Source organism: Trichosurus vulpecula, chromosome 2 (assembly GCF_011100635.1).
Source record: "Trichosurus vulpecula isolate mTriVul1 chromosome 2, mTriVul1.pri, whole genome shotgun sequence".
NCBI lineage: Eukaryota > Metazoa > Chordata > Mammalia > Diprotodontia > Phalangeridae > Trichosurus > Trichosurus vulpecula.
In genome coordinates, this window is record NC_050574.1 from 440,597,357 (window position 1) to 440,741,535 (window position 144,179).

A 144,179-nucleotide genomic window follows, 5' to 3' on the forward strand; every position below is an offset into this window, starting at 1 on the left:
TTAGTTGCTGGTCAGTAGAGTGATCTACCAAAATTCCAAAGGACTTAGGATGAAAAATGCTACCCACTTGCTGTAGAAAATTCATAAACCCAGAGTGCTGACTGAAGGATACTTTTTCCCTTTTTCTTATATTTTTTCCCTGGAAGATGGCTAATGTAGAAATATGTTCTATATGACTTAATGTGTGTGATAGGTATTGTATTTCTTGCCTTCTCTATTGATGGGGGAGGATCAGAGGGAGGGAGGAAAAGAATTTGGAACTGAAAGGTAAAATTCAATTTAAAAAAAAGAGTGAAGTTCTGAATCAATGCTGTAACAGATCCATTTGAATATAAAAATAGCTATAGGAGAATATAGAACAAGATAAATGCCACAAATGAGGTGTAATTAAGTCCCTCATGATTATAAGAGAAGGAAAAAATTACATCTAGCTGGAAAATTTCAGGGAAGAAGGGCATTTGACCTGGATCTTGAAAGATGGATAGCCTTTTGATGAAATGAAGTAGGAAGAAAAAATATTCTAAGGTTAGGACACATATGACAAAGTACTGGGGTGCCTTTTCTGCAAAGGGAAGGGATTGATTGGTCATTTGAAAATGACAAAGTAGTGAATGTTTGAGGTGTTACTGAGAACTATAGACAAGGTAGGAGAGGAATATGGGAGTGACCCAGTATTGTTTTGGGTCATGAAGTATTTCTCTTACAACAGTATTGTTATTAAAGCAGAAAAATGTTTTTGAAGAGTATATAATAGCAAATGTTTTCCAAATACATCCAAAGAAAAAAGTTTACCAAAGAGAGAGGTAAGATTATTTAAAACTACTGGGACACCAGGTTACGTGGCACAATGTGTAAGAGTGCCATCTGGAATTGGAAAGACCAAAGTTCAAATCCTGCCTCAGACACTGGTTGTATGACCTGGGCAATTCACTTAACCACTGGCTGCCTCTGTTTCCTTAACTGTAAAATAGGGGATAATTATTATAACATCTACCACTCAGAGTTGAGGATCAAATGACATAATATTTGTGAAATCTCTTGGCACAGTGCTTGGCAGAAGGGACGCACTTAAGAAATTCCTTCTTCCTCCCTCCCTCCCTTTTTTTCCTTCCTTCTTGTTGGATTGTGGAATTTTTTTTTAACTTTTTAAATTTTTTAAGTAAAAATGGGTTTGGTCCAAGTTGATATCTGCTCTTTCCTCACATGTCAGAGTGAGCTCATTAGTCCTAGTCACCTTGATCCTTACCCAGTCAATTATGAATAATAAGTTACTTCCAAAATGTCCCCCATCTTGGTAATCAACCTTCTTCCATCTATTCAATTGCTTGTCATCCCCTCTCCTCATAACTACCTAACTTAACCACCGTGAACCCCTTTTTGTGATAGAGTTCTCTATCTCCCTCTTGTAACAACCCCGAATCATATGCCATTTTTTCTAAGAAGGCTTCCTAACTAGTTAAAGATTGTCTTATTAATAAAATTTTCTTGTGTGCCATCAGTTTTCATCCAGGCTTGAGTCATGAACTAAAACTGAACTAGGAAATTGAAAACTAGAACATAAAATATTGACTAGAAACCCTTGAACTAAAGTTTAAGCTCCTAAAACAGTAGAGATTATTTTAATTTTCTCTTTGTATTCCCAGTACCTAGCACAGTGGCCAGTGTGTTGGCACTGATTAATTGCTTGTTGATTGATTGCTTTCGTACTTCGGTTCAGAACAAATGTGAAATAGCAGCATAGAGTGCCGAGCTTGAAATCAGGAAGACTGAGTTTGAATCTAGCCTCAGACACTTAGTAGCTGTGTGACCCGGGGCAAGTCACAGAACTCTGCCTCAGTTTCCTCAGCCATAAAATGGAGATGGTAATAGCACCTGCCTCCTGAGATTGTTGTGAGAATCCAATGAGATCATAATCGTAAAGCTCTTAGCACTGTATGAATGCTTGGTATCACCATTATCCTTATCCCTAAGACTGATACTGTAGAGGACTTGTTTATCTACATTGTTAGAGGAACTTTCTTCACTGCTAATTCCCTGTCCTTCATCATTGGAGCTAATGCTGGTGAGATTGCTTTTGGGAAGCCATGCCAGTTGCTAAGTACTTGGACCTTTAGGGACACTTATGAAATGCTACTGCAGGAAGATCTTAGAGATCATTTAATACAAACCCCTTCTGAACAAACTGAGTCCTTTCGGAAAGGCTCACAACAAAGGTTGGGACTATGTACAAAACAATTTTGAGAAATTAATTTTAAGAGGTGTCCAAACATGCGGCCTCATTGCCTACAACACAGAACCTGAATAAAATGTAAATGGGAAATATTTAACAAAATAAATTAAAGTAGAAAGTAGATAACATCAGTGTGATTTTTCTAAGCCAGCATGTAGCCCACATAGATCCTTTATGTTCAGTTTTAGTGGCCCTATTTCTATTTGAGTTTTGCACCACTGTTGTAAACCACTAGGTGTATAACAGAAATTATAGGAATGAAGTATTTAATATGCATAGGAAATAGCCCAGGAAAGAAGGCATATAGGAAAATAGAAAATTGTAGTCATAAATTAAAGGGTTTCACAATATTTTGTTTACTGTTAAGAAACATTAACCCTTTTTTTTTTCAGTTTTAGAATTAAATAGTGTGACCTGAAATAATGGAGTCTGCTTTCTGCCCTTATAGACCATAATGAACATTAAGAATTTCAGAGGGTGATTTTCTTTAACTGAAGAAGAATTCTTACTACAACCTTCACAAACAAGTAGTGATTCTGCTTTTGCTTGGAGATCTCAAATAGAGAGGAACCCACTATTCCTTTTGTAGCTTCATCCATTTTTAGAGAACTCTAATATTAGTTTTTCCTCATAGCAAGCCTAAATTTGACTCTTCCCAATTCAGCAAAGTAATAAGTCTCTTTCCAAAATAAAAGAGAAGGAAAGTTAATTTTGGCCAAAATCAGTGTTGTTTTTATGTTCAAAACCGTATGTTAGAAATTTGCCATATTTAACAGTTAGAATGTATTATTGTTTTCTTATTAGATTGTCATGGTTTTTATTCATTAGCATCTTACAGTTATATCACTGTTGTGTATAATTATACACAAATGATAAAGCTTATTAAGTCATAGGCATTGGGTTAGTGAAATCAGAAATATAACCAAAACTTATCTCTGAGTCCTGCATTCTAAGCCCTTTAATAGAAACTAACATTCTTCATTACTAAAATACTTTTAATATTCAATTACTGGTCATGTATTTTATCTTGCTCTGCCCCCTCTCCAATAGGTATTGTCTGTTGAGAACCCTGAAGCAGTGTCAGACGCTGAGGGAAGCTCTCCTTGCTGCTGGAAAGGAGATTGTGTGGCATGGACGCTCAAAAGAAGAACCAGCTCATTACTGTAGCATCTGTGAGGTCAGTTCCTATGCTTTTCATGGCTGGTTTGTTGTTTTGAATACACCTATTTTCCACTTTAGGTCTTTAAATGATTGCTTGTACTATTAGGTCTACTTGATTTAAAAAGCAAACTAACAAAATAATACAAAAATACATTGTGAAATACACTTTAATAAACTTGAAAATCATCATGAAATTTTTAAAGATGGATTGCAGAGGATGTTTTTTCTCTGGTATAAAGGAAATAAGTTGTTTTTGCTTGTCTTGGGTTTTTACCCAGCTGGCCTGTTTTCAGAGTTGTAGCAGTTGTTAACTTGAGTCTGAAAACTTTATGCTAGAGTCTAAAAGTGTAAATTCGTTAATCTTTTCTAATGCATCCCTAACTTTTGAAGTCTTTAAATAGGTAAGTGCCTTAGAAAAGTGTTAACATATTTGACACCTTGCTTTCCAACAACTAGGGCTCCTTCAGTTATTTCTTCTTCTAGAAGTGATTAGGGAGGATTCAATCTGTAGACATGTTAGATAACTTTAAACAGAATGATGATGATTTGTTTAAATCAGGCCTGCACAAACCTAGGGCCTGTGGGTTGTGAAAAATGTAGAGGATATAAATACAGGCCTGGCTGTTTGCAGCCTTTGAATGAATTTCAGGTGGCCCACGAATAATGTAGAGGTTGTAAAACAAGTACAACAGAGCTGTCTAAAATGCGGCCTGTGGCCCACTGTGCACATTTATGCAGCCCACCTACAAGCATAGAAATTTACGTAAATGCTTTAGTAAAGGAAGCTGAGTTACTGCAGAGCTCTCACTAAAATGGCAAATCAAAATATATTGTCTATTGTTTCAATAAAAACCTAAGGTTGGACAGCCCTGTTGTACAACATACCAGGCAGCCTGCTGGTCATATGTTGTTCAGGCCTCATTTAAGTGATTCTAGCAAATAACCTCCAAAATAAACTAGTGGGGGGAGGGTGGGGAATTCCCCTACCCCAACTTTCCTTATACAAAACAAACTGTTATCCCTCTTCTGAAAGTCTTTCCTCTGTTTTCCTGGCTTTATCCCACTAGTGTAGTAGTATCTAGAAGTAATTGAGCCAGGGAAAAATAATTTTAAAAATTTCTTATATAGGGAAAGTTATCCCCACTTTTTTTTCTGTCACTTATAATTCATAACAGGAACATGTGAAACTAGAATGAAATTCTTGAATTCTCAGAGATTATGTCTGATGTTTATACAGAGAATTATGACTACTGGTGATTATGCTAGTACTCTGACATCACTTCCAGTTACTCTTCTAAGATTTTTGCCTTTCTCTCTAGTCAAATATACAAGAGGTAGGCCTGAAGCTATGATAAAAAAATAAAATTTTAGAGAATTGTTATGATTCCTTATTTGAAATGATTCTCCACAGTCCTGAGCCATTGAATAAGAAAACTGTTAAGTTTTCTTGACACTTCCCAAGGAGTCTTATCTGCATGTTTTAATTTTGTGATTTCATTGAACTTTCTCTTTAAAATGTTTTTAGTTATGTGGCTTCAGTATTCTCTTGGATATTTTATATCTTGAAACCTTAACTAAATGTAAAATATAAACCCCAGATGTCAAATACAATATCGTTTATTCTCTGGGTATTAACTGCTGGTAACACAAATGTTCTGTGCTTTGAAATTAGGAAATACCCTAAATTATAAAAATACTCTTTTTCTCTATAATATGCATTGAGTGGAACACTCAAATGCCTGGAAAAAATAAATTTTTTCCACCTTCTTTGAACTCTGAGTTGAACACTTGATACCTTAGAAGGAAAGAGTAAAATCAGTTCTTGTCACCTCTCCTTAGTGGGCAACAGAATATCTATGAATGGTCTAGGCCTACAAAATGGGACACTCAAACATATGCCTTATTGGGATTTTAATTTGACTCACATTGCTGATGTCTAATAAGATAATGTTTGCCTGTGACTTTTTTTGGCCAATTGAAAATTGTCTTGTATAGTATATAAAATACATGAGAAGCTTTGTACCCACATAATTATTTTCCAGATTTTTATTATATGCCTTTTTTGTATATATTGGAATTTTCATTTTAATCTTTTTTGGCATAAAAATGTTGCCATTTTTGTATGTGAAGAAATTGTTTCCTCACCATCGGTAGAGCACATGTTAGTTGGGAAGAACCCAAAAACCACTGAGATGCTGTTCAAAAGATTGAAGAATTCCAACATAGGTGGACACTCATTTGGTCATTTCACACATTGCCAGTAAGCCCTTTGTTGGTGGGGCTTGTTTCATTCTTTGTATCTGTATCCCCAGCATCTAGCACAGAGCCTCACAGAAAGTAGAAGTTTAATAAACTGATAGTTGATTGATTGACACAGTTTATCCTACCATGGTAGGACACGCTTGTTTGCACAATGAATTACTAGTGGTGGTACCTGGCCAGTCAGGCATAATTTAAAGGATGAGTGAAAATGCCTGGGTGCAATTACCCTGTTGGCCAAATTTAATGTTTGAATGCTACAAGCACCACAACAATAGATTACATGTAATTAGCAAAAGTATATGGTTTTATACAGTTACTAATAATTAAGTAACTAGAGAGAGAATGGATACAAAGAGATACGGGATTAGCTCAGGCTGAAGCATAAAGTGACCAAAGGTAACATTAAGAAGAGTGTCAAGTGTTTAAATAGAGAAGGCTTAAGCCTGAGAAGTGGAGAGAGGCTAGTGGCAGTCCACTCAAGAGCCTCCACTTTGGGCATGGACTCCTTTTACTCTTCTCAGGGACTAATACCACATATCTGAATTCCTATCTACTTGTATCCGTATGTGCTTATAATCTAATTTATGTTTTATTCATGTACATGTCTTTATCTTCTACTAAATTATAAGCTCTTTAAATGCAGAGATAGTTTCTTATTTACCTTTGTATGTACCCCAGCAATTGGCGTGTGTGTTGTATAGGATAGGTTGAGTTCTGTTGTTGTTTTCAGTGCTGTTGGGGAATCTGTCTTAAACCTTGTCTTTTAACAAGCTTCTAAGTGATGTGGAGCATAGGTACCAGCCTCATTTAAGAGGTAAACCTACAGCCTTGGTGCTCTTTTAGCACCTCCACTTAACTGTTGCATACTGACCACACATGCCTTGAAAAATAATTTCCTCCTCTTCCATAGCTAAGAATTTTCAGGATCTATGCTTTTTTTCCTGTGAAATAGGTAGAAGTCTTTGACCTGCTTTTCATCACCAATGAGAGCAACTCTCGAAAGACCTACATAGTACATTGCCAAGACTGTGCACGAAGAACAAATGGGAACCTGGAAAATTTTGTGGTGCTAGAACAGTACAGGATGGAGGACTTGATGCAAGTCTATGACCAATTTACATTAGTAAGTGAAGTAAGCCTGTGAGTACACAACTAGCTGGGTTAAGAAGCAACAGAGTTTTTTCATTTCCAATCAGTAAATAGGAGGTAATGAAATACTTGTCATTAAATATTTTCCTTATTTTTCATACTGTCCCTGTGAAACCGTGTGTGTGTGTGACAGAGAGAATTTTTTTTCCACCTTCTGTAATAAGTACTACTATCATAGTGATACCACCTATACCTTACAATTCTTTTACTATTGTGTGCTTTTCAAAACACTTGTACTTATTATACAGTGATCTCATTTGACAAGATTTGTTCATTGTTAATGACCATAGCAGAGAAGAAAAACTAACAAATTCACTCTTCATTTTTATACTTCCATGCTCACACATACACACAGAGTCACACACACACACACACACAACACGTAAATATAGATGTAGACAGATAGATTTCTCTAGGTCTCTAGGCTAATTATATTTAAGGTATTTAACCAAAAGTGCTATCACTGGAAAACATTTGGCAAAGCTAGCTTAATAGTATAGTATATGAAATTTGTGAAACTCAAACATCTGTTCAAACATAAAATCATTAATAATATAAGTAGAATTGTAGACAGAAACAAAAAGAATTTGCTAGGATTTCTTTATCTGCCCACCTGTCAAGTAAATGAGCGTACATTGTGTTTTTATCCGAACATGTTCTTCATAAATTTGTCTAGATAAAGCTATGCAGTACTTGAAAAAATGCTATAGAGCTTTTTTACTCTGTGACATGTATATATAGAAAAAGGAATACAGTCTGTGATAGCTGTATCATAAACTAAGAATTGGTGAAAGTTTAGTGATATTGTTAAATTACCTTCCCTTCTCCTCTATAACACATTTTGATTTCTAAAAATATGATCAGCCACAAATTTCTAAAAGCTGGCATCTGGAAATTAGGCTTATTATGCATTTTTAAGTAATAGTAAAATGGACAGATAGGAGAGGGTGATAGTAGTGTGCTCTTAGACAAGCTGGGAAGTTTGGAGGCCACATCTGAGATTCCATTAAAAAATAGGCTGTTGATGATAGTTATTGACTTTTCCTGAGATTTGTTGCATCCTCTGAAACTTTCTTCAAAAGCTGGCAAGGAAATTAAGATACCACTGTTTATATATGCTCAAAAGTAATTTACTTTGGGTTTTCCCCTCCCCAGGCTCCTCCGTTACCATCCTCCTCATCTTGACATTGTTCCATGGACATTAAATGAGAACTTTTCTGATATTCAGGAAGTGACCCAGTTCTGCACCACTGGTTTTTGTAGCTATCCTGTAAGGCTGCTGGCTGAAAGCTGTGTCTATGCAACCTTCCAAGTGCGGCGTGTCAAGCAACTGGACAGGAGAGAGCACTGCTCCTACTCCAGAACTCAAAATAAAGCTGAACCAGCTATACTTCAAAAAAAAATTTCCACGTTTTGTATATATCTGACAAAACTGGCAACATTATACAGACTACTGACTTGAAGACCACCTCTTTTATATCTCTCTGTTTCTGGGCTGATGACTTGGTTTCATCCATTTCCTTACTCCCTTACCCTTTACCACCTCCAGAATTTTCCTTGGAAAAAGTACTAGCCTAGCTGGTCATTTCTTTGTAAGGTAGTTAGAAATTTTAAGTCTTTCTTTGGGCAAAATTTTTTTTTAATGTGAAAAGTTAGGTGATAAAAATTTTTTTACTTCTTTTATGTTTTTCTGTCTTGTTTTAAAACCATGACGGTTATACTTTTGGTTCCTAAATAAAACTTAAAAAAAATTAACAGCCAAGTCACAAAGATAATGGGTTGCACATAGACTAAGGAATAAACTTCAGATTTGTGATTTTTGTTTCTAATCTTGATGTAAATTTACACTATTTATAAATACATATTTATTGCTTGAAAATATTTGTGAATGGAATGCTGTTATTTTTTCCAGATTACCTGCCATTGAAATTTTAAGGAGTTCTGTCATTTCAAACACTACTCCTATTACATTTTCTATATGTAAATAAAACTGCTTAGCATTGTACAGAAACTTTTATTAAAATTGTTTAATGTTTAAAGAGTTTTTCTATTGTTTGAGTTTTAAAAAAGCCTTTATGTACAGTGCCCAGTTTTTGTTCATTTTTCAAATCTGATTATATATATTTTATATATACTTCTGTATGTATATATATAATATATATAGGAATCTGAATATAAAATATATGTATAAAGATTTAGAACTTAAATTTTTCTCATTTTAAGTTTCACATCTATGGTAGATTTGAGGTGTCTACTGTAAAGTATTGCTTACAAAAGTATGATTATTTTTAAAGAAATATATATGGTATGTATCCTCAAGACCTAAAATGTCTTTCAGACTGGTTTATTGTTAAATTGCAATTACTGCAATAACAGACCAATAAACAATTACTGCCAAAAAAAAAGTACAGTAGTAGAAAACAAGTAGTTACTGAACTTAAGGTTTTAAAGGGAATGTTCTGTGGGGTTGATTTCTCTTGATGCAGGTGGAGCTGGGGAAGAAAGAAAGATTACCTCTAGATACATACACCTGATTTTAGTGTGCAGCTTTAAGAGATTTATGTTTGAAATCAGACATGTATTTGTATGATTTCCTCACAACACTAGGACCCAAAAAAAGTTATGATTTAGGGATAAAAATTTAAGCCATGTTTTCACCAAAATTTAAAAAAAAATGGTTAAATTCACTTAGAAAATAATCTTTAGAATGTAACATTTTACTTTTTAAAACTTTTACTTAATGACAGCACTTTATTTTATATACATTACCACTTGTATTCGTATGGCACTTTTTATTTTCCAAAATACTTTCTCTCATATATTCTCATTTTATTATATCATTCATTTTAAGAAGTTCCAGAAGTGTATCAAGTTAGACTTTCAGTACCTGATGTTAAATATAAGACTAAAGAGAATACGTAATATTCTCTAGTGGAGTCATGCTGATTACAGTAATGAAGTGCCTTTTTTCAAACAGCTCTTAAATATCTTGTCTGCTCAGAAGATTAAAAAAAGAATGGAAATGTTTTATTAAATTAGTTAATAAAAGGCATAAATATTGAGCATTAACTACTGTTAGCAGTTGGTACCAATTCATTTATAGAAGCAAATGGAAACAATTACAGTGCTTTCTTAATCTAGGAGCAGTAGTGCTTGACTAAGTGAGTGCTCTTCTGTTAAGCACTTCAGTTGTTGATATTTTCATAAGTTATTTTCCTCTAATTTCCATGAGTGATAAAAGAATGTAAAACATATTTTTTGCCAACAAAATCCTTAAGGCCATTAGGAAACAAAAATTTAAGATCATGAATGATACAAAGAAGTGATAAAGAGTGTGTAGTTATTGGAAAAAATGAGAATCATGCTGTCTTCAAATTGTAAAGATTTTTATAAATTGAAATAACCTATTCACATTTTAAAATTGTTTATACTATGGCATAAAGACCTTGTTATTTCATTTCTATTAAATTAGCATACTGATTTATAGTTTCAATCTAACAATGTTAAGATTCTTGGTGATAAATTCTCAAGTATTTGTTCTTCACCATCCTCTACATCTTTTTATAACTTTCTCAGCATGAGATTGAGTACTTTTATAATCATAACATACAAATATAAGTAATAGATTGTTCACTGGTAATACTTTTACCTTCAAAAGAAAAATATGGTTCAACTGAAGATTTGGGGAAAAAAAGATTTTGGTGTGGCATTATTCTTTCAGCTCTAACATGCACATATGCTACATTGCTTATACGCTAAAAGTTTTTTTCCAGAATTTTATATGTAGGAAATGACTGGTCTAGTCAAAGTATACGCAGGCATTTTGTAAACCTTATATGAAAACAGGATTTATTACACTTCAACCCGAAGATGAAACATAGATAATGTGAACCTTGAAGGAAATTTATTGCTAGTGATTTGTTTACCTTTTATCAACCCTTTATTTAGTAAGTTTGGGGGATAGTAATACTTTTGGGACATGCACACATTCTAAGTAATTAATATTCACATCATTAGGACAGCAAAAAATGTTTTGAAGGAAAACATGGAAAAAGAAGCATCAGAAAGCTTTAAGATCTAAGTGGATAAGAGGAATTAGTAATTAATAACTAAATTATAACTAACTCTGGAAAAAAAATCGGAGACCACAACATAAATTAGGAAACACTGAAAATTTGGAATTATGGCCTAATAAAAAAAAATAAAACACAAGGTAACTTGTAGTTTTTAGTGGCTGTCCATGAAAAAGGGCAATAGTCCTTAGAGGCAAGAATAGAGAACCTCTGACCTAATTGCATAATTCCTTATGATCCTCAGAGTTGTATTGCTCTGTCTCCTGTACAGGAAGTTGAGTTAGAACCAGTAAGTTGTGAGCTGGGTTTATCAATTAGCTATTAGTAATTGCCCTATTGTCTTTCTCCCCCCCCAATCTGTTTCCCCTGTCACCATGTCCCCTTTCTTCTCTGCCCTTTGTAACTTCATTTGCTGTTAAAATCATTCATAATATGTATACAGTTTAAACAGAAAGACATGGTCTTTCCAAAAAATTAAGTGAATTTTGTCTTAAGAGGTGTGATTAAAGTAACAAAGCAGTTCCTTGGGTATGCTAAAAATTAGTCTCACTGTTTTGTCAAATTGGGAATTTCAGAAGGAAATCAAGTTGATTTTTACTGCCACATCCCAAAATGACCCTTAATTTAAAATAAATTTCGCCAAAGCCATGAAACCACTCCCCTCCCCACTCATTTTACAAATGAGGAAAACAGACCCAATGAGGGTCAAATAGCTTTCAGTGTCTGAGGCAGGGTTCAAGCATCTTTCTGACTCCCAAGTCCCCCATAGTAGCTGCTGCCTCATATCTGACTACCTCTCTAAATTTTCTTAGAATCTCAGAGGAGGAAGAGACATCAGAGATGAGTTGTTCCGACTGTCACCTGAATAGGAACCCAAACATTATTCACTCATATATTATGCCTCCAAAGGTTCAGTGTTGTATTATGCAGCATAACCCCAAATTACAATTGAATAATGATTTGCGCTATCAGAAAATATTTGATTTTTTTCAAACTTATACTTGAAGACGTCTAGTTACCAGTTATTTTGCCAGCTGTTCAGATAACAAGTCCGTCCTGCATCAGCCGCAAAGTCCAATCAACCATTCTGGAGCTCTCAGCATCAAGATTGGGTAAATTGAAAGGACTGGAGAAAACAAAAGTACCTTGCCTTTCTGTGCAGCTCCTAGTGTCCATTTAGCATGAGTCTGAAGGAATGAGTCAGGATAACTCACTGGCCAAAGGAAATGAGTATAGTGACCTAGACCTGGTCCTTCCCAACAATTTGTGAATACGTGGGCAATTCTCCTTTAATTCTGGATTCAGAGGGGAGAGATGAATGAAAGGGCATAACATTGTCAATCTACCTGCAGTAGAGTATGGCAAAGGCATTGATTTTTGCTTCTTAAGGCTGACCAAGAGGTAATAGCAAGTTTCAAGGCTTGGCCTATGGATTGCATGTCAACTGTTTAAAATGACCCCAGAAATTGAGCCATTTGAGCATAGCAGTAATTATGAAGAATACATTTAAATATCTAAAACTTACTTCAAGGAAAAAAGTCTCAGGATAAACATTTTTCTCCTAAGCCATTTTCCTGAATGGCATGAAAATCATTCTGAGGACTTCATTCCCCAATCCAGAGACGCTATTGCATTCTATAAGCCATGTAAATTTCCCAGAACTACCTATCTATACCTTGACTATGAGAAGACACACCTGGGAACAAAGATTTGGAGCTAGAAGAAATCTTAGAGGTCATCTAGTCCAGGGCTTAAACTTTGCGGTGGCAGGTTGCGTGGCCCGAGGGCATGTGTAGTGCAAAGTGCTCATACTTGTGCGTAGGTGAAGGCTTCGGTGAAGTTGCCAGAAGCCACCAGGGACAAGTGCTGCCAGAAATAGATTCATTACGTGTTTAATTTTGAATTAATTTTTGGATGTTGGGGGTTCAGAAACCTTTAACTGCTGCCAAATCTTTAGTGACCCCATAGGGGGTCATGACCCACAGTTTAAGAGCACTGATTTTTAGCCTAACTCAAGTTCATGGTTAAGAAAATGGGCCCAAATAGGTTATGATTTTCCCAGGAAACACATTGCCTGTTGTGTGCCAGGTACTTGAAGAGAAAAATGCAGTTTTCACCCTAATGTTACACAGCACCGTTTAATGTTAATGTAGGCATCAGACAAAAAATATTTTCTTAAAACCCTGAGGATAGTATTCTTATTTTGAAAAGCCTTTCTGGAAGTAGGAATAGGCATTAAGGGTTCTCGGTGGGAGCATAGTCACATGGCTAATGTGACATGGGAAAAGATCAGGCAAAGCACAGACTAGGGATTTAAACTACCTGGACAGCTGGTTGGAATTTTGCTAAAAGGCAAAAGGATAAGTATATTTATCTGGTAAGTTGCTAACAATCTTCATTTTATTCTTCAAGAAGTGAAGTGTTTAGAATTGCTCTTCTGAACCTGCCCACTAAAGTGAAACCATGAGAACTTTGGAGGGTTGTTGGCATTTAAGATTTAGAGTATAAGATAAACTGGAAAGTTAGGTGTCATCTCTGGCATGCTATGATTCCAAGTCTGATAAAACCCATTGTTTAGCATGTCTCCTGACTTCATTACTCAACGTGAAAATTTCACGTTATCATCAAAGTCATCTTTGTTAAATCTTTAAAATAATTTAATTGTGTAGGGAAGATTGCAATTCTGTTGCAATCAAAAGGAAGGTAGTACAAAAGTCACTTGCCCTTTTCAGGCTTCTCTACCCAGCCTCTGTGATTTGAACGGACTATGATTGCATCATAGGAGTGGAAATGCAGAAGGAATTTTCTCATTGTAAATTATGTAATAATTTAATCTGATTACAAACAGCATTGATAGAAGAGCAATTTAAAATGCATAACTAAAATTTCCAAGGACTTCTCTACCTAAATGGGGTGTATTGCAGGAAAGAAAAAGATAGCTCCTGGGGCTTTAAGCTAAAGAACTGGTAGACCCTTCTCCATATAATGAAGAAACTTCATCTTAAGACCAACAAAGAGCAGCAGCAATTTAATGACAACAACCAGAGAGAAGCGGGACATCACCAGGGGACATTGGTGCCTTTGCAGTATCAGAGGTATGAATTGCCCTATCCATGCATGTGCCCAGTGTGTTCCTTTCTCCAAAGTCTATGCCTTCATAGAATAATGTTTTTAAAGAAAGAAAGAAGGAAGGAAAGGAGGGAGGGGGAAGGAAGAAAACAAGCATTTATTACGTGCCTTTGATCCTCACAACAACCCTGAAGAGTAGGTGCTGTTATTATCCTCATTTTCTCATTTTACAATTGAGAAAACTGAGGCAGGCAATGTTAAATGACTTTCCCAGGGTCACACAGCTACAAAGTGCCTGAGGCTGAATTTAAATTCAAGTCTTCCTGGCTTTAGACCCAGCACTCTATCCACTATGGCACCTAGCTGCATCCATAATGAAATAAATTAAAATATATAGGGTTATGAAGGAAACCCATCATACTGAATTACAATTATCAAATTATTTTTAAAGGCAAATTCACAGAACCCAGGCTAAGAACCCCTACTCTAGAAGGTCAACAAAATTCATATTTTACAGATGAGAAAACTTCGACTTGCCATGTATGTTCTCTCCATATGGGTTTCCCATACATCTGTATTATTCTTGAGTGTTTCCCAGCCGTGTATATTTTCTGGCCATGAGAATTCTTTATGTGCAGTCCCGCTGATATTGTCCAATCTGTGGGAGAGTGTACCCCTACGTGTACGGGGGAAATCTTGTCATTTAGTTTGCTGTGCTGTTTAATTTTGAACTAATATATCTTTTGATTGGTCTGGTAAAAGAAACAGAAGAGGGGGCTTGTAAGTTCTGATTTTGACTAGATACTGACCCAAAGAGCACCGTGAATTTGGAGTCATCTTCAAGAGCCTCAAGGTTAGGGCAGGAAAGTGAATATGGTGAATGAGGCAGGCAGCATATTGTAAAGTGCTTATTGTGAAATATGAACAATACATGTATAAATGTGATCAAAGCCGTCCATGGCATATAGGGCCGAGTAACTTTTCTTTGTGACGGGGTGGAAGGGAGGGGATGCTTCTACAGTTGTCTTAACCCTCCCCTCCCTTCCCTGTGCCAAATCCAGGAAAATTTCCTAACTGGATTTCCCAGGTGGTTGGGCCTGACTCCCAGTGGCAAGCACAGTGTCCCTGGTGTATCAAAAGAAAAGGTTATGAGCATTGGGAAGCCTGTAGCATTCTGCATTACTTCCCCCAACCTGGGCTTTGTACTAATGAGTTGGGTCCTCAGAGAAGTAGCCACATTCACAGGTCGAAGAGGTGCCTAGCCTGTTGTGTTGCTGTTATTGTTGACGAATCACGTCAGACTCTTTATGACCCCGAGGACCACAGCACACTACTACTGTCCATGGGGTTTTCTTGGCAGAGATACTGGAGTGGTTCGCCATTTCTTTCTCCTGTGGGTTAAGGCAAATAGAAGTTAAGTGACTTGCCCAGGGTCACACAGCTAGTAAGTGTCTGAGGTCACATTTAAACTCAGGTCTACCTGACTCCAAGCCCAATACTCCAGGCCACCTAGCTGCCTCTATGCCTGTGGGTATTAATCTTAAAACTACATCTCATGAGCCCTTTTCAGTGTGTTTCTCCATAACAATCTGCCAGTAGACATAATTAACTCTTAGCAAAGGCATTTACTAAAATGGCATAATGAAAAATAGTAGCTACAGAATATCCTCTCTCATAAACCTGGGTGCACCCTACACCATTTGTGGAAAGAGTATAACCTGGAAAATGTGTCTCTGACCCTTCAGCAGCTCTTTAAAGTTTCTTGAAATGGCTCTCCAACTGCTGGAAGGGGTGTATTCCTTCTGGATAAATATCTCCCATTTAAAGTAGCATGTTGGATTAGGGTAGAGAGGAGAAAGAAATTCTTTTTCCTTCCCTTCATAGTTCATACTCCAGGAAGCCCTATAACCCCTATTCCTTAGACTCCAGGCTTAATTATTTAAAGCCCTGCAAGGGGGTGGCTATATTTTTAGCCAGCCAGTTTAGGAAGATCATCCTTTCCCAAATCATTTATATCCCACAAAGTCCCACACTTGTGTTTTATCCAATGTCATTTATAGAACCATACTGGTTCATATAGAATCATACTGGTTGTCCAACTCCCTTCCATTGTTTAGAGCTATGGTCACTTGCTGCTCCCTATCCTTTATAGCCAACACTGTTGTATTTACTTCTGTTGTCCCGTTTGACAGTGGCCCCTCCTCTCTCTTGTTCTTTCTACCATCTGCAGCTATGTAGCAACTGCCTGCCTTTTCCAATTGCCTTTCAGCAAGTTAATGTTTCTCTCTCTTCCCCTCTTTCCCTTTCCCTTTCCGTCTCTTCTTTCTCTTTCTTCTTTCTTTATCTCCCCCCTTTTCTCTCCCCCCGTCTCTCTGTCTCCCTTTCCCCTCCTCCCTCTCTCTCTCTCTCTCACTCTCTCTCTCCCCCCCCCCCTTTCCTTACCTTCTTCCCTCCTTCCCTCCCTCCCTCTCTCTTTTCCTGTCTTTCCTTCCCCCATAGGTCTGGTGGAGTTACATCTCTCCCTGGTAGAGTTCATAGGCCTAGCACGGGGTGCAGAATTCCCTCTTGTCAAGGTTTAGCAAGTCTCTAAAAGGACTCATCCAAGCACAGAAACCTATTTCTACTGTATCCTCATTCCAGAGCACAGCCCGCCACCGCCACCAGTTTGACTAACATAGCATTTATAGAGTGTAGCCCTTTAAGGTTGGAATTGCCCTTTCGTATGTCCCCTCGTTGATCTTCTCAACAGTCCTGTGGGGTAGACGTTACTATCATCCTCATTTTGTAGATGGAGAAACTAAGGTGGAGAGGTTAAGTAACGTACACAGCATCATACAGCTAATAAGTGTGCCTTCCACTGAGCTGGACATGTGACATTTCAAAAAGAGAGGGATCTTAAATAGGAGCTAATCCGAATCTCTCCTTTTACATATGAGAAAGCTAAAATTATCGATTAGAACTAAAGCAGTTTAATCTATTTCTTAACCCATCTTCTATTTATGACACAGGTAATAGCTAGAGGAGCCAAGATTTGAATCCAGATCTTCATGAATCTCCCTGGGAGAAACTCCATGCTGAGGTATGACGACCAAACCCCTGATCCCCTTTGTATTCATCGGTGTTCCAACTAGTGCAGGAGCACTCGAGATTACTCCATGATCTCCACTCTTAGTTCCAGCTTTTTTCCCTTTATTTCCTTCACTTGGTAATCTTTCTTCCTTTGAAGTCGACTGAATAAAAATGTCCCCCATTCCAAATTATGGTTGCTGTAGTATAGTGATCTCCATGTCATCATCCACCCTTTTCAAAGGATTTTAGCACCTGGCTCGCCATCTCCCTCTTCTTCCCAACCTGTGCTCTTATACCAGGGTAATTTAATACCCACAGAGATGCTCCCCCAATCTCCCTCACCTCCTAGTTCCTCAGCCTCCTTAAATCCCGTGACCTGTTCCTGCATTTTACTTTACCCACACATAGATCTCACCCATTGGATTTCCCCGTCACCTACAAAGGTTGGTGGCACTTCCTCTCTCCGACCCATAACATCCTGTGATTGCATCTCTCTCTAGACCTGACCTCTTCTAAACCTATATTTCTCATGAAGACCACTTCAATACTTTCTGAGGCCATTGCCCCTGATCTCACTTAATACTTTCTCATTCCTCCTGATCTGACTTCCTTTTCCTCCTTTTCTGATCCTGACTTTTCTAACTCTGTTCAGTTTCTTGCCCTCATGTTCTACTGCTAAGCATCTCTGGCCAGATCTCCATCTTCACTCCTCATTTTCTGTCTCCTCCAGTCCTGTTTTAGAGAAACTGAACTCAGACGGAAGAAATCTCACAACAGGGATGACTGGATAAATTACAGATTCATGTTATCCAACCTCAACTGGGTCCTCGTAACAGTAAAGTAGTCCTTTTTTGTTCCTGGACAACTGATTCCCTGTCTCTTTCACCTTCCCTCTTCAATCCTCCCACAATGTCCCCTTACCCCTCTCTTCTTTCTTTTTTTCTTTTTTTTTTGAAGGGGGAAGGCAAGGCAATTGGTGTTAAGTGACTTGCCCAAGGTCACACAGCTAGTAAGTGTGTCAAGTGTCTGAGGCTGGATTTGAAGTCAGGTCCTCCTGACAGGGCCGGTGCTCTACTCACTGTGTTACCTCTCTCTTCTACCCCCACTTTGATGAAAAAATTGAGACCATTAAACATGAACTTTCTCTTCTCCCAATCTCTTTTTTTGTTCTGTTAGTATATTTTATTTTTACATTATATTTGTGTCTTATTTTTATACTATACTTATTATTTCTACTTCATGAGAAGTCTCTTGTAAGAAAGTAAAGACAATTAGTAAAAACTAAAAATAATATGGTGACTTCATTTGAAATTGTATGCAACATTTCATCATTTCATGCCACCTCTCTATTTAAAATCTATTTTCCCTCCTCCCACCCTATACCTCATTGGAAAAAGGAAAAAAAAAGAAAAAGAAATTTCTTGTAACAAATATGCATAATCAAGTAAAACAAATCACTTCAATTGCGATATAGAACACATATTATGTGTATATACATATATGTAATTATATAGATATGTACATGTGTGTATATATATATAGTTATGTGTAATTATATGTACACTTGTAGATATATGTCATAATGGACGTGAAGCTAAGAAGTCCTGGATTCAAATCCTGCCTCACGTAGCTATGTGACCCTTGGCAAATTGCTTAAATTCTCTGAACTTCAGTTTCCTCTTCTGTAAATTAGGGATGATAGTAGCATTTATGTCACAGGTTCTATGTGAATCAAATGTGTACAATATGCAAAATAGGGTCTGCTTAGTGGCACAGTGAATAGAGTGCCCTGCCTGAAGTCAGGAAGACCTGCCTTCCTGAGTTCAAATCCAGCCTCAGACGCTAGCTGTGTGACCCTGGGCAGGTCACTTAACCCTGTTTGCCTCAGTTTCCTCATCTGTGAAATGAGCTGGAGGAAGAAATCGTAAACCACTCCAGCATCTTTGCCAAGAAAACCTCAGATGGGGTCACAGAGTCAGACACAACTGAACGGCAACAAGGTGCAAAACGCTGAGCTAGGTCCCGGAAACGTTTGCAGAACCCTGCATTTTGCATCGGAGCCTCCCAGACACCCTGTGAAATGGGCGCTGCATACACTATCATCCTGTTTCACAGATGGGGAAACTGAGGCTTTCACTGCTGTCAAGCGTCTGAGGCAGGACTTGAACCTAGGCCTGCTCTTCCCAACTCCGAGTCCAACACTCTACAGAGCCCACCTTGAGTCACAATTTCAATCTACCGGGAAAATGTGAGGGATTCAATTGTTAGGTTTCCTGTGGTTCATCTGCAGGCTCTTTCCCTTCAAAGGTGGCAGCCCCTGGTGTGGATTCCTCCCTTCAAGATGGTGGGAATTATATAATCTGTGCTCTTATGTCTGAGGCTTTCCTAAGAGAAACAAACACTGAAGAAATATGACAGGCAGGGAAGCAAGGACATAGCATGCTAAAAAACTGACGTGAAGACACGGGCTCAAGGAAGGCAGCTGCAGAATGTTGGCCCTTTGGGAATGAAGCAGTGACTCCCGGGGCCAGACTTTTCAGTCACTGAGACTGCCGCCAAGTAGTCTATCTTTGTTATCTCTAGACTGGGAGTTGTACCATGTTTGGACAAGGCAAGTTCTATTGAACTGGAGTCTGAGGCTCCTTCCAGAAGAGCAGCAGGGAGATTCCAGAACTGACTATGAGGGTCCCAGGCTTCAGACATGGTCATTATAAACAACTTTTAGGCAGAGTGGGGGCTTTTTCTTATTACATTTTTTTTAAAAGTAACAATTTGCCAATTACAGATCGGTCTCATAACCTTTTGGCAGCTGACTCGGGAATACCACAGACCAATGGCGACAGCTTAGACAAGGAGCGAGAGTAGGCATTTGTCCCAAGATTCATTGCCAAGAAGAAAGAAAACTGGCAACTTCAAAAACAAACAAACAAACAAAAAAACAAAAAAATTGCGCTTGGAGATGAGAGATTGAGTTAAGGACAAGCATTGCTCCCCAAGCCACAAATGAATTCTGTGCTCACCACAACATCCTTTTGTTCTCAGAGGAGTTAGAATTTTGGAATCTATCTAAACCACAGTTAAAGAAAACCTTACTGTGAAGATCCCTGGCCTCCCCCAGCCCCTTCTTCCTTGTTCTTTCCCTTTTTCTTCTCCCTTTATTCTCTTTCTTTGACTTCTAATCGTTTCTCCCCTCCCTCTCTCTTTTCCTACCCCTATTTCTCTTTCTCCTCCTCTGCCTTGCTCCTTGCTTTATCCTCTTGCTTTCTATCTTTGTTCTTCCTTCTTTGCATAGATTGATATTTTCGATGTTAACTTAGATTGAACCAACCAAAGGCAAATTTCCAGATGCTATTCATCTGCCCTGTTTCCCTTAACTTGAAGCTGTCCTTAATTCCTGTCCTGAGTGTGTTTGATTTCTGCTGTTCAACACAGTTCACTATTGTTCTGGTTCTAGTTTTCTTTGTAGATTTCATTCACTCATCTGTAAGCTGTGGCCCACCCAAATAGGTTAAATTTTGGATTGCCCCCTAAAATTGTGTCTCTTGCCTCAAACCCAGAATCTCCTCTTTGAACCTCATATCTAGGTCTTCCAATGATATGGGTAAAAGAGTCCTAGCTCCTGTACAAGTCCCCAAGCAAACAATGCATACTGAGCATAGGATAGCCTTTATTTCCACAGAAAATACAAATGACTCACAGTGATCCATGAATGATACAATTTTCCTTACCTTTCCATTGAGTCCTACCTTCACTGAGTGACCTATATAAGCCTTAAGCCTACATACATTATGGGTTCGAATCCCCCCCCTCCCCGTTTTTTTTAGCTTTTATTTAGCATTTTGTTTTTCTCCAGTTACATGTAAAAAACAATTTTTAACATTTGTTTTTAAAACTTTGAGTTCCAAATTCTCTCCCTTCTTCCCTCCCCAACCCCCTCATTGAGAAGGCAAGCAATTCAATATAGGTAACCTATATTGAATTGCTTGCCTTCTCAAAACATATCCCTAATAGGCATGTTGTGAAAGAAAACAGACAAAAAAACCCTCAAAAAATAAAGTAAAAAATATGCTTCAATCATATTCAGACACCATCAGCTCTTTGTCTGAGGATGAATAGCATTTTTCATCACAAGTCCTTCAGAGTTGTCTTAGATCGTTATATTGTTGGGAAGATCTAAGTCGATCACAGCTGAACATCTTACAACAGGGCTGTCCGACCTTAGGTTTTTATTGAAACAATAGACAATATATTTTGATTTGCCATTTGCCATTACCATCCGAGGTAGCTCGGCTTCATTTACTAAAGCATTTATGTAAATTTCTATGCCTGTAGGCGGGCTGCATAAATTGCACTGCTGGCCGCATTTTGAACAGCCCTGATCTTAAAATAATGCTGTTACTTTGTGCACAGGATATTTCACTTTGCATCAGCCCATGCAAGTCTTTCCAGGTTTTTCTGAGAGCCTCCTGCTCATCATTTCTGATAGGACAATAATATGCAATTCCCTTTTAAAAGAATGAACTTGAGGTTGATAGACTCATAGAGGTCACCGGCTTCATGGCATTTCCCTAAGGATTTGTAAACTTGGAGCTACTAGAGAGGCAATCTGCTTTATATCGACTCTGCATCATATGAAGCAGAAGGCAAAGTCCAACTTGGATTTTTCCCTTTTCTGTATTGTGGCTTAATCCCTTACTTCTTCTTTTGCTCTGGGGCCATATGCTAGGTACTCAGTGCAGGAACTCTTCCAAAAGACTGGGGTTCAGGAACCCCTGCCACTCAGCAATTTGGTTCTCCTCTCCGTGGCTGCCATCTATCAAGTGGACCGGTTATACCTCTGCTTCTCTAAGGCTGAATCGAAGAATTTCTCTTCAACTTTTGGTGCCACGTTGGCAAGAAAAGATGAAATTGCAGTGTGTGTCAACTTCCACAGCTGGCATTAGGGATTCCAAAAGGGAAGGGGGAGAGAGTTTCATAGGCTTTTTATCACCTGGAATCTAGGCCCATCTTTAGGCCTCTGAATTCTGTTCTTTGTTTGGCAACTCTTCAAAAAAGAGATAACACACAAAAGGAAGCTGAAGGGGGAAAAGGAATCAGCAGGCATGATGTTTATAGAATCAAAACCAAACAGAGCTGCTTGGCTGGCTCTCTTTTATAAGCCAAACAAAGAGGAGCAGCTCTGACCCACAAGAGTTCAATCCAGCCATTTCATTCCTAGAAGATATGACTTAATCACTTGTCTTAAATGAGGTGTTAATGAGCATATTCCAGTAGGTGTCCCCAGACTTCTCTTAAGTTGTGAATTGGCATGTCCACACCCTCCATAGGCATATGCAGTTCTAAGGATGGGGGTCCACTGAGTCAAAAGTTCATTCCCACCACAACTGAAGTAACTAACAAGATGTTCTGGGCTGATCAATACCTTTATGAGATAAGAATATTCCTACTGTAATTATTCAGTGAATCAAAAACATTAAATAAAGAGAGAAAAGTTCTTGAACAATTTGAATGAAATGGAATGATAACTGCACGAACATATTAGTATTGGCTGAAGAGACTCAGTCATGTCCTGTAGATTGTAGATAAAATAACTAATCGGTCCTGAACTCAGCATTCCAGTGTTTGGCCAGCAGAGAGGGAATTGCTTAAGGGGTGGGGGGAGAGATGGAGAAAAGCTTCTGACTTTTTCTACCCTCTCCTCCCATCCACCCCGCCACCTCCACCTTGACCAGAGGACTTACTTGTGGGATGGTGTGTTCCTGGCTTCAGAGGATTTTAAAAAAATCAACTATCTTTGCTATGCCCCCTTAGTAAGTACTCATTTCTAAAATCTAATGAAGTCTGACTGTCTAATTGGTATCAACTAGATAATTAATGCGGTTGCACAGTGGTAGGGGCTCATTGTTATGCCCTTCCCCCTCCAGTTTCTCCTTCTTGCCCCAGCTTACCCCACTGTTTTTACTCCCATCTCCACGGACCCCACTGTTTGTGTTCCCTTCTCCATGGAAATAATCCTGCCTCAGCTTGTCCCACTGTTTGTGTCCTCATCTCCACGGAAATCTAATTGTGTTCTTTCCCTTTAAATTACTCTTTCTCTTCCCCAACTTGGGGCTGTTCGATTTGAGTAATTACTCCGAACAGTCACGCGCTTGAATAAATCCACATCCAAATTTATATCCGGGTCTCTCTCACTTTTTTTCAGCACAACATCATGAGCAATACCCCAATCCCCCAGAGTTTCTCCTAGAATTCTAAGGAGAGAAGTAGCAACTATTCTTTGGAAACCCGACCTGCTGGTACTAGTTAGGACCAGTACTAGTTAGTTGGGGGGATGAGCCTCAAAGCAAACAATGATTCATCTACTTATAACCACATGAAGTTAATCAGGATCCCCTGATTAAGTTATACATATTCATTCAACAAAAGTTCAATAAATATTTATTGAGCAATTTATCCTTTCTGCCACAGAACAGACCCTACAGCCTCACCTGTGCTTCTAGTATTTGTTTTGTCTTTCTCCTCCTTAGTTTTCTGTCTTTCCCATGATAGTAAGATTTCTCTATTGTCACTCTGTTAAGGAATATCCCTGAATGCTTTCTCCTGCCATAAATGGTCAGTCAGTTCCTCTCTTGCTTTATTTTTCTGATGTCTCTATCCATTGGGTCCAGTACTTGCCACATTTCAGGTAGCTCTGAAAACTACCAATCTTCCCAAGATTTTCTCAGGGTTTTTTTTTTTACCTTGTTCACTAAAATTGGCAGTTTCTTCAATCCACCATGTCACTAGCAGAGCCTAGTGGGTATTACTTTGTTCAACAAGTATTTGAGGCACCTACTGTGCACCAGACTCTGGACTAAGTCCTAGGGATACAAAGACAAAAGAAAAACACTCCCTGTTCTTAAATTTTATTGAGGGAGGGGGAGAACTTGTGATCAATTTTTAAAAATCACAAAATATATAGAAGTCGTTTCATGTCAAATTCATCTTCCATCAACTGCTCCTCTTGGTTTTGATTCCACACTACTGTGCTTGTCCCCAGGGCAAGTCATCATCAGAAATCTCATCATCAAGGAAATTACTTAAATTTTGCTACTCACCCCCTCTCCAGTACCCTAAGTTACGCCTATTACTGGATGAATGATCAGAAACCTCCTCTGAAAGCCTCCCTTTATAGAGGGCTCAGACTTGGTTGGGGACTGCTTTTATTTTTCTTATTTACATCCCTAGCACTTAGCACAGTGTCTGGCACATAGTAAAGTGTTTAATCAATGTTTCTTGGCTATTATTTGTTGTGAGGAGGGAATTAGCAACCAGGGAGATTAGGACAGACCTACAGAAAGTAACAATTAAACAGAGTCTTTGAGGAAGCTATGACTTCTCAAGGGCAAAGGTCCTGATGAAGATTGCATTTTGGGGACTTGGAGGCCCAAGGGAGGTGGGTGGGGGAAGGTTCCATAATTTCATAGCTATAGCCCCTCCATAGCTAAGTAGACAGTCTTCATGGGTCACTGTGGCCAAAATAATTTATTAACAGGCTGGTGATGAGATGGTCCTTTGATTATGGAAACAGTCTATCAGTGGGTCTAAACATATTTGAAGCTTTTCTAGTTTGTTAAGATCTGCAGGAGTTGATGCTTGGTTAGCATAACTTTCAAGAACTCAGGGTCACATTATTTGACAAAATGAGACATCAGGCATCAGAGTAAGACTAGTGGATAATAACCATAGCTAACATCTGTAGAACTCTTTAAGATTTGCAAAGAGCTTTACATATTTTATCTCATTTGATCCTCACAACTATGCTATTGGATAGATGCTATTATTATCACCAGATGAAGAAACTGAGATTTAGAGAGGTCACATGAATGCCCAGCTGTACTCCCTTGTCTGAGGCAAAATTTGAACTTAAGTTTAAGATAGGATGGGGAAAATGGAAAGCGGGGGAGGAAAAAGCAACACCTGGTGTAAAAAAAGAAACCAATATTACAAGAAATTACTAAGGAAAATTGCCCTGAAGTTCTAGAACAAGAAGATAAAGTAGAAATAGAAAAAAAAAATCTACTTCAAGAGATCCCAGGAGGAAAAATTCCAGGAATGTTATAGCCAAGTTCTAAAACTCCCAGGTTAAGGAGAAAATATCACAAGCAACAAGAAAAAAACAATTTAAATACTGTGGAAATACAGTCAGGATTTCACAAGACCTAGCAGCTTCTATTCTAACAGACCATAGGTCTTGGAATATTACGTTTTGAAGAGCAAAAGAGCTGGAGTTGCATCAAAAAATAACTTACCCAGCAAAGTTGAGCATAATCCTGAACGACAAAAAAGAAGATATTTGACAAAAGGTATTTGTAACAAAAAGACCAGACCTCAATGGAAAATTTGATATAAAAGATCCAGAAGAAATATAAGGAAAACATTAAAAACTGAAATTATAAGGCACTCATTAAGGTCAAGTGGTTTACTTATGACATATATGCCAATATCAGTGTTCTTAAAACCATCATTATTAAGGTAGTTTGAAAAAAAGGTTAGGGCTGAGTTATGTATGATGGAGCGATTCTTAAAAAAAACAAAATTGGGTAGGAGAAGTAAAAGGAAGCAATTATACAGGGTGTCCCTAAAGTCTGGACACATAGGCAAAAATGCATATTTTGAAATATTTGGAATATTACCAGACTTTAGCCCCCTTGACCTCTTTTTCTGGGCTATGCTAAAGGAGAAGGTGTTCTCAATGAAAATCACAGATGCAACACACTTGATTGAAAGCATAGAGAATGAATGTGCAACGTGGAGTTAATTGCATCAAGTTCACGTGAATATTGCAAAGCACATCAACCTTTGCATCAGATATGATGGAAATCATATTGGAGATATTATTTGTTAATATTCCAATTAAATGAAATGTTGAAAATTTCATTCATTTCATTTCTTGAAAATATGCATTTTTGCCTATGTGTTCAGACTTTAGGAACACCCTGTATAAAAATGGGGCGTGAAAGGAAGAACTAATACAGAAGAAGAAGGTGAGGATGGAGGGTGGTTAATGTTGGAACCTTATTCTCATGGGTTGAAGAGGAAACAATGTATACATCTGGAAGGGTGTAGAGGTCTTCTGAACTTGTAGAGGTGAGAAAACTGAGGGACAGGGTTTGGGAGGGACTTTTAGAGGGATATGTGGACTGAGATGGGGGGGTAAGAGGAGGGGTTGAGGGAAACTCTTGGAGAGGTGGGTGAAGTGAGGGTGGCAGAGTGGGAAAAAAGATTAGGTAATAGTGAGAGGATAAAAAGAGACGCTGAGAAAGAAAATAGTAAAAATAAGATGGAGGGAAATTCACAAGTAGTAATTATGACTTTGAATGTGAATGGGTTGTTTATAGCAGCTCTTCTTGTGGTGGCAAAGAACTGGAATTGCAGGAATCCCCATTAATTGGGGAATGGCTAAACAAGTGGTGGTGTATGGTTGTGATGGAATACTACTGTGCTGTAAGAAATGATGAGCTCAGTGAAGTGTGGTCAGCAGGATCAAGAGAAGGTTGTATACAGTGACAGCAATGCTGTTTTCAGAACGAGTTTGAGCAACTAAGTCATTTCATCTGTTACAAATATACAAATTAAAAATAAAGGACGTATGAAGAAAGATACCATCTGCATCCAGAGAAAGAATGATAAATAGAAATATGTATAGAATAATTTTATATATACATATATGTATATACATGTGTATGTACATATACACACACAATTATTTGTGTCTAATGGTAGCCATGTCTAGGGTGGAGGGGAGAAAAAAAGGAAAAAAAAGAAATTTACATGATAACTTTGTTGTATATTTAGAGGGAATAGCAAGTTGTATATAGTAGATTTGCAGTTTCACGTACAATCATCTTTTTTTTATTGTACCATGTTATGGAAATGCTTTTTTTGTTCCATGAATTGAAAATAAATAAATATTTTTTAAAGATTGAAAAAAAAGAAAAGAAAAAAAGACAAAGAAACAGGATACTTTTTCTGGTCTTTTTAGTGTATTTATTGATTAGTTTCCCTAATGGAAAGCCTTTTGTAGTAGGGACAGAGCTGTGGCAAAAGCACCAATCCTACAAAACGTAGTGGGAAGAAATAGTTATGGTTTCCTCTAGATTCATAATATAGCAGCAGTAGTAATATAGAACTACCCATATGTAATGGTAATCAGGGCAGGGTTTTTTGCTGTTCTCTTAAGTGCCTTTAATGATTCTGGTCTTTGTTTGAATGGGGCAGGTACAGGCGGATATTGTCTTGGAATGTTTCTCAGCATTAAGACAATTGGGAGTCTTGATTGTATATGATGTGATGCTGGTGATTGGAGCTTTCTCACACCCTAAATGGGATTTTTCGCTATTCTTTGAGTGTTTCTCAGCACTGAGGTAACCAAGTGCCCCAGGGCCCTGAGATGGGTATATAAGATCCGAGGTTGGTGTTTGACTTTTGGGGGTACACTCACTGAAAAAATGTGGGTGACGAGACTCTGGGCAAGCCGTTGAACCTGCCCCACCCCCGCCAGCTTTATAACCCAAATAGATGTTGGTGCTTCTCTCCTAACTATGAATTGTGATTTGATCAGACTAGGTCTGTCTCTTGATCTTTGTAATTTTTGTTTGTATTTGCCTTGAAGTTCAGGGGGCTGATCTTTTCCCCCAGAACTAAGTGAATGATATGTGTGTTTGATTAACCGGAGATTGTTAACTCCTTAAAGTTGCTTTCCTTAGAAAAGCAGATCAAAGAACCTCTGTTAGCAGCCTTCTGTGTGCTGGTTGTTGTTGGTCTTACACAGTCACAGTAGCTGCTAGCAGATTGCTGCTACCCCATATTTATTATATCATTTTCCACATGTAATATTACAAATGTATTTTGTCTAATACTATGAATATTTCTGTATGAAAAATCAACTCAATTTCCCCAGAAACTGAGACAGGAGTGGAATTAGCCAACTTGTCAGGCCTCTCACATCAGCTCAACCTTTCTTCTCATCTTCATATCCTCTTGGCCCCCAAATCCTGTTTGCTGTAAACATGTTTCACAGAATCATAGAATTTTAAGGTTTGAATGAACCTTAGCAATTTAGTCCAATACATACTTGACAAAGAATCCCCTCAATAACATACCTCACAAATAGTTATCATGTGAGGAGGTAATTTGTTGTTGTCGTTCAGTCATGTCCAATTCCTCAGGACCCCATTTGGGGTTTTCTTGGCAAAGATACTGGAGTGCTTTGCCATTTCCTCCTCCAGCTCATTTTAGAGATGAGGAAACTGAGGCAAACAAGGTGAAGTGACTTGCCCAGGGTCCCACAGTTAGTAAATGTCTGAGGCCAGATTTGAACTCAAGAAGATGAGTCTTCCTGACTCCAGGCCCCACACTTTATCCACTGTACCACCTATTAAATACATGGATGTCGATGAGATCAACAAGTGAAGTAGTATAGAGGAAGAAGAGAGAGGGCCTAGAACAGAATCCTGTGGGACATCTTTGATTAGACCTATGCTCTGGAAGAGGATCCAAAAAAGGAGATCGAGGAAGAGTGATCCAGTAGGCAGGAGGAGAACGAGGATAGAGTGGTGTCCCAAATATTCAGGGAGAGTATCCAGGAGCAGAGGGTAATCAACAGTGTCAAAGGCTGCAGAGAGGTTAAGGATGAAATAAAGTAAAGGCTGTTGGATGTGGCAATTAGAAAATCATTGCTAACTTTGGAGAGAGCAGTTTCAGTGGAAAGAGGAGGTTAGAAGCCATATTGTAACAGGTCAAGAAAAGAGTGAGAGGAGAGAAAGAATCTACCTATTGCAGGTAGATTCTTTTCAAGGATTTTAGCCACAAAGGACAGAAGAGATACAGGATAATAGTGGAGTTGGAAGCATCGAGTGAGGCTGGGTTTGGTTTTTTTATTTTTTTTTAGGATGGGGAGACCTAGGCATGTTTGTTGGTAGTAAGGAAGGAGCCAGTAGAAAGAGAGAGACTGAAGAAAAGTGATAGAGTAGGAATAACAGAGGGGTCAGTCTGTTGCAGAAGATGGAATGAGATGAGATTGCTTGTGCAAATAGAGAGATTAGCCTTGGTAAGGAGTAAGGACATTTCATCATGTGAGATGGGTGAAGGAGAAGATAGTGGCAGGTTTCTAAGTGATATGAGATGAGGAAGAGGGAAGAAAAGGGAGCTTATAATGAATGACCTCATTTTTTTCTATAAAATATGAAGCGGGAGTCTCAGCTGAGAGGGTAGATATGGCTGGAGCCATGGGAGGCATGAGAAAGTTTTTAAAAACTACTAGGGAGAGTGGGATAGTGGGATAGTGAGTTGATAAGGGAGGTACATATAGTAGGATTGTCTATCAGCAGTGAGGGTCCAGTTGAAATTGTTACGTTTGTAGTGGAACCAATCAGAATGTCTGTGTTACTTTCTTCACCTTTGTTCAGCAGCCCATGTGTAAAAGTGAAAATAGTGGGTGGTGGGAGTAAGCCAAGGTTGAGGTTTGGCAATTAAAAATATGGCAAATTAAAAATATCAAGATATGATAAAGGGGCTGGGACTCAAGAGGACAGTGTACAGTTGAGCTGGTTCATGAAGGGGTCAAGGTAAAGAGAAGAGAAGAGAGTGGCTAGTGCAGGAGGGATGGCCTGGGTTCAGGATTAGAGGTCGGTGCAGAGATGAAGAGTAGGGTTTGGTAAGGATAATTTGGTTTTGTAATGGTAATTTGTTAATGATTTGACTTTTTGTATCTGTGTAATGTATGTCTTTGAATTTTGTTTTGGTATATAGTGATGTGTTAGTCTAAACCTAATTCCTGCCAGCCTGTATCCAGTTTTCCCGGCAGTTTTTTTTGTTAGTGAGTCCTTACCCCAGTAGTTAGGGTCTTTGTTTATCTGGGCAATGAGATTCATTTGCTTCTATATACTCTGTATTTCTCCCTTCCCAGAGAGCCATCTCATATGAAAAATAATTTTTAAAGAAAAAAAAGGTGATGAAAAAATTAGAAAAATCTGATCAGTGCATCAAAAAAGAGTCTGAAAAATATATACAGCGTATGACACTTGTAGACCTCCCAACACTGAAAAGGAGTGAGCTGGCGGTGTTTTCTCATTTCTCTGGGGCCATGTTTGTTCTTTAAAATCTTGCAACATTCTCTTGATGGTTTTGTGGTGGTTCTTCACGTTTACATTGTGTATATTGTTCTCTTGGCCCTTCTTACTTCAGTCTTCATCAGATCTTCCTGTATTTGTTATACACATTATTTCTTAAAGCAAAATAATATTTAATTAATTTCATGAAGCATACTTTATTTAGCTATTCCCCAATTGATGGGCATCTACTCTGCTTTCAATTCTTTGCTGCTGCAAAAAGTCTCACTATAAACATTTTGGAGGAGCTTTCTTATCAGCGACTTGGGATACAAACCTAGCAGTGGAATTTCTAGGTCAAAGAATCTATTCAGACATTTTAGTTATTTTATTTGCATAATTCTAAATTGCTTTCCAAAATGGGTTGTACAGACTCACAGTTCACTAACAATGCACTCATAAACCTATCTCCCCACAGCTCTTCCAACATTGACTATTTCCATCTTTTGTCATCTTTGCCAATTTGCTTTACGTGAGGTGAAACCTCAAGGTTGTTTTGATTTATATTTCTCTATTGTTAGTGATTTGGCACATTCTTTCATATGGTTGTTAATAGTTTGCAATTCTTCTTTTGAAAATTGTTTTCTTATATCCTTTAACCAATTAACTATTGGGAATGACTTTTTTATGTATGAACATCTGTTCATACATAAAAAAATTCAATGCGAAGGTTTTTTTCCTATTCTATCATTTCTCTTTTCATTCTAGATGCATTAATTTTGCTTGCATACAAGCTTTTCAGTTTTGTGTAATCAGTTATATATTTTATCTTTTGTAATTACGTCTATTCCTTGTTTCATTAAAAATACATCATGGATTCATAGTTATTAAAAGTGCAATATCTTTTTTCTGTTCTTTATGGCATGATTTTTAATATTAAGATTACATGTCTATTTTAAATGTTTGTGGAATATAGAGTATAATATGAATATTATACACCATACTCCATCAAATGATTCTGACATCTGCTTTATAATAATAGTCTGATGTCTAGAAGTTCTATTCCTTCTTCATCCTTACCTTTTTTCATTAATTCCATTAATATTCTAGGTTGTTTTTCCCAATAAATTTTGTTATTATGTTATTCAGTTCTACAATGCATCCCGTTGACAGGTAAAGCATTCAAACTGTAAATTAACTTTTGTAGGATTTTTATTGTATTGGCATGCCTCAACCATAAGCAATAACCATTACTCCAACTATTTCAGTTATTAATTATTAGTTAAGGAGCACTTTGTGATTGAATATAAATAAGTATTTTGTGTGCTTTAGTAGATTGGTCCACAAAAACTTTTTCTGTTTTGTAGGAATTTTGAATGCGATTTCCCTTTTTATAATTGCCTCTTGGATTTTATTCTCTTTATGCCTTGAATTTCTGTCTCTCTCTTATTACTATTGCTAGCATTTTTTTGAACGATATCAAATAATAATGAGTAAGCATCTTTTTTTTTACTTCTTTATTGATTGGGAAGGCATTCTGATTTCATACGATGTTTGCTTTTGGTTTTAGATAGATACTTTTTATGACATTAAAAAAGGTCCTTCTACACCCATATTTTGCAAGGCAGGGGTTGGGTTTGTTTTTTTTGTTTGTTTATTTTTTTGTTTTTTTGCAAAATGAGTATTGTACCTTGTGAAAGACTTTTTCTGTAAGATAATCATATGATTTTGGATGTTTTTGTTTTAATATACTTAGTTTTAATGTTTAACATTTAATAACTCAATATATTTAATAATATATAATATTTAATACTATACTTATAATTTAGATATTTTAATTACATTGATTGTTTTCTTAATGTTGAAGCATCCTTGCATCCCTGGTATAAATTGAACTTGGTCATAATGAATAATTTCTTGGCTGAATTGTTGTAGTCTGATTGGATTTTATTTAAAAATTTAGAATCAATACTCATTAATTGTATTCATCTAAAATTCTCCTTTGCTTTATCCTTCCTTAGTTTAGGTAATAATAAAAGAAGTTTAGTAGAGTGCTTTTTTCTCAATTATTCTCAAAAATTGAGAAAAAAAAAGCACTTTACTAAACTTTTGAGAACGATTTCGATAGTATTGGCATTAATTGTACTCTAAAAGTTTGATAGGATTTTCCTGTGAAATCCATCAGGACCGGGACTTTTTTTGTTCCCCTTTGGTATTCCCTTTACAATTAGCTCTGTTTCTTTTTTCTGAGATTCGGTTATTTAAAAATCTCTTTTGTTTTCTGTTAGTTTGGATAGTTTATATTTTCTGAGGTATTCCTCTATTTCTTTTGTGCTCTTATTTTGTTAGCATGTAATTGTGAATAGTAGGTTCTTTTTTCTTCTTCTGGTTTTATTGTGATTTCACCTTGTTCACTTTCTATTTGATTAATTTGATTTTCTGTCCTCTTCTTTTCAGGTTGGCTAATGGTGAATCTTTTAAAAACAACCAGTTTTTCATTTGGTTTCTCATTTCTATAGTATTTTAGGTTTGCAGTTTATTTCTACTCTAATCTTTAATATCTTCTCTTTTGTGATTATTTTAGTTTTATCTATTGACTTTCTGGTTTTTAAAAATGCAGATTCAATTCATTAACACTCCCCTTTTCTGTTTTGTTAATGCATGTTTTTAAGGACATAATTTTTCCTCTGTGGATTGCTTTAGCTGCATCACATTAATGTTGGCATGTTGTCTTATTTTTTTTCACATACCTCTCTAACAACAATCTAAGATTTCATTGCTAAGTCTCCATTTGGATCTGTCTTTTTTCTGTGCCCCCTTAACTGATTACTTATTAATATTTTTACTATTCCTGCCTTTTAAACTTTATTTTCAACATCTTTGCAACCTAATAAATGATCAGTTTTTGTAGAAGTTCCACATATTGCTAAGGATTGTGTACATCCTTTATCACCATTTTGTCTTTTAACTCTAAATTCTACAGCAATTTTCTGAGTTCTTTGTTTTCTTGTTTATCTTTCTATTAGATTTGCCTAAAACTGAGAGACAATAAAGTCTCCTGCTATTATTAGTATTGCATCATTGTTTATATCTTTTTGTGATTCTGTAATTTTATTTTATGAATTTTTGTGGTAAGGCATTTGCAGCATATAAGTTAATATTAATATTAGATTCTTGTTTATGGTTCCTTTCAGCATGATGTAGTTTCCTAATTCATCTCTTTTTATATTGTGAATTTTTGGTTTTGCTTTGTCTGATAGTAGGATTGTAATCCTGCTTTTTAAAAAAATGGTTTTTTTTAACCTAATACATAGCAAAGTTTCTCCTAGACCCTCATTTTTATTCTGTGTATGTCCTTGCTTTTGAATTGTCTCTACTAATCAGATTCTTTGTTGTTTTCTTAATATTCTTGCTATACCTGCCCCCACCCTTAAGGATCAGAGAAATTATCTAGTAGTTCTCCACCTCATGACTCAGAAGTCCTCTGCCAATCCTTTGTTGTTGTTCAGTTGTTTTTTCAGGTTTTTTCTGACTCTTTGTGGCCCCAGTTGGGGCTTTCTTGGCAAAGATACTAGAGTGGTTTTCCATTTCCTTCTCCAGCCCATTTTACAGATGAGGAAACTGAGGCAGAGTTAAGTGACTTGCCCAGGGTCCCACAGCTAGCAAATTTCTGAGGCCAAGTTTGAAAAAGAAAAAAAAAGGTCCAGAAAAATTATTTGATCCATCAATCTAGTCTGACAGTAAACCCAGTATTCCACATCGATAATCCCACACCTCTACAAAGAAGGGATATAATATCTCTCTTCCAGGATCAAACTTGGTCATTATAATTACACTTCCACCTTGACCATCATTTTCCCTGAAAACCAGGCAGATATAGCCTAGGACCCCGAACCCAAGAACCTTGGAAATAACAGTGCCCTTTAGACCATTGGTCCTGATTCCAGCATCAGCCCTACCACCATCACTGAGTGGAGAAATCTCTCTGGAAAAGTCCACCTTCCTTGTTACCACCAACTGCTAATGAGCTGTCACTGACAAGCAGATGAGACCAAGATTCCTGAGACTAGCAATACCCCCCAGACCCCCTGCTTCCAGCCATTGTCATGGGAAGCAACTCCCAGGTGCTGCAGCCCCAGCTCCAGAAGATCCAGAAATGAAAGTCCTTAGAACTGTCAAATGGTTCAATGTCAAAACATACGATTTTATCAGCGGTAATGATGTTAAAGATGATTTATTGCCATCTGCTCTGCCACTATAAGGCAAAGGACCACGTGATCCTTCCGTCTGACTTGTGGCTGAAGCCTTCTCTATATGGTATCTCCTCTATTAGAATGTGCCCTTCTAGAGGGCAGGGACTGTTTTACTTACTGTCTTACTATTTTTATCTCCACTGCTTTCCACTTAGTAAATGCCTTTTCATATATCAGTCATTCACAACAACATTTTGTGAATTGTTACTGCTGCTCCTTCTATCTAAATTATTGTTAAGTATTGTGTGTAGTTTCCCTGGTTTTGCTTACATCACTTGGCATCAATTGCTGTATCGCATCATGCCTCTGGATCTTCCCCGTTTATTGTTTCTTTTGATGCAGCAATATTCCTTCACATTTATACATGTGCCAAATGTGTTAAACCATTCACTGATCAGTAGTCATCTACTTTGTTTCTGTATAAGACGTATGCTTTCATATGTTATCAGATGAAGGCGATACACTACTTTTGAACCCGTGCAGTGCAGTGCTCGTCACGGTGCCGGGGTTCAAATTCTGACTGTCATTTACTACCTGTGTGACCTTTGGGCCTCCTTTTTCTCATCTGTAATATGATGGGTGGGTTGGACTAGTTGACGTACTTCTAAGGTCTCTTCTTCTCTCTCAATATAAGGTTGTATCATTATGATCCTATGAACTTCTGAACCTGTGGGGAGTAGCAGGAGCTAAGTGCCACACGAGGAAGACAAGGCAGCAAATCTGGGGTTGTCACAAATGAAGGAGACAGTAAATTGAGAGACAACTTCCATTATACCCTCCCACTCACAGTCTGAAATTTTCTTTCTGGTGTAATTTGTCTTCTGGGCTGAAGGAAGCTTGGCCATGGGGTGAGGAGGAGACAGTGGGGAGACTGTCCTGCCGTATGAACAGTCTTTACTAGGTTCCCAAAGTTCTAATGGCTTTGGATTTGATCCGGCACAGACTGCCTAAAGTGGGACAGCTAGGTGATACAGCAGATAGAGCACCAGGCCCGGGGTCAGGAAGACCTGAGTTCAAATTTGGCCTCAGACACTTAACTAGCTGTGTGACCCTGGGCAAGTCACTTAACCCTGTTTGCCTCAGTTCTTCATCTATAAAATGAGCTAGAGAAGGAAATGGCAAACCGTTCCAGTATCTTTGCCAAGAAAACCCCAAGTGGGGTCACGAAGAGTCAGGCACAACTGAAATGATTGAACAATAAAAACAAAGAGTATCCTGGATCTTGAACTTGGAGGGACCTGTTGAGGGGAGGAGGAGGAGGAAGTCACATCAAAGAAAAAAACATTATCAATCAGTAGGAGAAGGAACTGTCAGAGTTCTAGGAGGTTCCACACACGAACAGTGATTGTCTAGAGCCTGGGACAATGTGGATGATCTGAGTCTGAATCATGGAAAGCATGTACCATTCAATGCTAATCAAATATAAGCCAGAAGGAAAGAGAATGAAACCCTCTTCCTCTCCTTTTCTCTTTCTCCAGAGGGGAGCTAAGTGCCCTATGTGTTACCTATTTATTTTCACTCCATCCCCTCCCCACACCACTCCTACCCTTGTGCCATCCTTCCGTGTAAAAAGCAGCCAGACTTCAGAAAGTTTCAATCCTTTCATAAATGTTAACTTTTTTTTTCTAAGACTACAATATGAAAAAACCTGTTTACCAACAAAGAACCAACCTGTTTGGTGGATTTGACTGAATAGGATTTCTCTTTTAGAGATAAAAGATGTATTTATTCAGCCTAACTGGGCACTGAGCTGAGAGGAGGAAATGGGGTAGGAATGTTTGACTTTCACCCAAGCCTTGCTCAAGTGGGGGAGATGCTCCTTTGGTAAAGAAGAGCAGTGAGCCAGGAGCAGCGAGTTGTGGGGAAATAGAAGCCACCCCTTCAGTGAGAGTCACTTAGGGCTCTTGTCCCATGTTTCAAAAGTAAACCCCTGAGGGAAGGAGGGAGGGTGTTTGCAAGGACAGCTTGCATGTGGCATAGCTTACAGGGGTGAGGACACGGATGGTGCATGTACAGTTGGTAATTCAGAGATCCTAGTAATGCATAAACTTCCTCAAGTAGTTAAGAGTGGAATGAACCTTCTCTGTTTGGTTTTAAACCAAATATAATCAACTTGGGAAAAAAAGGTATCTACTCAGCTCTGGTTTCTCCATCTGGAATACTTGGAAGTCTTTACCTCCTCTACCCCCCAGCCATTCCTCTGGGACAGCCACATGTTGAGAAGACCCGTCACCACCAGGAGGCATGATTTGCCCATTACCTTCTCCTCCTTCCCCAAGCTATCTTAGAGACCACTGAGACTCACTGGTGGTGGCAAGTCCAGCAACCACCAGTAAAGATCTCCTGACTTACCTTTCCCTTTCCTCTCCTTCCCTAGAAGTCGAGACCGCATCACAGCCGCTTGACCATTCACACAGCTTGGATGAGGTGACAGCCACCAAGTCTTTTCTTTCTGGTGAAATGGAGAACCCCCAGACCTTTCTCTTTTCTTCCACCCCTGCATCTTCAGATCCTCCAGGTCTTAGCATATGCCCTTCCGCTATACCCTGAGAGCTCCTGGCTCTGTCGTCTGACCTATGAGGACTTTCCCTCTGCCCTACTGATGACTTAGGACTTTCAGGACTTTCTATCCACCCTGAAGCCGAACTTTCTTTTCAGTATTCTCTCCTCCAGTTAGAGAGTGAGTGCCTTGAGAGCCGGCATTGTCTCACTTTTTGTCTTCTCAGTCCTTAGCTATGTGCCAAGCACATAGTAAGTACTAAATGCATTTTCATTCATTCATAAGAATGAAAACATAAACTTCTCTCTTCCTCACCTCCAAAAAGCTGGCTATGAGAGGCCAAATGGCTACAGTTCATTCACTGTGTCCTGTGACATGGGGAGGAAGATCCTCCTCCTATAGCCACTCTTAAACAAGAAACATTTGCTGAACACGAAGGTGAAGGCAAGAATAATCATAACATTTACTCCATGGAAGGCACAAGCAAGTGTAATCAAAACATAACAATCCACCCATAAACTTGGGCCACACTTTCCTACAAATGCACCCAGGGTCCTTGGTGGTGGGGAGAGTGGCCATGAACCTACAGAAACCTAGCAGTGAGGCACATGAGGTCTGGATGTGTGTAGTCTCTTTGGAGAACCGTCTCTGCTCCTTTTCTGAGGCTCTCTACTCTCCTACTGGATGAATCTGCTTTTCTATTTTTCTCACCCTCCTGTTGGACAGAGCTTCTTCTCTGCTGTCCCCAGGCTGATGGAGCAGTATTAAGTTCTTTTAACTAATGCCTATGTTGAGCTTGGTGTCTGCAGAACTTCCCAGACCTTTTTCCTTGGCTAGACGCTAAGGCAATGTTACACACTTTGCAGGCTAATCAACACCCCCTCCCCTTTATTTTTGTTGCTATTTTAATATTATTTATTTTAACATTTTTATTTAAAGTTTTGAGTTCTAAATTCTTTCCTTCGCTTCCCTCCCTCCCCCCTCCCTGAGACAGTAAGCAGATATAGGTTATACATGTGCAATTATGTGAAACATTTCCATATTAATCATTTTATACAGGAAGATCTGAATAAAAGAAAAAATGCAAGAGTGAAAAATAGCATGCTTCAGTCTGTATTCAAATAATATCAGTCCTTTCTCTGGAGGTGAATAGTGTGCTTTGTCACTAGTCCTTTGGGATTTTCTTGGATCACTGTATTGCTGAGAATAGCTAAGTCATTGACGGTTCTTAATTGAACAATGTTGCTATTACTGTGTACAATTGTTCTGGTTCCGCTTACTTCACTATGCATCAGTTCATGTAAATCTTTCCAGGTTTTTCTGAAATCATTCTGCTTGTCATTTCTTATAGAACAATAATATTCCATTACAATCATAAACCACAGCTTGCCCCCAATTGATGAGCATCTCTTTGATTTCCAATTCTTAGCCACCACAAAAAGAGTTGCTATAAATATTTTTGTACAAATAGGTCCTTTTCCTTTTATTTGGATGTCTTTGGGATATAGACCTAGCAGTGGTATTGCTGGATCAAAGGGTATGTAGTTTTATTGCCCTTTGGGCATAGTTCCAAATTGTTCTCCAGAATGGTTGGATCAACCACCAACAGTGCCTTCGTGTCCCAGTTTTCTCACATCCCTTCCAACATCCAACATTTTCCTTTTCTGTCTTTTAGCCACTCTGATAGATTTTGCCCAATAGAGATTCCTTCTAAAGTCATAGGGGACAGTCAAAGGCAATAGAGTCAAGCTTTTCTAAGGGCTTTCCTTCTATAAAGCAGTAAATGGTGCCACAAAACCAGACATCTTTTTGCAATGGAGGATTCTCCTTTCTTCCAATGAGCTCTTTATAATAGTAGAACTTCCCTCCAGTCATTTAGCTCCCTCCTCAATAGCCTCTCTCTTTGCCAGTTGTGCTCAGGGCTCTCAGTTCCTAGGCCTCCCAGCTCCATAGGCCAATGTGTTCTATCTTCTGGTGTCTTGGCTTCTCTAAGCAATGTCTCTCATCTCTCTTGCACTCTTCTTTGGTTACTAACTCCTGATCTTCTATTCTGTTCTTCTATTTTTCTGACTCTACTGCTTCAAAGCAGAGACTCCTAGTGTGGAGTGACCCTCCTCTACCCCAAAGCCACAGTTCTATCAGGCAGAACACAAACACTTATTATACAGCAGTCCCTAAACTATTGTCTGATGCAGAGTTTCCCATCAATAAATTAGGAAATCCTGAAAAGAGTCACATTAAAATTAGTTGTTGGGAAGCAACGTACCGCAGCCATCTTTACCTCAGTCAGTGTTCTTGCTCCTGAGCTGTTTTCAAAGAAATCTTTTCAGCACATTTATCTAAGGGTCTGCTTTCCTCTCAGGTCCTCAGCATACTCTCACCCTGCTTTTTGCACACAAATGCCCATTTTATACCCTTTTCAGTAAATAAAGCATCCAAATAAGAACAGAGGAGTGCCTTACACAAGCATTCAAATTGCCATAGAGGCTATGACTGATAAGATAAGGAGAGAACATTGTTTCAATGATCTGCTTCTTATTGACCTCACATAAGGTACAAGACAGGACAACCTTCTGACCTAAGGTATTTGCCAACATCGTAGAAGATATCTTGTGGAAGGTCAAATCAAAAGGTTCTTCAAATATTCTCATTCACAAATAACCTCACCTTCAGCTTCTGTGGGAGAAGGTTCTGAGAATGGGAGAAAGAGTATGCCTGCAGTGGCGTGAATATATGATGAAGGAACGGACACAAAAAGACAAAGACTTGGGGGTAGGCAAGTCATATAGTCAAGCTATAGACTGATTTTAATGGAGTTACTGACAGTATTTTATATAGGTTAATTGCTGAGTTATCCTGACTTCAAAGAAGAGTACAATAAAGCATTAAGTTTTTTATCTCCTTGTTCCTGGGAGTGAGACACTATTTTTCCTCAAGGCTAACCAAATTGAAACATTTATGTTCTCTTGCATATAGATAACCAGACTGAAACATTTCTGTCATCTCCCATAGAGATAATCAGCTACAAAGGTGGGTTTTCTTTGCCAAGACTTTTTATCCTTAAACTGGCCTTGCTGTGCATAGACCCATTCTCAATTGACCCTGCCTTGCAGAGGTCTAAGAGGCCTAAACAGGATATAGCTTGGCTCCCCACAAAGAGATCTCAAATAATTAGGAGGAGGAATTGAATAGATCTTTTAGAGGAGTTTTAGACCTGTGAAAAAGGCAAGAGATTGAACATAGGAGAAATTTTGAGAAATTGAGGGATATCCAAAGGAAATCAACCTACGGATTCTTCTTCAGACTTTTGTGGTAGAAGTGTGAAAAGGAAGGTGGGATTAAGGAGGAATAAGGAGCAGGGACCTGAAGAAAAAGGCCAAAGGAGAAATAAAAGGGAAGACAATGGACAAGTTGAGGTTTAATATATAGCACGTATGTTTTGCCTCATGATCACAGAATCAAGCTGATGACGACTTTTCTTCCTCAACATTCCAAGTGAACCCTAAGGAATTTGAGGTTTCTCTTCCCTAACATCATCTGTTTAAGCCTCTCCTGGTTGTGTTTCTCCCCTTCCCATGAGATACCAGGAATGACTAGTACCCTAGTTCCATTTAGCCATTTAAAATCAATTAGCAGTTACAAAGGGATATTTACCTCTAACACCTTGGATGCACATTCTTCCAATCCCACCTTGACTTCTGCAGATAGTGAGCTCCCCCTCCTCAGCACAGTCTGTACAGAGCGTTAGTCCCACAAAAGGCCATGTCTCGATGCAATGCCCTTGATGGATGAGTCGTCAAGGTCAGTCCTTGCTCCTCAAGTATTGTCGCTGACTTGGCTGCAAAATTCAGACGCCTGGAAACTTCTTGTTCTAAACTTGTTCTAACTAAACAGTCAGTCCCAAAGTCTTCTCTTAAAGGTGTGGCTAGTGACAGAATGTCTCCCTGTACTCATCTGTCCAAGTGTTATGGTACTTAGGGTGGGACTTTTTTGTTGTCTTCTCTTTTGGGATGCTAAGGCAGTGAAGTGCCTTTAATGGGTCTTGTCTTTGTTTGAATAGAGCAGGTAAAGTGAGACCTTTTGTTGTCTTTGTTTTAGAGTGCTTCTTAGCACTAAGGAATCTTTGATTGAATCAGGAGTCTTTGATGACCTGCTTATGTCAAGGAAAGGCCTAGTTCACATGGGTTTGAGTCGCATGGTGGCAATGCCCTCTGACCCTGAAGAAGTATATATATACTCAGAGGTTAGCGTTTTACCTTTGGGGCACACTCATTGGAAGAGTGTTGGTGATTTAGCCGGATGAGACTCTGGGTAGCCGTTGGAGCCCTTCTGGCTTTGAAAACCCAGATGTTGGTGCCTGTCTGGTAACTATGTAATTCCCTGGTCAGACAGCTAGAGGCCTGTGTGTTGATTTATGTGTCTCTGTTTATTTATGTTTGCTCTGTTTATACACTTTCTGCTAGCGATTTCCGTTTGTATTCTCTCTGAAGTTCGGGGTGCTGACCTTTTTTCTCTGAACTAAGTGAATGATGTATGTATATTTAATTAAAGTAATATTGTTAACCCCTTAAAGTTGCTTTCCTTGGGAAAGCAGATCAAAGTACCTGTGCTAGCAGCCCTTCTGTGTGCTCTTGTTGTTGGTCTTTCACCTCCACAATAGCTGCTAGCAACATTTTTGTTACACCAAGGCAAAAGGTAAAAGTGGGGTTCTATTGGAAATCAAATGGATTTGAAGTTGAGGAGGGGAAATGCAAGAAGAAGGAAGGGAGAGGAAAGGATATACATATACTTGGAACTAAAATAAATAAATTTGAGGCTCTTCTGGAAGGCTGGCAGCTGTATGCTCCGAGGAGAAAGCAACTGCTTGTCCTCCAAACACTGATATGATGAAGCCACAGAAACTATTAGTCAATAAACATTTATTGGTTGTTAGTTGTTGTTGTTTGTGCTTGAAGAGGAGCAAAATGGTATCAGTATGTCAGGATCAAAGTACAGCGTGTCCAACTATGGCTAATCAGACCAGTAAGATCTTGAACGGCTCTACCACAGGTCAGGCACAAATAGTCCATGTGAACATTTGGAGTGGAGATCTCTCTAAATTTGCGCATCTGCAATTGTACGTATGAGGTACTACCGTTCTGGTTTGCTCATAGAGATAGCACCTTCTTTGATGCAGGCGTGCCGCACTGAGCAGTCCTATGTCAGTGTCTCCTATGTCTCATAATCGATTCCAAAGTTCTTCAGAGACACCTTGTATTGCTTTTTTCTGCCCTCAGTGTGAGCATTTGCCTGTGTCAGTTCGCTGTAAAATAGTCTTTTAGGCAAATGGTGCTGGAGAGGACTTAGAGTCCCTTAGATGGTGAGGAGATCAAATTAGTCAACACTCTAAAAAATTTAATTTAGGTTATTTATTTGAAGGTCAAATACTGAAACTGAAGCTTAAATACTTTGGCCACATAATGAGAAGATGAGACTCATTGGAAAAGACCCTGATGTTGGGAAAGATTGAAGGCAAAAGGAAAAGGAGATGGCAGAGGATGAGATGGATGGTATTATGAAAAAATGAATATGAACTTGGACAGACTTTGAGAGATAGTGGAGGACAGAAGGGCCTGGTGTACTATGGTCCATGGGGTCACAAAGAGTTGGATACAACTAAATGAACAACAAAAACATTTGGCATTAACAATGTGGCCAGCCCATCAGACTTTTGTTCTCTGCAGTGCAGTTGGAATGCTTGGCAGTTTAGTTGGAGAAAGGACCTTAGTGTCTGGTACCTTATCTTGCCAGGTGATCTTCAGAATCTTCCTAAGACAATTCAAATGGAAGTGATTCAGTTTACTGGCCTGGTGCTGGTGTATTGTCCAGGTTTCACAACCATACAGCAATGAGGTCAATACAACGGCTCTGTGGACCTTCAGTTTTGTAGGCAGCCTAATACTTCTCTCCCATACTTCCTTTGGAGCCTCCCAAACACTGATCTAGCTCTGGCAATGTGTGTATCAACCTCATCATATATGTGAACATCCCTAGAAAGTATACTGCCAAGGTGAGTGAACTTACCCACAGCATTCAAAATTTCTCCATTTACTATAATCAATGGTTACACATAGAGATGGTGTGGTGCTGGCTGGTAGAGAACCTCTGTTTTCTTGGTCTTAAGTATCAGGCCACAATTAGTTAGCATAAACTATAAATAATCTATCTATACTCTGTTGCATCTCAGACTCAGAGACTACATTGAGTGCACAATCATCTGTGGACAAAAAGTTGCACACCAACTCTCCCTCCACTTTAGTCTTGGCTTGTAGCCTTTTCAAATTAAATAATTTACTGTTAGTATGATAGCTGACCTTTTTTGTCCTTCTTCAATGTGACTGCTGAAAACATCATACTAAAAGGCATGGTAGCAAGCACACAGCCCTACTTCGCTCCACTGGTGACTGGGAAAGTGTGAGAGCATCATCCATTATCCAAAAGCCATGCAAGCATGCCGGAATACTGATAAACTTCTCTGGGCCTGCTATATGCTAGATACTGGTGGTTTGAAACAAAAGATAGTCCCTAACCTCAAGGAGTTTACAATCCAAGATAAACACAAAAGGAACCTGAAAAGCTGAGGAGGGGGGTTGGAGGCAGGGAGGATGGTAGAGAAGTCAGAGTAAGAAATGAGGAGCTGTCTGAGCTGAGCTCCCTGCTTAAATGGAGGAGAAAAGATTATCAAATAACCAAATACTAGGGAGATACAGGACTTTTCCCCTTTCCTCAATTTGGATATTTGGTCAAAGCATAGTTCTCCGAAGGGCAGGGCAGACAATGAGGTGAAATCTTGGAATTGTTACTCCCCTCCTCACCCCACCCCGACCCCCACCTAGAGAATCTTACAAAGAATTTAATGTAAGGTGAATTCGCGCCCATTGTGTTCCACTCAGCCAGGTCTGATCAGAGTCCAGATTGCCCTAGGCTGGGGTAGTCTGGATTAGAGATAAATCTCTTAGACTGAGTGATCAGAGTGGAGATCCTCATTAGGCTAAGCCCACCTCTTATTATAATATTCATTGTTAATCAGAGTTGATTACCACCCTCAGGAACACCCACTCTTCCAAGGACATGGGATTCATGAGGGGTCTTTAGCATTCTAGAGTGCCACTGACCCCTTTTATTAATTATTGCTAGCATGATTAATAAAATGATTAATTACCCAGAAATTATGTCTCTCAAACCTTTTATACATCACACCTCCAAACAGAAGAGTAGAGGGTAATGATTAAGGTAGAGCACCAAAGTTGATGGGATCTTGCTTGATAATGAGGTTTTTCCCAGTAAGTTTCCTGAGACACTGTGGGGCAATCAGAGATGTTCCAGAGTGGTGCAGCCAGGTGAGAAATGAGCAGAATCAACTGAAAGCCTCTCCAGTAATGAGCAGAGAAAGAAGCAAGGTGTAGCAAAGGGGAGCAGGAGTGCCTGGGGAGGCCCTGCTCCAGTGTCCTGTAATGAATGTGAATGAGAAAGAAAGCCATGGGACAGGATGAAGAATGATAGGCCGCACCTCCAGGAGACCTTTAAAAGTGAGTTCATTGGAAACCAGATGACACACTCCATGCAGTCTGGAGAAGCTCAGCTCTTGAGATATGTGGAAGGTTCCAAGGTGAAAGAGGCAGGGGGAATTACCTAAAAGAAAGGGGCCAGGATTCTGGGAACTACATTGCTTGGGCAGATCCAGGATGAGAGATGTTGGGATGGAAGTTGCCACCTAGAAAACTCCCCAACTACAGACCCCAAGATGGTAATCCTGTATTTCCTTTCTTCTCTTGGGAAGCCTAAAGCATGAGAAAGTCTGTTTACTCTTTTTGGTTTTAAATATTTACTTTGTTTTTTATACATAGTGTTAATCATGAGTCTTTGCTAGTTTTGAGTATGTTTACTGGAAAAAAGAGGCAATTGAGGGGGGAACATCTCCAAAGAAGAAGGAGAGAAAGCTGTAATGGTGGGATGTGTTGTCAGGGTGTTTCTGAGAGTTGTGCTGGGAGAGAAGAGGGTCTTGGAGTAACATAGAGTAACACAGACCATTTGAGAAAGCTTCCCAGAGGAGATAAGGAGCATTTAGAGCACTAAGTTCAGCTGGATAACAAGTAGATAGTAATGGGTCAAATGAGAGTGGTTAACCAACTCTTCTCACCAACCCATCCTATCCCCCTACAAACCCCACCTGTATATATAAAGGTAACTAACAATGCAAAGCAGGAAGTAAGTACTCAAGGAGTCCTGGACTTGGAATCCAAAGACACATGAGTTTAAACCCCACATTTGACATTCCTTAGTCACATGACCACGTTCAAGTTCCTTAATCTCTCTATGCCTTAGTTACTGTACCTGTAAAATGGAAAATTAATAACACCTGACTCACGAGGTTGTTGTGAGAATCAAATGAGAGAATGTATGTATGTAAAGCATTTTATACTTAAAAGTTGTCTATAAATGATAGCTATTAGTAGTAGTGGTAGTGCAAATAAGTGTTATGGGAGCTCAGAGGTTAGAGAAGGTATCATAGATTGAAATGTATAGGGAGGACTTTATGGATGTAGAATGACTTGAATGGGGATAGTATTGGGATAAGGCCCCTTTCAGCTTTAATGTCCTCTGATTCTATGAAGAAAGACAGGCAGTGAGGAGGAGGAGGAGGAGGAGGGGGAAGGATGGGGAGGAGGGGGATGAAAGGGAGTGAAAGCAGGAGATGGGGTAGGGGGTAGGGAGAGGGGTGAGGAGGGGAAAAGACCAAAAGCACAGGAGTGGGAGATTGGCAGAAGAGAGCGCCAGCAGCACGCTACTGTTTGCCTTTGCCCACTACAGGTACCTCTCGCTGACCTGGGAAAAGGAATTCTCTGTTCACGGCCACTATTCTTGCCCATCTGCTCTCAGCTGTTTGATCCCCAGCTTCTCCAAAGCAAGAGTAGTTGCTGTGATTTTGTCCTTCATTCCCCAAGAGGACCGTGATGTCAGGAAGGTGATGCCGTGACTTGCAAGGGAATTGGATTTAAGTGAGGGGGGGCTGTGCAAAGTCACCAGGCTCACCTTCTCCTCCGGAGCCATCTGGGTGGGTCCAGTGGCCAGGTAAAGAATTGAGGTGTCATGACATACAGGAAAGGGTGCTTGATTCGGAGTCAGACAACATGGGTGAATATTGACTTTACCATTTAATAATAATGACCACCAGAATAATAGCTAGTACTTACAGAGCGCTTAGGTTTGCTAAGCTAAGCGCTGTGAAAATGTTCTCCCATGTGACACTGGGAGGCAGGTGCGATTGTTGGTTGTTGCTGTTGAGTTGTTTGCAGTCGTGTCTGCCTCTCCATGACCCCATTTGAGGTTTCCTTGGTGCAGAGATACTGGAGCAGTTTGCCATTCCCTTCTCCAGCTCATTTTACAGATGAGGAAACCGAGGCAAACAGGGTTAAGAGACTTGCTCAGGGTCACACAGCTGGTAAGTGTCTGAGGCTGGATTTGAACTCAGGAAGATGAGTCTATCCACTGTGGCGCCACCTAGCTGCCCAGGTGCTGTTATTATCTCCATGTTACAGATGAGAAGCCTGAGGCAGGCAGCCATTAAGTGACTTGCTAGCAAGTGTCTGAGATCGCTCTATCCACTGCACCACCTGGCTTTTTCATGTGGTGGAAGTGTGGCGCAGTGGGTTTACTGCCAAGATGACATTTGTATAAGCGAGACCCATCTACATGGGCCTCAGTTTCCTCATCTGCAAAATCAGATGACCTCAAAGGTCCTTTGCAGCTTTATGAACCTATCGTCTTCAGCTCTGGTAATCCGGAACTTTCCTAATCCTAGAAAATGGGATGCTTTAAACCTGATATTCCTACTCTTTAAAATTAAACGTCAATCATCAGGCACTCAGAGAGACACAAGAACAAGGAGGTTTCACTGCTGTTGGGCTCCCTAAGCATGTAAACCATGGTGGGACCCCCAGGCCTTTATTAAGCACTTCCGCCACAGTCCTTTCTGAGCAAGTAGGCACCGGGTGTTCCTGCATCTTCCCCCAGTGAGGCTGCGTCTTCTCAGTACCTATCGCTGTATTTGCAGTCTGGATAACGGTAAGCAAAACGAGGGTCACAGATTCTCAGTGGTTTCAAGATGCCCTTCAGCCTGCTGGCCGCGCTGATCACCTCCTGGTCTGAGAGCAAGGGGTTCCCACAAAGAGCCAGAGCAGCGTCTATCTCCTCTTGTCTGGGCTGGGGGAATTTCCCTTTGAGCAGCTGGGGCAGGAGCTGCTGACAGACCATCACCAGGCTCTGTTTCTCCTTGACTGTGTTGCAAGAAGGAAATGGAGATCGGCAGTCTAACACCAGGCAGCTAAATATGTCTTTGTATTCTTGGTGGCTGTCTAGAGTCGGGCTACCTGAAGGATGCAGGAAACAAAAATACAGATTTTAGTCAAGTGCCATCCTTTCTCATAAAGGAAAGTTAACTCAAGTTTGTTTAACAGAGAATTTTTTTTTCTAGAGATTTTCTGTCTTTGTATTGGCTTCCAGGACTTGTTTCTCTTCTGAGGTGGGCAGGAAATTTGCTCAAAAGGAATGGAAGTAGAAATCTCATTTATTCAGCATAGGAAATCAGGCTGAAAGGAGATTAACAAAATCCACATTAAAAGTAGCCAAAACCCTGGGATTTTAATCCTACAACTCATGCATAAAGACTGGCGGAATTCTTAGTAGGTTACCAGAAAGGGTAATATAATAGAAACAAAGAAATAGAAATATAAGAGAAAGAAGGAAATATAATAGAAAGACCTCTTAGAAAAAGGTCTAGGAATATGAGAAGTGACCAGAGCCACAGCTAGGGCAAGGGCCAGCATTGTGCCCTGGGGCAGGAAATTTAGAGGGTGCAATAGCAACCTCAGGTAGGGATACTATCTCCCTTCCCCCTTCCCCCCCCCACTTCATTGACACTTGCCCAGATTCGCTAGCTCTGGAAATAGCCCAACATGTGAGTCAGATGGTCAACTGGGAGAATAATGGAAAAACGCCAGGCCCTAGGTGGCTACCTTGTCAATTTAAAAAATTTATGATTCACTCATAGACCTCATTCATTTCCACACTTTTTAATTTTGAAACTTTATAAAAAGCAAATGTGTCAAAATGGATTACAAAACATACCAATGAATCAGCCAGCCATTTAAAATTTAGATAAGGAATAAAAGTCCCCATCATACCAATCTCGGAAGGGAAAATGAGGATTTAAAGGTTGAAAAAGAAAGACAGGAGCAGGGTTGACATGAATATATCAGGACAGAAGCATGGAATGTTCCACCAGCACATAGCTCTCTTGGGACATGCTTTGGGTAAAGCATGTGCCCATGTTATCAGTCAACACACCATTCAGATCCAAGGACCAATAGAGAGTCTAACAGTTGACTGGGAGTAGAGGGAGTTCTATTTTCTGCTGACTCCTGAACTTTGAATGATCTTCCCCTGTGACAAACCAAAGATGTTTGTGCTCAAAAATGAAATAATATGAAAGATGGGCAGGTGAATCTCAGCCTCCCACCTTGCCCCTCCCCTCCACCTCCCCATCTTGTTAAAATTCTCCTATGACAGCTGCTCTTTAGAGTACATGCCGAGTACCTTGCTGCTTGTCAATGACTCCCACTGTGCTGGCATCTCGGATGAACAGATGCCCATTGTCAAAAATGCCAAACGTGCCAGCATCAATGCGGGTGAAGTAAAAGAAATAGTTCAAGTCATTGTTCCTCAGGGAATCTAGGATGCCAAGGAGCTGGTACGCCAAGTCAGCTGCCTGGTCTGCAGGTGAGCCGTAGAACTGCTCCAGGGGCTGTGTGCTGGTGCTGACCAGGAATCGGCCACAGGAGCCTAGGTATCTGGGCAAGGGCCACCCCTCTGCCCCCGGGAAAATCTGGAGTAGAAGGAAGAGAAAAAATATATTTTAAAATAATCACCGTTTCTTTCTATTTTTCTGTTGCTTTCTTTTCCCTGTTTCCTTGCCTGTCTTTGCATAATGACAAATGAAGATTGGCTTTACAGACAGATACCCCTCCCCGCCAAATCTGTCAGCAAAATCCCCCGAAGCCCTTGGCACCATTTTTAACTACAGTGATGCTGTGTCTGCTAATGGGATATTTAAGTAAAATGAGGCGGGCCAGTGTGCACTAGTCCCTAACCTTCCTTCTTCCCCCACTCCTACTTGGTTTCATTATAATTACGTTGATTAAACCTATTATTTGCCTGTAGCCTGGTTTCATCTAGGCCCTGAGCCAGCGATTTAACTAAATGTTCACAGATATATGAGGGATACACACACACACACACACACACACACACACGTACGTTTTTATATATCTGTGTGGGTGTATGCATGTGTGTGTGTGTGTGTGTGTGTGTGTGTGTGTGTGTGTGTGTGTATGTGTGTACAGGAATGGAACCACCTCTACAGAGTAAGACAAGTAAATTGCCGTGGTGTTATGTAATGAAACAAATTTATCAGGTCAATAAACCCCTTTGAGCCCCCCCCTCCAAAAAAGCACAAAAGTAATACACAAGTCATAATGAAGTGTGTAATGGAGGCAGGATAGTTTAGTAGAAAGAAAAGTGTTTTTGGACCTGGATTTCAAAGCAAGTTTTTCTCTTTATTACCTGAGTGACCTCAGACAAGCGATGTGGCTTGGACTAGATGACCCGCTAGGTCCTTCCCAGCTCTAAATATGTGATTGTTTAGGGCATTAGGTTAGTACTTCTGCCAGGATTAGAACAGTGGAGGAGTCTAACACTTCAGAATGTAAAATATCTGGAAGTTAGATCTCCTATTTTCATTGTTCCTGGTGGCCAGTAAGTCTTGCTTCACCCCACAAGACTCTGGGTCACGCAAACCAGGTCCAATCATGAGGGCCTCACTAAAAAAAGGTCATTTTCTCCTTTCGACCTTTTATACATCCTCCCAGAGTTTACTTTGAGAAAATATCCAAATATTATGTCTACGTTTCCCCAAATGTGGATAACAAATAAAAACTCAAATTAACAAAAGCCTCGGAGTAGAAGCAATTATTATCATCTACCCGCCCCAAACAACAACAGCAACAACAAACACAGAAGTCACTTAAGGGATTCGAAAGAGCCCATCAACAAATACTGAAAGCACATGAAGAACTCTAATAGTTCCCCTTTGGAAGGAACTTGCTGGGTTTAAGGTTGCCACCAGGGTCACCCCTTGTTATTCCCAAAGATCCCTTATTCTCCCACAGGATCTTTCACAGTCCTTCCTCAGCACTGGATTCTCTCCAGAAAACAAGGACACTTGGGGCTGCCAAACAAGGAAAACCCCAGACACTCATAACCTAGCCCCTTTTTACCTTTCCAGTTTTCATGCCCCTCAATCCCCTGCCTCAATGTCTTCAATACATTGACGATGGTATCCTTGCTGTTCCTCCTCCATCTCCTGACTTCAGGCATTTTCTTGGGCTGTCCCCTATGCCTGGGATCCCTCAACATCACCTTTTGGCTTCCCTGACTTCCTTCAAGTCTCACCTAAAATCTCACCTTCTACAGGAAGCCTTTCCTGATCCTTCTGAATTCCCTCTGTTGGTCATGGCCGAGTTATCCTGAATCTAGATGGATTGTATATAGTTGTCTACGTGTTGTCTCCCCTGTGAATTCCTTAAGAGCAGGAGAGCTAATTGACTGCCTTATGGCACTTGCACTTCTTGAGAAGGGAAGTACTATTTTCAAAATGATAGATGGCAATTTCTTTTCACATCGAACCTATACTGTTCAAATAATTTGCTTTAATAGTGGGGGTAGTTGGGTGGGAGGGGTGGTGTTGGCAAAGTCAAGTGCTTAATCCCCTAGGATATGATGTACTTTTTCATCTTCTGAGATTACTTGGGTGGGCCTCCTCTTTCTCCAAAGAGAATGCCACTCAGGTGAGATATCTGAACTCTCAAAGTCAGTCTGTCACTAAGCATTTGTGTGCCAGGTACTGGGCTGAATACTGGAGATGCAAAGAAAGGCAAAAGACAATCCCTTTTCTCCAGGAGCTCACAGTCTAATGAGAGAGATAACATGCAAACAACTATGTACAAACAAGTGATATAAAGATAAACTGGAGATAATCCTTAAAAGGAAAGCACTAGCATTATGGGGAATCAGGAAAGGCTTCTCTTGGAAGATGAGATTTGAGCTAGGACTTGAAGGAAGCCAGGAGGCAGAGATGAGGAGAGAGAACGTTCCATGTTTGGGGAACAGCCACTGAAAATATCTGGAGATGGAGTAGGCCAGTGCCACTGATGGAGAGTAAGATGGAAGAAGACTGGAAAGGTAAGGGGGGTCAGGTTATGAAGGGCTTTGAATGCTAAACAGAAGATTTTATATTTGATCCCAGAGTCATGGGAGTTTATTGACTATGTGATCAGACCCATTATTTAGATAGATTCATTTGACAGTTGAGTGGAAGATGGTCTGGGGTGGAGAGAGATTTAAGACAGAGAGACCAACCAGCATGCTCTTGCAACATTTCAGGTGTGAGGTAATAAAGGTCTGAACTAGGGTGTTGGCAATGTCAGAGGAAAGAAGGAAGCTTCTTTGAGAGACTTTATGATGATAAAATAGACAGGACTTGGCATGGTAGGATGTAGGGGGTGAGAGTGAGGAGTCAAGAATGATACCTAGGTTGTGCATCTGTGAGGAGGGTGGTTCCCTTGATAGTAAAAGGGAAATTCAGAGGCGAGGGAAAGATAGAGTTCAGTTTTGGACATGTTGAAACTTAAGAGGTCGATGGACAGTTGGAGATGCAAGTCTGGAGGTTAGGAGATGGGTCAGGGGTAAAGAATGGCCAGCAAAGAGGTGATCATTAAAACCATGGGAATTGAGATCACTAAAGTGAAAAAGTATAAAGGGACAATGCCTCTTACTGGTGACACCCAATGTTAGTGGGCTTGACCTGAATGAAAATCCAGCAAAGGAGACTGAGAAGGTACAGTCAGATGGGCAAGGAGAAAATGAGGAAAAAGCAGAGTCACAGAAACATAGAAGAGAGTATCAAGAAGGAAAGGATGACTAACAATGTTAATAAGAAAAGATGAGGATTTTTAAAAGACCATTAGATTTGTCAGTTAAGCATTGATAACTTTGGCAAGGGTAGTTTCAGTTGAATGATGAGATTGGAAGCCAGACTGTAGAGAGTTAAAAAGATAGAGAGGAAAGAAAGCAGAAGCATTAATTACAGCCTGCCTTCTCACAAGGTTCAGCTTACTTAAGGCAACCCCCAGTGCTAATGCTACCCAGGAAATCTCTTTTCTTTGGCTGGATTCCAGAATCATCCTGGCTTGGAACTCAAAATATCTCTTCCTCTTTATGGGAGTTTGAGGTGTTAGGAGCATTGTCCATAAACCCCACTCTTGTCCTATGTGAGCAAGCATATGTCTGCTTCTTCCATGTGTTTCTGCAAGAACTCAGTCATTGCCTAAGCTGTTACCATTTCTTGGCCTAGAATGTCCATTCTCAAGAACATCTCATGGGTAAGCACATGTCTACACCAGCCACGTGATTGTATCACTCCTTCTCCCCCTTATACTCTCTTGAAAATGGAATCTTTGTTATCTCAACAAATCAAAGTGCACCTTGGCACACTGGTGCATATCCTTATGTCTGGATAGCTCTCTAGTGCCCCAGAAACATTCTGCTAGTTATTTTCTTCCTTATTGCCTTCCCTAGCGATGTGTATCAAGAATTTCAGCCATATCCATAAGGTAGTTTGTAGGCACCCTCCAAAAAACTTTTGTGAGGACCGAGAATTCCCATAGGTAACAGATAGGGAATTTATATTTACCCCCAAATTGTACAAATTCAACAAAGTTTTACAAAGTTTCTATAGGCTCCTGCCTGCCTAGGTACTTATAAGAGCTTGTTACAATCCCCAAATTATTGAAGAAAACAATTTTTAACAAAACAAACTACTAAGAAAGGGAAAGGGCAAAATAGATAAAAGAAAAAGAAAAAAAATGTGTTTCCTTTCTGAGAGAGGAAAGCACCTGGATGAAGCCCAAAGATATACTTACGCAGTATAGGCTCTGTGGATCTCTTCTGGGTTGTCCTGACTCAGTATAATAGCACAGTGAGTTCAAGTCTCCATAAAAAAAAATAAAATAGAACTATCTTGGATGAGCTAGGCTAATATCCTTTGTTGGGTTGAGTAGTCTGGCTCAAAAAAAAACCCAAACATCAAGATCCTCAGAGATATGTAGGGTTCCCCCAAAAAGAATTCAACACTTAAGGTTAATTGGAAGTCAAGCTTCACATTCTGGATGAGGTTACAAGATATTACACATAGCCCAGCTCTCCCCCAAGACTATGGGCTCACACAGTCTGGTTCCTATCCTGGGTGTTGACCCAAGACAGACACATTTCTTTTTTGGCTCATTATTCCCCATCTGGAGTTTACTTTAAGAAAATCTCCAAACAGAGTTTGTCCCTATACTTCCATAGATGTAGGAGCCCTCAGCTTCCATATGTAGCCCCTGTTTTGGGAGGCTCAGATTTCCACTGTATACAGAAACAGATGTTTTGAGGAAAACTCTAGAGGCCTTGCGATTATGTCCGTGACCATGATTGGTTTGCCAATATTTCTAGGAAGGAGAAAGAAGACAAAGGGCAGAGAGACCAGAATTCAAAAGGCAGACAGCATTCCATCTTGAGATGGAGGTTGTGGGTTGCACCACTAACCCTAACATACTTCCCCAGTTCCTGCAACCAGAGGGCTTGGGATATTCTATGACTACAGGCATGCGGTAGTGAAAACTACATACAATAGGGTGAGACAACCCTTCACAGACATTGCTGGGTCTTGTCACCTTCTCTGAATTGAGGGGAAGGTACTGATTTTTTTTTTGCCTCCCTTCTGTATTCCTGGCAGGAACTCCCCTGCTCCTTTTAGTCAGAAATCTCCATGTGTATCAACATCTGAGCTCAGAAGTATAGGGGGACAGTTTCTGGGGCTAAGGTGCCAGAGAGACAATCAGCCCCCCTCAAGAGCTAGACCTGGTGGCTAAGCCTATGCCCCCCACTGCCCACTGTGTTCTGAGCATTCTGAGCCAGCCCAAAGTGAAAGGAGAAACATAAACAAAGGCCGGGGAGAGTGTTTATGGTCAAACCCCAAATCATTTCCCTGATGTCTTCGAAAAAGGAACCCAGTTTACTCGGAAGCTCATAGCTTGGACCACAGTAGGTTCCTGCCCAAGCTCCACTTAACGACTGTATTTTGGGCCCTCCAGGCTTAGAGTGTATGTCAGTAGTAACTGTTTCTCTTTGGAACAGCAACCCTGAGGGTCTTCCCCTCCCAGCTTGATTTTTTTTTTCCTTTGTTCTAAGTAAAGGGGCCATCCCTTGACTCACTTCTTAAAGAGGCCTGTTCAGTGAATGGGCATTATCTCACTCTAAGTGAGTACGTGAAAGGCCTTTGCCTTAGCCTAAAAGGGTCAGGGTATCCCATTGCATCCTGGGTCATCTCTAGTCATCCTGATGAATATCAGGTCACTGGACCCAGATGGCTCTGGAGGAGAAAGTGAGGCTGGTGACCTCGCACAGCCCTCCCTCACTCAAATCAAAGTCAACTGCAAGTCACATCATCATCTCCCTGATGTCATGGTCCTCTTCAAAAACAAAGGACAAGCACAAATTAACTTCTACAGAGGACCGGAGCACAGTAACTAGCATGAAAAGAGGGATACAGCAGAGGTATTGTGCTACGTGGGCTTTCTCTGGATTCCTCTACTCCTAGCATTTAACCCTGTTTACTACTAGCAAGCCACTAAAATCTCATCACACATTTAAGTGCTTGAGGTAACAACGCAGGGAAAAGCCAATGTTTACCTCATTCCCACAGAAAACCAGATGAAAAACATTCACAGGAGCCCATAAACAAATACAGAAAACACACAAAGCACTTGCAGTAATTAAAAAGAGTTCTAAGTTCTAGTAACTTCTTTATTTTATTAGTTTGTAAGAGTTTCAATAACTTCTAAGAGTTATTAATTCATAAGAGTTCTAAGTTCTAATAACTTATAAGACTTATTAATTCACAAGAGTTCTAAGTTCTAATAATTTCTTTATTAGTGCATAACAGTTCTAAGTTCTAATAACTTCTAAGAGGTATTAGTTCATAAGAGTTCTAAGTTCTAATAACTTATAAGAGTTATTAGTGCAAAAGAGTTCAAAGTTCAAGAGTTATTCATCCATAACAGTTCTAAATTCTAAGAGTTCTAAGTTCTAATAACTTGTTTGTTAGTTCATAAGAGTTCTAAATTCTAATAACTTCTAAGTGTTATTAGTTCATAAGAGTTCTAAGTTCTAGTAACATCTAAGAGTTCTTTCTTAGAAGAATGGAACTGGACCTGGGACTCTCAGCTGTCAACTTGGCACTCAGACAGAACCTTCCTGTTCTGAAGGATCCCTATTTCTCCACAGGGACCTTCAGTCCTTCCTTTACTTCCTATACCAATATACGCTGCCAATGTTGCTGAAGAACCAGGAAAAAAAAACCCAAACCTCTTTTCACCACCAGAGTCCTCAGTACTATTTAAGAGTTCAACATCAGAAACTGGCTTTACTAATGGAAACAGCACTAACAAAGATGCATAGGCATCTGTTTGCAGCAGCAACCTCAGGACCAATAGGAATCTAGATATAATGTGCCCTTGAAAACTCCTCTGTGTGTGTGTGTGTGTGTGTGTGTGTGTGTGTGTGTGTGTGATTGTGTGTGCGTTGTCTCCTCCATTAGAACATGAACTCAGTGAAAGCAGGGACTGTATTAATTTTGTCTTTGTATCCCTAAGGCTTCCCACAGCACTTCAAACATGGTAAACGCTCAGAAATAGCTGGTCCTGGGGTCAGAAAGACCTGGGTTCAAATTTGACCTCAAACATTAGCTGTGTGACTCTGGGCGAGTCACTTAATCTCTGCCTTAGTTTCCTGAATTGTAAAATGTAAAATAGCACCTACCTCCTTGGCTGCTGTGCCTGGCACATAGTAGGTGCTGTATAAATGCTTATCACCTCCCACGTAACAAGTACTTTTTCATCCATTCAAGTACCGATGGTGCCACACTGCGTTTTCAGTTTCCCCACGAGAAAAGCACATATTGGGGCTACAGAACAAGCAGCACCCTCACATTGTGGTGAGTTCTTTTTAACCCTCAGAGACCTTATTATAGACACAGCTAGGTGGCATAATGGATAGCAATCTGGGTCTGGAGTCAGGAAGAGCAGAGTTCAAATCCAGCCTCAGAAACTTCTTAGCTGCATGACCTGAATATGTCCCTTTATCTTCTGTCTGCCTCAGTTTCTCATAAATTAAATAGTAAATGCTGCCAATAAAATAGGGATAATAATAGCACCTGCCTTACAGGGTTGTTGTGAGGCTCAAATAGGATGGTGTATATGAAATGCTTAGCATATATATAGTAGGAGCTTAATAAATGCTCCCTTTCTTTCCCAGAGAGACTTTCATTGTTATGGTACTAGACTGAGGGCTTGCACTGTTCCAGAAGAGAATCCTTCTCTTGGAGAGTAGCTGGATGGCAACCCCCTTTCTCATTCTTGAACCTGCAACATCCTAGGGCGAAAAGCTCCTGCTCTCCCATTTGTGAAATGTCTTTAATCCTTTCTGCTCCTCTTGCTGCAGAGACCACACGGGGGATCCTTTTCTTTCTCCACGAGAGCTGCTCGTCCAGAACTGTCTTTCTTTCTAGAAGATTGTTCAGGTTCTCAAACATAGGGTTACCATATAATGCAATTCTCAAAGCTGGCATTGCTCAGAAGACCTCCTTTCGCTGGCCAGAAGATTAGATTCCAGCATCATGTTGCCAAAGAAATAAAAATCTCCCCTCTTCCACCAGTAGGCTGCAGGTTCAAGATCATTTTCCACCAACTAGCTTTTTGCCCTGTGTGGGCAAGCACACGTCTACCTCTTCTTCTCACAAATCACCATCAACTGCTCTTGGGTTGGGGGTGGGGATTATAGGTAGGACAAATCTCTTCCCCCAACTGTAATGTTAATGGGGAGGTGGGAAGGGGGCGTAAGATGGGAGGGGGTTGTAAGACCTCCTCTGCCTATTAATAGGCCTCATGTGGAGCCCATTAAGGGAGGCTTGTTTGTAGGAAGGCTTGCACATCTTTTGTTAATAAGTTAATTAGACAATGAGTTGAGTTGTAATGCCTTCTGGCTCTGAGTCTATTAGCTGAAATTGTGAGAGGTAAGCTTTTGCTTTGGGGGCTTGTTTATGAGAAAGATGTTGTGATTCCCTGGTTGAGACTCAGAGTGGCCATATGTTCAGAGCTTCCTGACTCCTCAGAGGTAAAGGCTCTCTCGATGTAAAGCTTTGATTCAGGCAGTAGAGCCCTGTCTGTTGGTCTTTATTTCTCTTCTCTGCATTTCTTGTGTTTGTATTTTATGTGATTAAAAAAGAAATATTGTTGACCCCTGAAACAGCTGTCTTTCCTTAGTAAAGCAGATAAAAGAACCTGTATTAGCAGCCATCCTGGGTATGCCAGTGTGGTTGCCGTTACACCAACCTATAGCACGGCAGAAAAAAAAGGCATAAAGCAAAAATTCAAAAGGGGGAAAGTTGAACAAAATGTAAGAGAAAAGGGTGAAAAGACAAAAAAAAAAAAGGCTGAAGGCAGCCTGTCTCTTTTTTATATCATCATCATTCAGTCATTTCAGTTGTGTCTGACTCTTCATGACCCCATTTGGGTTTTTCTTGCCTTCTCCAGCTCATTTTGCAGATGAGGAACTGAGGCAAACAGGGTGAAGTGACTTGCCAAACTCAGGATGAGTCTTCCTGACTTTGGCCCTGGCACTCTGTCCACTGTGTCCTATAGCACCTCACTGACCGTCTTGTTTATAGTTCCTCACAAAGGAGTAGTTCTTTGGCTAGAGTTCCTCCTCTTACCAGTGAATCATCTTGCGGGTAGCCCTAATCTCTGAAACCCAATCAGAAGCTTTACCCAGCCCTCTCCAGGTGAAAATGGGCATATCCACACTCTTGTGGGAGAATAATCATCAAATTGATAGGAGCAAGCTCCCCAATTGATGCCAATCCCTAATTTCTCCCTTCCTCCAAACCTAGTTAAAAGGAAAGGACAAAAAGGTAAAATATCAGAAGAGTTAAAAAAAACCACTCAGTTACTCTCATTGATAGGCAAACACAGTAGGGTAACTCCTCAGACAGGAATCCATCCTCTTGAGATCCAATCATCTTGGGGCAGTCCCTTTTACTGAAAGTGAATCCAGAATTGTGTGTCTTCTCAACAGGACAGTGACTGGGCTTGCCCTGACTCTGCTTGAGGACATGTTCTCATGACTCCAGACAAAAGACCATGCTCTATGAAGTCATCAGGGTGATTGGTGAACTCATCAAACTGATCAAGGGAATAAATTCTTCCCCCCTTATCCTATCATTTAAAATGCCTAAACCACTGTGTGGTGTTTGGCAAGGCTGATATTTACAAATGAACCAACAACTAATCCCAAATGGAAGAAAAATTAAGATTAGTACTTTCTGATTCTCTGAAGGGCATGCCTGCTTTTTGTTTGTACATCTTGAATAGAACTAGGCACCCGGCTTCATTACTTCATAAATTTTCCAGAGAGTACCATGATTCCCAGATCCAGACTTCCAGGACCTTTTCTAGTTGTATAGAGTATATTGAAGGACTCTAGGAATTTTCTAGATTTAAATTAAAAAGTTGACTTTAAACTATAATAAAAGATAAGTAAGCTGCTAGAGGAATTTCAGGGAAAAAAATTTAAGCCAAATAATTAAGTTGGTACTAAGAGCTTGCTAGAACAAACTTACATAGATTCCAGAGGTTATCTAACTTTGCTAATGTACTGTCATTTTGATTTATTAATAAGTGAATACTGTGTGAATAATTTGATTTTTTTTCCTCTTTCAGGTGTATATGACTAACCTTTAAGTGAGAAGGGATAAAAATTGGAGTCAGTTTAAAAAAATGACAATTTGAGCAGAGATCTCTTCCTTTTCCTGATACAGTTGATTGGGGAGTAAGGAGAGGTCATGAAAATTATTATGGAAATAAAATTGAGTTGGAAAAAAGACTCTTTAATTTCTGAGACTTATGGAAAAGAGACCAAATTTATGGCCTTTCCCGAGAAAATATGTGAATCAAATCAGGCATGAGCTTATGAAATGAACTTAGAAGTTATAACAGCAATAAAACTGAATTTATCTTGAATTTCATGGTGAAGTTTCTCTGAATTCACTAGGAATTGAAATTTAACAACAATAACAGCATTTGTGTAGTGCCTTAAGGTTTGCAAAGTGCTTTACGAATTTATTTCATTATTTTCCCATCAACTCTGGGAGGCAGATACATTTTGTAGGTGAGGAAACTAAGGCAGATGAGGTTTAGGTACTTACCCAGGGCCACACAGCTAGTTTGAGACTGGATTAGAACTCAGGTCTTTCTGAGTTCAGCACCCTTAAAATATTTTGACTTGACCCTGTTATTTTATTTTCTGTCTCATGGAGACTGTGGGGTGCAGAAATTTCCTCAAACCCTGTATTGACTTCGTCTCCTATGGGACCGAGGCACCTTGTATGTTTACTTAGCTCCAGAAGAGAAAGGATGCTTTATTGTTTTTCTTCTCTCAACGCAAACTGTATTTGAGAAATTTTATTACTAATAGTTGGTTAAATTATCCCTTTTCTTCCAGTAGCTATTACTTTTCATTTTTCTTCTGCAATTGAAAACAGACATATTTTGGGACATCAATTCTTTATTTTACAGTGAGGAGGCATTTCAATGGCTCATGGGAGCGAGTCTAAATAAATGACTTGGTTGAATTCAATTTTTAGCAAATTGAAGGAATTATATACAAATTACACTTACAGAGGATTAGGTTTTAAAATAATGAAATGGAGAGCAGCCTGAGCACTAGAATCTTTAAATATGAAGAAAAGCTCTTAAAAAATAATTAATTAGTCCAATACCCAGAAAGTGCACTCATTTGCAAGAGACAGAAACAGTAAGAAAGGAAAGTAAAACTAATGATACAATTAAATAATAGGAAACATTTGGAAACAGAAATTTAAGGGTGAGAAATTAAGAGTTGTAAAAAGGAAAGTGGAATATTATATATAGAGAGAAATGTAGTAACTTGCAATAGAGTTAGTTTAAATTAGAAGGTATCTGTAAGTTATTATAGATTCAGAAAATTAGACGGAAGGACCAGAGGAAAAAAAGAGATTCAAAGGAAGAATGTCTCCTTGTTAGAAACTGTTTGGAACAAGAGATTATTTTTGAAGAAGAAATTTATCTTCAGGGGTTTCACAAGATTTCTAATTAGCTTCAAACTTAATTTCAGAGATGTTAGTATCCTGGTGTGGATTTGAAAAAGGAAGATGAATCATGCCTTAGAAGAAGGCAATTTAGGTTCATATTTATAATGGGTCTGATAGATCTGGGGACAACTATAATCTGTGGCATGGTGGATTGGGGTTGTGGATAGTAACTGGTTGACAGTGCCTTGGCAGTTGTGATGTTAAAGAGTAAAAACTCTACATTGGTGGTTAGAAGATCTGAATGAAATAAGTGTTAAACAAACTCTATGATAAACTCCCATGATGCTCCAACTTCCCATCTAATGGGAAGGGAAGAATAGGACTTGAAGACCTTTAGGTATTTTGTCTAAGTATGTATTGAAAAGCTTATATCCAGATAATATATAAATTCGCCAAATCCATATCTATTTTTATTTGTAGTTAACGTGAAACTTTAAAGTCCAAACCCAATTTTCTAATAACTATGTTGAAAGAACTATAGGTTGCATGAGGATATATGTATATCAGTTCTATATAAGATGGTCTATATCTGCACATATGTACATTATCCTATGGTTTTCTGAACACGGTAATTAGAAAATTGGATTTCATCTTTAATGCTTCATATTAACTATGACTAGATGGCAACTTGAATTTTTTTAAAAATTGTGTTTGGATGTACATATATCTATATCTACACACACACACACACACAAACAGTCACGTCCAACTCTTTGTGACCCCATTTGGAGTTTTCTTGGCAAAGATACTGGAGTGGTTTGGCATTTCCTTCTCCAGATCATTTTACAGATGAAGAAACTGAGGCAAATAGGGTTAAATGACTTGCCCAGAGTCATACAGCTAGTAAGTATCTGAGGCAAGATTTGAACTCGGGTCGTCTTAACTCCAGGCCCAGAACTCTATTTACTGTGACACCTAGCTGCATATGTATGTATGTATGTGTATATTTATATATGCATATATATAGATGGATAGATATAGATATATAATATATGGATATATCCACATACATAAATTACACATGCACACATTTACATGTGTGTGAATATATATATATGTGTATATATATATATATACACACACATACGTGTGTGTGTGTGTGTGTGTGTGTATACATATATATATATATTCCTGGAATGAGCTTGTTTGTTCAAAACACCTAAAGGTAGCTGAGTTATCTTCCTGTTCCTATCTTCCCACCAGAAGGGAAGTTGGTACTTCCTAGCAATTTATGGAATAATTTGTTTGATATATAATTCATTCAGATCCTCTAATACCTTTTTCTTCTAGGTGTAGAGAATGCCACTTTAAGAATACAAAGATACAATGTAATTCACAATAATTAGGAATATTTGGAAAGTTGTCAAAACATAAATAGGCTGGAGTACTTCATTTGCATAATGAATTTGTGGATTTGTTCCCTGGAAATCTGAACCATGTTTGTCAAATATTTTGTTATACTTCTAAACAAATCCCAGTACCTGCTGATGATATTGATGTTAACTGTAAAGATAATTGCATCTTTCTTATCATAAGCATTAGAACTGATGTGTGAGTTATAATCTCTTGGATCTGCAAATATGACTTGCTTATCATTTATTATCTCAGCTTGATTCTAGTAAAAGTGTTGATGTTGAGAAATCAGCACTCCACCATCCAAGGGGAAAATATCAATGGCTGCCAACTGGGAAGTTCTAAATTGTGCAGCCATATTTAAAGGAGTTCCAGGTGGATGTTGATTGCTAGGAAGGTTGGAGAGACAGTCCTTTGAAGGTAGTGATAGAATCTGCTTGACTCATTTCCCCTAATCCTACTTCTTTCCTTTGAAGGGAAGTTTTCCCACTTGTAGGATCACAAATTTGGCTATTCTACTCCTTGAATAAGTGTGGTTATGACTCATAAATTGGTTGTTTCAAAAATATTTCTAACTTTTCTCCAAACAAAGTTGAGATAGCCTCATTCCTCAATACTTAAGAAAGGATAGTCTGGGGGGGGAGGGATAGAGCCAAGATGGAAGCTGGAAAGCAGGGACTTGCGTGAGCTCCCCCCAGGTCCCTCCAAACATCTACAAAAATCGCTCTGAACAAATTCTAGAACTGCAGAACCCTCAAAATAGCAGAGAGAAGCAGGTCTCCAGCCCAGGAAAGCCTGGATGGTCGCAGGGAAGGGTCTATCACACATAGGTGGGAGCGGAGCAGAGCACAGCCCAGTGTGGGCTGTGCCAGGACTAACCAGACCAGGAGCCGAGTGGAACAGGCCACAGGGCCCTGAATCATTGAGCTGTGGCAGTTACTAGACTTCTCAACCCCACAAACATCAAAGACAACAGAGAAGGTTAGTGGGTAGAACTGCTAGAACAGAATGAAAGGAGGTCATGGTTGGCCCCAGCCCCAGGGGTGTGGAAGTGGTGCAGCTCTGGGGTTGCTTCCAGCTGCAGTTGCTTCCAGCCCCACCACCAGGTGGGAGGAATTAAGCAGAGGATCAGAGCGGGAGCGCAGAGCCTACTTGGATCTGAGTCCAGTCTGGGTTGGTGGTTCTTGGGGGAGGAGGAGCGCTGGTGTGGCAGAGCTTGCTGTGTAGAAGTAGCTCTGAAAACAACAGCACAAGGCTCCTAAAGCTTGGGATAAAGTACCCTCTACTCTATAAGCAGTCATACCTTTACAAAAAGCTCAAGGGTCAAGTAGTTGGCTGGGAACATAAACAGGCAGTGAAAATGCTCTCAGATTCAGACTCAGACTTTGGATTCCTTCTTTGGTGACAAAGAAGACCAAAACATACAGCCAGAAGAAGTCAACAAAGTCAAAGAGCCTACATCAAAAGCCTCCAAGAAAAATATGAATTGGTCTCAGGCAATGGAAGAGCTCAAAAAGGATTTGGAAAAGCAAGCTAGAGAAGTAGAGGAAAAATTGGGAAGAGAAGTGAGAGTAATGCAAGAAAATCATGAAAAACAAGTCAATGACTTGCTAAAGGAGACCCCCAAAATACTGAAGAAAATAATACCTTAAAGAATAGACTAACCCAAATGGCAAAAGAGCTCCAAAAAGCCAATGAGGAGAAGAATGCCTTGAAAGGCAGAAGTAGCCAAATGGAAAAGGAGGTCCAAAAGACCACTGAAGAAAATACTACTTTAAAAATTAGATTGGAGCAAGTGGAAGCTAGTGACTTGATGAGAAATCAAGATATTATAAAACAGAAACAAAGGAATGAAAAAATGGAAGACAATGTGAACTATCTCATTGGAAAAACCACTGACCTGGAAAATAGATCCAGGAGAGATAATTTAAAAATTATTGGACTACCTGAAAGCCATGATCAAAATAAGAGCCTAGATATCATCTTTCAAGAAATTATCAAGGAGAACTGCCCTGATATTCTAAAGCCAGAGGGTAAAATAGAAATTGAAAGAATCCACCAATTGCCTCCTCAAAAAAATCCCCAAAAGATAACTCCTAGGAATATTGTCGCCAAATTCCAGAGCTCCCAGATCAAGGAGAAAATACTGCAAGCAGCCAGAAAGAAACAATTTGAGTATTGTGGAAACACAATCAGGATAATACAAGATCTAGCAGCTTCTACATTAAGGGATCGAAGGGCTTAGAATATGATATTCCAGAGATCAATGGAGTTAGGATTAAAACCAAGAATAATCTGCTCAGCAAAACTGAGTATCATGCTCCAAGGCAAAATATGGATTTTCAATAAAATAGAGGACTTTCAAGCTTTCTCAGTGAAAAGACCAGAGCTGAATAGAAAATCTGACTTTCAAACACAAGAATCAAGAGAAGCATGAAAAGGTAAACAAGAAAGAGAAATCATAAGGGACTTACTAAAGTTGAACTGTTTTGTTTACATTCCTACATGGAAAGATGATGTGTATAATTAATGAGACCTCAGTATTAGGGTAGCTGAAGGTAATATATATAGACAGAGGGCACAGGGTCAGTTGCATATGAAGGGATGATATCTAAAAAAATAAAATCAAATTAAGGGATGAGAGAGGAATATATTGAGAGAAGGAGAAAGGGAGAGATAGAATGGGGCAAATTGTCTCACACAAAAGTGGCAAAAAAAAGCAGTTCTGTAGGAAGGGAAGAGGGGGCAGGTGAGGGGGAATAAGTGAATCTTGCTCTCATAGGATTTGACTTGAGGAGGGAATAACATGCACACTCAATTGGATATCTTACCCCACATGAAAATAGGGGAAGGGGATAAAAAAAGGGGGACAATAGAAGGGAGGGCAGATAGGGGGAAGAAGTAATCAAAAGCAAACACTTTTGAAAAGGGACAGGGTCAAGGGAGAAAATTGAATAAAGGGGAACAAGATATGAGGGAGGGAAATATAGTTAGTCTTTCATAACGTGGCTGTTTATGGGAGTGTTTTGCATAATGATACATGTGTTGCCTGTGTTGAATTGCTTGCCTTCTTGGGGAGAGTGGGTGGGGAGAGAGGAGGGGAGAGCCTTTGGAACTCAAAGTTTTAAAAGCAGATGCTCAAAAAAAAAAAAGATTGTTTTTGCATGCAACGGGAAAATAAGATATACAGGCAATGGGGCATAGAAATCTATCTTGCCCTACAAGAAAGTAAGGGGAAAAGGGATGGGGGGAGTGGAAGGGAGATGATAGAAGGGAGGGCTGACTGGGGAAAGGGGTAATCAGCATGTATGCCATCTTGGAGTGGGGGAAGGGTAGAAATGGGGAGAAAATTTGTAACTCAAAATCTTGTGGAAATCAATGCTGAAAACTAAAAAATATCAAATAAAGAAAATGATCACATTAATGTAAAAAAAAAAAGAAAGGATAGTCTGTGGCTTCTAGACTGAGCCTTGATGGAAGTTTGCCCTCCTTTCCCAATTAAAAACCAATAAATACTGTGTGACTGTACATATCTGATTCCATAGCATTGGGGACACCAACGTGAAGTCACTTTCTTGTTAATGTCCTAGAGGTAGCTGTGGCCAACCCCACTCTGACTTGATTCAGAAGATGAGCACCTCTGTTCATGGCATAGAACATTCCCTTCTCACAGACCATACCTCTGTTTGTTTCTCTCCCTAAGGACCAGTCAGTGACACATGAAGGTCGTGCAGTTCTTCCAAAATCAGTCCTTAGAAACTGAGAAATATAGTTGGAGATGGGCAGAGAATCTTTTATATACTGGGCATTTATGCCACCTGGCTGTGCCCCAAGGCCTTACTCCCATGTCTTGCTCACAAGCACCAAGTCTCAGCATACATAGACAAAACTTCTGCTGCTCTTTGTCATTTGTTCTCAAAGAGGACCATGACATCAGGAAGTTGATGCCATGATGTGCAGGTGAATTGGATTTAAGCAAGGCAGGGCTGTGCAAAGTCACCAGCCTCACTTTCTCCTCTGGGGCTGTCTGTGTCCGGTGGTCACGCATAGATGGGGACAAGTGGAGGTGGCCCAGGATGCAATGGGAGACCTTGGCCTCTTCAAGCTAAGGTCTTAAACAGATCTCAGTTGGACCGATGCAACGCCTATTCAGTGATTAAGGCTTAGTATAAACAAAACAGGAGTGAAGGGAAAGGCGAGGGGTGCAAGGATGGGGAGGGGAGAAAAGCATGGGAATGAATGAAACGAAAAAAAACTTGGCTTGCTTCAAATATTTCCCTTGTGGCCAAATAGAACTGCAGAAACCATCCTATTTGGACATCCATAACGCGGGCAGCTAAGTGGATCAGTGGATAGAGCACTAGGCCTGGAGTCAGGAGGACCTAAGTTCAAATCTGGCCTCAGCTGCTTATTAGCTATGGGGCCCTGGGCAAGTCGCTTACCCCTGTTTGCCTTGTTTTACCAATTTAGACACATTTGCCCCAAAGAGCAACACATATTAGAAGTCCCACGCCTATACTACGCACTTGATCTAGGGAGAATACTCTGTTTCAGACCATCACACCACACTCCCCCTCCATCTATTTCTCATTACATCCGTGGCTGGCCCTAACAAATCATCATCCCTGTCACTATCGTGTGAATATGAAACAGGAATAATTTTTAAAGATCTCAAAAATGCTATCTTACTATTTGAGGACTACAGTGAAACAAGAGCCGAGAACCATAAATCGTTCAAACTAGAAGGACCTTCAGAAATTGCCTAGGCCATCGTCGTCATTTGAAACACAAGAGGAAATATTTGAGGCAAGCCAATTTTTTTCTGCTTCAATCATTCCCATGCTTTTCCTCCCTCCCCACCCCTGCACCCCGAAGCCTTTCCCCTTACTCCTGTTTAAAACAACTTTGAAGGACAGTGACAGGAGATTTCTGTGTTGTTGTTTCAGGACCTCCAAACTTGTCCTGTAGATTTGACTCCGAATTTGCATTCTGGTAAGACTAGCAGCCTCCTGCTTTCTGGAGTCATGTGACTTAAGGGCTGCCTTTCACAGACAACTAGCCTTTTTTTTTTTCTTTTTGATCACTTACCTAAAGGGCAAGTTGTAAATTTTGGCTTAAAAAGCAGGATACAATCTCTTTCTTTATAGCCATGGATTCCACTGGGTTTTGTACCGCCTACGCTGTCATATTTGGCTCTAAAGTATGGAAAAGAATATTTTGCCAAATGTATTAAGACTTCACTACATTGAGGGCCAGCATCCATGATGAAAGTCTGAGAAAGCAAAGAGGCAGTCTTTCTATCACAGGCCACAAAGGGTTATAGACTTAGAGCTGATAGAGACGTTTGGAGCCCCGTATTCCAACTGCTTCATTTTATAGATGAGGAACACAGGACCAGAGAATTGAAGTGATTTGTCCAAGGACAAATAGAGCTGAGATTTGAACCCAAATATTTTGACTTTAAATCCAGAATTCTTTCCACTGTACCATATTTCCTCTTTTCTTCGTGTTTACATAGTTACTGAAAAATGTGGAGAATACAAGATCCTGGTATGTTTGTTGGTTGTTGTTCAGTTGTATCTGACTCTGTGACATTATTCCGGGTTTTCTTGGCAAAGTTATTGAAGTGGTTTGCCATTTTCTTCTCCAGCTCATTTTACAGATAAGGAAACTGAGGCAAACAAGATTAAGTGACTTGCCCAGAGTCCCACAGCTAGTAGTCTAAGGCCAGATTTGAACTCAGGAAGATGAGTCTTCCTGAGTTCAGGCCTGGCACTCCATCCACTGTGCCACCTATTTGCCTTTGTTTGTTGGAAAGGAAGAAAGGAAGGAAGGAAAGAAGGAAGGAAGGAAGAAAAGAAGAAAGAAAGAAAGAAAGAAAGAAAGAAAGAAAGAAAGAAAGAAAGAAAGAAAGAAAGAAAGAAAGAAAGGAAGGAAGGAAAGAAAGGAAAGATGGAAAGAAGAAAGGAAAGATGGAAAGAAGAAAGGAAAGATGGAAAGAAGAAAGGAAGGAAAGAAAAGAAAAAGAAGGAAGGAAGAAAAGGAAGAAAGAAGGAAGCAGAAAAATGGAAAAGCATTTGAGATGGCAAAGAAAAATATAGTCTGGAAAAATTTTCTTCCAGGCATTTGTTAAGAATGTACAAGATTTCTTGATTTGTGCAACTAGGAGATGTATTCAGTGGTATGCCAATTCTTAAATTTTATTGTGAGCATTTGTATGGTATCTTGGAAATTTTCAAACACTACAGAATAAAGGCTTGATTTTGTTAATTGCCTAGATTTAATATTAGTTGAATTTCAATTCTTTACCCTATAAAATATAAGCACTTTGGGCGTTGTGGCCGCAGAGAAACCTACCTGTAACAAGATGGGATGGGCATTGATGGAAAGCGTGTAGAGAAGGCGCAACTTGTCCCGGTCAGTAAAGTGATCCATGAAGACACTGCCAGCATCTGCCACTTCAGCGTATCTCCGGACAATGCGGTCTAAAAGCCTCTGTGAGGGACATCGCAGCATTGGGCTAGGCAGACCCTATAAATAGAAATATCCACGTAGGTGATGGTGAGAGCTAGTTACATGTCTATGGCTGGAGCCAAGACCACTATAATTGGGTTACAGGTATTGCAATCTTACCACCCAACTTTCTTTGAGCACTTATTGTTAATATCTTTTGTATTTATGTCACACATTTCCCACCACTTCCAGGAAAGCTATCTCTTACATAAATAAGAAAAAAGAAGAAAATATAAAAGCAAGTTTCGCAAAATTAATGAATACATCAAAAAAGTTTGTTTATATGCAGCATTCTGCATTCCCGGTTGCCCATCTCTACAAAGAAATAGGGAGGGGTGGGGTTTCTCATATCTCTTCTTTAGGGGCCAGACTTGATTATTATAACTTCACAACAGTTAGTTTTGATTGTTTTAGTGTTCTGGTTCTTTCCATTTACATTGTCGTATTCATTGTGTATATTATATTCCTGGTTCTGCTAACCTCACTTTATATCAGTTCATATAAATCTTTCCATGCTTCTTATGGCACATTCATGTACCACAATTTGTTTAACTATTCCTTAATTATTGGGGCATGTACTTTGTTTTCAGTAGTTTGCTACCATAAAAAGTGTGCCACTACAAATACTTTCATTGTATAAGTATCCATGGACATATTTGCATGATTCCAAATTGATTTTCTTGAATGCATTTGTGTGCCTATATTTCTACAACCCCTTCAACATGGCTTATTTCCATATTTTGCCATCTTCGCCAATTTTCTGGAAGTGAGGTGAAACATTGAGCTTTAAAAAATTTGCATTTCTCTTACATTAGTAATTTGGGGCATTCCTTCATGACTGTTAATAGTTTGTGATTCTTTTAAGAACTGATTGTTCATATTCTTTGATCACTTATTAAGGAATAGCTATATTTCTGCTAGTTGTCCACATATCTTGTACATCAGACCCTTTGCAGGGATATTCAATACAAAGATTTTTCTCCCCCAGTCAACTACTTCCTTTATTGTCCTAGTTGTATTCATTTTGCCTTTTCATTTCTTTATTGAATTTATCTATTTTATTTTTTTAATTGCCACTATCCCTTGATTGACAATTCACCTATTACCCAGAGCTGTGAGAAGTATATGATCACCTTTTCTTCTGATATTCTAATGGCCACATAGCCATTTCGAACTTACTATGGAATATGATGTAAGATGTGGTCTAAACTTTATTTCTACCAGAATGCTTTCCAATTTTCCTGGCAGTTCTTGTTAGATGGGGAGTTTTTTCCTAGGTAATTTATGTTTTCAGGTTTCTCGAACATTGGGTTATTAAATTAATTTATTTCTAATTCTCGTCTAGTCTTTCCCATTGATCTACTTTTCCATTTTTTTCAACAAGGTCCAAATGGTTTTGATGATTGATATTTTACAATATAGTTTGAGTTCTGGAAGTGCTATACCTTTCATTCTTGACTCATTCAGTTTCCTCAACTGTAAGACGGGGATAATAACAGCACCCACCTTACAGCATTGTTGTGAGGATCAAATGAGATCCAGGTGAGATAATTTACAAGTTATATTTGTAAAACACTTAGCATGTGCCCGGCACATATTAGGTGCTACAGAAATACTTGTTCCCTTTCCTTTTCCCTTCCTCAAATCCTGTTTAAAATTGCTTTTCGGTGTGATTGTATTGCTACAGGGAACTCCCAATGAGGAGCATTCCCCAATTCCCCCCATGCAGACTGGCCATTGCTCCATAATCTGTAGTTTTAAAGGGGATAACACCATCAGCGGTAGGGCTTGAATGGTTTCAATTCATTATACCATGTTGTCTCTGTGGTTTTCCATTATCCTAAATTTTGTCTATGAAACTTTAACTTTATAAATGTAATTTGCACTTGCGGTAATGATGGCATTAGAGCATGTTAAATCTTCTTCAGGCAGCATGACAATTCATCAATAATATAGTAGAATTAGGGCAGCTAGGTAGTGCAGTGGTTGGAAGTATTGGGCCTGGAGTCAGGAAGACTCATCTTCCTGAGGTCAAATCTAGCCTCAGATACTTACTAGCTGTGTGACCCTGGACAAATCACTTAATTCTCTGTGCCTCAGTTTCCTTATCTGTAAAATGAGCTGGAGAAGGAAAGGGCAAACCACTTCAATATATTTGCCAAGACAACCCCAAATGATGTCACAGAGTCCGATATGACTGAAAACAACAACAACAAAGGAACAAAGCAAGATTTCTAGAGTGCTGAATGGGCACTATATGGCGAATGTATAGGGTTGTGAAGAGTCAGACATGACCGAGAAATGACTGAACAGTAGAATTGAACCTTCGATCCTTTGCAAGCCCAGGGCTTTTCCTACTTCAGATATTAACTCACTCATCTCTCTGTGTAAATACACGGGTTTAGTAATCCATTGAATGTTGGGTTTCTTCAAAGAGCTTTAAGGAATAACCTTAAAGATTAACTTCAAAGAATTTGTAGGTCGAATCTTTACTCATGTACTAGATTCAATGGCTTTGCAGTGGTATCTAGCACATTCTTTAAATACGTACTGAAGGTCCTGTGGCAAATTTCAACTGACTGAGAATGAAAGTTATCATAAGTTGAACCTTTTTTAAAAAAAAACAAAACAAGCACAAGACGTCCATAGCTTGTTTTGCTCGGAACAATCTGATCCCCATCTCCACATGCACACCCACACGCCCTATTGTCCTCTATCTAGTCCAGACCCAGAACTCTTGATTCTGCTTTTACTGGTGTAAATTTTTTAATGCTTCCTTTGCTAAACTCTGCAAAAAGAGTGGTTCAGGAGTTTACCTCTCTCCCCTTCCTCCCGCTTTTTTGTATGACCTTTATCTGACACAGTCTGATTCCAAGAAATATTGTCACTTCTTTTTCCTCCTCTTTCCTTTGTTTCTCTAGTGTATTTCTTTCTAATCTTCCCGTACAGCCTATAGATGTTCTCTCTTTTCAAAAATCAATAAATAAATCAGGAGCAAAATAAAGACAAAAGTGAAGCCAATCTCGCCTCTTATACAAATAATTCTAATAGCTGAAGGAAATAACATATATATATATGTATATGTAAATAAGGATAGGGATTAGATTTGTAATATTATTGGTATAAGGGATTCCTAGATGAGGAAACTCCCTCTACCAATACAGGTTAGCACCTTTTCTGAAACTTATAGTCTTAGAGAGTTGGCAAAAGCAATAGCTTCCAAATTATTATATACGTATATTATGTATACTGTATTACATGTTATATATACATTATTATGTGTACTTTTGAGAGAAATGATTATTTCTCTCTTATATTAATAACCAATTATTGAATTAGGACTAAGGTTTTTCCCTTTTCTATTTCCTCATTCAGAAATCAGTCCCTGTGGGTTATTCAGCCAGCCTTTGAAGTGTACATCTGATAATGAGACGAAATCTTGGATGAAGCTTACTTAACTGGGAAAACTTAGATCCATTCAAATGGTAAAAAAAAATTCTGGTCTAATTGGTGAATTCTAGCCCATCTGTCTTAGTCAGATAGGTCTGAGTGGAAGTGGATTCCCCCTTTTGTTTATAATGCCCTAGACAGGAGGGGCTGGGAGGGGGGATCCTGGGAAGAGATAAGTCTCTATGTCAAGGACTGAGTGATCAGTTACATCCCCTCCCCGCCCCTCCTTAAAATAAGCTCACCTCTCATTATAATATTTGTTCTCTCATTAATTATTAACCAATCAGAGTCGATTGCAGCTTGTCGGGAACACCCACTCTTCTGAGGGCAGTACAAGAGACAGCCAAATGACCATCCTTTTATTAATTATTCACTAACCATAATTAATAAAATTATTAATTACTCAGAAATTATCTCTCTGACTTTTTATACATCACACTATAAAAATTATACCAAAACAGAACTTTTTAAAAAATTTTATGGGTTTTTTTTTTTTGGCAGGGCAATTGGGGTTAAGTGACTTGCCCAAGGTCCCACAGCCAGTACATTGTGTCAAGTATCTGAGCCCAGATTTGAACTCAGGTCCTTCTGACTCCAGGGCCGGTGCTCTACTCACTGTGCCACCTAGCTGCCCCTAAAATGGAACATTTTAAAAAGTGACCTACAGATAAAAATAATATCTGATCCCAGAGTAGATTGGGAGATGCTGGAATTTGCTGAATAGGGAGGTAGTATGGTTAGACACACTACTTTCCTTTTAGAAAAGCCACTTTGGCAGCTTAGATTTAGATCGAAGGAGGAAGAGACTTGATTTGACAAGAAAAATCAGGAGGCTAGTGTGGTAGTCTAAGTGGGAGGCACTAAGAATTTGAACCAGGGTGGCATCTATTTGAGCAGAGAGAAAGAGACAGATATGATAACCATTGTGGAGTCAGAAATGACACAATTTGGTAACTACTTAGACATGTGGGGTAAGGGAAAATAAGAAATCAAAGATCACTCCCAGTTTCCAAGTCTGGGTGACTGGATGGATGGTGGTACCTTTGATGGAAAAAGGACTGTTTAGAAGACAGGTATGTATGGGGAAGAGGTAATCAGTTCACTTTTGGACATGTTGATGTTGAGATGCTTATGGAACATCAAATCTGAAATGTGTAATAGGCGATTTAGTGAAGTAGGACTATATTCAGGAGAGAGATGAGAACTGAGTAAATAGCTGTGGGTTAGCTACATAGTAAGACTTGTTGAACCCTTGGGAACTGAAGTGGTCACCAAACGAGTCAGTGGACATGGAGAATACAGAGTGCTCATGATAGTGCCTTGGGGAATACTCAAGTTTGGGGGTGGGATTTCTATGGTGATCTAGCAAAACAGATTAAGCAGGAAAGGTCAAATAGTTGAGAGAACCAATTGAATGTCAGAACAACCCAAAGAGGAGAAAGAATAAATATCTAGAAAGAGAAGATTATCCAATATGCAGAGAGATCCGGAAGGATGAAGATTGAAAAAAGGTCATTAGATTTGTCAATTAAAATATCATTGGTTACTTGGAGAGAGTGGTTTCTATTTACTGAGAGGTCAAGGACAATCAAGAGGATAAGAATTTGAGAAACTAGAAGGATGGTGAGAAGTTAGAGAAGAGTTTAAATCTAGCCTCAGTCACTAGCTGTGTGACCCTGGGTGAGTCACTTAACCCCAATTGCCTCAAAAAAAAAAAGAGAGAGAGAGAGAGAGAAGTTCAAAAAGCTATGGGATTGGGTGGGAAAGATAATGTAAACATAACTAAATTTCTTCCAAACAAAAAGTAGAAAGTGTCTTTGTTGTAGTAGGGGGTCAGCTTACCAGCCGCTGTTCTAGAGAACAGAATGCAGGCCCAGGGAATCCAATATCTGGACATATTGGATGGGGCTGGGGGAAGGGCATGCAGGGAATTTTGCTTATACAGCTACTATGGGTGTCTGGGTAGTGCAGTTTTGTTGGAGACAAGTCCAGAATTGGCTAGGAGAGGGTAGATTTTGACCCATCTTTCTGCTCTCTAATTGGTTGATCATACCCATTGGGGCCAAGGTATGGGTCCCCTTGCTACCATTTCACAGACACCCCCTCCCCCACCACCATGGGGCTCTGGGTCCCATTTTGGAAACCATTGGCCTAGAAGTACTGAGAGGTCAAGGGATTTGTCCAGGGGGACACAGTCAGTATGTGTCAGAGATGAGACTTAAACCTAAGTCTTCCTGTCTCTGAGACTGGCTCTATATCCACTGAGTGCGGCTACCTCTCTTCCCTTTTTATTTGTTGTAGTTCAGTTGTGTTTGAATCTTCATGACTCCTTTGGAGGTTTTCTGGGCAAAGATACTAGACTGGTTTGCCATTTCCTTCTCCAGCTCATTTTACAGATGAGGAAACTGAGGCACCCAGGGTTAAGTGACTTGTCCAGGGTCACACAGCTAGGAAGTGTCTGAGGATGGATTTGAATTTATGAAGATGAGTCTTCCTGATTCCAAGGCGGGTGCTCTATCCACTGTGCCACCTAGCTCTCCCTTTTTATAAAATTCTTCAATCATTTCACTAGATTTTTCTCAGCCATTCTGGAGGTTCTTGCTACATTTTCACTTCTGGGGAGCAAGCTGTTGTTATTGCTTCGTCGTTCCTTTCTCTTGAATATTTCTCCTGTTGTAAGGACATTTATTTACTAGCTCACTTTCCTCATATGTAAAATGAGAGGGTTGGACTTTTGTAATCCCAAAGAAATGGCCTCTGAGATGCATCCCAACTCTAGATTTCTATAATTTTCTGTGACAGGGGTGCCAGGGTGGGATAAGTAAGATGATCCATTAATGTACAGGAGCAAAACATGAGGACTTTTAATTATATTTAATCTCTAAAAATGAAAATAATTAAGCTTTATTATATTTAATATATGGTTTGACACCGCAGCCTTCACTCTGTATGTCAAGTGCTCATATGTCACGTACAATGTGCGAGGTAATTCTGAGGGAAGAGTGAGAGGTCCATAATGTGGAGATGCTGACTGGCACCCTGGCTCTTTCATTTGCTTTCAACATATTGAGATGCTTTGCAATTGATGTGTGCCTGGTTAAGTAGAGTTATAGATTTTATCATCCAATTTTAGCTAAACTCATCTTCATAAAATAGACAAGTGGCTTAAAATATTCCTGCAAAGAAATCGTAGAATGAAGATAATCCTAATCGTATAAAGACAAGTAAACAACCAGAAAACAAGCTGACAATTTTTCCTATTCCTAGTATGAACTCATCAGCCGCGTTGACGTAAAAACAATGAACATCTAGCGAGACTTGACATGTCAGTCAAAAAATTCAAAATTATCTAGAAGATAATTTGAAATACGGATTTACATAACCTTTAGTCATTTGCCATAAACCTTGTCCTAAATATACACTGACCTTTGAGATATAGTCAAGGATAGTATGAAAACTATTGGACAGTTAGGTGGTACCATAGATAGAGTGCTGGGTCTGGACTCAGGGAGACTCATCTTCTTGAGTTCAAATCTAGTCTCAGACACTTACTAGCCGTGTGACTCTGGGCCAAGTCACTTAACCCTGTTTGCCTCAGTTTCCTCATATCTAAAATGAACTAGAGAAGGAAATGACAAACCACTCCAGTATCGTTGCCAAGAAGACCCCAAACGGGTTGGACGTGATTGAACAACAAGTATGAAACTATTACATTAACAAAACATTTTAAAACTAAGTTTTTGTTGTTGAGAATTATGTAAGCTTATCACCTACAAAAAAGTCTCATGTTTGCACATTTAAAATCTTGGAATTAATATTTTCTGACTTGTTAAAAAAAATCATCCAAATGAAGAGTTTCAGTGAATTTTGAGCCCATTTGTTAAAAATATAAAAATGCAGCACCTTTCAGTTAGTTTGCAAGAAGAACTGATTGACATCAGGGAATGTGGAAATTTATTATCTAATTGTTTTTTAAAGCCTTTACATAATTGGTAGATAGGATTATCATAACTTATTAAGTACAGATAACAACACACTTCTTCCAGTTGTTCTATGTCCCTTTGGAATGTGTCTTGCCCAGCTATGATAGGCATTAAAGCCAAGGCTCAGAATAACCTGAATTTAGAACCTTTGAATTTCTAGTTAAGCTGGTAAAGTGGTAAGCTAAGATTTAAAAAAATAATGAAGCATATTCCATCACATTGTTCTCACTGAACAAAAATTTGTTAAAAATTAGGAATCTATGTTGTTACTTAATTTGCTGTACTGTTTGATTATATCTTTTACTATTAATTATGAGTCTTTTGCAATTAATTTTTTAGTAAGAGCATAAAGGTTTTATATTAGCTTCACCTAACCATAAGCAACTAATATTTTTCCATTTATTTAGATCTGACTTTATTCACGTGAAAAGTGTTTCATAATTATGTTCATATAGGCCCTGGGTTTGTCTTGGTAGATGGACTACCAAATATTTTATAGTGTCTACAGTAACTTTGAATGGAATTTCTCTTTCTATCTCTTGCTGTTGGGCTTTGTTAGTAATGTATAGGAATACTGAGGATTATGTGGGTTTATTTTATATCCTGTAACTTTGTTAAAGTTGTTTATTATTTCAAGTAGTTTTTTACTTGATTCTCTAAGTAAATCATCATATCATCTGCAAAAAGTGATAATTTAGTGTCTTCTTTGCCTATTCTAATCCTTCAATTTCTTTTTCTTCTCTTATTGCTACAGCTAACATTTCTAGTACCAAATTGAATAGTACCCCTGATCTTATTAGGACTGCATCTAGCTTATCCCCATTATAGATAATGCTTGTTGATGGTTTTAGGTAGATGCTATTTATAATTTTAAGGAAGGCTCCATTTATTCCTATGCTTTCTAGTGTTTTTAATAGTAATGGGTATTGTATTTTGTCAAACACTTTTTCTGCATCTATTGAGATGATCATACGGTTTCTCCTCATTTTGTTGTTGATATGATCAATTATGCTGATAGTTTTCCTAATATTGAACCAGCTTTGAATTCCTGGAATAAATCCTACCTGGTCATAGTGTATTATTCTTGTGATAAGCTGCTGCAATCTTTTTGCTAATATTTTATTCAAAATTTTTGCATCAATATTCATTAGGGAAATTGGTCTACAATTTTCTTTCTCTGTTTTGACTCTTCCTGGTTTGGGTATTAGTACCATATTTGTGTCATAAAAAGAATTTTGTAGGACTCCTTCACCTATTTTCTCAAGTAGTCTATAAAGTATAGGAATTAATTCTTATTTAAATGTTTGATAAAATTCACATGTAAAACCATCTGGCCCTGGAGATTTTTTCCTAGAGAGTTCATTGATGGCTTGCTCAATTTCTTTTTCTGAGATGGGGTTATTTAGAAATTTTACTTCCTCTTCTGTTAACCTGGGCAATTTATATTTTTGTAGATATTCATCCATATCCCTAAGGCTGTCAAATTTATGAGCACACAATTGGGCAAAATAATTCCTAATTATTGTTTTGATTTCCTCTTCATTAGAGGTGAACTCACCCTTTTCATTTTTGATACTGGTAATTTGATTTTCTTCTTTCTTTTTTTTAAATCAAATTGACCAAAGGTTTATCAATTTTATTGGTTTTTTCATAAAACCAGCTCCTTGTTTTATTTATTAATTCAATAGTTTTCTTGGTTTCAATTTTATTAATCTCTCCTTTGATTTTCAGTATTTCTAATTTGGTATTTAATTGGGGATTTTCAATTTTTTCTTTTTCTAACTTTTTCAGTTGCATGCCCAATTCATTGATCTCCTTTTTCTCTATTTTATTCATGTAAGCATTTAGAGATATAAAACTTCCCCTAAGAACGGCTTTCGCTTCATCCCATAAGTTTTTGTATGTTGCCTCATTATTGTCATTCTCTTGAATGAAGTTATTGATTGTTTCTATGATTTGTTCTTTGGCCCACTCATTCTTTAGGATCAGATTGTTTGGTTTCCAATTAATTTTTAGCTTATTTTTCCATGGTTCTTTATTACAAATAATTTTTATTGCATCGTGATCTGAAAAGTATGCTTTAGGCCAAGCTAATATAATAAAAATGACAATTTTACCTAAATTAATCTACTTATTCAGTGCCATACCAATCAAACTACCAAAAAATTATTTTACAGAGCTAGATAAAATAATAACAAAATTCATCTGGAAGAACAAAAGGTCCAGGATATCAAGGGAATTAATGAAAAGAAATGCTAGAAAAGGTGGCCTAGCCATATCAGATATTGAACTGCACTATAGAGCAGCAGTCATCAAAACTACCTGGTACCTGCTAAGAAACAGAGTGGTGGATTAGTGGAATAGCTTAGGTACACAAGATGTAGTAGTCAATGGCTATAGCAAGGTACTCTTTGATAAACCCAAAGAGGCCAGCTTCTGGGCTAAGAATTCACTATTTCACAAAAACTGCTGGGAAAATTGGAAAATGGTAGGGCAGAAACTGGGCATAGACCAATATCTTACACCGTATACCAAAATAAAGTCAGAATGGGTTCATGATTTAGGAATAAAGGCTGATACTATAAGCTATTTGGGAGAGCAAGGAATAGTTTACCTATCATATTTATGGAAAAGAAAAGAAATCATGACCCAAGAAGAGATAGAGAGCATTACAAAATGCAAAATAGATAATTTTGATTATGTTAAATTGAAATGTTTTTGTATAAAAAAAGCCAATGCAACAAAGATTAGGAGGGAAGCAGAAAATTGGGAGTGTCTCTGATAAAGGCCTTATTTCTAAAATATACAGGGAACTGAGCCAAATTTATAGGAATACAAGTCATTCCCCAATTGAGAAATGGTCAAAGTATATGAATAGGCAGTTTTCAGAGGAAGAAATTAAAGATATCTGTAGGCATATGAAAAAATGCTCAAAATCACTACTGATTAGAGAAATGCAAATCAAAACACCTCTAGGTACCACATCTCTCCTGTCAGATTGGCTAAAATGACAAAACAGGAAAATGATAAATGCTAGAGAAGATGTGGGAAAATTGGAACATTGTTACATTGCTGGTGGAGTTGTGAACTGATCCAGCCATTCTGGAGAGCAATTTGGAACTATGCCCAAAGGACTATAAAAATGTTCATACCCTTTGACCCAGCAATACCACTTCTAGGGTTGTATCCCAAAGAGATCACACAAGTGGGAAAGGGATCTGTATGTACAAAAATATTTATAGCAGCTCTTTTTGTAGTAGCAAAGAATTGGAAATCAAGGGGATGCCCATTAATTGGGGAATGGCTGAACAAGTTGTGGTATATGAAGGTAATGGAATACTATTGTGCGATAAGAAATGGGGATGATATGGACTTCGTAATAACCTGGAAAAACCTATACGATATAATGCTGAGCAAGCAGAGCAGAACCAGGAGGACATTACACACAACCACAGATATATGGATTCTGTGATGACTAACCCTGACAGACCTTGCTCTTCTCAGCAACACAAGGTGCAAAGACAACTCCAAAGGACTCACGATGGAGAATGATATCTACATCCAGAGAAAGGACTATGGAGTCTGAATGCAGATTGAGGCACACTTTATGCTCATCTTTTTTTTTTTCCCCTTTTTTTTTCTCTTTTGTTTTTGTTTTTGTTTTTTTTTTTTTGTTCTGTTTCTTCTTTCTCACGATTCATTCCATTGGACATAATTCTTCTTTACAACTTGACTATCATGTAAATAAGTTCAATGCGAAGTTATATGTAGAAGATATATTGGATTCCATGCCGTCTTGGGGAGGGAGGGGGGGAGGTGGGGAAGAAAATCTGGAACTCAAAATTATGTAGAACCCAGTGTTGTAAACTAAAAATAAAAAATCTCAAAAAAAAAAAGAGCATAAAGGTTTTATATTGTATTAAGGCAGAAGGTGGGGGGTAAGAGTACAAGCAGTCCACAGTGTCCCTTAAAAGGGGAACAGCCCCACTCTAATAGATATGAAGGTACAAGGGAACAGTAACATGTAAAAGTAATATATGAGATTGAAGGAATTAAGGATGAGGAGTGGTTCCCAGGTAAGGCAGTCTCTTAATTTCCTGCCCCTACTCCAGGTGAAGGTGGTCCTGGCCAAGTTCACTTTTGCTGCAAGAGCTTATCTTAAGTCTATTGACATCTATCCATCCATCCATCTGTCTGTCTATCTATCTACCTATCATCCATCTATCTACCTATCATCCATCTATCTATCTACCTAGCCACTTACCATCTATCTATCCAACCATCTGTTTATCTCTCTGTCTGTCTGTCCATCTATCCATCTATCTACCTTACCCGTCAGTCCATCCATCATCTATCTATCTATCTGTCTGTCTGTCTGTCTGTGTGTCTGCCTGCCTGTCTGTCTACCTATCCATCCATCCATCCATCCATCCACCCATCCACCCATCTACCTACCTACCAATTTATATTACTTATCTATCTATACAATATCTATATCTATATACATACACAGTTATAAAGAGTCCAAAGGAAAATGGGCTCAAACTTAGGGCAAAGGGATACCTTACAGCTACTGACTGTTGGAAGTCATTTTCCCCTCATTTCTGTGGTACTCAAGAAGCTATCCTTAAGCTCTGGTGTCCCTCAGCTCTCAATGCAGACACTTCATCAACGGGCTTATGCAGAGATATTGCTAGTACACTGATGGAAGGATGGGAAGGCTAACATCCTCTGAACCCTTTGAAGTCCATAAGGACCTCCTGCCCAAGGGATAGAAGGGAAGAAGACGTGGCTGAGGCCAAAGCTCAGGTCTCTATTCCCCACCAAAAGTTTCCTCTTCAGGAATGTTCTGAGAAGCAATGCTCCCTCCGATTTTTTTTTTGTACTTTTTGATTTTGGGTAACTCATTCTTTTTATAAAGGTCCCAGAGAATGTGACAAAATCCTCAGCCAAATGGAACAGACTAACAGCCTGGTGTCCTTTCATTCAGCAAATGGCTTTCAAAGACTTTTCACACTTATTCTAAGGCCTATGAGTCAGATTGACTGAGTGGATATCTTGTCACTTTATTTCTTTTTTATTCCTTAAAGTGGTATAGAATTAAGTAAATCAATCACCTCACCTTTACAGTACTCTGTTAATTGCTCTTGGTTGTTCTTCCCATCTTTGTGGGGTTGTGAGTGGGTTAAGTGTGTGCACACATACACGTGGACTATTTCTACAACTTTTTAAAGCACTTGGGAAGGACTAGGATATTAGAGACTAAATGTGGTAATTCTGCTGTCATTGATAGAGAAGGCTTGTTATAAAGATCTTTACAGATACTATCTGTATTTTATCCATTTGTGGTTCAATTTCAACCTTAAATGCTTTCAGGATGACTTGGCTTAATTAACCTTGAACCAAATGTTGAACCAAGCTTTCTGTAAATGTTTTCTTGCTACTATTTTTTGCTTTTTCATGAGATGCTCACAGTAAGCTGTTTATAATCTTCTGACATTTTATATCACAATATTTTACACACAAGTCGGTATTGTAAAATGGTATTTCCCTTGATGGCTACATGTTTTCCTTTGGCAAGAAGATAAAATCTTTGCTTATGAAGGCAATTACTAGGCTCTTTTGGTTTTTTTATTGTGACAATTAATTCACATTATTTAAATTTCCTTAGGAAATTGTGAGAGTCTGAGTTAATATGTATATTTATCTATTTTCCATATTTTGGCGTCAACAGCTTGTTTAAATAAGTCAGACTGGAAATGCTGCCTTTGGTGAAGGGAAGAGAAAAGCAAAGGAATAAGTGTTTATATAGTCCCTACTATGTTCAAGGCACTGTGCTTTTAGAAAAAAAAAAAACAAACCTTATTTGATCCTTACAACAACCATGTTGGGCAGGTGCTATTATTAGCTCTGTTTTACAGGTGAAGAAACTGAGGCAGACAGCGGTTAAGTGACTTGAACAAGGTCAAACAGCTAGGTAAGTGCCTCAGGCTAAATTTGAACTCAGTTCTTCTTGACTCCAGGCCTACCCCTCTATCCTCAGTGCTGACCAATTGCTGTTGTATACCATATGATCTGCTAATTTTAATTCTTTCTTCTAATCTGTAATTGATTTTGGTCTTTGCTTTAAAACAGTGATTAGCACAGGAGTCCTCTGCTGGTAGCCAATCATTTCCTGTCCGCTCATTTTCTAGGATGATATGTAGATATGCCAATTATTTGGGACAGTTAACAGTTTTGCTATGGTTTCATTTTATGACAGGAACCAGACTGACTCAGTCTGACCTTGATGAGATGAACCAGATTGAAGTGGTTTCACTATCCTTAGTTAGTTGTCTATCAGCTTAGTGCTGAATTTCATACCACATAAACAAGGGAATTTCATTGACCTCATTTGCTATGTTTTTAAGAACAGATAATACTCTAAGAAAACACCCCAAAGTTGTGGTTCTTAAAGAGCATACTACAATGACTGTTAGAGATATTGCAACAGCTGTTAGTGTGGTGAGGAAGTCAAATGTTTCAAGGATTTCAAATCCACAAAGTAACTAGATTAGTGGCTTCAAAGCATAAAGACCAATGAGGTGAAAGACTGAAAACAACATTGAGAAATGGCCAACTATAGCTATGAAGCTTCAGAAAATGAGAAAAGGCCTTCAAAGGGGCCTGGAAGCTGAAGAGTTTGTTACTGACTCTCCTAGAATGTGGCAAAAGCTCCTTGAAGCTGGCAGAACAGTGCAAAGAACAAATTTTTAAAAAGCTACTGATAACAGGTAGGCAGCTAGGTAGCCCAGTGGAAAGAGTGCCTGACCTGAAGTCAGTAAGACTCCTCTTTCTGAGTTCAAATTGGGCCTCAGACACTTACTGGCTGCATGGTCCTGAGCTGTTTGCCTCAGTTTCCTCATCTGTAAAATAAACTGGAGAAGGAAATAGCAAACCACTTCAGTATCTCTACTGAGAAAACTCCAGTGGAGACAACTGAAAATGGCTGAAAAACAGCAATAACAACAGATAATAGGAGATCCGAAGGAAAAAATATTTGCCACAGACCAGACAATACAAATGCTGGAATATAGGCATACCTTGTTTTATCATGCTCTGCTTTATTGTGCTTTGCAGATACTGCATTTTTTGCAAATTGAAGGTTTGTGGCAACCCTGTGTTGAACAAGTCTAATAGCACCATTTTTCCAACAATATGTGCTCACATTGTATCTCTGTGTCATATTTTGGTAATTCTCACAATATTCTAAACTTTTTCATTATTTTTATATCTGTTATGGTGACCTGTGATCAGCAATCTTTGATGTTACGTTATAATCATTTTGGGGTTCCCTGAATGGTGTTGTGTGTATCCTGATTGCTCTATGACCTGCTGTCCCCCCACCTCTTTCCCTCTCCTCAGGCCTCCCTATTCCCTGAGACACAACAATATTGAAATTAGGCCAATTCATAATCCTACAATGGCCTCTAAGCATAGAAGTGAAAGGAAGAGTCAAACTATGTGGCAAACTTCGTTGTTGTCTTATCTGAAGAAATTGCCATAGCCACCCCAACCTTCAGCCCCAACCTACCACCATCGTGATCAATCAGCAGCCATCAACACGGAGGCAAGCTGTTCCCCAGTTGATAAATGGTCAAAGGATATGAACAGGCAATTTTCAGAGGAAGAAATTAAAGATATCGATAGTCAAATGAAAAAAAAATGCTCTAAATCACTATTGATAAGAGAAATGCAAATCAAGACAACTCTTAGGTAGCACATCACACCTGTCAGACTGGCTAACATGACAAAACAGGAAAATTATAAGTGCTGGAGAAGATGTGGGAAAATTGGAACACTAATGCATTGTTGGTGGAGTTGTGAACTGATCCAACCATTTTGGAGAGTAATTTGGAACTATGCCCAAAAGGCTATAAAACTGTGCATACTCTTTGACCCAGCAATACCACTTCTAGGACCGTATCCCAAAGAGATCATACAAATGGGAAAAGGACCCACATGTACAAAAATATTGATAGCAGCTCTTTTTGTGGTGGCAAAGAATTGGAAATTGAGGGGATGCCCATCAGTTGGGGAATGGCTGGACAAGTTGTGGTATGTAAATGTAATGGAATACTACTGTACTATAAGAAATGATGAGCACGTAGATGTCAGAAAAACCTGGAAAGACTTATGTGAATTGCTGCTGAGTGAGGGGAGCAGGACCAGGAGAACATTGTACACAATTATAGACACATTGTGTAATGATTGACTTTGATAGACGTGGCTCTTCTCAGCAATGCAAGGTTCTAAGATAACTCCAAAAGACTCATGAAGGAAAATGCCGTCCACATCCAGAGACAGAATTTTGGAGTCTGAATGCAGTTTGAAGCAGACTATTTGCTCTCTCTTTTTTGTTTTGTTTCTTCTTTCTCATGATTCATTCCATTGGTTATAATTCTTCTTTACAACATAACTAATATAAAAATATGTTTAAAGTGAATGTATATGTATAGCCTATATCAGGATTCATGCTGTTTTTTCTGGGGTGAGGGGGAGGAGATTTGGAACTCAAAAGCTGAATGTTGTAAACTAAAATAAACAAATTTTTTAAAAATGGAGGCAAGACCCTCCGCCATCAAAAAGATTATGCTCATTGAAGACTCAGATGATGGTTAGCATTTTTTCACAACAAAGTATTTTTCATATGTACATCTTTTTAGATGTAATACAATTGCACACTTAATAGACTACAGTATAATGTAAACATAACTTTTATATGCACTGGGAAACTAAAAAATTCATGTGACTCACTTTATTGTTATATCTACTTTATTGTGGTCATCTGGAACTGAATCCACAATATCTCTGAGGTATGCCTGTACTAAAGATTTGAAAAAAGGTAACTTTTATAGATAAAACTTACTTTTTCACTCAAGACTATACCAAAACCTTTGTCAGAAATATTCCAGGGAAACCTGTAAGATCTGAGCGTCCTAATCAGACTGTAAAACATACACTCCCTTTTCTTTCTCCAACCTGTATTTTGGGGATTTTTTTCTATTTCCAGAGGGCCTGGAAGTCTTGTCCCCAGTGAAGGAAGGATGAACTCCAAGAAAAATATTGATATACCAAGATGCAGACTTTTTCTGGAATCGCAGAAATACCCAAATGGAGATGTAATACTGCAAAGGTTAATCCTTTGAAACTTTTAAGAAAATGTATCTAAAAGATGGAGGTCACAACACTTCAGTGGTTTAGGTACTTCTTTGTTTTATTTTAAAATTAACTTTAATTTTTAAATGAATGAAATTGATTTTCCCCTCTCACCTTCATTCCTTGGCCATTTAAAAAAAAAAAGAAAAACAAAATCTGTGAAACAAGCGGACATAGTTAAACATGTCAAATTCCCACATTGGCCATGTAAAAAAAAAGTCTCATTCTAAACCCTAAGTCCATTGCGTCTCTTTCAGTAGATGGGGTGCTCGTTTTATCATTGGTCCTTTGAAATCATGGTTCTATATTTCTCTAGTCTTTGTCTGCATCTCAAAGATTCTATCTAGCATTAGTTTTCTTAATAAGAATGTTTGGAATTCCTCTATTCTATTAAGGGATTAATGTAGAATTATATTGTATGTACTATTTTAAAATTTTGTCTTTTTGTCACAATGAATTTAACAAACATTTCCCTATACAAAGATGAGAAAAATTTTGCAAACATTTCTATACAAAGAAGAAGAGAAAAATTTTGCAGACGAGGGCTTAAATTTCTAGTTCCTCCATTTGGTAGTTTTCTGTATAGTTTAAATATAACATTATACTTCAAACACTGCCCTGAATATATCCCTTCTAAACTTCCTGCAGCTCCTGTTGTTTTTTTAAATCCCCATCCAACCCCACTTCTTTTTTTGTATTAGTGTCATTACTCCATTTCTTTCCTCTCCACCTCACCCAAGAAAAGTTCTCTCTTGTAAGATATAAGTATAATAGCCACACATTGGCCGTGTCTAAAGTGGCGGTTTTGTATTTGACCCTTATTCCATCACCTCTTTGCTAAGAAGGAAGAAGCATGATTTCTGGATCAGGTTTCTGGAGGTGAGATGGGTCATTAATTTGATGAGAGTTCCTAAGTCTTTCACAAATTGTTTGTGCTTGTGTGTGTTTATCAGACCTCTTTCAGTGAAATTTGCTACAAGGATTTATTTCTTGTAAGCTGTTTCCCTTCTTATTCTAACTACTTCATTTTATTCACAAAAACCTTTTTAAATTTATGTAATTGATACTGACCATTTTATCTTCAATGATTTTCTGTATCTCTTCTTTGGTAAAGAATTCTTTCCCAATTCATAGTTATGGGAGGTGCCTCTTTCTCTACTTTTCTAATCTCTAATTTTTTTAAAAAAAGAGATATGACCTTTTATGTCTTGATCATATATTCATTTGGAGCTTAATGTGGTATGTGGTATGAGATAAGCTTCAAATGTATACTTCAGGGTTAAACTTCTTTTTTACCAGACTATTTTCTACTTTTCACAACAGTGAAATTCTGAGTACCTACCTTAATAGTTGAAGTCCTTGGCTTCACTGAATACTACCCTACTATATTGGATTGCTTCTCAGGCTTGGGGACCTAATTTGTTCCACTGGTCAACTTTTCTATTTTTTCAAACAGTTTTGATGATTACTCCTTTGTATTAAAGTTTGAAATCTGTCTGGTACTGCTAGGCCCCTTTCTTATTTCTTTTCATTATTTTTTCCCGTGAGATTCTTGACCTTTTGTTTCTCCTGATGAATTTTTCTATTATTTTGTACAGTTCTGTAAGGCAATCCTTTGGTCATTGATTGGTATAGCACTGAACCTATAAATTAATTTAGGAAGTTTTTTTTTTCATTTTAAAAAACATTGGTATGACCCAAATATCAATAATTAATCTCTTTTTAATTTAATTCGTAGATCCAGCTTTATCTCTGAAAAGAGTGTTTTGTAGTTGTATTTCATTCTTGTGTATGTCTTGGTAGCTGGACTCCAGGATGTTCTATACATTTTGTAGTTATTTTGAATGGAATTTTTCTTTCCATCTCTTCCTGCTGGGTTTTATTGGTAATATACTGAAAGGCTGATGATTTTTTTTTTCTTGAGGGTGTGTGTTATTTTATATCCTCCTACTTTACTAAAGTTGTCAATTGTTTCTGTTTTTTAAGCCCAATCTTTATATGGGGCAGCTAGATGGTACAGTGGTACACAGTGGTACACTGGACTTAGAATCAGAAAGAGTCCTTCTCATGAGTTCAAATGTGGCCTCAGAAACTTACTACCTTATGGGACCCTGGGTCACTTAGCTCTGTTTGCCTCAGTTTCCTCATCCATAAAGTACAGCAGGAAATGGCAAACCACTCTAGCATCTTTGCCAAGAAAACCCCAAATGGGATCCTGAAGAGTCGGACAGGCCTGAGACTACTTGAGAATAACTAAGGGACTGCAGTGGTGTCTAACTCAAATAGAAACTGAAACATGATTTAAAATCTTAGTAGTCAGTGTCTTGGAGTCTCAGAGTCTCCCCCCCCCCCCCCCACCCCCACCCTTCCTTTACAAATTTAGTCTCTCCTTTAGAAGGACATTGCATTGTATCTTATCCTGGTCAAACTTCACCCCAGGCCTGAATTGACTGAATCTGCTCAGATTTAGGTGGAGACAGATCCTTCTGTCTAGATAGCCCAAGACTGGGAGTGGTCTAGCATGATGGAGGGCTAGTCTGATAGAACAAGTATTTCCTCTGAAGATAGAATGATCAGTTCCTGTTGAAAAGGTATTAAGTGACCTAAATCATGTACTCAGGACCTCATTTAACTATAGCCCACCACCTAGTGTTCTGACCCATCAGATGCTGATTGGCACCCCTTGGGAACACGTATTCTTCAAAGAACGTATAACCCCGTACCCCCAAATCCCAAATCGAGCCAGTTCTGAACTGGCCCCTGTAGTGGGGCTCTGTTTCAACTGAACTCCCATGCAATGCACGTCAAACCAGCTTGAAAGAAATTAAACTGTGGACACATGCACCCTAATTTCATTTGTCTCTTTCTTAGAACAGATCGTAACTTATTGAGGTTCAACGAAACTGATCCCTGCTTGCTGCATATGATTTAGAAAAGGACAAATTAGCACTACTTGTGTTGTATTGTATTTTTTTTATTTTGTTAAACACCTCTCAGTTACCTTTTAATCTGGTTCTGGCAGCACAGGGGTGGGGGAAGGGCAGTTTGCAGGCCCCTGCTGATTATCCTGCAGTTTCACACCTCTGCTAGTCTAAATCATCTGGGAGAAAGCATAATTCTCTTCCCTCTTTGCTATGCTTATTCTCTCAATTTTTTTTGGTCGTATTGCTGTTGCTAGTATTTCTAGAATTGTATAAAATAGTTGTAGCAATGAATTAAAAAGTATCCATTAAGTGCTCACTAAATGCATACTCCATGATATGATAAACTCTGGGGATAAAAACTGCAGATTGAGACAATCCTTGCTCTCAGTGAGGTCACATTTTTTTTAATTCTTTTTTTAAGGAGGTAATTGTGGTTAAGTGACTTACCCAGGGTCACACAGCTAGTTAGTGTGTCAACCGTCTGAGGCCGGATTTGAACCGAGGTCCTTCTGACTCCAGGGCCAGTGCTCTACTCACTGCACCGCCTAGCTGCCCCCCAAAATTCTTTTTTTTTAAGGAGGCAATCAGGATTAAGTGACTTGTCCAGGGTCACACAGCTAGTGGGTGGCTAAGGCTGGATTTGAACTCCAGGGCTGGTGCACTATCCACTGTGCCACCTAGCTGCCCCACATTCTAATGAAGGAGACAGCACATTGAGCTGTGAGTCAGAAAGAAAGACTCAATGGCGGTGACAAAACAGATGAGAATAGCTCCTCTTGAATCATTATTTCCACTGATAAAACCAGAGCCATTTCTGATTTTGTACCATTTGACAGTGCCAAGGTCTTTGTTGGCAAAAGTTTCTTTTCTGAGTCTTTATCAGTTTAGTGCTAGACTCTTAACAGACATTCCATAAATACTTGTTGATCAAATGATTAAAAATCAACAAGCCCCCTTTGCATCAATGAACTGTCATGGTTAATAAAACAGTTGACTGCCACAACAAATCTGTTGAATAATTGAAATCCAGTGCTCCCTACATGAATATCAAAGTACTTGTCCTAAGCATATTTTGGAGCCTACTTTCCCTAATCTAATCCACTGTAATCTGGAGGTCTTTTGGGACAGTTGAGGGGAGGGGTTGCTTGGCAATGAAGGAATATCTTGGGCCATATTGTACTGCATTATTAGAGGAGAGAGAAGGAGGGAGAGAGCAAGGTAGAAAAAGAGAGAGAAGGGGGAGACAGAGACACAGAGAGAGGCAGAAAGAGACAGAGGGAGGGAGAGAGAAAGAGGAGGAGACAGAGAGAGGGGAGAAAGAGAAGGGGAGAGACAGAAACTGAGAGACACAGAAAGAGGGAGGCAGGGAGAGAGGAAAAGAGGGAGGGGAGATAGGGGGAGAGACAGAGAGAGAGGGAAGGAGGGAAGAAGAGGGAGGGGGGGGAGAGAGAGAGAGAGAGAGAGGGAGAGAGAGGGAGGGAGGGAGAGGGAGAGGGAGGCTGAGTGTGTTAGTTTCTGGCTGTCTCTAGGGTTGACTAGGCTTTACTGCAGAGTCATTTGTAGGATGTGATAAAGCTTTCCCTGTGGCAGATGAAATAATCGCTGTGGCAGGCAGTTCAGTCAGGGCAGCCACGAAAAGTGAAAAACATTATTTCATGGTCTGTCATTTTGATTTAAGTATGCTAAAGTTGGTCATAATTCTCCACTGTGTTTGTTTTTTTGCCTTTTTTTTTTTTAAGAAAGAGTGGAGGGCAGTAGCTGCCGTCAGGCCTGCTGAGTTTCCCAGCCTCTAACTTCAGTTTGGACTCCAGCTCACTGCTCTCTGCTGTATGAGGAAATCCTTCTGTCAGGTGGCACAAATGGAATTCTAAACATAGTCTCTTCCTCACCCTTCCTCGCATTCCCTCCCTATCAGCTGAGGTACAAGTTTGAGGTCTGAAGTCTGGAGGAGATGACTGAGAATTAAGAAGCCAATCAAGGTCTCTCTTGAGCTCTTTCTTACTGAATTTGTGTGCTTCTTTTAGCTTTTTTCTTATATCACACTGTGGCCTTCTTTCCCAAACAGATATATGGAAGAACCTACATCACTGGTGTGTGTGAGGGCATGTGGATGATGGGGCTCCTACGATGGAGAGGACAGAGGGGGAAGTAGGCTAGGGATCAGATAAGGGACATAAGCAGGAAGAGTCTTAAATCACACTTCACTAATCTGAAATGGTGGAAAGGAAGCCAGATATAGACCTTTCTGGGTCTTAAGATTGTCAAGTTCTGAAGTAAAACAAAGCCATGAGTTGAGGAATAAAGTATCTTTAATCGAGATTAACAGGGAAACAAACCCACCACCATGGGGGATATCCCATGAATACAGAGTGCAACGGATTTCCTAACTCCAAGATCCAGGCAAAAGCTTCTTAGACCTTTAGGAGAAGATGGGGAAGAGGTCCCATAACCTAATAAGGCCCTGTTATGAGACCTCCAGTGGCCCTTGGCAATCTGGGCAAAGAAATCCCTTTCATTCTGGCTGTTTCATGCCATGAATCCCAAATGGAAGTGGGCAAGGACACTAGAAGCTGAGATTCAGCTAGAGCTAGGTGCCCCCACAAGGCAAAATACCTGGGTGGGGGGGACGTAGGGTGTGGTCCAGTTCATCTTAATCAATAGTAAATATCTTAAGAGTAGGAATGTAAAGACATTACTGAAATTCTGACATTCAAGATTCATTTAAGGGAGTGACAAGTAACATTTGGTATCAACAATTTTTGTTATTATGTTAGCGATTGTCATTATATTTAGCCATTTGGGTGTACCCAGATTTTATGGCAGCCTCCTGGAAAGTTGAATCCTCTTCATCTCTTCTATGTGGCTTGTGTCAATTGAATTGGACTCTACCCTCATGTTCCATCCACATTTCTATGCACCCTGGCCATCTCCTTGCCATTTGCCTTCCAGACAGGAGCTCTGAGCTCTCTCCAGACTACCGAACCTCCTGACAATCCTTGCAACTTTGGAACCACCTAGGACCATGCACCAAAACACAAACACGATGGTTCTATTGTTCAGACTCCAGCCTCCTTTTCACATCCCTTTTATTCACTGCCCTGTCATTATATGTCTACCCATCCTCTCCTTTTTCTGACTCTTGGTCTGGAAATCAAATCCATAACACCATGTTTCTGTGAAAGGCCTGCCAGTTGACTCCTCTCTGACTCCACTCATCATTCCTGTGACTTCCTAATCCAAACCACCTCTCCCCAGTCACCACTCTCTTTTTTGTGCTGTCACCTTATTAGAACATCCTCAGGACTGAACACATCACTTGGCACATAGTAAGCATTTATCAAGTGCTTTTTATTCACCTGAATCTCAGCTTGTTCTGTACAGACAATGCAGGTATGGGACTGTATAGTGCCATAGATGTTTCTATAGATATAGATGTTTCTGCTGCTTTCTGAGAGCAGGATCAGGGGATGTGAAAAAAACATGCCCATCAGGGGGCAGATCTGAGAATAAGGGAGAAAATGGTGTGAAACAATTGGTTTAGGCACAAGGTCTAAGTAGAACAAATACCTAACCTATACTGGGGCCCTCTCCAGTTGTCATGATTCAAATCGGGCTGCTGGACCCAGACGACTCTGGAGGAGAAAGTGAGGCTGGAGGAGAAAGTGAGACCTTTGCACAGCCCTCCCTCACTTAAATCCAATTCATTTGCATGTCATGGCATCATCTTCCTGATGTCATCCCCTCTTCGAGAATGAAGGACAAACAACAACCTCCCCCACAAGCTATATACCTGCTCTATGGTGGCTGAGGTATCAATGTATGATCCCCAGGATAACATAAAGCTTGATGCCCATTTGGCAATGACTTTGAGATATGGCTGGAAGAGTAAATCTGGGGCCTGAAAGACCAAATCTAATTAACTCTATTGATGGCATCATTTTGCCAAGTGAAGTTAAGGGGGCTAAAGTAGTAATCATAATGAAATGAAGTGTATAGTGAGTTAGCTCTGGAGTCAGAAAGACCTAGATTTGAGTCCTTCCTTTGACACATGCTGGCTATCTGATAAGTCACTTCATCTCCTTTCGTCCCACGCAGATCTATAAATAAACCTATAAGTTATAGAACCCATGATGCTCTACACGGGTAGAGGAAATTCTTCACTAGGAATCCCTTATTCCAGTGAATTCACTTGTGGTCCAAAAAACTCACTAAACCGTGGATACTTTGTTGGATCTTTTATTAATCCACGTCTTCTCATCCTACATGATTGCTGTCAGGTAAGGGATGCAGTAGCTAGAACACTAGACCTGAGTTCAAGTTTGACCTCAGATACCACCTCTGTGACCTGTGGCAAGGTGTTTCACCCCTTCCTCAGTTTCCTTATCTGTAGAATGGGGATCATCATCATAGCTACCTCCGAGGGTGGTTGTGAGAATCAAATGAGATGAGACCTGTACAAGCATTTTGCAAACCATCAAGTACTATCCAAATGTTAGCGATTCTCATGTCCTTGTATACATCTTCTCTAGATAGGCTACCCAGCTTTCCTCTAGATTTATTGACACTGCCTGGACGCCAAGCTAACGCGATGCCGATCAGCTGAATGTCTATCGGTTATTCCTTCCCTCACTCTATGACTGATCCACTGAGCTGGATCCTGAACCGACCAGAAGGAGTAAGGCAGAGCAAGATTGCCTTTGGGGAATTGCATAGTTTTATTAATCATGCCAACCTTCTCCCTGAAACAAAGGCCTGTCTTCCCAGTACATAGAGTGCTGGACCTCGAGTCAGGAAGACCTGAATTCAAATATAGCCTTGGATAGTTCCTAGCTGTGTGACCCTGGTCGGGTCACATAACCTCTGTTTGCCTCAGTTTCTTCATCTGTAAAATGGAGGTAATCGTAGTGCCTACCTCCTAGCACTGTTGTGAGGCTCAAATGAGATAATAATTGTAAGGAGGTTAGCACAGGGCCTGGCACATGGTGGATAGTATATACATGTTATTTATGTTGATGATGTTTATGGTGACGATGTTGTGATGTGGCTATGGACCATGAAATATCACCATAATTGAATAATTAAAGGAGAGGCTCACCTAAGGAAGGTACATAGTGGACGTCAGTAGTCTACAACAGGGCTTCTTAGACATTCTTTCACTCGCGACCCCTTTTTGCCCGAGAAATTTTTAAGTGACACCCCCACCCCCCAACAACTCTCTGAGGAAAATAATACAAATAATATTTTTGAGGAAACTGAAGTTGAGAGAAGTTAACTGACTTTAACCAAGGATCACACAGTTGGAGAACGTCAGCCGGGATCCGAATTCAGATCCTCCTCCCATGATGCTGCGGTCTCCCTTAAACTGTTACTTGTGTTATGGTACTTGCGTGTTTGCTTTATCCCCTCCGGCATTAACAATCCTTGTTCTCAAGGAGCTCCCAGGAGAACAGCAGAGACAACATTCAAACAAGCTCAGGACAAACTGCAGACAATCAACAGAGGGAGGGAATCTGGAAAGCTTTCCAAGGTAGGATTTTAGCTGGGATGTTTAGAAAGCCAGTTAATTACCTCTGTCTCTTAGAATCCTTGGGTTTCCATCAAGGCCCAGCTTGTGTGCCTTCTCTTGAAGGTCCCATTTACTAGCTCTCTTTCCCTCATCAAATTCCTTTTTAAGTCCAACTCTGTGTACCCCTTTTATCTCCCCAATAAAAACTAAGTTCTTTGAAGACAAGAAGTATTTGTTTTTGCCTTTCAATATCAAGGATCTAGCACAATACTGCACTTAACAAAAATTGATTGATTTGAATTGAATATACCTGGAAAAGGTCACAGGATGAGAATATCATATGGGGATCATTAAATAAAGAGTATAATTAGTAAGTTCTATTTATTTAAGGAAAAAAAAACATAACCGAAACCATTCTCAAAAAGGACTTTGAACAGTATGGGTGGGGTTGGGGTGAGGGGAAAAAAATCTAGGATACAAAAAGTTGTTTCTGAGAAATTAATGCCATTTGGCAGGATAAGAAAAGGAAACAGATATGTGCCAAGTCATCACACTTCCTGGAGAGCTGTTGGGTTCCATTTTACTACATAAAAGATGGGGAAATGCTAGTGAGGGTGTGGATAATACAATGTTGGCGGCTTTCTCATGGAGCCAGGATCCTTATCCACAGGGAGCAAAAGAGAATAAGTAATTGTAGATAGACCTCAGGAAAATGTACGCAGACCAAATTTGGTCCCCTGAGTTGAAAGAATAAAAGGAAAAAAAAAAAGAATATGTCCCGTGAGAAGGGAAGGAACAGACCAACCAAAAGCTAGAGCCACAGAGCATCCAATTCAGAAAATATGGATGGTACCCTAGGGAGGGAAAGGGGAGATTATAGTGAACTACTAATGATGAATGTCCAAAAAATGAAACAGCTTGAAATTCTGTATCTAACTAGCAGCTAGTCTAACAAGTCATGTAGTTTCCCTATCCAGAATAATAAACACACTGAAATGAGAGGACAAAATAAAAATATGGGGCTGATAGATGCACACTCTGTAGATCACACCATTCTTAAGGCTGAGCAGGAAGAAACATTTTGCTGCCTGTAGGGAAAAATAATCATTTAACAGACTGAGAATTTTTTCCATGGGCCACTCCCTCCACTCTGCTGGGTCTCTTCCTTCAACAAAAAGTGTCAGCCTTCATCCAGACCTGAAACATCCTGGGAATTCACTGTCCACCACCATTTTTGTGCCTCCTTAATGCATTGTCTGTCTGTCTTAACCACCCACCTTGGCTATGATCTTGGTATTGCCACTTCCCGCTTGCATAACCTCGGGTTTCCCTGACTTGTGTCTCGGTTCCCACTTCTGTAAGATAAAGGGGTCAGAGCAGAGAGAAGAGGTCTTTGAAGTCTCTTCTAACTGTAGATCCTATCATTCCTTTTGGATGATGCCTTAGTTGTCTTAGTGCCATACTCATATAAGCACTCAGATAAGGAATTAACTTCGATGTGAAATGCATGAGGCTTGAAAAACACAAAGTCCAGAAAAACGTCCCAATTCTGGAGCCCAGTGGTTGACGTCACTGACATAAGGTAATTATGCCCAATTTAGGTCCAATCTTACTACACAGCAACCCATGTTCTAGATCTTTTCTTCCTTTTCGTCTAGAACAGGGCTGTCCAACCTTAGGTTTTTATTGAAACAATAGACAATATATTTTGATTTCCCATTTTAGTGAGAGCTCTGCAGTAGCATTTATGTAAATGTCTATTGTTGTAGGCAGACCGTATTTTGGACGGCCTTGGTCTGGAACATACCTTTCCTAGGTTTCACTTCTTCATGGCCCTTACCTCTTTCATAACAGTTGTTTTTCGGTCTCTTTCAGTCACGTCTGACTCTTTGTGACCCTGTTTGAGTTTTCTTGGCAAAGATACTGGAGTGATTTGCATTTCCTTTTCCAGCTCACTTTAGAGATGAGGAAACTGAGGCAAATAGGGTTAAGTGACTTGCCCAGGGTCACATAGCTAGTGAGTGTCTGAGGCCAGATTTGAACTCAGGAAGAGCTTGATGCTTTATCCACTGAGCCATCTACCTACAGTAATGATAACAGTAATGATAGTTCACATTTATTCAGTGCTATAAGACCTGTAAAGCATATTATTATGTATATCGTCTGATTTGATCTTGACAATGACCCTGTGAAGTAGGTGTTATTATCCCAATATTATACATGAGGCTCAGAGGCTAGTAAGTATCTGAGGCTGGATTGGAACCTTAAACTTTCCTGACTGTCTGGTCCAATGCTATTTCTACCTGCTGCTACTTCCCAGCTTCTTCATTTATCTAATAAGGATAGTTGTTGCTAAGTAACCTGGGAAACTAATCTCCACTGAATAGTGATAGTAATAATAGCTTGTATTTATTCAACGTCTTAAGGGGTATAAAGCACAACACTCCTGGGGTTAGTAAGGTTAATGGCTTAATTGGAGTAGTCTAAGCCAGGTAGCTATTGGCATGTCAACAATGTATTTGTATCCCTAATGCCTAGCTCAGTACCTGACACATAGTAGGTACTTAATAAATGTTGTTGATTGATCCTGGAGGTGATGCCGTAATGCAAGGGAGTCACTTGAATGGTGGAAATGTTCAGTTTTGTGACAGGCTTTCTGGGAGAGATATAGAATTAAGAGGACTAGGGAAAGGCTTCTTGTAGAAAGTGGGATTTTACCTGGGACTTGAAGGAAGTCAGAGAAGGTAGTAAGTGTTGCTGAGGAGAGAGAGTGTTCCGGGAATGGAGGATAGCCAGACAAAATACAGGGAGCCCAGAGATGGAGTGTCTATTTATCAGAACAGCCAGGGCTCCAATGTCATTGATCAAAGAGTATGTGGTGAGGGGGTACGGATGTAAAGTGTAAGAAGACTGGAAGGCAAGTTGGGGTACAGGTTATGGAAGGACTTGAACATTTAAGTCACTTTCTTAGCATAATTCCATGTTGTTTTTCATAGTCTCGGACTATTTCACAACTCTACTGAAAATGTATGAATATCTGAGGCAGCTGATGGCACGATGTGCTGGGCTGGCAACCAGAAAGACCTGAGTTCATATCCCACCTCAGATACTTACCAGCGGTGTGATGCTGGGCAAATCACAAAAACTTTGCTTCAGTTCTACCATCTGTAAAATGGCGATAGGCTCAAAGTGAGTGTAAAAATCAATTGTTTCCGTTTTGGCCAGAAACCCTGAGGGTCTTCTCCTCTCAGATTGATTTTTTTTTTTTGTCTAGGTAAAAGACATCATTCTTTGCCTCATTTCTTCTTACCTAGTCTTAATCAATAAATGGGTGTTGCCTCAGATAAAATGATACCTGGGAAAGACCTTAGCTTTAAAGGGTCAAGGTCTCCCACTGTATCCGGGGCCATCTTTAGTCTTCCTGACCTATATCTTGCCACTTGACCCAGATGGCTCTGGAGGAGAAAGTGAGACTGGTGACTTTGCATAGCCCTCCCTCACTTAAATCCAATTCTCTTGTGAGTCATGACATCACCTTCCTGATGTCATGGTTGTCTTTGAGAACAAAGGACTAATAACAAGAAGAAGATAGGCTATTCGGGATCATTGATATCACTTGTGTGTTTTTTGAAATAGTTTTAGAAGCCAAATATGGTCCAGCAGATAGAATGGCCATGACCTTAAGCAGGTAACTTTCGTTCAATCCATAATCTCTTTGCACCTGTTGACTTATTTATAGACTAGGCAATGGAAACTTATAGTCTCAGAGAGAGTCACCTGAGAGATCAGAAAGGTGGTGACTTGCCCACAGTCTCAAAGTAAATGTCAGAGGTGGGATACGAACCCAGTTCTTCCTGACTCCAAATCTAGCACTCTAGCCACTGCTTCTGGCTGGCATAAATGGATTGACTTCCTTCTACCCCAAAGGAAAGTTTAAATAATCAAGCAGCTTGTAAAGCACTTTGAGGGAAGAGCTAACTGTACTGGTAGCATCGTTATTGTAGCGTGGGAGAACACAGGTCAGGGAGACGAGACACTCACACTGTTGATTACAAGTAAGTCATTTAAACCTCTCCTAATTTTAGTTTTTCACCAAATGGGAAGAATATGTGCCCTATCTACAAGAGTTGTTGCGTGGAAAGTGCCTTATAAATCATAAAGCTCTCTATCGATATAAGCTGTTGTATTATGAAGGAAATAACAGACAGTGGTATATCTTATTCTGTCTTCCCTTCAGGCTTCTCTTTACCTCCTTCTCTCCCCCTACCTGCCCACTTCAAATTCTCAAAGCCTTTCATTGTCTTCTTTCTTTTCTAAAGCTCTATCAAATATAATTTAGGCATCAGTTTTAGGAGTTAGATGAGCTCTAATTTCTATGATTTTATGGCCGGAAAGATAAAACAAATGGGCAATCCTTTGACCCCTTTAGAGAAACCTCTTCCAATGAATACTGAACGAGGGAAGGCTTTCAATAGCTTCAGCTCTAAAAAACAAAGCTGTGATTCCAAGTAGAAATTAAGTCGGAGTGGTGTGTGTGTGAGATGTGACTACAAAGCAATGAGCCTGATTCTACAAGTCTCACGTGAAAAACGTCTAGTATAACTTTACAGTCACACCTCTACAGAATTTTCATCATAGCTCCCTTTCATGTGCATTGTTTCCACCTAGAATAAATGATTTGACCAAGAGAGATTTTTGCCAAACATAATTTCTGAAACAATGTTTTAGCTGTTTCTACTATTCCTCTTCACTGACAGGGCCATTTCATCTTAGTCCTGCACATAAGAGGAGTTTGAAAAATGAGAAAAAAAACTTAAGATATTCCCCCACTTCTTTGTTAAAGGATAAAATGGTCTTTTAAAATGCCTAGTATTTTTAAATGGGACTCTCAATTCCTCTGCAATTTCTAAAGAGTCTTAGAGAGTTGCCTGGGGACCCCAAGTGATATAGCACCTGTCCTTGGTCAATGAGCTAGCATGTATTAGAAACAGTATTTAAACCTAGGTCTTGCTCGCTCCAAGGCTGGATCTCTATCCACTAGGTCTGTCAAAAATTATTATTTTCTGAAAAACAAACTCTGAAATTGGGAAAAAATAAAAATGAATGAGACAGGGAGCTCAACCCAGTGGAGAGAAGGTCAGCCTTGGACTTAAGATCCAGATTAAATTTCTGCCTCTGAAACCTAACTAGCTCTGTGACCTGAGGGAGGTCACTTCTCTGCTCCCCAGGCAACTTTCTAAGGCTTTCTAAGAATACTAGTTGGTGGGTAAGTCACAGATCTGCAAGTAACAGAAAATGTCTAAAGGAGTCCCTTTCATCCATAAAATCACAGGGACCTCCCAACCCCATTCCCCTCTCCTCCCCGTCCCTCCCCAATGAATGAACAGTAATTTGTTTACCAGTTACATCTAAATATCATAATATTTGCTCATAAACTCATATTTCAATTAAACAAGTAATGTACTTTTTGGTTAATTTCATTATTTTTCATATTCCATCCACTTAAAAAAAGAAACGTGATGTGGTAAACAGAAATGTTGGCATCTCGGGTGTCAAGCCTGAAAAACTCCATACTGCCATCTTGTGGGTTCAGAGGCTCCAATGGCCGAGGAGGGAAGAAACAATTCTCTCTCTACAGCGTCATGTAGTTTAGGGGAAGGCAGGGGAAAATATGATTAAGAAATATTTCTTCCTCTGCCTGATCACTGGTAGGTGGGATCAAGGACCCTTTGCAGTTGGGATCACTAGAGAGGAAATCTTTTTTTTTTTTTTTAATGGTTTTGTAAGAAGACACATCTCGTGCGCTGGACTAAGCTGTGGTTATGGGTGTTGGTTAGCATTTATTTCTCCAGGATATTCAGACATTATGACATAGCCACTTTAGGGGCAATCGGGGTAGTGATGGTGGAGAGGCGAAACGAGGCCTGTTTTTACTACCACCCTTAAAATGATGTTTCATGTTGTTTGTTTTTCTCCCATCCTTGATTTTATTTCCTGGTCCCCTCCTCTCCTTGGCAGTCACCCTTGCTGTATTTTGCTTCTGGCTCAGGAGGTGGGCACATGTCCTATTCACTTGAAAGAAAGCCATCCTCGGTTTAAAAAACAAAACAAAACAAAACAGTATTCTACCCATCCTAGAGAGGGTGGAAGGCAGTCTCCCTAATTTGGACTGGGCCTCTGATGATGAGGATGGAAGCTTTCTTCCAAGTTAGATTTATTTCTTTCTAAGCAGAACTGCCTGTCCTGGCCCTGTCTGCCTGTTTCGGGGGCTGCATAGTTATTTCCTATCCCTCCTCCCTGCATCTCCCTTTCATTTTCTGTTTTTTTTTTTCTTCTCTCTCCTCTGCCTGGGGACTCTTACCAGTCCTCTAGAGATGGACTACTGAGCAAAGCCCCTGGATCCTTGCATACCCTGGCAAAGAGGCTCGGGGCCAACACATTTCTGGGGAGCTAAGAGAATGTGGCTCAGGAAGACATAAGGCAGGACAACCTGGGAATTTCCCAGGAGCTCCCTGGGGAGGATCCCTAGAGCCCCAGGCTAGCAGCCAGCTACATGGTGTGACTGGGAGAAGGGTTCACTTGTCTCAAGATATTTCCCTAACTTTCAAAATTCCCACCCAAATTTATTCCTTTAATTTAGGGTAGCAGCTCTCAAAATAAGATTCAGAGATACCCAGGAGCCCTTGGGATTTTTTCATGGCATCAAAACTATTTTTATTATAATACTAATATATTTTAATTTCTAATATGGTAAATATTGAGAGATATATAACCCACATAAACAAGAGCTCTTTGGGGAGGGGGAATACTCAATTTTTAGGAGTATAAATGGGTCCTGAAGCTGCAAAGTTTGAGAACTATTGATTTAGAGTGTATATTAAAAGACCATATATATGTGTGTGAGTGTGTATATAGACACATACCTGTGTGCATAAATCTAGGTATATATCTATACAGATGTTTATATATAGATATATTGATGTCTACCTAGATATATCTATGGATCTCTAAATACATACATACAGATATCTATCTACACACAAGCTTTCTCTCTTTCTCTCTCTGTCTTTGTCTCTCTGCCTCTGTCTGTCTCCCTCTCTTTGTCTTTGTCTCTGTGCCTCTCTCTCTGTCTGTGTCTCTGTCTCTCTCTCTCTCAGGAGTGGCAGCTAAATAATCACTGGCCATGAGTACGTATTAGTTTTTCACTTGAGCCGGGTAGTCCCCTAGGGAGTGGATTAGAACAGGTAAGTTTTGATGAGGAGAAAGGCTCTAGCCCTGTGTCTGGAGGCCTTTTCACTCAGGACCATTGGCATGAGTTAAGACAGTATCCAGAGCTGTATCCAACAATTCTGGTGCCCAAGGAAGCAGCATAAGAAGTTTATCTTCATAACAAGCTTGAAATTCATGATGCAAAAATAATACAGACTGGGCCTCTAATGTCACAGGTAGAGGAAATTGGTGGATGAGGAAGCTCCCTTTTCCAGGGCAGTTCTGTACCTTCTCTGACTTGCTCAGGGTCACATGGCCAGTATGTGCCAAAGGCAGAATTTGAATGGATGTCATCCTGTCTCTCATGGGGCCAGTATTCTGAGGCCATTCCACCACTGGGATGATGCTCCTGACTCCTCCCATTCAACTAAATTCATCTTAATTATTTCTTGTTTTTCTTTCACAAAAAAATAAAGCAAATTTAGTTGAGTGGAAAGGGAAGAGAGTAGAGTGTAGAACTCTGAACGTTGATCACACATGAAAGTAGTAAATCTTGAAATTCAAGGGTGGAGGGTGAGTGGTAGGGGACAGACAGGGACCTTGGGACACCTTGAGAATGCTGTTGGAGAGCCTTGGAGGCAGGAGTGAATGGACAAGGGGGCCAGGCTTGTAGAAGCTCAATCAGGCCATCTGGTAGTTTTCTAGTTTACTTATTCTTGTTAACTAGGTGTTGAATTCAGTTGTTTCTGCTGGCTAAATGTAAACATAACAAGTTAAAAATGTAAAAATGTGTTGGCTAAATGTAAATATAGGAAGTTAAAAACCATTAAAAATTTTTATTTGAAATTTTTAACCCTCTCCGAATGTTGATGCCTTGGAGAAAAGCTCCAGCTACTCCACCTTAATGGGGAGAATGGTAGAAATGGTTTCATTGGTTGATCATCTTCTCTCCTTTGGGATCATTTTATAATCCCCAATTTAGTGACCACTGCCTTAGATACACAGAATAATAATGATGATGGTAACTAGCTTTTATGTAATCATTTGTAACGTGCCAGGCACTGTCCGAAGTGCTCCCTATAATATCATCTCATTTGATCTTCACAACAACCCTGGGGCATAAGGGCTATTGTCATCTCCATGTTATGGTTGAGGAAACTGAAGCAAACAGAGGTTAAGTGATTTGCCCAACATCACACAGCTATTAAGTATCTGAGGCTTCTAGGCGGAGCACTTTATTGCACCTTCTTTAGGTCCCTCTAAAAGACCTATAGGCCAATAACGGTAGAGTCAAGGATAGAGTCAATGTCTTCTAAGTTAGGGGAGAGAGAAGGGGTGGGGAGAAGAGGAGAGGAGAGAAGGGGAGGGGAGGAGAGGGGAGGGGAGAGGAGAGGAGAGAAGGGGAGGGAAGGAGAGGGGAGGGGAGAGGAGAGGGGGGGAGAGGAGAGGAGGGGAGGGGAGAGGAGGGGAGGGGAGGGGAGAAGGGAGAGAGAGAGAGAGAGAGAGAGAGAGAGAGAGAGAGAGAGAGAGCATGTTCATGTGGTTTGGACATTGATGTGGGAAGTTCAATGTGCTTTATATAGATGAATCTCTACACTCTACTCCAGATATTTTCTCTATCTCCCATGCCTGGAAAGCTTTCCTTTTTCATCACTACTTCTTGGCTTCCCTGGCTTTCTGTAAGTCCTAAATAAAATCCCATCTTCTACAGAAAGCCTTTTCCTAGTCTTCTTAATTCTAGTGCCTTCCCTCTGAGATTACTTCCAATTTATCCTGCATACAGTTTGTCCGTACATAGTTGTTCAAATGTTGTCTCCCTCATTAAATTGTGAGCTCCTTGAGGTCAGGGGCTGTCTTCTACCTTCCTTTGTATCCCTAGCACTTAGCACAGTTACAGTAAGCACTTAATAAATGCTTATTGGATGATTCAGATGGACATTTCTGGCACAAAACCTTCACAGACACATGCCAACTGTGGCATGAGACAGCCTCAGGGACGTAATACAGAGAGGATTCCCTTGGCATTTACCACAGGCACTTGAAGACATGTGTTTCCGTAAAAGCCAGCTCATTGCTTACCTCCACCAGGTCTGGAGTGAGGCGCTTGGCCTTCAGCCATTTTTGGACTCTTTCTGTTTTCCTCAGGACTCTCTCAATGCTGCAGTTCTTTGAACCAGAAACCGATGCACAGATTCTCCTATCAGAAAGTTCATTTTGGTATTTACTTATTAGCCTGGAAATCTCTACTGGGCGCCAGCTTTTGGTATCATCGGAGTAGTTTGCAGGGTAAGTGGAGTAGTAATCCGGAGGGAGTTTGAGGTGGGAAGCAAGCCAGTTGTCAAACCTGCAAGAAAGAAAGTCCTTTTTAGGATCAGGCAATTGAACGAAGAGCTGCACATGCATGGGGCAGGGGGGAGGGAAAGGGAGAAAGGGGGAGGGGCATTATTATCCCTTTAGAAAGTTTTAGAATGAGAGAACCCTAGGGAAAACTAATTGAAACCCCTCTCATCCCCTGATTTAGCTTTACAGATAGAGATCCACCGTTGTTAGTTTGGAAGTTGGATGTTGCAAGAGGTAGGATTAATCCTAGATTTAAATGAGCCTACCCAAAACCAAATAAACTGAAGGAAAGAGGAAGGTGAAAGGAACAGGAACCAGGGTAGAATGAAACTTTATCTGGTCCCTTCTGAATCTGAAGCTAGACGGGCTGGACTGAATCCTGCCTCAGCCACTCACCAGCTGTGAAACCTTGGACAAATAATGTCACCTCTAATGACCCCAGCTCCCTTTTCTTCAAAATGGCCCAGAGAATTGTTAAGGTCTCTTCCTGCTCTAATCAATAAGATCCTTCATCTCTAGAATCCCTAAGACCTCTGTGAAGAAGGGTTACTTTTCATCTCCTTGAAATCTTGAGCTTTTTGAAGCGAGGGAGGCGGGGAAAGGGTAGAGATGTCTATGTTTACAGGTGAGTCCCTAAATAGGGCACCAATGACTGGAAGACGAAAGAGGATGATAAGAAACAAAAATTATGCTATCTTGGACACTGGTCACAGAATCTCAGAATGTTGAAATGTCAAATTGAGCTAGAGGGGATAGAGATTCTCAAAGGGTGGTTTGCAGACCCCTGAGGGTCCCAGAGACCCTTTCAGGGGGTCTATGAGGGCAAAATTATTGTCACAATAATACTAAGATATAATCCTTTTCTGACTCTGTGAGGCCAAAACAAACCAAAATAACATATTACAACAGATTCAATGCAGAACTAAGCTAGAAATTAAAGAGATTTGCAAAAATAGGTAAAAATATAATATATAAATATGTAAAAAACCATTCTCATTAACTTTTTATTTTGGAAAATATAGTTATTTTTCAAAAATGTTATTTATATAAACATGCTTATTACTTTTATTTGTAAATAAATTAGTTAATATTTTAAAATTTATCAGTTTTAATCTCTAATACAGTGAATATCAGTAGATATAACTCATATTAACAAAAGCTCTTGGGGGTTAAGAACGTAAAGGGAACCTGAGACCCCAAAGTTTGAGAACTGCTGATCTAACCCAATCTTCCTTATTTTATAGATGAGAAAGGTAAGGCCCAAAGAGATGAAGTGATTTGGGCAAGGTCTCACTTCTGGCCACAAACAGATCCAGGATTAGAAAGTGCAGAGGGAGGTAGTGTCATATAGTGGGACTAGAACTGGACTGGAAGTCAGAGGACATGAGTTCAAACCTTCATTCTACAACTTACTACCGGTGTAACCCTGAACACATCATGACCTATCTGGGCTCATCTGTACTAAAAAAAAAAAAAAAAGAGGTTTGACAGGATTATCTCTAAGGTTCTTTCCAACTCTGAATTCTAGGAAATATTTTGGTCACTCCAGAGAGGGAACTGATGAGTTCTGAATGCAAACTGAAGCATACTTTAAAAAAAATTCTTTATTTTTATCTTTTTATTTGCTCATGTTTTCTTTTGCTTCATGGCTGTAACAACAATGCTACTTGCCGCTACTGTGGCTGCGTAAGACCAATAACACCAGTGCACAGGAGGGCTGCTAGCACAGGTTCTTTGATCTGCTTTTCTAAGGAAAGCAACTTTTAACAATCTTACTTTAATTAAACATACATTTATCATTCACTTCGTTCAGGGGAAAAAGTCAGCACCCTGAACTTTTAGAGAAAATGCAAACAGAAATTACAAACAGGAATTATGAGCAGAGAGAATAACAGAAACCAACAGACAGGGTTCTATGTGTCTGACCAAATCACAATATATAGTTACCAAGAGAGAGAAGCACCAACATCTGGGTTTTCAAAGTGTTGGGGGAGGTGGCAGGGGAGGGTCTCAACAGCTACCCAGAGTCTCATCGGGCCAAATCACCAACACTCTTCCAATGAGTGAAACCCCCCAAACAAAACACCCTCAGATCATATATACACTTCTCAGGGCCCTGGGGCTCAGTACCTACTTAGCAAAAGGGTATGGGATCTGGGCCCTGGGGCTTTCTTGTTTCTTAAGCAGGTCATCAAAGACTCTTGATTCAATCAAAGACTCTGATTGAAACAAAGGCAAGACTCATCAAAGGTATTTGATTACCTCAGTGCTGAGAAGCATTCCCGAACAAAAGACAACAAAAAGTCCCACTTTGCTTGCCACTTACATTTGAAAGGCAATACTCATCAAAGGTATTTGAGTGCCATAGTGCTGAAAAGGCAAAAAGTCCCACCCTGCTTGCCACCACAATGGCTAATATGGAAGTACGTTTGGTATGACTTTAATCAAAGGACTTGCCTTCTCAAAGAAGGAGGAGGGACAGAATTTAGAACTCAAGATTGTTCAAGGTTCTTTTACATGTAATTGGGAAATATTTAATAAAGTTTGAAAAATAAAATATTTTAAAAAGGGAATATTTTGGTCGATGACCTATCCTAAGCTCTCTGAGGGTACATTATAGCAAGACTCTCTTTGGCAGATGAACAAAAAGAAACTCAGAAATGTTGTTTTTGCCCTCAGCCTCTGTGGAGGGTAACCCTGTGGTCGAGTTGAAGCCAAGAGGCATGAAGGTTGTTATGTTAGGATCATAAGTTTAGAGGTGTAGGGGACTTTGGAGGCTAGTCTAGTCAATTCTTCCATTTCACAAATGAGGAAACTAAAGTCCAGAGAGAAGAGGAGCAGTGTGGCCCAGTGGAAAGAGTATTGCATTTGGAACTAAGAAAATCTTAGTTTGAATTCTGGTTTTCCCTTTTATTATCTGTGAGTGACTCTGATCAAATCAATCACTTAACTTTTCCAGAACTCAGTTTCCATTACTGTAAAATGAAGGGGCTGGATTCGATAACTCTAAGGTCTATTCTTGTTCTAAATCTGCCATCCTGTGAACTTGCCCCAAATCACAAGGTGGTTAGTAGGTTGATACTCTAACTAGGATTTATACCACTGTATAATGCTTTCCAGTGCCTGCTGCTGAGTATTAGGGTCTGGTTGGCTCTTAAGATCCTTGGTCTGGAGTAGAATTTATTATTTAAAAAAAGCAGGGGCAGCAATCATGATCTCAGACAAAGTTAAAGCTGAAATAGGTTTAATTAAAAGGGAAAAATAGGGAAACTACACTGTGTGTCACCAATATGATTCAATATTGCTTTAGACCATTTAGAATAACTAGACAGTATAAAATGCCTGAGAGTATACCTGCCAAAACCAACACAGAAACTATGTGAACAGAAATATAAAACATTCTTTATACAAATAAAGTCAGATTTAAATAATTGGAGAAATATTCATTGTTCCTGGGTAGGCAAAGCCAATATAACAAAAATGACAATTTTACCTAATCTATTTATTCAATGCCATCCCAATTAAATTACTAAAAAAAAAAATTACTGAGAAAAAAAATCATAGCAAAATTCCTTTGGAAGAACAAAAGGTCAAAAATTTCAAAGAAACTAAGAAAAAAATGTAAAGGAAAAAGATTCAGTAGTACCAGACTTTATTTATATGGCAGGAAATATGAAAACTATCTAGTACTGGCTAAGAAATAGAAAGGTAGATCAGTGGAACGGAGACATACAATACACAGTAGTAAAGGACCATAGTAACATTGTGTTTGACAAATGTAAAGATTTAGGTTTTGGGGGTAAGAATTCATTATTTGGTAAAAATTGTTGGGAAAGCTGAAAAGCTGTCTGGCAGAAGTTGGGCATAGACCAATATATTAAACCATATACCAAGATAAGGTCAAAAGGATACAAGTAAAGAGAGATAAAACAAGAAAATTAGAAGAACGTGGAACATATTACCTATCAGACTTATGGATAGGAGATTAATACAAATAGAAACGAGAGATAGAGAGAGCATTGTTTGGGTGTAAAATGGATAATTTTGATTATATTAAATTAAAAAGTTCTTGTAGAAATAAAACCAATGCAGCCAAAATTAGAAGGAAAGAAAAATGGGAGGAAAGCTTTCAAAGGCAATCTCTCAGACAAAAGTCTCATTTCTCAAATATATAAAGAACTCTGTCAAATTTGTTAGAAGTGATAAATGGTCAAGGGATAAGAATAGGCAGTTTTTTGATGAAGAAATCAAAACTATATATAATTGTATGAAAAAATGCTCTAAACCATTATCAATTAGAGAAATGCAAATGAAAATAACTTCGAGATTTCATCTTACACCTATCAGATTGGCTAAATTGATAGATACCTTTCAAATGGGAAATGGCTAAACAAGCTGTGGTATATGATTGTGATGGGATGCTACTGTGATACAAGAAATGACAAGCCAGTTGATTTAGAGAAACATGAAAAGACTTGGACCTATGAAGGAAGATGCTATCTACCTTCAGAGAAAGAATTAACAAATCTAAATATGAATAGTATGGTTTTACATGTATGTATAGGTGTGTGTATGCATATATAATGTATATGTTTTATACATGTGTATGTGTATACATATATGTGTGTGTATGTACATATGTGTGTGTGTGTGTGTGTTTAGTTGTAGCCTTCTGGGGGTGTGTAGGGAGGGAGAAATAAAATAAAAGGTGAACAGCAGAGAACAAAAGAAAACCTAGAAGGAAGCAGAGAAAAGCTGGGTAGCTTCAAAAACAACGTGTAGTATTTATTACATAGGTTTTTTAAAAAAGTAAACAGTTTAAAGTAGAAATTTATTATTTTACATTGAATCCTCTCACATTCTGCTGTGGACATAGAAATGTTCATTTTTTCTTTTCTAATTTGGTATTTAATTTTAAAATGAATAAAAATATTTTTTTAAAAAAAGATCTTCAGTCTGTCTTAGCAAAAAGAGTTCACACTCCAAGGTAGTGTGGGAGAGACTGAGAGTGAGGAAGAGGGAACAATGTCTCACCTCTGCCACCGATGTGGTTATGACATTTATTCTGAGCTCAATGGAAAGTAGTTTAAGATGCTTCTACACAGTAGGAGATGGGAAGGTTAAGGGAACATAGGTATGGAAGTCAATGCCAAGGAATCAGCCAGTGCCTGGTCTCAAGGTTGGGAATATAAAGTAGCACTAATATAAAGTAGCACTCCTTTCCTCCCGAATACACCTATTTAGGAGTGTGCCAGAGCCAGCCTGAACTAACTGAGGGGGAGCCTATTGTTAAATTTTGCTGTGTGAGTAGGCATTTACAAGTCAGAAATCAGCAAATGCTACAAATTGATTTGTACCATTGATTTCTTATTTTATTGATTATCTGACTATGGATTGCCTAGATTCAAGAAAGTGACGGAGAAAATGGTAGTAATCTAGATAAACTGAAAAGTATCTTTGGCACAACTCCCCCCCCCCCCCAGCCCATTTTTAAACATATACCAGCATGCCTTTGCCTATTATATTTACTTATTATACATATCTGTCAAATTTGGGTAGATTCTGTCACCCTCTGGGAACACTTTAGATGATCCAGAATCACAGGATGTCAGATCTAGAAGAGACTTGGAGCTCTCATTTTTGAGATGAGGAAATCCAGAGAAGGAAAGCTGGAAGAAGAATCTTCTATTTAACTACTTTGTACATGTGTGCATGTGTATACATTTATATGTATTTATTGACTTTTTATTTATGCTACATATATTTTATACCCATTAGGCTATAAGTCACCATGAGTAAGGATCTTTTCATTCTTTGTCATTGCATGCCTAGAGACTAACACGGTTCTGGGCACATGGTAGTTTGGCACATGCTTGTTGATTGATTGATGAATCCAGGTCCTCCGGTTCCAAATTCTGGACTCTCTACTACACCACATTTACAGAAAGTGCTTTCTTTTTTGAGATAATTAATCAGTAAGAATCTTTATTTAAGTGCCTAGTATGTGCCATGAATTTGAGGCGAAAAGATCTAGCAATTTGACAGTTATTCCTAATGGGCACCAAAAGCCTTCTAAATCTTGTCAGAGATGGACCCAGGTAGGACTGTGTGCTAGTCTGTCTCTGCACATTTTTATCGCAGGCATGTGTAGAAACTGATTATTTTATGGCAACTTAAATCTCCCAGGCTATAGGTCTATATTTTTGTCCAGCACCAACTAGAAGAGGCCAACCTTAATTGTAGGAAGAAGACAGAAGAAAGGAGAGAATTATCACCCAGGAGTTTTTAAAAGACCTTGGGTCATTTATCTGGGGAAGAAATGGAACCTTAGGAAAGCATTGCAGTCCACCTGTCTCTAGCAGTGAGTGCCTATGTGTAAGAAACTTAGCATTGACTAGGTCTTCTCACTGTTACGGGCCACATCCGCGGCATGGGAAACTTGGGGCATCAGAAAGCAACTCTGCTGTGAGCTCAGTTCCTGGTCTACGGCTCTATACAAAGCAGTGCTATAGCCATTAAAAGCAGGCCTATTTATAGAAAGGAAATGTTTAAATCTCTGCTTAAATCTCCCCCCTACCTCAACTTTAAATGTCATATTGAGGGCTGAAATCTGGCTCAGTTCCCTCTGTTTCCCAAGCCATTGCTAGGATGATTAAAAGGGATTAAAACAACTCTAGCCCATAAATTCCATACTGCTTTGTCTCTAGCAGAGGTCCTGGGAATACAGGGTTTTTTTTTTTTTTCCTTTCAGAATTATTTGACCGAGTTTCTGACCTGATTTCTTCTTTAAAGAACTTCTTACAAATGGATGTCCCGATGCAGGCGTTGCATTTGTCAAGTCCCAGGAAAGTCCGGCCAAAATTGTAGCTAGATTTGACCCGGGGCACCAACGACGGAGCAATGAGAGTTTCCGAGGAAGAAATGCAGCTCAGGGTCACAAATTGCAGCAGGGTCAACAAACCTAGACGGGGAGAGCCCAAGGGACAGCTAATCAAAGTCTCCATCTACTGAGACTGGACGTCCTGCCTTTAGGCTGTCTGCTGCTTACCCAGCTTGAGGCTGGCTGAACCTTAGGGCAAGACGGTGAACCGACCCCAAACCACTTGAATTAAGGGATCAGATGCCATCCCGATCCTGCGGATGAGTTTCTAAGTTTGGGGGTTTGGGTGGGAAGGAGCTTGGCTCTCAAGGGGCTGGGCTGGAGGACTGGGGAGGAGGTGAGGAAGTACATGGAGGATGCTGATAACACAGGTTTCCATAGTTACTTTTTCCTCTGCTTGGTGCAGCTGCTTTGACTTCTGCTGACCCTCCCCTCCACAGACTTGGGAAACACAATGGTCAGGGCTCATCCACAGAGCCTGAAGTGAAATTGCAGGATATCCTGATGGAGCAGGAAGAATGCGTGCAGGGCTTGTGACCCTCTGCGCTCTCCAGCAGAGAGAAGTCCCTTGATTTCCCAGATGATATTTCAAAATGGTTTTAAAGAGGCAAGCTCTGGATTTAACCATGAGATTGTCAGGATCAGAAGGATTTTGAAAAAAGAAAAAAAAATGATTATATACCATGTAGTAGTTCAGCATATACACGGTCTTGGAGTCAGGAAAATATGGGTTCAAATCCCACCTAAGACGTTTACTATCTGTGTAATCCCGGGCAACCCACTCAATCTGTCTGAGAGTACTAGGGGTGCTTATTTGTAAAACACGATGCTAATAGCATTCATCTCAGATGTCTCAAATGAGATAAAACATACAAAGTGCTTTGCAAATCTTAGGGCAAGAGATGGGAGCTATTATTATTATTATTATGATTACTGTTTGTTCTTGGTATTGAAAAGTTATTCCCCTCTTCATTTGGTGAAGTTCAAGTTGAAATTGTTCTGGGGCAAGTTGCAATTTGGCCTTTATTCTTTGATCTGTTGCATGGGTGGATAAATTATTTTTTATAGTTCAGTAAAGCACTGGGGCAGTCAGAAGGCTCAGTAAATAGAGCCCTTTGCCCAGAGTTAGGAAGACCTGAGTTCAAATCCCACCTCGGACACTTACTAGCTGTGTGACCCTGGGCAAGTCAGTTAATCTGTTTGCCTTAATCCACTGGAGAAGGCAATGGCAAACTGCTCCAGCATCTTTGCCAAGAAAACCCCATGGAAAGTATGGTCCATGGGGTCGTGAAGAGTAGACACCACTAAACAGTAACAAAGCATTGGGATAGAGATTCCTCTTCCACAGGCTCACTAAAATTGTCCTAGGTACACCTCCATTAGGAGAGAGGATGACAGCAATGATATACATTTCATCCTGTTTAATACAATTTTTATTTCAATTACTACATATACATGTTTTGAAAGCTTTCAGTTCCATGCAGCTTAGAGATTATGATTAGATAGGGCAGCATCTCTTTAATAGAATTACAAGCCTTCTGAATGGAGCCACAAAAGAACATACATATTTCATGAACATTTGCAAAAAATTGCCAATGTATCAGAACACAGGGAAAATGCAAATAATGCAAAAAGGCCCAAAAGAAAATACTAAACACATCCTTTTCAGACCATAACACAACTAAGAAATAATTTTTAAAAAACAAGACTTAAATGGGTTGAGATAATATTTGCACAAAGCACTTAGTACAGTGCCTGGCACAAAGTAAGCCCTCTATAAATGCTTATTCTCTTCCTTTCCTCACCCTAAATTTTATTTTGTTCAATGATAAAGCATATATTTTTTCTCCTCTCCTCTTTCCTCCCCCACTATTAAAAAAACCCCAAAATAAACCCTTGTAACAAATATGTATATTTAAGGGGAAAAATCCCATTTTGCTCATGTACACGTCTGTCTGACAATGATTTTATCATTAGTCCTCTGGAATCATGGTTAATCATTGCATTGATTGAAGTTGTTAAGTCTCTCAAAATTGATCATTTTGTATAGTGTTGTTGTTGTAACATAAATTATTTTGTCAATTCTACTTACTTTATTCTTCATCAGTTTGTATGTCTTCCCAGGTTTCTTTTGAATTATTTCTTACATCATTTCTTAAAGCAAAATATTATTCCTTTGCATTCACATACCATGATTTGTTCAGCCATTTCCAGATTGATGGACACCCCCTCAGTTTACAATCCTTTGTCCCTACAAAAACAACTGCTATGAGTATTTGTGTACACATAGGACCTTTTCCTCTTTCTGTAATCAGCACACTAGAGAGTTAATGGTTTCCCTTCTAATCTTGGGCTACGAGGTTCATTTGCTTCTGTATTTTGAGTACCTGCTTTGATTCACTGATTAACCTTTGTTTTTTTAACCAGTACTAAGTTGATTTGATGATTACTGCTTTTTAGTATAATTCCAAAGCTGGTTCTGCTAGTTTCCTTTTCTGTCCCCTTTGCTTTCATAATTTCCCTTGAGGTTCTTGACATTTTGTTCCTCCAGATAAATTTCATCATTATTTCTTCTAGCTCTATAAAGCAATCCGTTGGTAGTTTGATTAGTATGATATTGAATAAGTAAAGTAATTTAGGTACTATTGTAATTTTTGTTATATTAGCTTGGTCTACTTATGAACAATCATTTCTCAATTATTTGGATTTGTCTTTATTTCCGTAAACAGTGTTTTGTAATTGTATCATTTATGTGGATTTATTTTATATCCTTTAACTTTGCTCAAGTTATTATTTCAATTAATTTAATTTGGCTCTCTAGGGTTCTCTAAGTACATACCATCATACAGTCTGGGAAAAAAAATCTAAAAAAATGCTCCAAATCCCTAATAATATAAGAAATGTAAATCAAAACAACCCTGAGGTTTCATCTCGCATCCTGCAAATTGGCAAAGATGACAAAAGTTAGTAAATGTTGGAGGGTCTGAAGACAGGCACACTGTTGCTGGAGCTGGGAATCAGTTTAACCATTTTGGAAAGAAATTTGGAACTATGCAAATTAAGTGACTAAAAGGTCCATACCCTTTGTTCCAGAGATTCTACTGCTGGGGTTAGACCTCAAGCAGACTATGGAGAAGAAGGAAGTCTCCATATGTGATGAAACAGCAACAGTCTTTGTGATGGCTAAGAATTAGAAACAAACAAAGTAGAGGTCCATTCATTGAGGAATGGATAGACCAGTTGTGGTGTATGAGTGTAGTGGGATATTACTGTACTGTAAGAAAGGATCAATGAGGTGATTACAGAAAAGCATGGAAAGATCTACATGAACTGATGCAGTGAAGTAAGCAGAATCAAGAAAATAACATACAAAATAACTACAACAATATAAATGAAAAGAACAATAAAAAATCAAAAGTTAATCTTGTGAAATAAGAAATAATAAGCATGGCTCGAAAGAAGAGATATGAGAAGATGCCATTCTCCCACCCCTTTGCAAAGATGAGAGATCTACATGTATGGTACATATTTTCAGACTTTTTCAAAATATTAATTTTGAATTTTGCTAATTGTATCAATAAGTATATCAATTAATTATAATATTATATAATTATTAATGACACATGAATTTATAATTAATTGATTAATTATTAATTTTGAATTTTGCTAATTTTTCCTTTTCCATTTTTTAAAAAGTATAAAGTTTTAAAATATGGGATGTCTCTGGAAGGGGGAAGATTATTGGGGAAAATTTTGGTGACTAAAAAAAGACAATGAAAATTTATTTTAAAAGTGATCTACAATTTTTTTTTCTTCTTTGCTTACCTCCATTTCCTCAGTTTCATTTTGATTGCTTTAGCTAGCATTGCTGGTCCTGTATCAAATAGTGGTGGTGACAATGGACAACCTTGTTTTATCCCAATTTTATTAGAAAGGACTCTAATTTATCCCCATTACATGATGGCTCTTGGTTTTACATAGATACTGTTTATCATGTTACAGAGAGGTCCATTTATTTCTGTTTTCTAGTGTTTTTAGAAGAAATTGATTTGTATTTGTCAAAAACTTCTTCTGCATCCACTGATACAATACAATTTTTGTTCCTCTTGTTATTAATATGGCTAATTATGTTTATAGAGGCAGAATGGATAGAGTATTGGATCTGGAATCAGGAAGACCAGAATTCAAGTCTGGCTTCAGGTGCTTACTTCAGGTATCTAACCATGGGCAAGTCACTTAACTGCTGCCTGCCTTAGTTTTCTCTTCTGTAAAATGGAGATCATAATAGCACCTATATTCCAGGGATGTTGTGAAAATCAAATGAACTGATATTTGTAAAGCCATTTGCAAACTTTAAGACACTATGTAAATGTTACCCTCCTCCTCCTCCTCCTCTTTATTTTCCTATTGTTAAACCAACTCTATGTTCTGATTATAAATTCAATTGGGTTATAGTGTTATATATCTCCATGCTATATTGCTGTAGCTTTTGATAATATTTTATTTAAAGTTTTTGCCTCAGTTTTCATTAGGGATATTAGCCTATAGTTTTCTTGCTCTACTTTGACTCTTTTTTATTTAAGTTTCAAGACTGTATTTGTATCATAGAAAGAATTTGATAGAATCCTTTTATTTACTATTTTTACAAACAATTTTGTGTAATACTGAAATTATCTTTCGTTTTTTTATAGATTTCAGTTTCAAATCCTTAGGTTTTTTCTTTGGGAGTTCACTTTTGGCTTGCTCAATTTCTTTTTCTAAAATGTGTTTGTTATAATTCTCTATTTCTCATGCTGTTAATCTGAGCATTTTATATTTTTATAAATCTTCATCTATTTCGTTTAGTTTGTTGATTTTATTGGCATATAACTGAGCATGATAATTTCTAATAATACCTTTTCTTCTTTATTTGATGACTTCTTTTTCCATTTTTCATTCTATTAATTTTTATTCTTTTTTTAAAAAAACAAATTATCTCATAGTTTATTTTATTTCCCCCAATAATTCAGCTTAGTTTTAGTTATTAATTTTTTTGCTTTCAATTTTGTTAATTTCTTTTTTGATTTTTACTTTGATATTAAATTGAGGTTTTAAATTTGTTAACTATTTTTTTTAGTTGCATGTCTAATCCGTTAACCTAATCTTTCTCCTTTTTTTATTGACGAAAGCACTTAGAGACATACATATTTCCCTAAGAACTGCTTTGGCTTCATCAAAATTTTTTTATATTGTCTTATTTTTGTCATTATCTTAAATACAATTATCAATTATTTCTCTGATTCTTTACATTTGATCCACCAATGCTCTAGAGTTATTTAATCTCCAGCTAATCTTTAATCTTTTCTTCAGTGACCCTTTATTTAATAAAATTTTTATTGCATCGTGGTCAGTAAAAGGTCTGCTTAATATCTTACTTTTCAGCATTTGATTATCAAGTTTTTATGTGTCCAAATATGGTCAGTTTTGTAAAAGAACCACCCACAGCTGAGATATACGTATATTTCTTTCTATTGCCACTCAACAATCATCAGGGATCTCTCATAGCTAACTTTTCTAAAATTCTATTAAAAAAAATTCTATTCAAGTCTTTAACAATTTTCTCATTTTGGGGGTTAGATTTATCTAGCTCTTAAAGGGGTAAGTTTGAGGTTTCCCGCTATGATAGCTTTACTGTCTAATTCCTCCCTGTAACTTATGCTTTCCTTTAAGTACTTAGATACTGTGCCATTTGGTAAGCACTAAAGTTAATTCATTATCTGGGGTATCTTTGAGTAAAACAGTTTCACTATTTATCTCTCTTAATTAAGTTTATTTTTGGTGTTGTCTTGTCTGAGATCATGATTACTATACCTGATTATTTGAGTTGAGTTGAGATAGTAGATTTTGCTCTAACCCCTTATTTCAACTCCGTGTAAATTGCATATGTTTTTCTTATAAGCAACATATTGTCAGATTCTGCTTTCAAATCTATTTTGCTGTTCTCTTCTGTTTTATTGAATGAATTTATCCCATTCATATTCCTAAGTATGATTATTAATTATATATTTCTCTCCATCCAATTCTCTTATATTTTTCTTCCCTTTACTTCTTGCTCCCTCTTTTTTGCATGTTAATAACCATTCTTTCTTTCCTTTTAAAGTTCTCTTCACAGTCACTTGTTCAAGTTTAGGGTTTCTTTTGCTTATGACTAATATCTCCCTGAATCTAAACTTCTGCTTCTTACCTTCTTTCTCTTTTCCTTATTCCCTCCTACTTTCCTTTTTAGTTGAATGCATTTCTTCATCAAAATCTGTGTGCATGTGTGCTTGTGTGTATTCTATCCTCCTTTGACTAATTCAAATGAAAGTGAGTTTCAGATGTTGCTTACTCCCACCATCACTTTCTCATTTATATTGACTTCTGTTTGGGTATCCCCAGTATGTGAAATAACTTCCCTCTACTATTGCTCTATATTTTCTCTAATTTATCCCCTTCCCTTCCCTTTATTTTAACTTTTAAAGGTGATCAAAACATAACAGAACCATTCCCAATTCCTCTATCTCCTCTATACTTCTCCCTCACTTGATTCCCTATATCACCCATGATGATGTCTGGGTTCTGAAGGAACAATTATGTCATCTCTTCCTTCTTCTCCTCCCATCTATTTTTATAAAGTCAATTCCAATTGCTCTTGTATTTAACTTGTATTTATCTTTTTATATTTTTTTGACTTGTATTTGTATTTCAGAGTTTCTCCTCTGCTCTGGTCTTTTCACCAAGAACGCTTAAAAGTTCCCTATTTCTTTGAAGAGCCATTCCACCCCCCCCCCCCCCCACGATAGTATTATATTAAGTTTTGCTAGATAAGTCATTCTTGATTGTAGAGTAGGCTTATATCTTTAGCCTTTTGAACTATGGCATTCTATACTCTCCACTTATTTATTGTAGTAGCTCCTAAATCTTATATAATCCTCACCGTAGTTCCTTGGTGCTTGTGTCTGTGTCTGTGTATGACCTAGAAGTCCTGAATTCTGTCTATGATATTTCTGGGAGTTTTCTTTTCTTTTCTTTTCTTTTAAGTGATCAGTGGGTTCTTTGTATTTTTACTTTGCTTTCTTGTTCTAATATTTCTAGGAAGTTTTTTTTCATGATTTCTAGAAATATGATGTCCAGGTTCTTTTTTTCTTTTTTGTCATGGATTTCAGGTGGTTCAGTGATTCTTAAATTACCTCTCTTTGATCTGATTTCTAGGTCAGTTGTTTTTTATCTTTATCTTTTTTTTTTTGGAGGGGGGAAGGAAGGGCAATTGGGGTTAAGGTCACACAGCTAGTGCGTCAAGTACCTGAGGCCAGATTTGAACTCAGGTCTTCCTGATTCCAGGGCTGGTGCTCTATTCACTGTGACACCCAGCTGCCCATCAGTTGTTCTTTAAATGAGATACCTTAAATTTTCCTTTTAAAATTTTTTTTGATTCTCTTAAGTTTTTTTTTTTGTTATCTTATAAAGTCATTAGCCCTTATTTGGTCCTAATCTAAATTTCAGGGAATATGTTACTTATGTTTCACTTTCATTTTTATTATAATACAATATTATAATTATATATAATATAACTCTTGCTTTATTTTTTTTAAGAATTTTAATTGATCTTGTGTTTAAGTTATGATTTTCTTTGAGTCTTTGCTTATAAGTGTTTTGGAATTATTCTCCTCTTCTGGATTTGTGAATTGGATTTAAATGAGGCAGAGTTGCACAAAGTCACCAGCCTCACTCTTTCTATCAGAACCATCTAAATTCTGTGGCAAAACACAAGTCAGGACAACTTGTGATGGTCTGGGATCCAGTGGATGACCTTGGTATCTTCTGTGTCTGACCAAGCTCTAAGTGCTTCACAGCACCTGCTTCAGCTGCTTTCATAGCCACTGGAACAAATTGTTCTCATCTGCCTATTTTCCAAAGGAAGACTTCACATGCTTGGGGTAGACATTCCCTCTAACTCACCAAGTTAGGGTTTGAGGTTGTCAACCTAGTTTAGCCTGTCTGCTGAGATGGTTTCACTGGGATGTCGCTGCTGTGCATTCTGGGGCCACAGATGAGTGTTAGATGATAGGTGGAAACCAAAGGTAGATGATGGGGGCCCTGAAGAGCCCCCACACTGGAGGTGTGAACATCCCATATATGCCATTATTTAGTGAATAAACAAAAAGATTTACTTAGCCATAGAAGAATATTCAACAAGGATAAACATGAGAACACTTTGGACTAATATAGCTAAGCAAAGATCCTTTTCTTGAATTGCCCATCATTTTTTAAAAACTTTTTTTAATAAGCAAAAATTCACCTATTCGAAGTAGAATACCTATCTAAGAAAAAATAAATTGAGCAAACCATCAATGAACTCTCTAGGAAAAAATCTCCAGGGCCAGATGGATTTACATGTGAATTCTATCAGACAGTTAAAGAAAAATTAAGGCCCATACTTTATAGACTATTTGGGAAAATAGGCGAAGAAGGAGTCCTACCAAATTCTTTTTATGACACAAATATGGTACTAATACCTAAACCAGGAAGAGTCAAAACAGAGAACGAAAATTGTAGACCAATTTCCCTGATGAATATTGATGCAAAAAATTTAAATAAAACATTAGCAAAAAGATTACAGCAATTTATCACAAGAATAATACACTATAACCAGGTAGAATTTGTTCCAGGAATGCAAGGCTTGTTCAATATTAGGAAAACTATCAGCATAATCAATCATATCAACAACAAAAAATATGACTATCTCAATAGATGCAGAAAAAGCTTTTGACAAAATAAAACACATTCCTATTAAAGACACTAGAAAGCATAGGTATAAATGGAGTCTTCCTTAAAATCATAAGTATTATCTACCTAAAACCATCAGTGAGCATTATATGTAATGGGGATAAGCTAAATTCATTCCCAATAAGATCAGGGATGAAACAAGGATGTCCATTATCACCCCTATTATTCAATTTGGTACTAGAAATGTTAGCGTTAGCAAAAAGGGAAAAAGAAATTGAAGGAATTAGAATAGGCAAAGAAGAAACTAAGTTATCACTCTTTGCAGATGATATGATGATTTACTTAGAGAATCCTAGAGAATCAAGTAAAAACTACTTGAAATAATAAATAACTTTAGCAAAATTGCAGGATATAAAATAAACCCACATAAATACTTGGCATTCCTATATAATACTAACATAGCCCAACAAAAAGAGATAGAAAGAGAAATTTCATTTAAAGTTACTGTAGACACCGTAAAATATTTGGGAGTCTACCTGCCAAGACAAACCCAGGACCTATATGAACACAATTACAAAACACTTTTCACACAAATAAAGTCAGATCTAAATAAATGGAAAAACTAAGCTTGTGGTTAGGCCAAGGTAATATAATAAAAATGACAATCTTACCTAAATTAATTTACTTATTCAGTGCTATTCCAATCAACTACCAAAAATTGTTTTACAGAGCTGGATAAAATAATAACAAAATTCATCTGGAAGAACAAGAGGTCCAGAATATCAAGGGAATTAAAGAAAAGAAATTCTAGAGAACATGGCCTAGCCATACCAGATATTAAACTGTATTATAAAGCAGCAGTCATTAAAACTACTTGGTACTGGCTAAGAAATAGAATGGTGGATCAGTGGAATAGGTTAGGTACACAAGACACAGTAGTCAATGACTATGGCAATCTACTGTTTGATAAACCCAAAGACTCCAGTTTCTGGGTTAAGAATTCACTATTTCACAAAAACTGCTAAGAAAATTGGAAAATGGCAGGGCAGAAACTGGGCATAGACCAACATCTTACACTGTATACCAAAATAAAGTCAAAATGGTTCATGATTTAGGTATAAAGGCTGATGCTATAAGCAATTTGGGAGAGCAAGGAGTAGTTTACCTATCAGATTTATGGAAAAGAAAAGAAATCATGACACAACAAGAGACAGAGAGCATTACAAAATGCAAAATAGATAATTTTGATTATGTTAAATTGAAATGTTTTTGTATAAAAAAAGCCAATGCAACAAAGATTAGGAGGGAAGCAAAAAATTGGGAAAGAATTGTTACAACCAGTGTCCCTGATAAAGGTCTCCTCTCTAAAATATACAGGGAACTGAGTCAAATTTATAGGAATACAAGTCATTCCTCAATTGATAAATGGTCAAAGGATATGAACAGGCAGTTTTCAGAGGAAGACATTAAAAATATCTATAGTCATATGAAAACATGCTCTAAATCACTATTGGTTAGAGAAATGCAAATCAGAACAACTCTTAGGTACCACATCTCTCCTGTCAGATTGGCCAACATGACAAAACAGGAAAATCAGTAATGCTGGAGAGGAAAATTGGAACACTGTTACATTGTTGGTGGAGTTGTGAACTGATCCAGCCATTCCAGAGAGCAATTTGGAACTATACCCAAAGGGCTATGAAGATGTGCATACCCTTTGACCCAGCAATACCCATTCTAGGGCTGTATCCCAAAGAGATCATAGTAGTGGGAAATGGACCCATATGTACAAAAATATTTATAGTAGCTCTTTTTGTGGTGGCAAAGAATTGGAAATCAAGGGGTTGTCCATCAATTGGGGAATGGCTAAACAAGTTGTGATATATGAATGTAATGGAATACTACTGTGCCATAAGAAATGGGGAGTAGCGGACTTTCATAATAACCTGGAAAGACCTACGTAATCTGTTGCTGAGTGAGGGGAGTGAACCGGAAGAATATTATACCTGATTATACACACACGGTGTCTGTGATGACTAACTTTGATAGACTTGACTCTTCTCAGCAATACAAGGTTTAAAGACAGCTCCAAAAGACTCATGATGGAAAAGGTTATGCACATCCAGAGAAAGAATTATGGAGTCTGAATGTGGATTGAGGCACACTATTTGCTCTCTCTCTCTCTTTTTTCTTTTTTCTTCTTTGTTGGTTTTTTTTTCTTCTTTCTCATGATTCATTCCATTGTTTATAATTCTTCTTTACAACTTGAATATTGTATAAATAAGTTTAATGCAAAGGTATATGTAGAACCTATATCAGATTATATGCTGTCTTGCAGGGGAGGGAGGAAGGCGGGGGGGAGAAAATTTGGAACTCAAAAACTTGTGGAACTGAGTATTGTAAACTAACAATAAATAATATATTTTAAAAAAAGAAAAAGTTTTTAAAAATCCACCTTTTCTCCTTCCCACTTCTCCCTCCACCAGTTGAGAAAGAAAGAAAAGTTAAGCCCCTGATACAATGATGTATAATCAAGCAAAACTAATTTCTGCATCAGTCGTGTCCAAAACAATAGATGTGTATACATACATAATACATACATATATATACACATGTTATGTATATATATACACATATATACACACATGTACACACACATCTCATTCTACTTTCTGAACCTCTCTATTGAGGAAGTGTGTTCCTTCATTAGTCCTATGGATTGTGGTTGGCCATTACATTAATCAGAGTTCCCAAGTCTTTCAAAAATTGTTTGTCTTTACAGTATTATTGTCATCGTATAAATTGCTTTCCTAGTTTTGTTCACTTCACCATGCATCAGTTCATGCAAATCTTCCCAGTTTCTATGAAATCATCTCCTCCATCATTTATCATTGTACAAAATATTTCATAATATTAATTTTTTGTTTTTTAAATTCAATTATTTAATTTTTAATTCCTATTTCTTTTTTTCCTCCTACCTCCTCCTCTCCCACCCACTGAGAAAGCAAGAAAAACAAATTACCAAATTAGCCATATTCAAAAAAAGAAGAAAGAAAAGAAAAGAAAAAATATGCTTTGATCTTCACTCTGAGCTCCTCAGCTCTCTATTAGGAGGTAAGTAGTATATTTCATCATGAATCCTTTGGATTTGTGGTTGGTTTTTGTGTTGATCAAAGTTCCCAAATTTTTTTAATCTTTACAATATTGATATTATTGTATATATTGTTTTTCTGGTTCTACTCACTTCACTTTGTATCAGTTCATACAAGTCTTCTCCAGCTTTTCCTGAAACCATTCTTTTCATCATTTCTTGCATCTCTATAGCATTTCGTCACATTTATATCAACCAATCAGTAAACATATATTAAATCCTTATTATGTGCTAGGTGCTGTTTTAAGCACTAAGTTATATGCCATAACTTGTTCAACCATTTTCCAGTTGAAGGTACTTGCCCTCAGATGCCAATTCTTTACCACATCAAAAAGCTCTATAAAATTTTTTGTACATCCTTTGTCCCCAGCGTCTACAGACTTGTTGGTCTCTCTGTGATGACCTGGGTGGGGAAAGTGATTCACTTTCATATTTATTTCCCTTATTCTTTTCTTCCCATTACCTCCTATTCTCCTACTGAGTTAAATGTATTTCTTCACCCAATTGAGGACATATTGGTGTATGTATGTGTATGTGTGTGTATGCTTGTGTATATATATTCTATGTCTTTTGACCTGGCTGGTTGAAGTAAGATTTTTCACTCCCAAACACTTCCTCTTTCTCCTACCTGCATTCTCTCTGATTATGTAAAATAAGTTCCCCAAACTCCACCACAACCTTTCTTCACTAGTGGATTTCTTGTTCTCTCCTCCCTTTTTTCTCCCCTTCTTTTGTGGTTACCAAAATGTTATTGTGTTTTTCATTAAAGGTTCATTTTCAGTCTCTCTCCCCCACAGAATTATCCTTAGTTTTTCTGGGTAAGTTATATTTGGTTTTAAGCCTATATCTTTTGCCTTTTAGAATATCATATTCTAAACTCTCTGCTCCTTTAGAATTGTAGCTGTTAAATCTTGTATGATCCTGGCTGAGTTTCCTTCAACTCTTTTTTTTTTCTGGCTGCTTGCAGAATTTCTTTTTTCCTGTGACCCAGAAGTTCTGCATTTTGGCTATGACATTTCTGGAAGTTATAATTTTGGGCTTTCTTTCTGGGGGTGAATGTTAAATTCTTTCCATTTTCATTTTGCTGTGTGGTTCCAAGAAATCTGGGTGGTGGTGGTTTTCTTTCATGATTTTTTGAAGCATGCTGGTCAGGGTCTTTTTTTTTTTTAAGTCATAACTCTCAAGTAGTTCAGTGATTTTTAAGTTATCTTTCCTTGATCTGTTTTCTATATAATTAGTTTTTTAAAAAAATATGGGATAAGTTACATTTTCTTCTACTTTTTTCAGTATTTTGTCTGTTTTTAATTTTTAAAAAGTTGTGTAATGAATTCATTAAATTTGCTTGTCCCATTAAAATTTTCAAGATTTTCAAAGAGTATGTTACTTAAGTATGGTTTGTATTACTCTTCTAAAGCTTTCCTCCATAGCTCTCATTTCTTATCCAATTCACTTTCATTTCATTTGTGAAATAATTTTTAACTTTAAAAAATCTTTCTTTATCTCTCCCAGGAATTCTATTTTAGCTTGAATCTAAGCTGTGTTTTTCCTCTGATTTTGGAGTTATTCTCTTCTTCTGGGTTTGTGGTCTTACTCATTTTTCTAATCTTAATTCCCATATTGGGACCTTGATTTAGTGCTTGGATCTGTATAATTCTGGTCAGAATGTTGGAGCCTTATTTGGTCCTGATTAGCATTCTCTGGGGTCTCGTTGCTGCTTCCTCTGAGTATTGAGAATTATCTTCAAGGATCTGAGGGACAGCTTATTCTGATCACTTGAAAGATTTCAATGCAGCAAAAGGAGTCTAAACTAGGGCAAAATCTGATCACTGCCTTCCCAGTCCATGCTTTCCAAGCTTCTGAAACCAGTTCAGTTCTGGGCAACACAATTGCAAGCTTTTCTCTCTTTGGAGTTCCAGTAGACCGTTGCTGGCTCAACTTCCCTATCAGCTAACCAGCAGGCTCTATATGTTCAGAGTAGAAGAACTTCAGACTCCCCCTTGGTCCAAGCACTCTCTTCTGCTTACTCGGCTCTAGGCTTCAGAATGGGCTGAGTGTTCAATCTGAGACAGTGACTTGAAGATCCAAGCCACCGGGATGTAATTCACTTTTGTTCTTGCTCCTGGCTCAGAATGTGGCCTCAAGGTCATGACTACTTGTTGCTAGGCTGCAAACACAGGTTAGCCATCCCTCAGTTCAGGCCCCTTCCTCAGTCCACACTGGAACTATGACTTAGATCTAGGGTACATGGGACAGAGCTGTTAGTTGGCACTTGTCCCTGTTTCTTGTATGGCATCAGGTCCATCCTTTATGGGATCTGAGAATTCCTTTTGACCTGTTTCACAATTGCAGTCCTCAGTTCAGTTCCTGCACTGGAAGGCTCTGTGAAATACCTTCCTGGATACTCCACAGAACTCTTTTTTCTCTATTTTGGCTGGAAAGGGCATCTAGGTGGTGCAGCGGATAGAGTGCCAGGCCTGATGTCAGGAAGGCTCACCTTCCTGAGTTCAAATCTGGCCTCAGACACTTACTAGCCATATGACCCTGGGCAAGTCACTTAACCCTGTTTGCCTCCATTTTCTTATCTGTAAAATGAGCTGGAGAAGGAAATGGCAAACCACTAGAGTATCTCTGAGAAGAAAACCCCAGATGGGGTCACAAAGAGTCAAACATGACTAAAATGACTGAATATTGGCTGGAAAATGACTCAATGCAACTTTTCCTCATTTTTTTCTGACCATAACTTAGCCTTGTTTCTTTCTTGGTATTTGTTGGAGTAGTGGTGGGGTGAAAGTTGAACTGGATTAATTCCTTTTACTGTTAAATCTTTGCTAGTCTCCCCTATATTCTTTTCATTATGCTAAACTGTTGGTTCATGTTTGCTGTTATATACTGAGAAGCCACAAATGATTTAAAATATATTTAGTCATGATAGGTTGGTTGATCAGTAATTTACCTGGTGTGAATACTCTCACCTCTCTTGTAGGTGAAAACCCCTCTCTTCTTTCTCATATTATATGATTTTCATCTGTTTTCCCACACATTCTTCATGCAATCCAGCACTCTAGAAACTTTGCTTTGTTCCTTTGTTGTTGTTATTCAGTTGTTTTCAGTCGTGTCCAACTCTTTGTGACTTTATTTGGGGTTTTCTTGGCAAAGATACTGGAGTGGTTTGTCATTTCCTTCTGCAGCTCATTTTACAGACGATGAAACTGAGATAAACAGGGTTAAGTGACTTTCCCAGGGTGACACAGCTAGCAAATATCTGAGGCCAGATTTGAACTCAGGAAGATGAGTCTTCCTGACTCCAGGTGTGGCGCTCTGTGCACTATGGCATCACCTACCTGCCCTTTTTGTTCCTTTAATATTTCACAAGTACAAGTGTGTACCATTTCTGTTGTCCTTCATTGTCATTATATAATGAATCCATGTCTTCTTCTGGACGTATGTGTCCATGATAATCAAGGTAAGTTAATTAAATTGCAAATGTTTTATATTAGTGTGATCATAATAAAAGAAGATGTGGTACTTTATGTGGACTTCAGATGGCCAAGCCCCTGCCCTCTTTGCCTAAATAATCCACCAAACTGCTGGTTTTGTAACAAGAAGGAAGCAAGAGTGTGCTGGTAGATATTTAACTGACTTCCCCCCCGCCCCCCCAACAAATGTATGCATGACCTATTTTAAAATTTAATTTGTTTATTACCATTTTCTCTATGACTTTCTTAAGTCCATGCAATCAACGAAACAGTAAATCAAGACCTGATTTGTGGCATTTGCAGGATTTTAAAGTTCTCCTACCACAAATTTAACAATTGGCTCTCTAGAACCAACATGAGCTAGCTCTAGCATGCATCTGGGAGAAGGAGATATATCGGTTTAATATATGTCTGTGCCCAGATGATGTATATATATTTTTTTATTATTGAGAGCTGTTGTAGACTTTCTGTTGAAAAAAGTTTGGTTGTTTTTCTTTTCCTAAAGTCATTTAAATGTTAAAAGGTACTCTGAAAGACATTTAGGACCTTACCACCAAACCGTAGGGTACAGTGGAAATAACATAAGCCCCTGCCCTTACCCTACCACCCTATTTAAGTTAGGTTTATTTTTTCCTTAAGTTATCGAAAATATGCTAGAGATTTAACTGACTTAGGGGTCTAATGCTACTGATGTAGCTTTCTGGTTGCCTGGGCACAAAATAGCCAGCACATGTGGGCTTATCCTCTCTGATTCAACTCAACATATCCCCAAACTGAACTCATAGTCTTTTTTCCAAACCTTCTTCTCTTCCCAACTTCACTATTATTATTGAGGGCACGGCCCTAATCCCAGTCACCCAGGCTTCCTACCTAGGTTTTATCCTTGATTCTTCGCTATCCCTCACCCACCATATCTAGTCTATTGGCAAGGCTTGTTGATTTCACCTCTGCAACATTTCTTAAATATGCCCCTTTCTCTCCTCGGATTCTCTGGTGCCTCATGCCTGGACTACTGCAATAGCCTACTGCCTAGTTTACCTGCCACACAGTTCTCCTCACTCCACTCCATCTTCTACTGAGCTGCCAAAATGATTTTCCTAAAATGCTGGTCTGATCATGTCCCTCCATACTCAATAAACTCCAGAGGTTCCATATCCGTTCCAGATCAAATATAAAATCCTTGGTTATTCAAAGCCCTTCATAACCCATCACTCACCTTCTCTCCAGTCTTCTTCCATTTTCCTCCCTACATAATCTCTGATCCAGTCACTGGCCTCCTTGCTGTTCCATGAACAAGACACTCCACCTCTCAGCTCTGGCATTTTCTCTGCTGGTCCCCATGCCTGAAATACTTTCTCTCTTCACCTCTGCCTCCTGGCTTCCCTGGTTTCCTTCAAGTCCCAGTTAAAATCCCACTTTCTACAGGAACCATTTCTCAACCCCTCTTAACTCTAGTGCCTTCCCTCTTTAATTATTTCCTATTTATCTTGCTGTAGTAGCAATTTAGATTTGAAGATATTTCCCACCCATTAATAGGCCATGTGACCTGCTTACGCCACAGGAAGCCTAAGTCACATGTGGTGGGAGGAGCTTACTGTCAGGAAAAGGAAGTTATGTCACAGGAAATAGAGAGAGAAAGAGAGAGAGGGAGAGAGAGGGAGGAGCAGTTATGGTTGCTAATGGCCGTCTGATAGCTAGAGCTGAACAGACTGACTTAGCTGTCCTGTGAGTTTGTTTTTGGGAAGACAGGATCAGAGAGGTTTTGGGATGGTAAGGCTCCATGTTGTGATATTGTGTATTGAATGTTTTGCTGCTCTGATAGATTGGATAAATGGTTTATGGGATATGGTTCTCTGATGTCTGAATAAATGGTTTACTTCTTCTACCTTCTATGTAGAGAGTCTCATATACTTTGCAATACAGAACCACACTGGCATTTTGACAATTACCTGCATATAGTGGGTTTGTACATATTTGTTTGCTTATTGCTTCCCCTCCCCCTTAGATTGTGAGCTCCCTTCCTTTTTTTTTTTTTAAACAGCGCTCAGCACAGCGCCTGGTACTTAGTAGGTGTTTAATACATACTTACAGGTTGATTGACATGGTTTGTGACCATGAATTAGCAATGGAACTACCCTGGGAAGCTGTGTAAACTAAATCGATTCTTTACCCTAAGTGAACATCCCTTCCCTGCTCCAAATGTCCTTCTGCTGTGGTAAAGTAATCCTTTTGTTGACTGTCAGATGGATTACAAATGACTCATTTCATTCCATCTGGGAACCTCAACAGCCAGGGGACTCACCTGAGTCAGGTTCAGTCCATGACACCCCAATAGTTGGTGTCTTTGTGTTTATCAAGCACAAGGCAACTATGTTTAATTATTTTTGAACTTTATTTTATTTAATTTCTTCCATTAATTAGCTATTCTATTTTTAAAACCAAAACCAAATGTTTTTGTAGACTAATAATAACAATAATATACAATAATAATATAATAATATATTTTATGTAAATATAATAATAATAATAAACTAATAATGCTTTGTAGTATAGTATGATATTTGGTACTACTAAACCCTCTCCTTTTCCACTTTTTTTTGTTTTCCTTGAGATTCCTGGACTTTTGTTTATCCAGATTAATTAAATTTTTTTTTTGGCTTTAAAAGTAATGCCTCAGTAGTTTGATTGGCATGGAAAATAAGTAAATTAATTTAAATAATAGTAAAATTTTTATTATTTATTTTATTATTTATTATTATTTTATTATTATAATTTTATTGTTATAATTTATTATTATTTTATTATTTTGGCCCAACCATGTGCAAAATATCTTTCTCATTATTTAGGTATATTTATATTTCTGTAAAGAATGTTTTGTAGTTGAAGTTTGCATATCACGAAGTTCCTTTGTGTGCCATGGTTAGTGGACTCCACAATATTTAATATATTCTGTAGGTATTTTGAATAGAACTTCTCTTTCTAGCTCTGCCTGCTAGGTTTTTGTTTTGTTTATTATATACAGAAAGGCTGATGATTCCTGTTTTATTTCTCATATTACTGGAAAGTCTTCTAGTCTTTAGATAAGAGCTCTTTCTTTTAAATAGATATTGCTTGATATATTTACAAATAATAAATTTTCTTATACTTTGACTTTTTTAAAGCATAAGTTGTTATATTTTGTCAAAATTGGCTAAAAATAATTATTTTTCTAAAGCTATATAATAATATGGGTTTTTAAATTACTAATATAGTCTTCTATTTATAGCACTTCTAAGATTTAACCAACTGTGCCTTCCTTGCATAGTCTAGTCATAAACATAATTAATCTACAATTTTCTTTCCTTGCTTTATGTTTCATGATCTAGGTATCTGGACCATTTTTGTTTCCTAGATGGAGTTTGGTAGGATTCCCCCCTCTATTTTTCTGCAAATAATTTATGTGATATTGGGGTTTATTTTTTTGAGAATAACAAAATTCACTTATAAATTCACCTGGTCCTGAGATGTGTGTGTGTGTGTGTGTGTGTGTGTGTGTGTGTGTGTGTGTGTGTCTGTGTATTCATTTGTGGCTTTTTCAATCTCTTTTTCTTTGTTTGGATTACTAGATACCCTATTTTCCTGTTAATCTTGGTACTTTTTTGGGGGGATGTTCTTTTATTTCATTTTATATGAATTTTGTTGGCATGTAATTGTGTAAAAAAGTTTTAAAATGGTATTTTTATTTTAATATATATTTTAATTTTTATAATACTTTATTTCCTCTTCCCCTTCCCTGTATTCTCTTTTTAAAGTTTTGATTACTTGGCTTTTTGATTTAGGAGTAAAATTAGATACCAATTTTTCTGTTTTATTAGTTTTTTTCTCAAAAATATTGATGTTATCAATAATTTTTTTTTGTTTTTTATTTTATTTCTCTGTTGACTTTCAATTTATTTCAGTTATTTCTTTTTAGTTGCAGGCTCATTTCTTTCATCTCTTTTTCTTTTGTTGATGAAAGCATTTAGAGATAATACATTTTCCGCTAAGGACTAAAATGTTGGGATTTGCTCTATTGTTCTACTTGTCATTAATGAAATTATCAATTATTTCTATGACTTATTATTTGACCCACATATTCTTTAGGGATTCTATTTAAATTTGAATAATCTTTTATTCAGATACCATCCCTTGATTACAATTTTATTGCATTTTGGAAAGTAAAGGATGTGTTTGGTATTTCTACTTTTCTTCATTTGTTTATGTTCTTATACCTTAACACATCATCAATTTTTGTAAAGGTAACATGATTAGCTGAGAATATGTATATTCTTTTCTATTTTTAATTGTTCAGTAATTTCTAGAGATAATATTTAGCTTTTCTAATATTCTGTCTTCTTTATCTGTTTATCAGATTTCTCTATCCTTGAAAGGGGTATATGGAAGTCTCCAATTATTATTGTTTTGCTGCCTGTTTTTGATATGATTCAAATAGTTTTTTCTTTACTTTGTATGCCACTTGATATATGTATATATACACACATATATGCATGCATATATACATATACAAACATATATACACATATGTATGTAAAATCTGGACACATAGGAAATGTAGAGTTATCGTATCGAGTTCATGTGAATCTTGCAAAGCTCATCAACCTTTGCATCACAAATGATGGAAATCATATTGAAGATGTTATTTATTAATATTTGTTTCAACAATCCAGCTAGCAGCTGCTGTGGGGATGAAAGACCAACACAAGCCCAACAACAAGAATGCTGCCAAAGCCCAGGCTCTTTTGATCTGCTTTACTAAGGAAAGCAACGTTAAGGGGTTAACAAGTCTACTTTAATCCGGCATACAAATACCATTCACTTAGTTCAGGGGAAAAAGCCAGCACCCTGAACATGAGAGCAAAATACAAATAAATTACAAACATTGACAGACAGACCAAATACAATTCATAGTTACCAACATCTAGGTTCAGCCCGGGAGCTCATAACAAGGGCTGGCCCAGAGTCACATGAGCCACCATGGCTGTGGGTAAGAGCTCTGAAAAAGAGAAAGCCAACCCCTGGTTTTATGTCTTTTTCAGGGTCAAGGGTGAGTCACACATGCGACTCACCCATGTGACCTAAAATCGTCACAAAAAGGCAACTTAAACCCATGTGGTCTAAAAGCCTCTGATGTCCCAAACATGTCACTCAAAGTCATGTGTAAAGTAGGCCCTCCCCTGAGGCAAGGAGGTCACCAAGGACTCCCAAATCTAATCAAAGAAACAAAGGCCAAACTCTTCAAGGGCACTTGGTTGAACTGAGTGCTAAGAGCCTATTTTGTTTGCCAACACAATATTCCAATTAAATAAAATGTTGTTGAAAATTTCATTCATTTCATTTCTTGAAAATATGCATTTTTGCCTGTATGTCTGGACTTTAGGAACACCCTGTATATCTAGCATGCTACCTTGGATGTTTTTAGGCATAATGTTTCCTTGCTATTACTTTTAGCATTTTTTTTTAACCATTGCATCATCTGAGGTCATGATTACTATTCCTTACTTTTAAAATTTGTCTGAGGCATCATAATTTCTACTCTAGTCCCTCATTTTGATTCCATGTCAATTTTTATATTTCAATTGTCATTATAAACAGTGTTCTCTTGAATTCTATTTTCTAGTACCTTCTATAGCTTTTGGCCATTTTATGGGTGACAATCTCATTCTCACTAACAATTGTGATTGTTAATTGTTTTTCCTTCCATTATACCCTCACACTTTAAAAAACTTTTTTTATTCTATCGCATCTTTAAAAAGAAGCAAGTGGGAGAAAGTAAAGGAATGTGATAAAGACATTGGTTAGTATTCTGATAACCTATAATCGAAGTAGTACATTCCTACATCACTGCCCTTCCTTTCTTTGGACCTAGCCTAGACCCAAACACTTTATTTTACACTTTTTTCCTCTCCTTTTACTCTTCCCTTTATGATCACTCCTCCAAAATTTGTTTCTTTTTCTTCTTACTATTCCCTTCCCAACTCTTCCCTCTACCTTAAACTTCTCGCTTGGCCCTCAGTTTGCTTGTTTGTTTTCCTTTTGAATTTAATATATTTATATTTCAAGCTTTCTCTCTCTCTCTCTCTCTCTCTCTCTCTCTCTGTCTCTGTCTCTCTCCTTTTCCTGCTTCAGATAAATCAGATTCATGTGTTAACCACTCCATTCTTCATATTTTTTTTTGATCCATCTCAATTTTAAATATAGCCTCTTATTAGCAAGAGAGGTAATGGAAAGCATAGTTTTCCCAGCTGGAAAAAAAGACTTGAAGGACCATGAAGACAGAAATTCCTGAATGATCCCAGAGGAGAAGGTGGAGAACTTCCATTTTAACTAACTATACACAATATAAAATAATATCAAATACTCAGGACTCCACCTGCCAAGACATATATAGGACCTATGTGAACACAGTTACAAAATACCATTCATACAAATAGAGATACATCTAAATAATTGGAAAAATGTTAGTCGCTCATTGGTAGTCTAAGCCAATATAATAAAAATGACAATACTACCTAAATTTATTTATTTATTCAGCGTCATACTAACAAACTACCAAAGAATTATTTTATAGAGCTAGAAAAAAATAAGAACAAAATTCATCTGGAGGAACCAAAGGTCAAGAATGTCAAGGGAATCAACCAAAAAATATGAAGGAAGGAGGTCTGGAAGTACTAGATCTCAAACTATATTACAAAACCATAATGATCAAAAAGATTTGGTACTGGATAAACAAAAGACTTGTTGATCAGGGGAACAGATTAGGTTCACAATTTATAGAAGCAATTGAGCATAGTAACCTAGTGTTTGATGAACCCAGAGATCTCAGCTACAGGGGCAAGACCTCACTGTTTGACAAAAACTGCTAGAAAATATAGAAAGTAGTCTGTCAGAGAGTAAAAGTAGAGACTTGCTTGAGCTCTCCCCCCAAACCCCTCCAAATACCTGTAAAAAACGACTCTAAACAAATTCTAGAGCTACAGAACCCACAAAATGACAGAATGAAACAAATCTCCAGTCTAAGACAACCTGGGAGATCCACAGAAAGAGTCTATCACACCGGCTGGGAGTGGAGTAGAGTGTGGCCTCTGCAGGCACAAATGGGGCTGGAGTAGACCTGGTGGAGCAGGCCTCAGGGCACTGACTCACTGGCAGCTGTGGCAATTTCCAGACTTCTCAACCCACAGATGCCAAAGACAACTTAGCAGGTCAGTAGGAAAACTCTGTCTGGCGTAGGCGAGAGAAGAGCATGGTCCAGCCCCAGTCCTGGGGGGGCAGTGGCAATAGCAGCAGCAACAGCAGCAGTGGCAGCTTCTGGAGCTCCAGGTCCCCAGATGGTGGGGGGATCAAGCAGCTGATGAGAGCAGGATTGCAAGGAGCTCTTTGCTGGCACTGAGGCAGGATTTTCTTGATTTGCCCTGCTTGGATCTGGGTCACAGTCTGGGGGTGAGGAGGAGCACTGATATGGCAGAGTTTGTGGCGGCTGTGGAGAGGGAGTCCTCCTCATAGTTCCAAGGCACAAAAGAGTGTTTGGGATCACTCACAGACCAGGACACAGGCCAGGGGAGGAGTAAACACCTCTCATTGGATCACACCATCTCAGAAGAACTGTCTGTCTGCTTCTCTTGGTACAATCTCCAACTGATAATTCTGGTAGCCCTCTCTCCTACTGGGGCTTATATAGGAGTGCAGTCCTTAGGTCTCTTGTAGTGTTCCTGCTATTTGTGGACCGTTGACTGTGACTACAAATTGCCGGACCAAAATCCATTTGCCTTTAGATCCTATTTACCAGAATTCAAACTGCCTTCAGCTCTTACCACCCATATTTCCTTCTTCTTGCTCCAAGAACCTGTAGGTTTCTAGCCATTTTCTTGAGCAGTTCAGGACGGTTGGAAGGAGCTTTCTAGTGTTTCTCTTTGGTTTTCATGATCATTGTTTTATCTAGTGCTGTTACAGATCTTGCTGTTGTGGTTCTGGAGAGAGCTTCATTCCTCTAGGACTTTACACATCATAATCTTATCTGGAAGTCTCTAACTCTTCTTAAAATCCAAGTTCCCAAATCAGAGGATATTTGGTTAGAATTGATGCTGTTCAATTTCACTGGTCTGATCTTTGAGAGAGCATTAAGCTAGGATTCTCTTTTAGCTTTTACAATCTTCTGTCTCGTGTTGGCTATTTTTAAAAATATCATATTGCTGGTTTTCTGACTCCTCTCTCTGATCTCCCAGTTTGCTAAATGCAGGAAGGAAAAACTTGGTTTCCTTTTCTTTAAAGTTTCAGCAGGAAAATCAAAAGAACATTGTTAGTATGTATGTGTGTTGGCACTTGAGGGTCTTAGGCTTTTAAAGAAGTTCTATTTTAAAGGGAATAGAAACATACAGAACTTTTCATCTCTAAACTTGAATCATGGGGAGCCTTGGTTTGGTCTTTGAAAACCCACACACAATGGGTTGCTGGTGTCTCATGGTTCTATCATAAATAGACGTTTAAGCATGTTTTTCAAATTAGTAAATGGAGACCATGCTGTTTTTCCTTCTGCTTACACATTATAGCTCATCTGCTGCATGTGACCCGTAGCGTAATAAAAAAAATTTTTCAGAGCCACAGGCAGATTATGGGTATTGGCAGAGATGATGAAAGAGGAGACTGTGGAGAGATAGAAAGCGAGAGAGAGAGAGAGAGAGAGAGAGAGAGAGAGAGAGAGAGAGAATGCCTCTGTCCTGTATAAAAAAGATTCATTCTATTACAAAAAGCTCTTTTTTTCTTTGTTCTTTTTTAAAAATTTATTTAATTAATTTATTTAATATATTTAGTTTTCAGCATTGATTTTCACAGGGGTTTGATTTACAAATTTTCTCCCCATTTCTACCCTCCTGCCCACTCCAAAATGGCATATATTCTGGTTGCCCTGTTTTCCAGTCAACCCTCCCTTCTGTCACCCCAATCGCTTCCCATGCCCCTTTCCCTTCCTTTCTTGTGGGGCAAGATAAATTTCTAGCCCCATTGCCTGTGTATCTTATTTCCTAGTTGCATGCAAAAACTTTCATTTTTGTTTTTGAACATCTGTTTTTAAAACTTTGAGTTCCAAATTTTCTCCCCTCTTCCCTCCCCACCCACCCTCCCTAAGAAGGCAAGCAATTCAACATAGCCCACATGCATATCATTATGTAAAACCCTTCCACAATACTCATGTTGTGAAAGACTAACTATATTTTGCTCCTTCCTAACCTATCCCCCTTTATTGAATTTTCTCCCTTGACCCTGTTCAAAAGTGTTTGTTTTTGATTACCTCCTCTCCCATCTGCCTTCCCTTCTATCATCCCCCCTTTTTTATCTTCTTCCTCCTTTTTTCCTGTGGGGTAAGATACCCAATTGAGAGTGTATGGTATTCCTTCCTCCGGTCAAATCTGATGAGAGCAAGATTCACTCATTCCCCCTCACCTGCCCCCTCTTCCCTTCCTACAGAACTGCTTTTTCTTGCCACTTTTATGCAGGATAATTTACCCCATTCTATCTCCCTTTCTCCCTCTCTCAATATATTCCTCTCTCATCCCTTAATTTGATTTTATTTTTTTAGATATCATCCCTTCATATTCAACTCACCCTGTGCCCTCTGTCTATACACACACACACACGCATACACACACATGTATATATATATATGTATATATATACATATGTGTATATATATATATATATATATATATATATATATATATGTATGTATATTCCCTTCAGCTACCCTAATACTGAGGTCTCATGAATCATACACATCATCTTTCCATGTAGGAATGTAAACAAAACAGTTCAACTTTAGTAAGTCCCTTGTGATTTCTCTTTATTGTTTACCTTTTCAGCTTCTCTTGATTCTTGTGTTTGAAAGTCAAATTTTCTATTCAGATCTGATCTTTTCACTGAGAAAGCTTGAGAGTCCTCTATTTTATTGAAAATCCATATTTTGCCTTGGAGCATGATACTCAGTTTTGCTGGGTAGGTGATTCTTGGTTTTAATCCTAGCTCCATTGACCTCTGGAATATTGTATTCCAAGCCCTTTGATCCCTTAATGTTGAAGCTGCTAGATCTTGTATTATTCTGATTGTGTTTCCACAATACTCAACTTGTTTCTTTCTGACTGCTTGCAGTATTTTCTCCTTGATCTGGGAGCTCTGGAATTTGGTGACTATTCCTAGGAGTTATCTTTTGGGGATTTTTTTGAGGAGGCAATTGGTGGATTCTTTCAATTTCTATTTTACCCTCTGGCTCTAGAATATCAGGGCAGTTCTCCTTGACAGTTTCTTGAAAGATGATGTCTAAGCTTTTTGTTTTGATCATGACTTTCAGGTAGTCCAATAATTTTTAAATTATCTCTCCTGGTTCTATTCTCCAGTCAGTGGTTTTTCCAATGAGATATTTCACATTGTCTTCCACTTTTTCATTCCTTTGGTTCTGTTTGATAATATCTTGGTTTCTTGTAAAGTCACTAGCTTCCACTTGCTCCAATCTAATTTTTAAGGTAATATTTTCTTCAGTGGTCTTTTGGACCTCCTTTTTCATTTGGCTAATTCTGCCTTTCAAGGCATTCTTCTCCTCATTGGCTTTTTGGAACTCTTTTGCTATTTGAGTTAGTCTATTTTTTAAGGTTTTGTTTTCTTCAGCATTTTTTTCAGTATATTTTTGGGTCTCCTTTAGCAAGTCATTGACTTGTTTTTCATGGTTTTCTTGCATCATTCTCATTTCTCTTCCCAATTTTTCCTCTACTTCTCTAACTTGCTTTTCCAAATCCTTTTTGAGCTCTTCCATGGCCTGAGACCAGTTCATGGTTTTCTTGGAGGCTTTGGCTGTAGGCTCTTTGACTTTGTTGACTTCTTCTGGCTGTATATTTTGGTCTTCTTTGTCACCAAAGTAAGATTCCAAAGTCTGAGACTGAATCAGAATGCATTTTTGCTGCCTTGGCATGTTGCCAGCCAACTTACTTGACCCTTGAGTTTTTCGTTGGGGTATGACTGCTTGTAGAGTAAAGAGTACTTTGTTCCAAGCTTGAGGGGATGCCATTGTTTTCAGAGCTATTTCTATACAGCCAGCTCTGCCACACCAGCACTCCTCCTCCCCCAAGAACCACCAACCTGGACTTCACTCAGATCTTAAGCAGGCTCTTCACTCCTGCTCTGATCAGCCACTTAATTCCTCCCTCCAGATGGGCCCGGAAGCAACTGAAGCTGTAGTTCTGTAGCTGCCCCTGGGGCAGTAGCCGAACGGCTAACTCCTTTTACTCTGGCCCCTTGCAGCTTTTCCCACTAACCTTCTCTGTTGTCTTTGGTGTTTGTGGGTTGAGAAGTCTGGTAACTGCCACAACTCGCTGATTCAGGGCTCTAGGGCCTGTTCCTCCCAGCTTCTGGTCTGGTTGGTCCATACTGCCTATGCTGGGCTCTGCTCCCCTCTGCTCCCAGTTCCGTGTGTGATAGACCTCATCCAGCGATCATCTAGGCTGTCCTGGGCTGGAGCTCTGCTTCCCTCTGCTATTTTGTGGGTTCTGCAGTTCTAGAATTTGTTCAGAGCCATTTTTTATAGGTTTTTGGAGGGACCTGGTGGGGAGCTCATGCAAGTCCCTGCTTTCCAGCTGCCATCTTGGCTCTGCCCCCATAAAAAGCTCTTTATATAGAGATGAACCTCTTAGTGTTGTGGACAATCTGATGTTGCCTGGATCTTTTCCATTTGATTCCCTGATACTTAGGTGATCGTCAATATTTAGTAATGAATTTCAGGCTTCTGCAGTTGCTTAACAGACCAACACACCGACCATTCATTCAGTAAATATAGAATTCCTCCTATGTGTCAGGTGTTTGTCCAATAAACCCTAGTGCTTCAAGGGACTAAACTGAGACCCAATTGAGGTGGTCCACTAGCTCCTGGAGATGAATGTTATGGTCTTTTGGAAAGAATGCCCTATCTTCTTCTGAGCATGGTTGGAAGGACAACAAGACTGAGGTCAGTCAGCTGGCTGACTGTTCTGACTTAATAGTAGCTTATTTAATAGTGTAATCTCTGTGCTAAATGCTAGGAATACGAAGGAAGACAAAAAAAATGTCCACTGCCCTCACAGAGATTCTATTCTAATGGAAAAACAATGTGTAAAAAATTTCCATAGAAGATAGATGCTATGCAAATAGAAATAATTTCAGATGGAAGGCACTGGCCTAGTACAGGGAAGACCAAAAAGACCTCCTGCAGATGGGGGGTTTTGAGCTGAGTCTTGAAGAAAGCTAGGGAAGCTCAGCAGTAGAGGTGAGGAGAGAGTGCCAACCAGGGATGGGGAACAGACAGTAAAAGAACACCAGTTTGGGAGATGAAGTGTTGGGTGCGGGAAAGAGCAGTGAGTAAGGCATAGATTACTATAACTAAGCCTAGGGTTATTAAAGGACTATCCCCAATAATTTACAAGTAGCTCTATGGGAGAATGTGCTTTTGTTTTTGAGAACAGCACCCTAATAGAGGGCCAACACACACTTGTGGAGGGTCAAATGAAATGCCTAACATTGCAGGGCCATCAATGTCTCCTTGTGAGGTAATCAGGTTTCTCTGCTTGGTTTAGTTCCCACTGGGTACCACATCCCTGCTGATGTTATGTGTCTGCTGCTTCTGGCTGGATATCATACCTCTGTCTTTATCACCTCTGTTGTTTCTTGTTGCTTTCCATCTTATCGTTCTCCTTCTCTGAGGACTAGGCATGTGGACATTTGCCAGAAAAACCACAAACAATATTATAGAACCATTGTCACGAAAAGTTCTTTGCTAATTTAAGTTATGAATGTTTTTATGTAAGGGTCACCAGGTTATTCATTATCTAATTCAGAATCTTTTTTCCAAGATACCTTGGTTTTAACTTAAGCCAAGACAAATGTGACAAACTTCTATAAGAATACACTAGTCCTTCATGCTTGGGCATAGTTAGCACAACAGTTACATTTTGGGATGACTTTGGTCACAGCTGCACCCATTGGATGCCTCCACTGTACTCCCCTGGAGGTATAAATTATGAATTGCATAAATAAAAAAGTTGTAATAAGCTCTTTTCTGGGAAGTTTCAGGGTATAAAAATACTCTGGCTCAGAGATTCATGAAATTTCTGCATTGAACAAAGGTCCATTTCATGGAATTATGGAGTTGAAGAACTAGCATCAATTTTTAGCAATTGTCCCTTCAAAAGAAGGGTAACCTATAAGTAGATTCAATTTCTTGGGTTGGAGTCACTGAGGAGTGGCCCTGAGGACTGGCTTAGGCCCCAAAGATGCACTTGCAGGATTTACGGTCCCCAGGCTACCCATCTGACAATCTAAAAGTTCTGCCATTTTGCTGTCATTTTGGGTCAGTATACGCTTTCAAGTTTTCTTGGTCTTTTATGTAAAAATAGGAGAGTAAAGGTTGTGTGCACTCTTGGTTCCTCTTATACATTACCATTTCCCAAAAGTTAAGGTTATCCAAATGGTAGCTTTTTGCTTACATAATCTGGACCTTCCTCCAGCATGGACCTCTGAAAGGTACATCTAAGTTCAAGTCATGTTTTGAGTCAGTATTTATTCAAAACTATAGCTCACATGTCCCAGCTGATACTTAAAAAATCCCAATATAAAGCATTAACTCAAAATCAGATTTTGAATTAGTAAATTTGAATTAGCAAACTAGATAACAAAAAAAATTTCTCCATAAACATTCTCATAGATTCCTACAACACTACTGGGAGGAGGAAACATGGGGCTTGGACAGCTCATGCTCCTAGGGTGGCATCCCCAAATACTCCTCTGCTTCTGAAACTGCCCCTTGCTACTTCATTACAGAACTGCTGATATCTGTTGCTAATGTCAGCGTCATGGATGCTTTCTTCATTTTTCTTCCATCTATTGGTCCTCTGCTAAATTGGGGTTTCCATGCCTCTTCTCTTCAGGTGAATATTGACAACTCTCATTGTGAGTCTATGAAGGAACCTCAAGTCTATTTCATTTCTATTGTGAGCCAGAACTCCACTGACCACCGCCATACCCTGTCAGCATTTCAAGTCCCTTAGGTCTTATTTGTCTGTTTGAACTCTGCTTCTTCAGCTTCCACAGGATTGCTGAACATTTGGGTTGGGGCAAAAAAATTCCTCCTAACTCCCATAATTTGTTTTTTGGCAATTCATACTAGGACTTTGTTGTTTATTCAGGGATTTTATTTATGTAGAGGCATGGAGAAAAATCCTTTTCAGACTTTGCCCTTTCAGACCTTGAATATCTTATTCATAGATTATAAAAGCTATGAAATGAATATGCAAAGGTTTGTTGTTGAGTCGTTTATTTCAGTCCTGTTGACTCTGTGTGACCCCATTTGGGGTTTTTTTGGTGAAGATACTAGAGGGGTTTGCCATCCCCTTCTCCAGCTCATTTTTCAGATGAGAAAAATGAGGTCAACAGGGTGAAGTGACTCTCCCAGGGTCACACAGCTTGTCAGTGTCTGAGGCCAAATTTAAAGTCAGGAATATGAATCTTCTTGACTCCAGGTCTGGCCCTCTATGCACTGCACCACCTCGTTGCCCCAAGCAAAGTTTAGGAGGGCGCTAAGGATTAGCAAAGACAATGGGGTATCTTTTCCTTGCCCAGTCTCTGATCCAGGTACAACCAAAAGACCAAAAGTATAAAAGCAGAAAGCCACCCTGATTATGAGCAAAGCCATGCAGGCCAGGCCAGTTGGTTAGAGGAATTGAGAGGGTGGATCTTGGAGCTGGGATCCTGCTTGGGAGGCAGCAGGACGCAGATTACAGACGGCCGTCGTTCTTAGGTTCTGAGCGATAGCTCTTTCCATCAGGATGTCAACTGAATCCAAAGCTGGGGCTGGTGGTGACTCTAGCCAAACAGTCTTACTATATAGTATTAGTATTAATACTGTAGTATTAGTATATAGTATGATATACCATTATATAGTATTACGTGGTATTAGTATATACTATTATATACTATTCTATCATATAGTAGCATATACCTTGGCCACAGGTATTGCGTAGTGCGTGCCTTTTCATCTCCCGACTCTGTGCGTGACTGCGCTTCTTCATGGGTGCTGTACATCTTTGTGGTAGAGCGGGACCCAGATTTCTGGGGGAGATATTACTTTGCTACAGTTCTTATTGTATTTCAACAAAAGCCTTTGCTTTGAGCTGATCGTCCTCTTGCTGACGAGAGACATGGTATATATACCAAGCGGGAACTTGTGAGATGTAATTTAAGCAGCGTAGGCCCTTTGAGTACATATGAAACCCAATCTGGTTGGGATAGCCAGTAGAATTAAGTCCCTTCTATGAGAGTGTGGCCTCAATCAGGTGAATGGAGGTAGGATTTACACTGGGTCATATAAAGGCTCTTATCAATCCTTTGAAGTCTTAATTACCAGTTACAACCTAGGCTGGTAATATTGTTAGTTCTTTGATAAGTATCAGGTAAATTAGTCGGGTAGCTGTTGGCCTTCATTCTTGAAGAGAACCAAAACTACATCTCTATGCTAGGGTCAAGTCTCAATGTGTCTGACTGCGGCTGATCAGATCAACGTGAGCTGGGAATGCTTTACTACAAGTTGAGCACAAATAGTCCATGTGAACATTTGGAGTGGATTCTCTAAGTTTGTGTATCTCGCGTTGCCTTTGAACTATTTTAGTTCTGCTTTGTTCACAGAGCACAGCGACTTCTCAGAGGTGGGCATGCCATGCTGTGCCGTCCTGTGCCAGTGTTTCACGTCACACAATCAATTCCAAAGTCCTTAAGAGAGACCTTGAGAGTGTCTTTATATCACTTCTTCTGAAGATCACCTGGCAGGATAAGGTACCAGACACTTCTTCTGACTACCAAGTGTTTTCCCTGTGTGAGTTCTCCATAAAATAGCTTTTTAGGCAAACATACATTTTGCATATGAATGTGGCCAGCCCATCAGAGCTGCTCTTTGCAGTAGAGTTTGAATGCTTGGCACTTTAGTTCAAGAAAGGACCTCAGTGTCTGGTACCTTATCCTGCCATGTGATCTTCAGAATCTTCTTAAGACAATTCACATGCAAGCAATTTAGTTTCCTGGCATGGTGCTGGTAGACTGTCCAGGTTTCACAGGCATACAACAATGAGGTCAGCCAGCTCTGTAGACCTTCAGTTTGGTAGTCAGTCTAATGCCCTGTCTCTCTCACACTTACCTTCACAGCCTCCCAAACACTGAGCTAGCTCTGGCAATGCGTGTGCCAACCTTATTATCAGTGTGTACATCCCTGGTTGGTGGTGGTGGCTATGTTTAGGCAGAGAAGCTGGGCAAAGGACTCTTCATTTTTAATCAAGTAGTTTTGTTATAAAATATTTGGCGTAAACTTTAAAAATTCCCCTGCCAAGCCCATCACCTTCAAATGTTGGGGCCTTATACGTTTCTTTTCCACTTTCTTTGCCTGTAAAGTCAGGTTGCCTTAGTAACCATAACTCATGGCTATGACAACTGTGAGTCATGGTAATTCAAGCAAAGTTGACGAGAGAGAGGGAAAGAGAGAGAGAGAGAGAGAGAGAGAGAGAGAGAGAGAGAGAGAGCGCACCATTTAATTACTAATCTTTAAATCTTTTTTCATTTCTCCTTTTGTCTCTGATTTGCAATTGTAAATGGGTATGTGGGTTCTATTGGTATTTCTTCTCCCACCCCTGCTAGAAAGAGAGGAGAGAGAGAAAGAGGGAGAAAGAGAGAGAGAGAGAGAGAGGGAGAGAGAGAGAGAGAGAGAGACAGAGACAGAGAGAGAGAGAAGGAAAGAAAGAAAATAGAAGATGTATTAAGAATACTAAGAAGCAGACATAGGACATAAGATGGGTTTGACCACTCTGTGGTGTTGCTCTGAGATGGCTCTCACATAGATACTCTTTATTCTGGGTGCCCAGTCTTGAAGCAATTAAAAGCACCATCTTTTAGTGCTGATGCTGGCTATTGGACCGAAGCTGGTTATTGGTCTAGTGCACTAGAAGTCATCAAGAGGGACTTCCAAAACATAACCCCATTTCTTAGCATAATCCCTATGTTGCTTTTTAGAATTACTGAACCAATTGATACACACCCTTTAATTCAGAGACCCTACTATTAGTTATATAAGCCAACGAAGTAAAAATATAGAAAAGTGCCATATAAATCAAAATAGTTAGAACATTTTTTTCTATTAGTGAAGAACTGGAAAAAGTTGATGATCCTTGATTAGGAAATAGTTAAATTGTGGTACATGAGTATGACTCTCATAAGAAACAATGAATACAAGGAAGACTTCTATGAACTCATGTAAAGTGAAGTAAACAGAACCAGGAAAACAATATACACAAATTCTACGATAAACAAAATTTAAAGAACAAGGACACAAATAGTAATTGAACGTTTTGTGATTATAATGATGAAACTTGGCTCTAAGGAAGATACATAAGAATGTGCCTGGTTCCTTTTTTGCTGCAGAGGTTGATTCTGCTAAACTCCATTTTTTTTCTACCTTTATTTTATTCTGCTATAAGGGATGGAATAGATTGAGGGATATATTGGGAAATGAAGGTAATATTTTTTTAAAACATCAAGAAAAATTTTTCAAAAAGGAAAAAAACTACAACTGCCATGGTACTTTCCCTCTGCCATCAGAAGAACCACGGGAAGAGGGTGTCAGCTTTGACTTTATGTGTTGGAGCATAGCATTGCCTCCATTTTAAAATCATATTTTTAACAAGGGATTTTTAAAAAATCATAATGATTTTCTTTGGTAGTTTAAAGGATGTTTAAAAAGCAGCTGGATTTTTAGAACAGGATCCCTTCTGCACCCTCCTCCACCTTTATCTTTTCTTTTCTTTCTTTTTTTTTTAAGCTACTCCACCACCTCTGGGGCTGTATTATGAACTTGTCTCCTCGTGGCTCCAGCTGGTTTACATGGGCAGCAGATCTTGGCAGGGGTACCAGGGCCTCTTGTCACTCCGCAGCTGTCTGTTGGTTTCAATGGGCTACAGAAGCGTGAGGGTCAGGGCTATGAGAATGGAGTATGTCTTAATGATTTTATTTTTTAAAAACATATAACACAAAACACACTATTACTTGGGGGGAAAAACCCTTTTATTTTTACTCTTTCTGTCTTCTGTTTCCATGGAAATGGAGCTTTCCATCAGGCCCTGATCTAATGTCTATATCTCTAGTTGGGCTTTGTTCTTTTCTCTCTATGGAGGAAAAACACTTTCATTTTTATTTTTCTGGTTTTTCAATGAATAAGGTGCTCTCATTATAAGATATCTCTAGCATATTGATGTATGGGACCAAGCAATGCTCTTCCCCCCTCCCCCATACACAAATTTTCCTTGGTAAAGCATAGTTCTCCCACGTAGCTCCATTAAAGAAAGCCTTTGAGATAAATAAATTTGCTTTCTGTCAAGATACCAGAGGGAGAAAAACTGGAGATCTGAAAACCAATCCATGAAAGTTACCTACTCTGAACCTATCCCTCACGGATGACAGGATCTGTCATGGAAAGAGGCAGTCACAGGGCCATTTTGCTGATCTCACTAGCTACAGTGGATACCCCACCAGGAGAAAAACATTCAGGATCATCCTTTATGCAAAGGCAGAGTAGGAAGCTGTCTATATGATGTAATTTAAAAGGCATCAAAAGGCCTACCTGCTTGCCACTATCTTGCCACAAGCAAACAAGCAAACATTTATTAAGCATCTATCGTATGCCAGAGCTGAGCTGTGGAGAAGAGCAGACCACAGGGGAGATCTGTGATGATCCCACAAACAAAGAAAGAACATCAAAGCCTCCAGTTCTGCAGGCATGCATTGCCTTACCTACATGGGCTCTGTGCTTGTATGCCTTAGTATCATTATACTTTAAGTCTGTGCCCAGCATTACCATAGATACTGTGTATATTTGTGGGAGCATGTGCCCCATATTTCTGTGGGGGGGTGTAATCTTTTGTAGCTATTCTTCTGGTGAGGCCAACAAAGCAAATGCTAACAAATTTTCGGTTGACACACATTTGGATGGAATATCTAAGATCTTGAGTGACGAGTCAGGATCCCAAGGATTGGAACATGCTTAAATCACAGATTTAGTCCAACTTCCACTGAACAAGTAGTTTTCTAGCCTCTGATTAAAGATCTCCAAGGAATAGGGAGCCCACCACCTCTTA

The 144,179-nt window shown here is 38.8% G+C and overlaps 2 protein-coding genes across 7 annotated transcripts in view; one reads left to right on the forward strand and one right to left on the reverse strand.

The window, feature by feature from the left end:
* KDM6A (lysine demethylase 6A) overlaps positions 1-8,841 on the forward strand; it is a 276,748-nt gene extending 267,907 nt beyond the window's left edge. For all 6 annotated transcript variants that reach the window (XM_036742806.1, XM_036742808.1, XM_036742809.1 and 3 more), the window contains 3 exons: positions 3,281-3,407; positions 6,606-6,776; positions 7,958-8,841. In XM_036742806.1, coding sequence (XP_036598701.1) covers positions 3,281-3,407; positions 6,606-6,776; positions 7,958-7,987 — 328 coding nt within the window. In that variant the 3' untranslated portion in view covers positions 7,988-8,841. The remainder of the gene's footprint in view (positions 1-3,280; positions 3,408-6,605; positions 6,777-7,957) is intronic.
* Positions 8,842-45,958: 37,117 nt separating this feature from the next.
* On the reverse strand, positions 45,959-109,879 carry DIPK2B (divergent protein kinase domain 2B). The gene is made up of 5 exons (XM_036746048.1): positions 109,488-109,879; positions 102,453-102,717; positions 67,948-68,121; positions 48,492-48,780; positions 45,959-47,266 (listed from the first exon to the last, which is right to left on the reverse strand). Exons 1-5 carry the CDS (start codon positions 109,715-109,717, stop codon positions 46,926-46,928), a joined length of 1,299 nt encoding a protein of 432 aa, XP_036601943.1. The 5' UTR covers positions 109,718-109,879; the 3' UTR covers positions 45,959-46,925.
* Between the last annotated feature and the right edge of the window lie 34,300 nt (positions 109,880-144,179).

Bases quoted from the DNA above. Each gene is read 5' to 3' on its own strand.
- DIPK2B (XM_036746048.1), bottom strand. From the start codon at position 109,717: ATGGAGACTTTGATTAGCTGTCCCTTGGGCTCTCCCCGTCTAGGTTTG. The intron at 102,718-109,487 runs GTCAGAAACTCG...TCTTTCTTGCAG, and splicing joins TTCTTTAAAGAAGAAATCAG to GTTTGACAACTGGCTTGCTT. The intron at 68,122-102,452 runs GTAAGCAATGAG...TTCTATTTATAG, and splicing joins TCACTCCAGACCTGGTGGAG to GGTCTGCCTAGCCCAATGCT.